A 144,179-nucleotide genomic window follows, 5' to 3' on the forward strand; every position below is an offset into this window, starting at 1 on the left:
GAGAGAGAAAGAGAGAGAATATAGAGAGCGACAGAAGAGAAAGAGAATACTGAGAGACAAAGGGAGAGAGAGGGAGGGAGAGCGATTCAGATATAGAAAGAGGGAGGGAGGGAGAGAAATAGAAAGAGAGAGACTGCAGAGGATTGGGGGGAGAGAAAGCACCACACCAGTGCAATTAGTAGGTGTTCCCACTGTGTTCTATCACAGGAGCCGGTTCACTGGCCAGCTGCATCCTCCATTCTCCACTTTTGCACACTGCAGCTAGCTTTCATGTCCGCACTGTGCAGAACCACACACACACACCAGCACATAGGTGCGTGCACACGCACACTCACACACACACACACACACACTGCAGCTTTCATGTCTGCACAGTAGTGCAGAACCACACACATTGCAGCTTTCACGTTAGCTCAGAGCAGAGACAGTGACCATGGCAATTAAAGGTCCCATTCTGTGCTGGCCATGGAGAATAACACACACACACATTGCAGTGCTGTGAGTGCCGGTGCGTTCTATTTCAGCAGGCATGAGTACATATTGTCCAGAGAGAGAGAGAGAGAGAGAGAGAGAGAGAGAGAGAGAGAGAGAGAGAGAGAGAGAGAGAGAGAGAGAGAGAGAGAGAGAGAGAGAGAGAGAGAGAGAGAGAGAGAGAGAGAGAGAGAGAGAGAGGAGAGAGAGAGAGAGAGAGAGAGAGAGAGAGAGAGAGAGAGAGAGAGAGAGAGAGGGGGATGGAGAGGGAACTGCTGTGTATCACTAGCGGTGAGTGAGAGACCTACTGAACCTGCAGACAGTATAACACAACACACACAGATTCACCCATACACTCTCGAAAGCACAATCATCTTTGTGCACTTGTTTTGAAGTGAACAGCAATCGCCCTCATACATAATTGTGTCTTTGTCTTCCAGGCTTTGTAAAATAGACCACCACCCAGCCCCAGTGAGCATCACCTATGCAGTACGACAGAGAGACAGATAGGACATCCCTCCACCCAAACCTGATGATGATGAGTCATGATGAAACGTCATGATGGACAGACTCATTGGCCAATGGGGACAGCTGGGACTCCTCTGAGGCACCACCGATGGCAGCAATACAGACACTAGACAGCAGGTCCCTCAGAGCAACCCCTGTAACCCCCGGCAACAGCACTGCTTTATCTCAGCCACCCCTGATAACCAGACAGACAGACAGAGAGACAGAGAGAAAGAGAGACAGACAGACAGACAGACAGACTGCAGTGTCTGTCTGACAGACAGTCTCCTTCACGGACAGACGGACTGCAGTGTTTTGAGAGACTCTTTCACAGCCCTGTCTGTCTGTGTCTGGCGTCTAGACACCTGGCAGGCATGGTTACTTAGAGACCACCCCTCCAGAGAGAGTGGGGGGAGAGAGGGGGAGAGACAGGGAGCTGTTTTAAATTCACAGTGCACTGTTCTGCCTCTGGAACGGTCGCTATCATTTTTGGACACCTGGTGGATTGCGATTGGCCAGACTAGGCCCCCCCTGGCTATGCTGTCCAAGTTCCAGGTAGCGGTGTGTGTGTGTGACATCGACTCTGTGTGTGTGCTTGTGCGAGGAAGCGAACGAGCGTGTTCCGATTTAAGATGTCATGCGTCAAAAGAAGCCGCCCCTCCCCTGGATGTATCTCAATGTGCGCTTAAGTGTTATAAAAATTGTACATTGCGTGCTTTAACAGATTCTAAATATGATTCTGATATTGACAGAAAGAAAAAATAACGGTATTTTAATATAACACTCTTCTTCTTCTTCCGATATGTATTTTGATGTGCATATTACGGCTATACGACACCATTGAGTCAGCGTTAGTATCTGTCCCGCTTTGTGTTCAATTAAACATTTTTATAAAAATAAAGGTTCCAATATTCACACTAGCATACTACTTAGAATGCATGCCTTATACACTGCTTCATTCTAAGTGTGTAGCGTGCTAATTTGGATATTGGGGCGAAGTCAACCGGTCGAAGTTCAGCCGTGTGCATATACAACATGATGTACAGTAGACGCCACATCATCACCATAAAGGTTAAAGGTAAGGGCTTAGGGCCCGGCCGGGATCATCTCACGGGTCATGTAATCTCACCACAGTTCTTCATCAATATCTCTGTCCATCATCTCCATCACCAAAGGCTGCTGTCTCCATAAAAATGACAAGGATACGACTCCAATGAATTCTTAATCCTATACGGCTTGAGTTCTCAGCACCATAGAGCTGAAACAACCGTACAGAGACTGAGGATGTCCTAATATGGACACCGAACGGTAATCACAGTCCTCCCCATTAAATGGGGAATCATGACTGTTGTACAATGTCCATATTCTGACAGTTTTCGTTTTCTGACTCCACATCAAGTGTGTGTCTCTCTCATTCCTTTCTCTGTATGTGGCACTCACAGTAGCAAAGCCTCTTCCCATTACTGCAGCATTCTCACACACACACACAGACAGCCTCTTAAGGGTGTAGTGTACTGTACTTCAGTACTACTTTAGGGTGTAGTGTACAGTACTTCAGTACTTCATATCAGTGGACACATACAGTATTAGGGCGTACAGTACAGACAAGAGCAAAACATCACACCACATACCTCTTCTTCTTATGATTCTTGATTATGATGCTCTCATTATTTAATGGTGTATATAAGTATTTGACGCTGTTTAAATGTAAGATGTGATGTACTAATATAATTGTGTATAGTATTTCCTAGAGATGTTTATTTTCTATAAAATTAATATGTTATTGCTTATAAAAATGTTATTAAAAGAATCCATTAAAAAAATTAGACTTTTGGGAATGTCACTCGTTCTAAGTTGAGCATGCTGTTTTTTTGTTTTTTCCATGTTTTCATTGTTTGAATCGATGACACTACAGCATCAATTTGTGTGAAATGTTTTTGTAACGCCAATGTCAAATATACCAGCACCTTTCAATGCTGCCCAGACCAAGGACTGTTCTTTTTTGTCATCTCCTTCCAGATCTGCACTGACACACAGACACACATTAGTGATCATTAATGACACACTATGAGGACAGAAATACAGATGGAAGAATTGGGACTTGTCATGACACACAAAGGTGCATACACACACACACACAGTACACACACACACACAGTACACACACACACACAGTACACACACACACACAGTACACACACACACACAGTACACACACCAAGGTTATTATAGTTTTGTGTTTTTATATTCATTTTTATTTATTTAGCTTTTTATTTTAAATTCAGTTACTTTCAGTTCGTTTTCAGACCTGACATGCTAGTTTTTATTTACTTTTAGTTGTATTGAAATATTTCAATTTTGTTGTTATATTATTTAGTTTCAGTTTTAGTGTTAAGGACAGAAAGCATGCGTTGGAGCATGCGTCAGTGTTGTATTGTTTATTTTTTTTTTGGGGGGGGGGTTCACTTCTTGCAACTGTGGAGCAGTAATACATAAGGTGATGGGTCAGGTCATAAGTTAGGTTAGGTTTCAATGATAAAGTCAATCTCAATGTGACTTGGACTTAAAAAGGAATAGCGCTGAGACCGGTGCAAAGAATATGGTGGAAACTCTCTCACCCATGTTTACACCAATCCAAGGCTTTTTAATTTTAGTAGTACATGTAAGAAGAATGACATTTTTCCCTGTTAGCTAGTGATAGCTACACTGTAAAGGGGTTGACGTGAATTTGACAGTAACTTACAAGGAGCAAAGTGGCAAGTAAGTTACTGTATTTCATATTGCAGTACACCTACTGTAATCTAAATACAGTATCAAAGCAAGTACTGTGTAATGACACATTACAATACCGTAGAATAATGAATGCGTGAATAATTGACTGGATGAATGAATGAAATTCATTGAGGGGAGATGTGGTTTGTATTTCACAGTATTTTACTGTAATTACATGGAATTGGTGCAAGCAGGTTGGCTGAAAGGTAATGTGTTTACACATTACAGCATATCAATAAATATTTGGTGGATATATTACTTGCACTTCTAGAGACCTTATAGAGATTCTCTGGTACTTTTGCATACTTTTTAGCCAGTAGTTCTGAAAGTAGCATTCACGAGACAAAAGTGGTACCTGAATATTGCGTACTACGTCACGTACAGTATGTGCAGATATATGCACCACGTCATTGCTCTCAATTCAATTTCAATTTCAATTTAAGGGCTTTATTGGCATGGGAAACGTGTGTTAACATTGCCAAAGCAAGTGAAGTAGATAGTAAACAAAAGTGAAATAAACAATAAATATTAACAGTAAACATTACACTCAGAAGTTTCAAAAGAATAAAGACATTTCAAATGTCATATTATGTATATATACAGTGTTGTAACAATGTGCAAATAGTTAAAGTACAAATGGGAAAATAAATAAACATAAATATGGGTTGTATTTACAATGGTGTTTGTTCTTCACTGGTTGCCCTTTTCTTGTGGCAACAGGTCACAAATCTTGCAGCTGTGATGGCACACTGTGGTTTTTCACCCAGTAGATAAGGGAGTTTATCAAAATTGGGTTTGTTTTCGAATTCTTTGTGGATCGCTGTAATCTGAGGGAAATATGTGTCTCTAATATGGTCATACATTTGGCAGGAGGTTAGGAAGTGCAGCTCAGTTTCCACCTCATTTTGTGGGCAGTGTGCACATAGCCTGTCTTCTCTTGAGAGCCAGGTCTGCCTACGGCGGCCTTTCTCAATAGCAAGGCTATGCTCACTGAGTCTGTACATAGTCAAAGCTTTCCTTAAGTTTGGGTCAGTCACAGTGGTCAGGTATTCTGCCACTGTGTACTCTCTGTTTAGGGCCAAATAGCATTCTAGTTTGCTCTGTTTTTTTGTTTGTTCTTTCCAATGTGTCAAGTAATTCTCTTTTTGTTTTCTCATGATTTGGTTGGGTCTAATTGTGTTGTTGTTGTTGTCCTGGGGCTGTGTGTTTGTGTTTGTGAACAGAGCCCCAGGACAAGCTTACTTAGGGGACTCTTCTCCAAGTTCATCTCTCTGTAGGTGATGGCTTTGTTATGGAAGGTTTGGGAATCACTTCCTTTTAAGTGGTTATAGAATTTAACGGCTCTTTTCTGGATTTTGATAATTAGCGGGTATTGGCCTAATTCTGCTCTGCATGCATTATTTGGTGTTTTACGTTGTACACGGAGGATGTTTTTGCAGAATTCTGCATGCAGCGTCTCAATTTGGTGTTTGTCCCATTTTGTGAATTCTTGGTTGGTGAGCGGACCCCAGACCTCAGAACCATAAAGGGCAATGGGTTCTATAACTGATTCAAGTATTTTTAGCCAGATCCTAATTGGTATGTCAAATTTTATGTTCCTTTTGATGGCATAGAAGGCCCTTCTTGCCTTGTCTCTCAGATCGTTCACAGCTTTGTGGAAGTTACCTGTGGCGCTGATGTTTAGGCCGAGGTATGTATAGTTTTTTGTGTGCTCTAGGGCAACGGTGTCTAGATGGAATTTGTATTTGTGGTCCTGGCAACTGGACCTTTTTGGAACACCATTATTTTTGTCTTACTGAGATTTACTGTCAGGGCCCAGGTCTGACAGAATCTGTGCAGAAGATCTAGGTGCTGCTGTAGGCCCTCCTTGGTTGGTGACAGAAGCACCAGATCATCAGCAAACAGAAGACATTTGACTTCAGATTCTAGTAGGGTGAGGCCGGGTGCTGCAGACTGTTCTAGTGCCCTCGCCAATTCGTTGATATATATGTTGAAGAGGGTGGGGCTTAAACTGCATCCCTGTCTCACCCCACGGCCCTGTGGAAAGAAATGTGTGTGTTTTTGCCAATTTTAACCGCACACTTGTTGTTTGTGTACATGGATTTTATAATGTCGTATGTTTTTCCCCCAACCCCACTTTCCATCAATTTGTATAGCAGACCCTCATGCCAAATTGAGTCAAAAGCCTTTTTTGAAATCAACAAAGCATGAGAAGACTTTGCCTTTGTTTTGGTTTGTTTGTTTGTCAATTAGGGTGTGCAGGGTGAATACGTGGTCTGTCGTACGGTAATTTGGTAAAAGCCAATTTGACATTTGCTCAGTACATTGTTTTCACTGAGGAAATGAACTAGTCTGCTGTTAATGATAATGCAGAGGATTTTCCCAAGGTTGCTGTTGACGCATATCCCATGGTAGTTATTGGGGTCAAATTTGTCTCCACTTTTGTGGATTGGGGTGATCAGTCCTTGGTTCCAAATATTGGGGAAGATGCCAGAGCTAAGGATGATGTTAAAGAGTTTAAGTATAGCTAATTGAAATGTGTGGTCTGAATATTTTATCATTTCATTGAGGATACCATCAACACCACAGGCCTTTTTGGGTTGGAGGGTTTGTATTTTGTCCTGTAGTTCATTCAATGTAATTGGAGAATCCAGTGGGTTCTGGTAGTCTTTAATAGTTGATTCTAAGATTTGCATTTGATCATGTATATTTTTTTGCTGTTTGTTCTCTGTTATAGGGCCAAAAAGGTTGGAGAAGTGGTTTACCCATACATCTCCGTTTTGGATAGATAGCTCTTCGTGTTGTTGTTTGTTTAGTGTTTTCCAATTTTCCCAGAAGTGGTTAGAGTCTATGGATTCCTCAATTACATTGAGCTGATTTCTGACATGCTGTTCCTTCTTTTTCCGTAGTGTATTTCTGTATTGTTTTAGTGATTCACCTGTGTGCGCATCTTGCTAGCTGTCACACAAATGGCGAAGGGCTGAAGCTCATTGGCTAGGACCAGTCCTTGACTTGGGCAGGAGCTCACCGGAGCGGAGTACCGGCACCTCAAATGTTCTACTGCTTGAGCTCCTGCACCTCTTATTAGCTCAACAGTATTGTGGAGCTCCTGCACATAAATATAAACAAAACAGGTACCCAAAATGAGTACCAGCACCTATTTCAGTCCAAGTCAAGCACTGGCTATAACTCAAATTGCTAGGGGGCTGGCCCACGTGGGGGAAAATTTAGGGAAAATGGCGCAGCACAGCTTCCAGGAAAAATAGTTGATTTCAAACTAGGGATTTCGTGGCTAATTGAGGTAAGATTCATTCTGCATGTATGAACTACATATTGACACATCCGGCCCAAAGCGGAAGGTTTAAAAAATACTTAGTAGTCGCCAAAGTTCTGGAGCATGTCTTTCCAAACTGACTGTGACTACAGGGCAAAACAGATTTTAAAAAAGGCATGGCAAAAGGCTCAAGTATTCAAGGTTTAAGACTTGCTGCCACTCTAATCTGTCCCCTATACATTTTACATTGATGGGGCACTACTACCACATATAGCCTCCTATAAGACACGCCTCAAAATATGTTAATGAGACAGAAACAACAATACCACTAGTGGTCAAAACATTTTCGGCACTCCAAAAATACAGTATAGTTGTCACGTTCGTTGAAGGACGGGTCAGACCAAGGCGCAGCGTGAAATGCATACATGAACACACGAACAAAACAACGTAACATGAAGTCCTCAGGCTGAACACAATACAAGCCTATACACGGAACAAGATCCCACAACTAATGATAACAAACAGGCTACTAAAGTATGATCCCCAATCAGAGACAACGAGCGACAGCTGCCTCTGATTGGGAATCACATCCGGCCAAACATAGAAACACAAAACCTAGAATGAGAACATAGAAATAATAACATAGATCTCCACACCCTGACTCAACATACAAGAGTCCCATAAGTCAGGGCGTGACAATAGTACTGTATTCTGTGGATTGGAATAACAGTACCATTCGAAATACAGCAATTATTTTCCCTGCCCACAAAATCTTCCCACAATGCACCATAATTGGCAGCATGCTGCAGTAAAACTTTCACAGTATCTTACTGTTGATAATACCCTACATGACTGTATAAATGATAGTTTTCTGTTAGTGTGGTGCAGAGCCTATGAGCCGAGTTGTGGTTGGAAATCCCATTCATCCCTCACTCATGGAGCGGTGCTTGCCCACGGCTCTGTGCTCCATGTCCTTTCCCACCCTCTGCTAAAAACCGCTCTGCTCTCACAGAAGAAGAAAAAACTGCAGCTCCAAATTCGCTCCATTCAACCAACACCCATCTATTTTTGTGAATACCTGGACCTACCAATTGGTTTTGAAGTATTGAAACCAAACCATATGGCTTTGAATGAAAAGTATGTAAGAAGCACACATAATTTCAAATAGGCTACATGTCATATTAAACAGCATATAAACACTCTAAATAGGTCAGGAGCCAGACAGGGAGTCTAAGAAGGCACGAAAATGAATTACTTAGTCTATATTATTTCAAGGCTATAGCCTACAAAGAAATACATTGTGAAGCATTTGCGAGTGCGACACAATAGGCTGGTAGGGACATAAAGTGTTCAGCATTTAAACAACATGTCATTGTATTAAATCATGATATAGTCTATAAATTGCGCATAAAGGCTGTGACCTCCCTAAAATGAAATACAAATTAAATTTAAAATGACTTATTAGTGCCTTTGAATTCAGTTTTAGAAACATGAGTTTGGCCAGTGTGGATTCAGGCTAATGCAATGGTGCCTGGAGAGCAGGACAGCAGCGGATAATATCCTCTCCACAGCTACTGGGGATGCTAAACACCCTTTTGGCCCCTCTTGCCAGGCTGGGAAGAGATGCAGTTTTTAATTTTAATTTTTATATAAAGGTAGGCCTAAAGGTTTTTAGGCAAAATAACCCAATCAAAACTGAAAGCTCCTTGAACGTGGGAATATGCCAGGCCTATTGGGCCAAAATCAATTATGGCCTATTGTACAGATAATATAACAAAACGTTTAAGAGATCTGATTTTTAGTTTATAAATACTTTGCTACCCACCTCGTTCCTTTCTTTTAGCATGTGCACGTAATAAGTACACCATCATGCTTTTGGGATACGTTTCTTTTCAGATTCCACAATGATTCTTTAGTTGTGGACAGGGACGGCCTGTTCAATAGGGCGATATGGGCGACGCACTGCCAAACGGGAAAAGGAAGGGATTTTTTTTCTAATCAATTATATCACGGCAACAGTAGTTATCAGTGTTGTAATCTATACGTCTGATCTGCCACAGTGCCACACTGCCACTAAATGTCGAATCAGGCTAAAGTCGTGCTTCAAATGGCTCCACCCCCTTTTGGGGCGATTTCAGTCAGATTGAAAATCGCCCAGAACTTCTGTCATAGACTCCCATGTAAAATCTATTTTTTTCAAATTTCAGAGCCTTCAATACAATCTCAATGGGTGTCTGTGGGCTTGCACTTACGCGCTTTCGTCACATGAACGTAACTAAGAAAAGAGAGGGTAGCAGCGTCAATCAATTCACTACTACTATCAACATGGCTAGGCTTCAGTGCAACTCGATTGTGTCTTTGAAAGAATTTCCTTTTTGTCGGCGAACAAATGAAGATAAATTGGCAACGAAACAATTAGGACCTCCCAGACCAAATTTAATAATTCAACAGGTTTCTACTAAAGGGGGGGAAGTCCTACACCCGAGGATTTTCCAAAAAATGGTACGAACGAAAAAATAACATTGCCACTCAACTGGATGAGGGATACAGGCTAGCTGTCCGCCGCCACAACGATGAGGTTAGTGTTGATAATCACAAGTTTACTGGAGAACTGAGACCAAGTAGAGACTTTGGACAGGGTGGATATGGTTATATTGCGATATTGTCAATACAGTATATCGTAAAGTATCACTATGTAACTCGATTTCTTTCACCCCAATCCCTCAAATTAACGGTAAATAACTGAATTGTTTGCCCCACATTTAGCTAAGATGATTAGCTAGCCAGCTAAAATGTTTTATTTAGTTAGCAGTCGCATCTACAATAGTTTACTGTCAATAACATGTCTCCAAAAATGACGTGGTGTCTCCAATTGTGTTTACATTTTACAATTGCGATGCGCATCCATGAGTATCCACTTTCTGTAGCTCAGCTGGTAGAGCACGGCGCTTGTAACGCCAAGGTAGTGGGTTCGATCCCCGGGACCACCCATACACAAAAATGTATGCACGCATGACTGTAAGTCGCTTTGGATAAAAGCGTCTGCTAAATGGCATATTTTTATTATTATTATTATTATTATTATTATTATTCCAGCCTTGTGTAGGTCTCCAATCTTGTCCCTGACATCCTTGGAGAGCTCTTTGGTCTTGGCCATGGTGGAGAGTTTGGAATCTGATTGATTGATTGCTTCTGTGGACAGGTGTCTTTTATACAGGTAACAAGCTGAGATTAGGAGCACTCCCTGAGATCAGTCAATAAATGATTCTGGTATTGACTTATATGCTGCCCCTGTCTTCATGTTGTTGCTGGACATATCTTTTTAAAAATGTGTGTAGGTCACCTAAATCATCAGAAAAATTGCCCCTCCTGAGAATTTTTTCAGGAGCCGCCACTGGTTGTGGACACTACATCACCACACTCCCTCTCTTGCTTGAGTGTTTTATCCGTTTCTTTATGAAAATATTTAGCATAGTAGATGACAGTAGCTAAAGGATGGGGCTATAGCAGCACACAAGTAGACTACAAATGCATGCTGGGCCGGGCATGCCCTGAGAGCGTTAAGTGAGTACTACTGGTCCTCTGTAGCTCAGCTGGTAGAGCACGGCGCTTGTAACGCCAAGGTAGTGGGTTCGATCCCCGGGACCACCCATACACAAAAATGTATGCACGCATGACTGTAAGTCGCTTTGGATAAAAGCGTCTGCAAAATGGCATATTATTATTTACTGGAGCGAAATTGCAGCGGGCGAGAAGGCTGACGCTCCAGCCTTTGGGAATCTCGCTCCACGCTCCAGTCAAATTGGGCACGCTCCACTCCAGCTCCGCTCACATACTATAGTGTGGCGATAGCAATGCACAACATCGCCAGCTCCTGGACGCATTTACCCGCCAGATTCAGCAGCTTGACAAACCCCAAAAAGCATGGAAACCCGATTAGATTTTTGCCCCCAAAAAACAGGTTTGTTAATTATTTTATTTGTTAGCTAAATTATTTTATGATTATTTTTCGTTTTAGTTACATTTCAATAATAATATTAATTTGGCAGGTGCTTATATTTGTCCTATTTCACACATATACAAGTGTGTAATAATACGCATGTGTGAATTGGAAATGTGTTTTTTTTGCATATCCCACTCTCCCCTGAGACACCCTCAGAGAGTGGGGTCACAGCCAGGGTCTGCCCTTATCAACGGCGACCCTGGAGCAATTAGGGTTAAGTCCCTTTCTCAAGGGCACATCAATCGTTTTTTTTTTTTTTTGTCATTTTGCAGATGCTCTTATCCAGAGCGACTTACAGGAGCAATTAGGGTTAAGTGCCTTGCTCAAGGGCACATCGACAGATGTTTTCACCTAGTCGGCTCGGGGATTAGAACTAGCAACCGTTCGGTAGTTTCAGTTTACTGAATAACCTTCACACACACCCCCTCCCATCAAAGCACCACAATAGACCCAGAGGCATTTCATTACAAAATGTTCTTTTTTATTTACATATCAAGGAATAAATCAATGACCAAAGAAGGAGAAAGAGGGAAGGAAAGAATATGTTGGTTAAGAAACAGTATAATAATAATAATAATAATAATAATAATAATAATTCATTTTCAGATGTGGTTGCGATGATTTAACACAGTCACACTACAGACTGAACCGACACACTGGGAAGGAATCATCAGTCCAGTGTCCCTCAGTCAGTCACTTACAATGATACACTATTACAAACTAGCATGTCCTGGGATAAACACAACAAAAGCATGCTAAAGAATCAAAATTGGGTTTTACAGTCTTCTGAAAACAAAAACTGTGGTTCTGGAAGAGGGTTGTACACACACACACACAACTATTCTCTCTGTCTTTTTAACATCTGGGTCCTGTTCATAGGCGCACACAACGTTTGAAAAAGTTTAGCAACGGAAAACAGAAATTACAGTTTCTTATTGGACAAGAGCAAAAACTCGCTCCCTGTTTCAGTCCATTTTCTTCCATTTGGTACCTAGTGAACAGGACCCAGGGGCCTGACTACAGGAGGCCGGGGCTGCCTTGCTTCTGGTTTTCTTTGGAAGAAGAGATGATAACAACAAGAGTCAATTAAATGATGAGATCTAGAAACGCTAGATGTAACTCGGGCTCTTCTGTAAGCTATTGGTCTTGAACGGAATGACTTTGGGGGGGGGGTGGGTCAACACCATAGAAATATAATTACTAGAACGGACATTCCCATTCAAGTCAATGTTCTGTGATGGTGGATTGGCGGCCATTCGTTCTATTTCTATGGTCACACTGTTCTGTCTGGAAGTGTCTGGAAGCTCAACCCTAGACTCGAGCCTATCGCTCGAGGACTCGACACCACCAACTCTTTTTGATATTATCATAATGGTAGTACACACCTTGCGCAATAGTGCAAACGCTCAAATGGGTCTGATGAGAATATTGAATGGTCTTTGACACTCCTTTGTCCCCATAGCACATGGACACTGTCCCCTTTTTTGACACACTAACCAACTATGGAAACATAGGTTAAGTAACACGTACCAAATGGCACCCTTTCATGGCGCACTACTTTTGACTAGGGTCCATAGAAAGTAGGGCACTATATAGGGAATAGGGTGCCATTTGGGACACACACATACTCCCCATTGGACCCCAAGCCTCTGCCAATGCTACACAATGAGGGTGGAAAGTAATAATTATCACACGGCCAATGGAAAATACTGATCAACAGAACAAATCTCATTCAGATTATAAATACACTTTAAAATATATACACAGCAACAACAATAAAGAAAAAAATATGAAAAGAAAAAGCCACAATATTATTTAACTAATCAAATACAGCCCCTCTGGGCCAGTGCAGATAAAAAGACACGAGAGAGATGCAACATTTCAGATCGTCACAGATAGAAACACAATGTATAGATCTGTCATGGTCCTCTTTTCAACATGATAGAGAAACCTGTCTGCTCTACATGATACATTTCTATTTTTTCTGAAACGTTGTACTCCTCAAAAACCCAGTCTGTCCCAACACAGCTTGCTCCTCCCACCCATGATGACATCACATCGCAGCCAATCAGACGGACAGCCACTCTCTAAACACACCAATAACAACAGAGTGCTTCGCTTTGTAAGGTGCATCGCCCAATCAAAACATGGGGCTAGTAGTGTATAACTGCATGTAAAAACCTTTCCCCTTGTCTCTCTCCCACTCACACATGCACACACACACGATTCCAGGCGTCACACCTTCACAGTCCTGCAGAGGGCGCCACAACCCCACCTAGCGGACAAACTCTGCCACTACAGTGCATTTCACACAGGGTAATAGAAAAGAAACAGAAATATGAACCTATATATTCTGGTGAGGATGACTAGGTTACATGACAGATCATGTCAACACTGTCAATGGCAACACTTTATTGGGGTGAAGGAGAGGTGAGGTCCTCCCCTGCTAAACTGTCAGTCTGCGAGCTGTCTACTGTACTGATAGGTGAATCAGGGATAAGGGGTGATATGAAACCGACGGCAGGTAACTGTCAAGTATGTTTATTTGTCTGTCTGTCTGTCTGATATGATTCTCAGTGTCTAGGCAGACTGTCTGTATGTCTGTTCGTCAGCTGCAGGCCAAATGCCAAAAACCGCCTTCATCCATTTGTGTGTGTGTGTGTGGGGGGGGAGCTGGTCTCTCTGTCTCGCTCTGTATAGTCTAGGCAGAGGTGACAGTGGTGCCGCTGCCCAGCTTAATGATCATCTGCTGGCAGTCGTGGAGGGTACGCTTGTCCCCCAGCTTCTCCAGGGTACGGGCTGCGTCAGCAAGCATGCCCACCCGCTGGCCAGGTGCCGACAGGAAGGAGGGGGGCAGGTAGCGACACGCCAACATCACCGCCTCAGCCTGCTCCCTCTGGCCAGGACGCATCTCACACTCCTCTGTAGAATCACACACACAGAGAGAGAGAGAGCGAGAGAGGAGAGAGGTGAGTCGTGGGGGATACAGAGAGGGATATTACACAGATAACTACACTCATATCGCATCCATGTCCCTTTCGACCTCGTTATGAAAGCTTAAAAATGGCACACAAAACACAAGGATCTTCCAACCTTTCTCACACACAAACAAACTACCAAAAACGCTCTCTGCAGTTACCTGTCTTGGCTCCGGGGGTGGCTCTGCGTCTGAGCGAGCGGTCCAGGAGCTGGTGTGTTCGCGTGGGACTGGCTCCAGCCATCAGCCTGGCGGTCGCCTCATGAAGAAACAACTGCGAGGGAGAGAGGGAGGAAAGCATTTAATGAGTGATAGGTCAGAAATAGCTCTGCTCTACCCGATTGAGTCTCTCTCTCGCAATTCAATTTCAATGTAAGGGCTTTATTGGCATGGGAAACATATGTTAACATTGCCAAAGCAAGTGAAGTAGATAATAACCAAAAGTGAAATAAACAATACAAATTAACAGTAAACATTACACTAACAAAAGTTCCAAAAGAATAAAGACATTTCAAATGTCATATTATGTGCAAATAGTTAAAGTACAAAAGGGAAAATAAATAAACATAAATATGGGTTGTATTTACAATGGTGTTTGTTCTTCACTGGTTGCCCTTTTCTTGCGGCAAGAGGTCACAAATCTTGCTGCTGTAATGGCACACTGTGGTATTTCACACAATAGATATGGGAGTTTATCAAAATTGGGTTTGTTTTTGAATTCTTTGTGGATCGCTGTAATCTGAGGGAAATATGTGTCTCTAATATGGTCATACATTTGGCAGGATGTTAGGAAGTGCAGCTCAGTTTCCACCTCATTTTGTGGGCAGTGTGCACATAGTCTGTCTTCTCTTGAGAGCCAGGTCTGCCTACGGCTGTGTCAAGTAATTATCTTTTTATTTTCTCATGATTTGGTTGGGTCTAATTGTGTTGCTGTCCTGGGGCTCTGTTTGTGAACAGAGCCCCAGGACCAGCTTGCTTAGGGGACTCTTCTCCAGGTTCATCTCTCTGTAGGTGATCTCTCTCTCTCTCTCAACCTGTGTGTCTATGCGTCCATACACGTGTGCGCCCGTGTCTACATGTGCATGTCTCCCTCCATGTCCTACCCTGCGCATGGCAGGCCTGAAGCTCTGGGCCAGCTTCCTGAGGGAGGAGAGGTCCTGCTGGAAGCCGTGCAGCTCGGCCGGGGAGGCCTGCAAGGAGAGACCCCCGGGATTGGAGCTCTGCTGCAGACGCCACACGTTGGTCCGCATCACCAGCAGCAGGTCACACAGCAGCAACTGGACCACCTGGGGGAGGGATGGATGGATGGATGGATGGATGGATAGATGGATAGATGGATAGATGGATAGATGGATGGATGGATGGATGGATGGATGGATGGATGGATGGATGGATGGATGGATGGATGGATAGATGGATAGATGGATAGATGGATAGAGAGAGAGGAGGCAAACCTTATCGTGTGTGCGTATTAAAAATGACATTAGTTTGAAAAGCAGTAACAGGGTGTATTGATGTCTCCTGTCCATTGTGCTGTATGGGGCCCAGCTCTGTGTTGCACTGCAGGAACATTGCACTCAGCTGAGACACACATGCAATGCAACTACAATGCACCACAGCTCTGGCCATAGCTGCTGCGTATGTGTGTGTGTACGTGTATGTGTGTGTGTATGTGTGTACCTTGTCTAGGCTGCTGCTGTGACAGTGTGGTCCCAGGTTGAGGCTGTCTCTCAGCAGGCCGCTGGCCTTCTCACTGTGGCTCAGACTCAGTTGGCAGTTCTCTGGTTTGGTCAGCATGGCGCGCACCGCTCGGAACGTGTTCAAAGACGCCTTGGGCAACGGACTCCTGAGGACACATAAAAAACCCTGTTCAGAAAGGTGGTGGAGAAGAACTAGGGAAGTGTGTGTGTGTGGGGGGGGGGGGGTTGTCTGTATGTCACTCTGGCATGCTCTACTACAGCTTGGTACAGTCCCTCAGCTGTGTGTGTGTGTGTGTGTGTGTGTGTGTGTGTGTGTGTGTGTGTACTCACTCTGCCGTCTGTAGACTACGGGGCAGGTGCTCAGCAGCGGGGTACAGTCTCTCGGCCGCTGCGTCGTCTCCTTGGAGCCAGTTAATGATCACCACGGCAACTGACGACCACCATTTGGAATGAGGGTCACAGCCTGGAGGTCACAGACAAGGTTCACACACACACACACACACACACACACACAGAGAGATAGATGTCAATAAAGAAAGTACACACAGACAGACAGGTTATTATTTGGATAGTTCCTATAGCTGATCTAGAGATACAAAATATAAACTGTAACTCTGTTGATACACAACAGCTAGCTGGGGTTAAGTTTAGGGTTAAGTTTAGAATTAGGGCTAGGGTTAAGTTTAGGGTTAGGGCTAGTGTTAGGTTTAGGGTTCGGGCTAGGGTTAAGTTTAGGGTTAGGGCTAGGGTTACACTTAGGGTTAAGTTTTGGGTTAAATTTAGGTTCAAGGTTAGAGGATAGCTAGTTGACATGATGTTGACAGATATTGAACATCTACAAACGATCTATTTGGGACTATCCAAATAAAGTGTTAGCGACAGACATGCTGAAACACAGAAACTATCCCTCTCTTATCTCTCTCCCCCTCACTCTCTCCATTTCACACATGAGCAAATCTAGCTGCTGGTGATGATGACCTGAGTTTCAATCTGTTCCCCCTCTGGCGTGGTCACAACCTGCTAATACTGCAGCTATACTGATAGCCACATCTCTCCAAGGGAGATTACCTCCACTGGTTAACATTGGGCCAACACACACGCATCTTCATCAAATCAGATGGCTTATTCATCACAAAACCATTTGATGTTGCCATTTAATTTAATGATTACTTCATTGGCAAAGTGGGCAAACTTAGGCAGGAAATGCCAACAACGAACAGTGAGCCATCGTACTCATGCATGAAAAAAAAATATGAAAGAAAATTTGTAAAGTTTGTGTGAGAGAGGTGGAAATCTAATTGTAATCGATCAGTAATGACAAACCTCCTGGCATTGACAACTTAGATGGAAAGCTACTGAGGATGGTAGCTGACTTTATAGCCACTCCTATCTGTCATATCTTGAATCTGAGTCTAGAGGAAAGCCTTTGTCCACATGCCTGGAGGGAAGCCAAAGTCATTCCACTACCCAAGAGTGGTAAAGCAGCCTTTACTGGTTCTAACAGCAGACCTATCAGCTTGCTGACAGCTCTTAGCAAACTGTTAGAATTTTTTTTTGACCAAATACAATGCTAGTTCTCTGTAAACAAATTAACAAAAGACTTTCAGCATGCTTATAGAAAATGGCACTCAACATGTACTGCACTGACGCAAATGACTGATTATTGGTTGAAATAAATTGATAATAAGAAGATTGTGGGAGCTGTACTGTTAGATTTCAGTGCAGCCTTTGATATTATAGACCATAACCAGCTGTTGAGAAAACGTATGTGTTATGGCTTTTCACTCTCTGCCATATCATGGATTCAGAGTTATCTATCTAATATAACTCAGAGGGTTTTCTTTAATGGAAGTTTCTCTAATGTCAAACATGTAAAGTGTGGTGTACCGCAGGGCAGCTCTCTAGGAAGCCTACTATTTTCTATTTTTACCAATGACCAGCCACTGGCATCAAACAAAGCATGTGTGTCCATGTATGCTGATGATTCAACCATATACGCATCAGCAACCACTGCTAATAAAGTCACTGAAACCCTTAACAAAGAGTTGCAGTCGGTTTTGGAATGGGTGGCCAGTCTCCAAAACTAAGAGCATTGTATTTGGTACAAATCATTAACTAAGTTCTAGATCACAGCTGAATCTGGTAATGAATGGTGTGGCTGTTGAACAAGTTGAGGAGACTAAATTACTTGGTGTTACCTTGGATTGTAAACTGTCATGGTAAAAACATACAGATTCAATGGTTGTAAAGATGGGGAGAGGTCTATCCATAATAAAGAGATGTCTGCTTTTTTGACACCACATTCCACAAAGCAAGTCCTGCAGGCTCTAGTTTTATCTTATCTTGATTATTGTCCAGTCATATGGTCAAGTGCTGCAAAGAAATACCTAGTTGCCATTGGCGTCAGCTAATGGCGATCCTAATAAATCAAATCAAATGCGCACTCACACACACAGACAGCTATGCTGACTGGGAAATCTAACACCACACCAAGAAAAGTCTCCTTTCAAACTCTCTTCCTTCTCTAGCTACTTCTTCAAGGTGATTAGAGACTTGACAGGACTGGAAGATAAAATTGAGCGCTGCAGAGGACAACGCCTTTTCTTTTAACCTCCCATCTCCTCTCAGCGAAAAGGAGCGAGAGAGAGGGAGGTGGTGAAAGGAGTGAGAGAGAGAGGGGTGGTGAAAGGAGCAAGAGAGAGAGGGAGGTGGTGAAAGGCGCAAGAGAGAGAGAGGGAGGTGGTGAAAGGAGCGAGAGAGCGAGGTGGTGAAAGGAGCGAGAGAGCAAGAGGGAGGTGGGTGAAAGGAGCGAGAGAGAGCGAGGGAGGTGGTGAAAGGAGCGAGAGAGAGAGAGGGAGGTGGTGAAAGGAGCGAGAGAGAGAGAGGGAGGTGGTGAAAGGAGCGAGAGAGAGAGAGGGAGGTGGTGAAAGGAGCGAGAGAGCGAGGTGGTGAAAGGAGCGAGGTGGTGAAAGGAGCGAGAGAGCAAGAGGGAGGTGGGTGAAAGGAGCGAGAGAGAGCGAGGGAGGTGGTGAAAGGAGCGAGAGAGAGAGAGGGAGGTGGTGAAAGGAGCGAGAGAGAGAGAGGGAGGTGGTGAAAGGAGCGAGAGAGAGCGAGGGAGGTGGTGAAAGGAGCGAGAGAGAGAAGTGGTGAAATGTGCGAGAGAGAGAAGTGGTGATAACTGCACCTGTTTGAACTCGTTACCTGTATAAAAGACACCTGTCCACACACTCAATCAAACAGACTCCAACCTCTCCACATTGGCCAAGACCAGAGAGCTGTGTAAGGACATCAGGGATAAAATTGTAGACCTGCACAAGGCTGGGACGGGCTACAGGACAATAGGCAAGCAGCTTGGTGAGAAGGCAACAACTTCTGGCGCAATTATTAGAAAATGGAAGAAGTTCAAGATGACGGTCAATCACCCTTGGTCTGGGGCTCCATGCAAGATCTCACCTCGTGGGGCATCAATGATCATGAGGAAGGTGAGGGATCAGCCCAGAACTACACGGCAGGACCTGGTCAATGATCTGAAGAGAGCTAGGACCACAGTCTCAAAGAAAACCATTAGTAACACACTACGCCGTCATGGATTAAAATCCTGCAGCGCACGCAAGATCCCCCTGCTCAAGCCAGCGCATGTCCAGGCCCGTCTGAAGTTTGCCAATGACCATCTGGATGATCCAGAGGAGGAATGGGAGAAGGTCATGTGGTCTGATGAGACAAAAATATAGCTTTTTGGTCTAAACTCCACTCGCCGTGTTTGGAGGAAGAAGAAGGATGAGTACAACCCCAAGAACACCATCCCAACCGTGAAGCATGGAAGTGGAAACATCATTCTTTGGGGATGCTTTTCTGCAAAGGGGACAGGACGACTGCACCGTATTGAGGGGAGGATGGATGGGGCCATGTATCGCGAGCTCTTGGCCAACAACCTCCTTCCCTCAGTAAGAGCATTGAAGATGGGTCGTGGCTGGGTCTTCCAGCATGACAATGACCCGAAACACACAGCCAGGGCAACTAAGGAGTGGCTCCGTAAGAAGCATCTCAAGGTCCTGGAGTGGCCTAGCCAGTCTCCAGACCTGAACCCAATAGAAAATCTTTGGAGGGAGCTGAAAGTCCGTATTGCCCAGTGACAGCCCCAAAACCTGAAGGATCTGGAGAAGGTCTGTATGGAGGAGTGGGACAAAATCCCTGCTGCAGTGTGTGCAAACCTGGTCAAGACCTACAGGAAACGTATGATCTCTGTAATTGCAAACAAAGGTTTCTGTACCAAATATTAAGTTCTGCTTTTCTGATGTATCAAATACTTATGTCATGCAATAAAATGCAAATTAATTACTTAAAAATCATACAATGTGATTTTCTGGATTTTTGTTTTAGATTCCGTCTCTCACAGTTGAAGTGTACCTATGATAAAAATTACAGACCTCTACATGCTTTGAAGTAGGAAAACCTGCAAAATCAGCAGTGTATCAAATACTTGTTCTCCCCACTGTAAATATAAGACCAGGAGTCGTACCAGTGACGGTAGCCATGTTGGATCCGATGGCGAAGGACTGGGTGGTGGCTCCGGCGGCGTCTGATGCACTAGTCAACAGCTGAAGGTACTCCAGAGCATCTGCATACTCCCTGAGGAACACACACACAGCTTAGTTAGTTAAAAGTATTTAAAAGACTATTAGTACTCCTTGAAAACACACACATAACAGGATCTAGCTTGTTCAAAAAAGGGATTTTAGACAATTTAAGACAAAGGAAGGCCTAAAATATGAATAAATTAATTCAACATTCTGTATTTTACAACTCAATGTTAGATGGTTCTCCACACCCTGAAAGTAGTCTATGGGACTTTTTTTATTTTACAGCGTCAGCTGAAATTCAATGGGATTGATAAGAGCAACTTTTAAGACTTCTACAGATAGCCAAATAGTGTTATCAGGTTATGTGTTGCACCTACCCCTCTCCATCACTGGGGGTCTTCTCCCCCCGGGGCTGGGCCACACAGTATAGAGCCTTCTCCAACAGGTGCTCCCTAAAGGCCTGGGTCACCTGGGCCAGAGGGTCCACTAAGGAGAAAAATAGAAAATAATTAGGGTTGAGGTTAGCATAGTCATGTCAACCAATTTAGACAATGAAAACATGTGTTGCCCATATTGCTTTCGTCATAACCAGTTTCCATGACAGATGTCCATTGACAGAGAGGCTCTGGTCAATAGCAGTACACTATAAACCAGGGGAAAAAGGTGCCAATTGGGACGCAGCCACCGTGTGGTGTGTGTGGTGTCTACAGTACTGACCTGTGTTCCCTGCCTGGCTGTAGATGCTATCTTTGGGTGTGCTGCGGACGGCCCAGTCCCCGTCCACAAAGAAGCGGTGGCCCAGAGGGTGACAGAGCCACTGCATGGCCGGGGGGACACTGCCACTGGAGGAGAGACACGCCTGGCGGGCGCTGCTCAGGAACACACGCTAGGGATGGAGAGAGACATGGAGATACAGGAGTGAGTACAGAGGCAGGCAGGCAGGCAGACAGACACACACACGATACACTGAGCAACAAATCACACATTATAGTCAGTCAGTCTCTCCCGCTCCCTCTTCCCTGCTCTCTACATCTCCCCCTCTCTCCATCTCTCCATCTAACCCTCTCTCCATCTCCCCCTCTCTCTCTCTCTCTCTCTCTCACAAACAAACACACCACTTGATAACGTAACTCTGTGACTCACGGAGGAGAAGTGAAGGAGTCTGGGTAGGCTGGCTTTGACTCGTAGGGCTGCGGAGACGTAGACCTCTCCTAACGTGGCCACGGGGAGACAGGAGCCTGAACACTCTGCTAGGTTTACAGCACTCAGAGCCATGTGAACGGCAGACAGGTGGCTACCGCCCAGCTTACCTGCAAACACACACACGTTGATTATAGACAGCTTGGCTGAACAAACACAGAAAACACACAGGTCTTTTAGACAAAGACTCCAGAAAACACCTATCCACTCCTCTAAGGTCTACACAAAGTACGTAGGAGTAGGGAGCTAGTGGATAATTCTGTATTGGACAGTAGTACTGAAGAGGAGAGAATTTGCCTACTGTGTGATTTTGAAATCGAAATCCTTTGTGTTTAATAGCCCTCTGTATGACGATCTGAGACATGTTGGTGATAACCCTGAGGTATTCTGGTTACGGGATGAGCAGAGGCTTAAATTCTGTTTCAGACTGGGAATGTTTGAGATTGCTCAGTTTGTTCACAATGCCTGGAGGGGAAGGAGACATTTATTTACTGGTTGTGTAGTGTGGCTATATGGTAGCTGGTGGTGTAGTGTGGCTAAATGTGGTGTAGTGTGGCTAGATGGTGGTGTAGTGTGGCTAGATGGTGGTGTAGTGTGGCTAGATGGTGGTGTAGTGTGGCTAGATGGTGGTGTAGTGTGGCTAGATGGTGGTGTAGTGTGGCTAGATGGTAGCTGGTGGTGTAGTGTGGCTAGATGGTAGCTGGTTGTGTAGTGAGGCTAGATGGGAGCTGGTGGTGTAGTGTGGCTAGATGGTGGTGTAGTGTGGCTAGATGGTGTGGAGATATGAGGTGAACAGAGAATGGCTTGAACAGAGAGGAGTAACGGAACTAACGTCATCACTTGTTTGTGCGCTATGACCCGATACACATAGCCACAAGAAGAAATAGTGAGGCTAGATGGTAGCTGGTTGGGTAGTGAGGCTAGATGGTAGCTGGTTGGGTAGTGAGGCTAGATGGTAGCTGGTTGGGTAGTGAGGCTAGATGGTAGCTGGTTGGGTAGTGAGGCTAGATGGTAGCTGGTTGGGTAGTGAGGCTAGATGGTAGCTGGTTGGGTAGTGAGGCTAGATGGTAGCTGGTTGTGTAGTGTGGCTAGATGGTAGCTGGTTGTGTAGTGTGGCTAGATGGTAGCTGGTTGGGTAGTGAGGCTAGATGGTAGCTGGTTGTGTAGTGTGGCTAGATGGTAGCTGGTTGTGTAGTGTGGCTAGATGGTAGCTGGTTGGGTAGTGAGGCTAGATGGTAGCTGGTTGGGTAGTGTGGCTAGATGGTAGCTGGTTGTGTAGTGAGGCTAGATGGTAGCTGGTTGTGTAGTGAGGCTAGATGGTAGCTGGTTGTGTAGTGTGGCTAGATGGTAGCTGGTTGTGTAGTGAGGCTAGATGGTAGCTGGTTGTGTAGTGAGGCTAGATGGTAGCTGGTTGTGTAGTGAGGCTAGATGGTAACTGGTTGTGTAGTGAGGCTAGATGGTAGCTGGTTGTGTAGTGAGGCTAGATGGTAGCTGGTTGTGTAGTGAGGCTAGATGGTAGCTGGTTGTGTAGTGAGGCTAGATGGTAGCTGGTTGTGTAGTGAGGCTAGATGGTAGCTGGTTGTGTAGTGTGGCTAGATGGTAGCTGTACTGGCCATGATCATTGTATGTATATAATTTGTAAAATGTTATTTTGTTCTGTAGTGTCTTGTAAGCCCATGTGGGCAGGGCAACAGTAGGTGTATGAACTTAAATAAATAATATCAAATCAATCAACCATCTAGTAACCTTGTCTCAGAGTGAGTAGGCAAGGTTTGCCTTAGCATTAAAAGTCCAGTTTACAATTTCCACCTACCAGTCATGTGCAGCTGGTGCAGGCGGTGGTAGACCAGGGCAGCGTCGCGGCTGCTCTTACGCGCGTCCTCCCGGAGCCCCCTGGCGCGGAGCCCCCCGGCCCTGGCAGCCAACCAGCGACCCACCCCCAGGCGCTGGAGGCAGAGGCGGAGCAGGGCCCACAGGGCGGCACAGGCCAGGTCCAACTGAGAGGTGGGTAAGGGACGACCCAGGGCCTTGAGGCAGGTCCATAGGTTCTGACTGGCCTGGGCAAAGTCTCCCTATTTGGGGAGGGAGAGGGGGGTGAGAGTGATGGGGGGGTGAGTATGGAGGGTGGGGGGAATGGGTGTGTTTGTGTGTGCGTCTTAAGGTCAGTATGTGCTTACGACTGTATGCATATGGTTTTCATCCCAAACGGCACCCCATTCCCTACATACTGCACTAATTTTGAAGGTAGTGCACTATATAGGGAATAGGATGCCATTTGGGACGAAATCACATTCTCCATATTCTCACCCGTGCCAGGTCGAGGTCTGCTTGCTTGCGGTGCCTCCAGAACAGCACGGAGGATCCAGAGTGTGGCCTGGTGACTGGCTCTCCATAGACCAACAGTCTGACCAGAACCCCAGCCACCAGCACACCGTTCAGCAGCCACACCAACAGAGTGGGCAGCATCCAGTCCATCCAGCTCCACAAGTCAGCTGGGAGGAGAACACAGAGAGAGGATGTTTAGGAGACACCTATACAGAATGAGTTTAGGAGACACCTACACACAGAATGAGTTTAGAAGACACCTACACACAGAATGAGTTTAGAAGACACCTACACACAGAATGAGTTTAGGAGATACCTACACACAGAATGAGTTTAGGAGACACCTACACACAGAATGAGTTTAGGAGACACCTACACACAGAATGAGTTTAGAAGACACCTACACACAGAATGAGTTTAGAAGACACCTACACACAGAATGAGTTTAGGAGACACCTACACACAGAATGAGTTTAGGAGACACCTACACACAGAATGAGTTTAGAAGACACCTACACACAGAATGAGTTTAGAAGACACCTACACACAGAATGAGTTTAGGAGACACCTACACACAGAATGAGTTTAGGAGACACCTACACACAGAATGAGTTTAGGAGACACCTACACACAGAATGAGTTTAGAAGACACCTACACACAGAATGAGTTTAGAAGACACCTACACACAGAATGAGTTTAGGAGACATCTACACACAGAATGAGTTTAGGAGACACCTACACACAGAATGAGTTTAGAAGACACCTACACACAGAATGAGTTTAGGAGACACCTACACACAGAATGAGTTTAGGACACACCCACACAGAATGAGTTTAGGACACACCCACACAGAATGAGTTTAGGAGACACCTACACACAGAATGAGTTTAGGACACACCTACACACAGAATGAGTTTAGAAGACACCTACACACAGAATGAGTTTAGGAGACATCTACACACAGAATGAGTTTAGGAGACACCTACACACAGAATGAGTTTAGGAGACACCTACACACAGAATGAGTTTAGGACACACCTACACACAGAATGAGTTTAGGAGACACCCACACAGAATGAGTTTAGAAGACACCTACACACAGAATGAGTTTAGGAGACACCTACACACAGAATGAGTTTAGGAGACACCTACACACAGAATGAGTTTAGGAGACACCCACACAGAATGAGTTTAGGACACACCCACACAGAATGAGTTTAGGACACACCCACACAGAATGAGTTTAGGACACACCCACACAGAATGAGTTTAGGACACACCCACACATAATGAGTTTAGGAGACACCTACACACAGAATGAGTTTAGGAGACACCTACACTGAGAGAGGGTGTTTAGGAGACACCTATACAGAATGAGTTTAGGACACACCCACACAGAATGAGTTTAGGACACACCTACACTGAGAGAGGGTGTTTAGGAGACATGCACACAAACACAGACACAGAAGAGATGGACTTACTAGAAAATAAACATGGGAGTATTAGATGAACTCACTAGGAGTAAGACACACAGATGCACACCTCCGACACCTTCCCTCTTTCCCTCCATACCTGCGTTGTCTAGGCCCAGCATGTTCCTGCCTGTCCCAGGATGCACTGCGTCGTTGTTAGCGGTGGTGCTGGAGCCCATCCCTCCACACAGCATGGAGGCCAGGGGGTTGAGGGAGAGGAAGAGGAAGGTGAATGTGCACAGCGCCATGCGGGAGCGGTCCAGCATGCCAGCGCCGCCCGGGGTGGACGATGACGTGTCCATCAGATTGACCGCCGGCTGCAGGGGAGAGGACAGGAGAGAAGAGGAGACAACATAAGGAGTCAGGGTTAGAATTAGAACTAGATCAAGAAGTAGAGATGGAACTGGAACTACAATTGTAATCAGGGAGTTAGAACTAAGAACTATAACTTATTATCATATGTTTACTTTACATGATTATTGGAGACACTTGATATCCCTATTGTTAGCCATTGAACAAAACAACGGTTTAGCGTCTCTGTTTTTATTTGTCTCCATCCTTGTTGCTACAGGATGTATGTTGCTAGAGAATTACCAGTTCCTTTCTCAGCGTTCTATTCTAGGGAACTATAGCAGAGAAGTCCAACATCGTTCAAGCTCCTTTCTCCAAGTCATGAGAAGCATTAGTTACAGGTAACATCCAGTATCCTGACTGGCTCCACTCTATGCTTTTTCAGTGAGGTTTCACGTCTCAGGTTGTGAAACCCACCTTGCTGTCCTCCCCCATGGGGCTGTCAGGTTCTGAGTCGCTGCCACAGTGGGAGTAGGAGGTGGGAGAGCCCACGTCGGAGGGTGGAGGGGTGGGCAGCTCGCTCTTCACGTCCGTCTGTGGGCCGTCCACCTCCATGGCAACCAGGTCCTTCAGAGACTCTGGAGAACAGAGAGGAGGAGGGAGAGAGGGGAAGGAGATGGAAGGAGTAAGAGAGAGGAGGAGAGAAAAAAGAGGAGGGATGTAGAGAAAGAAAGGGTCAACCTCAGAATAGTTCCGGCCATCATCATCATACTGTTATGACATCTGTCCCAGGGCCAGGAACTATAAAGTGTCTCAGAGTGCTGATCTAGAATCAGTTTAGCCTTTAAATCATAATGAATACAATTATATGGACAGGGGGAACATGATCCTAGATCAGCCCTCCTTCTCTGAGACGCTTTATGAATACGGACCCAGCTCTTGATTCAAGCACAACCAGCACTAGCCATCAGAAAATGACTGCATTTCACAAAGCACTTCTTTAAGAAATTAAATGACAGAAGCTTTAGCCATGAAGAATCCTTCTTCTTCATAATGAATAACAATAGGATGGTGATAAAGGGAGGATGGAGGAGAGGAAAGGGCAGGCAGAAAAGGAGAAGAAGAGCCAGGGCAGGGAGGAGAAGGACCACTCACTGTTCTTCTGGGCAGACATCTTCAGGGCCATGTTCTCTGCTTTTAGTTTCTGGTTGGACTGCTGCAGGTAGCGGATGTAGTCTATTGCCTTCTTCAGAATTGCTGACTTGTTGAGCTGCTTAGCGGATGAAAAAGGTGAATACAAACTTAAAGCAAGATTTTAAGAGCCTCTGATGAACAGTATGCCTTTGAGCTTACTTAGATATAATACTAACACAGCATCTTAATATTGGAATCCACAAACAAAACAGTGGCCGTGTCCCAATACCCATACTAGCGTACTAAACGGTACGCAAAAAATAAATGTAAAAAATACTTTTATAGTATGTACAATTTTGAAAATAGTACTCTGAATGCGTCATCTAATGTGCGATTGTGTTTACTCCTCCCATTCGTTCATTTTGGTACAGCGCGTCAATTTATCTGATCAAAAGCCTAAATGAGTATGCAGTATGTAGTCCACTAGTATGGGTATTCAGACACAGCCAGTTACTTTTCTCTGTCAGATGATTCAGTTCTTGAAAGCTCTACTGTATCTTAATGGGAATCTCTTGCTTAAAATGTATGTTGTAAATAATATTTTATAAATGTAATTTAAAAAATCTACGTATATATTTTCAATATTAATACCTTGGCCTCAGTCCCGGCCACCAGATCTTTAAGCTCAATGATCTTGTCGTTGATGGACGAGCGGTAGCGCTTCTCGATGGCGTTGTGGGCGGTGCGCTTCTCGCCCTTGGGGGGCAGGCCCATAGGCTTACTGCTGATTGTGATACGGTTGATGGGCAGCTTGTCAGAGTCCATCATCACTGGCACCGTGGTCAGGAAGGTGCCACCACTCATCAGAGCCTAGAGAGAGGGAGGGGGGAGGTAAGGAGGAAGAAAGAGGGAGGACAGAATGAGAGGGTAGGAGGAGAGAAGTTTTTTCTAAGAAGACGATCACTAAAGTTGCATCTAGATGGGGTGTCAAACTCAATTTGCCCCAGGGGCCGCATTCTGTCTTCAACGAGTTCCAGAGGGCCGCACTGAAAATGGGTTATATTTCATTGCCGTCAAAATTTGCTAAAAATACTCCTCTATCCATCGTTTTTTTGCATTAGTGAGCTGGACAGTCAAGAAACTGTATGAATATAGGTCAATTATCATTTCTACACAGTTCTGATGTGGTTTTGGTCATTTTAAAGTATATTGAGTTTGTTTCCCCCTAAAACAACAGGCAGTATTGTTTGACACCCCTGGTCTAGATTGACACTATGCCCTACATAGCACAATACTTTGCCTTCTTCCACTACCATAAAAATACTTTTGGACAATTTTTCTTCAGGAAAATGACAGTTTCTAGTTGTTGTTATTACTTTATGACATTATTATTCCTATCATCTGGTTCCTATGCTTCCTACCTGTAGTGAGTGGGTGTTCTGGGATGTGGGGGTGGTTCCTACCTGTAGTGAGTGGGTGTTCTGGGATGTGGTGGTGGTTCCTACCTGTAGTGAGTGGGCGTTCTGGGATGTGGTGGTGGTTCCTACCTGTAGTGAGTGGGCATTCTGGGATGTGGGGGTGGTTCCTACCTGTAGTGAGTGGGTGTTCTGGGAAGTGGGGGTGGTTCCTACCTGTAGTGAGTGGGTGTTCTGGGATGTGGTGGTGGTTCCTACCTGTAGTGAGTGGGTGTTCTGGGATGTGGTGGTGGTTCCTACCTGTAGTGAGTGGGTGTTCTGGGATGTGGTGGTGGTTCATACCTGTAGTGAGTGGGTGTTCTGGGATGTGGTGGTGGTTCCTACCTGTAGTGAGTGGGTGTTCTGGGATGTGGTGGTGGTTCATACCTGTAGTGAGTGGGTGTTCTGGGATGTGGTGGTGGTTCCTACCTGTAGTGAGTGGGTGTTCTGGGATGTGGTGGTGGTTCCTACCTGTAGTGAGTGGGTGCTCTGGGATGTGGTGGTGGTTCCTACCTGTAGTGAGTGGGTGCTCTGGGATGTGGTGGTGGTTCCTACCTGTAGTGAGTAGGTGCTCTGGGATGTGGTGGTGGTTCCTACCTGTAGTGAGTGGGTGCTCTGGGATGTGGTGGTGGCCAGGGAGGTGATACAGGGAGAGGCCACAGTAGTGACCATGCAGGGGTCACGGTTCAGGGTGGTCAGCAGCAGAGACTCAGCCTTGATAAACTGGGGCTGGAGCAACACCTGAGAGGAGAGGGGGAGCGAGCGAGAGAGAGAGATGGAGGGTTAAACTATAGACCTGAGGGAGCAGTTCCATTGAAATAAATTAGCAATGAAAAAAAATGTGCAATGAAACAAATTAGTCATGAAACAAATACTGCTAAAATAATAGGTTTGAATACAAAGAACAAATAATTTTTTTCTGGTGTGGTGATTTTCTTGGGGTTAATGGGTCTCATCGAACAACACACACACACTCCAGGTGAACAAACTCACTTGTTGAACGTGGTGTGATGCGATGGTCTGAGCAGGGGGGCTTGCTGAGGTGGTCAGGAGGGGGGCCGTGGTGGTCAGAGCCTGGATGGTCATTGGCTGAACGCCGGAAGGGGTCGATGACAGGCTTACCATGGGCTGGGCGGGGCCTCCTTGATGATTGACAGCTAGAAAAATAATCAGGCTCATGTTCATTAGGCACCAAACGGAAGAAAACTGCCTGAAACGGGGAAGGATTACCTAAACTTGTCCAATAAAAGCTAATTTTAGTTTTCCGATTCAAAACGTCCTGCTAGTGTGGACCAAAAATAGTTCAAACACAATTGACCAACTAGCAGTGGAGCTGTAAAAACAAAACACCATATAAACTGTTGTCACAATAAGTCTCTGGCATGGGCAAAGTTCAAATAAATTGCGTGGCTTAGTAGCGTCTGACCTTTCACCGCTGGAGAGTGATATCATGATGTGATATAATGGCAGAAGCAGCTATAAGAACACTTGAGTCACCGACCCATAACAGTATGGATTATTATTGTAGGAATTAACTTTGACCTAGAAAACATACGATATGATGACTGTAGCAGGCAGTGTGTGTAACATAATAGCATGTTAGGTGGCTGTAAGGGCATTGGTCCACACAGAGTCAGTAGGTTTGTAATGCTAGGGCATGGTTGCATGGGGCAGAGCTCTTACAGTAGTTTCATAACACTGTCAAAGGGACAATGTTGCACAGGTATGCACGCAAGTGTGTGTGTGTGTATCTGAGTGTGCCTCATAGATAGTGTAGACAAAACACCCTCTCTCAGCCTCAGGGACGGTCCTTCACTCTGACGTACTCCTGAGTGGCGCAGTGGTCTAAGGCACTGCATCGCAGTGCTAACTGTGCCACTAGAGATCCTGGTTCGAATCCAGGCTCTGTCGCAGCCGGCCGCGACCGGGAGACTCATGGGCGGCGCACAATTGGCCCAGCGTCGTCCAGGGTAGGGGAGGGAATGGCCGGCAGGGATGTAGCTCAGTTGATAGAGCATGGCGTTTGCAACGCCAGGGTTGTGGGTTCGATTCCCACGGGGGGCCAGTATAAAAAAAAGATGTATTCACTAACTGTAAGTCGCTCTGGATAAGAGCGTCTGCTAAATGACTAAAATGTAAAATGTCTTAGATTGGGATTTTGACTGACAGTCAGCGGAGGTTGAGTAACCCACTGACTCTCCTTTGGAAACATGCTGTACTACTACTGTTACTGCATCGTAGAACACAACTATATCTCCTGATAACATAACACCAAGTGTGTTTTCTTCATGGAGTGAGTGTCTGTGCTTTGTATACTAGTGTCCACTATCAGTCCCTACTTTTTGCCCTGAGAGTATGTGTGTGTGAGAGTAGGAGTGTGAGTTGTTCCTCCAGTCATGCTCTGCTCTCATCCAGCCACAACAGTGTGGCTCTGCACCATAAATAAGACAGTCTTAACGACCATGTGGTGATGGTGGTGGTTGTGCTGCTGCTACTACTACTGCTACTGCTCCTACTACTAGCAGCACATGGTGGGGCTCCCTCCCTCCCATTACCTGGCAGGACTGGGGGGGGGTGAGCAGGGAGGGGCATGGGGAAACCCCTACAACCATTAAGGAGGAAGATAGCTATGTTTCATCTCCACGTGGAAGGGTTAGGGTGAGTGACTCAGTTTTAAGTTTCCTTGCATCTGTTTGCTCCCTTGGCCTAGAAGACCTTAATTACTGCTATTGTAGATTCTCATCCATCTACTAACAGCATTTCAACTGTTAATACCGAGGAATAGAGATGTAATCTGTTCCTCACCTTTGTAGCCATTCTGGGTGCTGTAATTAATCCGGATCTGCTGGGCATGGACCTGGGGCTGGGGCAGTGGCTGAGCCTGGGGCTGCTGCTGCTGGGGTGCAGGAGAGGTGAACAGGGCCTGGGGGGCGGCACTGAACACGGGGCTCTGGCCGGGTACAGTGTGGGAGGTGGAGGCTGGGGGAGGAAGCTGGATTGGAACAGGGGCTGGGGGGGAGAGAACCGGCAGGGGCTGGGGCTGGTCCACCTTGGGCTGCCTGAGACCCTGAGCAGCCTGGGCTGACGGAGAGCTTTGCTGGGGTGCTGGCTGCTGCTGCGGCCTGGGTAGTGGTACAGGGGTGGAGGTGGTGACCTGGGCCAGGGGCGACTGCTGGAAGGTGGGTGGGTGGAAGGCCTTGTCTGGGGGGGAGGAACTACGGATGATGGGAGGCCCCAGGAGAGCATCAAGGTGGGGGCTGCTGCTCAGGATGGAGGTGGATGTGGAGGATGGAGGGGAGGGGATGGAGTGGGGCAGGCCGGGGACAGGGAGGTCCTGGGTAGGGGTGACCCCTGTGAACTGAGGGGGGTCAAAGATACCAGCCATGTCCTGGTTGAACTCCACCATGTCCTGGTTGTTGATGAGCTGCAGCATATCTGAGGAGAGATGGAGATATAGTCAGAGTATTCCATAGGTTGAGAGAACCACTGAGACAGAGAGAGACAGGGGGTAGCTTGTTAACCATGAAATTGCCACAGTTGAAGAAATCAGGAGAAGAGGGTCAAATAAGGCAAAGTAGTCTAAATTGAAGACTGTGATTAGTTGTGTGTTAAAGCTGGGCTGGAACAAACATATGTACACACCACACAGCAGACCCTTTTGTCCAATCCATACAGCACTCATTTAGAACATCTTAACAGCATGCCTCCCAATGACCAAACTATGTCTCTGGGCCTCTGAATGGAGCAGAGATAAAACCCTGTAATTCAATTGGAGCGTTTCACTATTGTCAATAAAAGGCTTGTTAAATTAAGACTTGAACCACTGGGAGACGGTGACTGACAGAGCATTTCTCCCATTTCTCTCTCAACACCACATGGTAATGGATCACTGAATCTCTGCCCTAACTCAATTGGAAAACACCAAGAACTGGGCTCATAAAGTGTCTCAGAGTAGGTGCTGATCTAAGATCAGTTTTGATCAGAATGAATCAGATTATCATGGACACAAAAGATCTGATCCTAGATCAGCACTCATGCTCTGCACTCATACTACTACTTTGTGGATATGGGCCCTGATCTGAGAAGTAGAGCAGGACAGTAAATGGGGCCAGCTCAGTGCAGTCCTAGTCCTGGTCAGTGGTCAGTAATGCAGTTATTATGTGGCCACTGCAGCAGAGCAGACTGGGTCTATGCCACTCTAATGGGCTCCAGAAGGGAGACAACAAGGGACAACAACCCTGAGTAGGTGAGGATGAAAAGATGCAAGAATTTAGTGTTGATGAAAATCACTGGTGATGTTTACTATGCTATACCCTCCACATGAGCATGGCATGATAGTACTTTACATTATAACATTACATTTAGTAATAGTAACAAGTTAGTTACTCACACTGAAAACATTATTCTCTAACAATAATAATAAAACAGGTCTTGTTTTAGGGTAATACACCGTATAGCATACTTGTTTCATTGGCTAGAGATGCTCACAATTACTGTCTATGAGAAACCTTCATTAGTACAGTGTAGCCTATTCTTCTGGATTTCCAACAGAAATAGGCTAGGCTATCTCAAATGAGTTTCAGGCAGCACAGTGAGGAGGATGTTCCCTGGCAAGGAGAAAGACCATTTAGTTTAATCTTAGACCAAATCATAAAGCTAATAGTCATATATTATAAGGACTGGGTCCAGTAATAAGGGAACACACGTCATGCTTCTGCCTTTGCTTCTGCTCTCTGTCTGCACAGCCACAGCAGCCTGACTAGTCTGGATTTGTAAACCAAGGTTTTGTATGAGGTGATCGCTGCCGACCAATCAGAAAGCGCCTCAGACACTTGCAATGCAGACCAGCCCCAAGACAGAAAGAGAGGAAGCACGTGGTTTCAACGAGAAGGGGTTACTATGGGACAATTCAGTGCTGGGTTACTCTCGGTCAACTTTTAGGGTGGATGGGTGGGATCAATGAAGGGTGAGATGTTGCAGCAGAGCACTTGTTGGCAAACAATCAAGCATTTGACATTTACATTTAAGTCATTTAGCAGACGCTCTTATCCAGAACGACTTACAGTTAGTGAGTGCATACAAGCCATTGATTATACTGACAAATAACATTAGCTAATACCACCAACGAATCGAATAACCACTATTCAATTGAATGCATTAATATAACTAGGTTCGATACAATTTAACTAATTAAAACATAAACGGTTAACATTTTAATAAGACTGAAACATGATTAGTGTATATTTGGGCGGGGAAAAAGCAGCCATCAGATCATGTTATAGCCTTACTTCACGCCTCTTGAAATGAACCCGACAGGGAATGCTCGATATTAACCTTATCGTGATGTCAGTAGGACAAGTTGGAGGGGGCGGGGCACATTGTAACTAGCTTCTGTTCCGTTCATCACGCCAAACTAGCAGCGAAATATCAGCTCGTGTATAGTATACAAATTATTTTATCTTATCATTAACATACAAAATAGCAGATACAAATGTGTCTAGAATTAGATGAGAACCAAAACGCAAGAACAAAAGCAGCAACAACAGAAAGACAAACACCGAACTCAGACAGTAGCTAGCTAACGTTAGTTCCATAAGGTTAGCTAGGATTCTCCTCGACCCTGAGAAGGAAGCTTTCTCCTATCACATACTGTTTGAGTCAAATATAAACAACTCGTACATCTGATTTGAGGTCATAACTAATGTTAGTTAGCTAACGTGACAGGTAACTGACGGGTAGCTAAGCTGTAAATCAAAATTACTCACTGGGTGCCTATAGTAAGTAGTTAATGGTACCTCACTCAGTTTAACGTTATTTGTGTACAAACTGTTTCATGTGTGTGTTGCTGCTGTAGCTGTCACTTCTTTGGCTAGCTAGCTAACATTCATAACAATATGGATAGTTAGCTAAAACTAGCTAACGTTACCAAGTTGAAGTTGCCAGTTTTGCTAGCTAGCTTGCTAGTAAGCTTAACGTTCTTACCATCAATGTCATTGAGCAGAGCCGTGTCAATATCGCTGGGGTCATTTAGGGATAGGGTTGGATCCAGATTATCCAGTGAATGATCGTCAAAAGACAAGTTCATTTTTGCTGTCTCGTTATGGCTAGCGTTAGCTAACTCACTGTGGCTTAAAACTTGCGATTTCCACTTAAATCGATGTCTGGGTATCTAGCTACATTTGCAATAATGCCAGTGAGATAAACTCCAACTTTGTTATTGATCTGTCAAATAGTGCCTTCTTCTGTCTTCATATTGATGCCCAAGAGGCACACTTGTCACGCTAAACAGTGCTCATTGAGGATCCACATGCTTAGCTAGCTAGTTACAGAGCGCTTAATGAGTGACACTTGTTCTAGCCAATCCCCGACAACCTGTGAATTCCGGCTCCGTCCTTCACTGTCTCAAGCCTGTTTTGACTGGCAACTCCCAGACAAGATACAATATGTCATTTACATTTGTGCATGGCTATTGTGAAGAGTAAAGAAGCAGTGTTCTTTACTTGGGCTTTCGTGTTCCTTGAAAACTACTATTATGTAGGATGAACACTGTGGGGAAATACATAACAGAAGTTTATAACATTACATTTTTACATTGACATTTTTAGCATACGCTCTTATCCAGAGCAACTTACAGTTAGTGCATACATTTTTCATACTGGCCCCCCGTGGGAAACGAACCCACAACCCTGGCGTTGCAAGCGCCATGCTCTACCAACTGAGCCTCTTCAAGGGGCAAATACATTGATTTAATGTGGAAATATCTTGTCATGTTTTTAATATTTGTTTTGTTTCATGGTCTGCACTTATATAATGCATTAGTAGCGTTTTATAATAGAGAAAATTGTATTTTCCTCTGGAAAATAAACAGCATGGGTATGTTTATTATGGGCTTGTCCTTAGCAGCCAATCAACGCCAAGCAGGGGTGGGCTAACCACTGTCCAGCTTGTGTGGCCCGTAGTGATGACTCAGCCTGTAGAACCAGAGAAATCGACCAATGGGGAACTCGGAAACCGAGTGGGGTGATCTGACATCACGACTTTGGCTCACGTGGTTACATCATGTATTTCTCCTGGAGTAGTGGAGGGGAAGGGGGAGCAGACTAAATATATAGAGGGACTTATGTACAGTGCTGCTTCAAAACTTTTAGGGTAAGACAAGATTAACAGGGTTGACTTACCAAAGCTCATGGAAGTCCCATTTGGTTGGACAACGAGATGTAGCATAAAGTCAAAGCAAACAGTGTTATCTTCAAACAATAAATAACACAAAATGTATTATTCAAACCATGGCAATTAAGCAATTAACACAAGTAATGGCTCTCTAGAATGTCCATTGAGTAATCACCTTGAGTTAATTATCAAAAACATCTCCATCCTAGAGAACACAGATATGTGGATTGTAGTAGGACATGTGAGCCATGTGTGAGCTCACCCGAAACACAAGCACACACAAAGGGGGCACAACAAAGGCGTGGTAGGGGAAAGAAATGGGTCAACGACCGACAGTAGCACAGCAGCAAACTAGTTGTTGAATAGCAAGCAGTGGAGCAGGAAATATATAGTATATAGGGGCCTGGCCTGCTGTCAGCAGGACTGCCTTTGTTGATAGTTGTCCTGACTAACATGCTGCTCATTTGAATCTTGCAACACGCCAGGAGATCAGTGTGATGCTCAACAGGCAGCCAAAGGATCAGTCAGTTATCCGCATAGATCCAATAGAGAGTTCTATGGGTGTACAATGTATTCAGTCAGGGAGATCCAGGCGGATATATACTGAACAAAAATATAAAAGCAACATGTAAAGTGTTGGTCCCATGTTTCATGAGCTGAAAGAAAAGATCCCAGAAAATGTCCATACAAAAAGCTTATTTCTCTCAAATTGTGCACAAATTTGTTTATATCCCTGTTAGTGAGCATTTCTCCTTTGCCAAGATAATCCATCCACCTGACAGGTGTGGCATATCAATATTAAACAGCATGATCATTACACAGGTGCACCTTATGCTGGGGGCAATAAAAGGCCACTCCAAAATGTGCAGTTTTGTCACACAACACAATGCCACAGATGTCTCAAGTTGTGAGGGAGCGTGCATTGGCATGTTGACTGCAGGAATGTCCACCAGAGCTGTTGTCAGATATTTCTCTACCATAAGCCGCCTTAACGTCGTTTTAGAGAATTTGGCAGTACGTCCAACCAGCCTCAAAACCGCAGACCAAGTGTAACCACGCCAGCCCAGGACCTCCACATCCGGCTTCTTCACCTGCGGGATGGTCTGAGACTAACCACCTGGACAGCTGATGAAACTGGGTTTGCACAACCAAAGAATTTCTGCACAAACTGTCAGAAACGTCTCAGGGAAGCTCATCTGCGTGCTCGTCGTCCTCACCAGGTTCTTGACCTGACTCCAGCTCGACATTGTAACCGACTTCAGTGGGCAAATGCTCACCTTCGATGGCCACTGGCCCGCTGGAGAAGTGCGCTCTTCACGGATGAATCCTGGTTTCAACTGTACCAGGCAGATGGCAGACAGCGTCGTGTCAATTTATTTTAATTGACTGATTTCCTTATATGAACTGTAACTCAGTAAAATCTTTGAAATTGTTGCATTAATACATCTGGAGTGTCTGCATGGACATCAATAGGAAACAATTACCTTGGCATGGGAGGGTAGGTATAACTATAAGGGGAAAGGGTCAGCGCAGGGGAAACATGCAGTGCTATGAATAACACGGTGCAAGAAGTGAGTCCGTTGCATCACTCAGTGGGCCACTATCCCAGGTTGAACCATGAGCTTGTCTCTGCCTGAATTTACCATGTGTGTTCACTATCATATTTCATATCGTAACTCCATTGCAAGGACAAATGTAATACACACAAACACGAGAAAATAATAAGTGTTGGTAGAGGTCACACGTTGCTAGTGTTTTATTGGTTAATACGTGCATCATCAGGTCACACAATAGAAAGCTGAATCCAAAGTAATGAATGGCAGAACAGCCATAGAACACCCACACCAACATACAGAAGGAGGGACAGGAGTTCTCCTGACCATGTGACCTGACCATTTTGTCTAGACCGGAACATTTCCTGGTCAGGAAAAACAACTGTTCCTAAACAGAACACCGGAGGACACAATTTCCAACTCCACCCTGTCCATACCCAGTGAGCAAAACAGGTTGAAAATACATAATTTCAACTAGTTTTGCTGTTGAAATTACGTATTTTCAACCAGTTTTACGGGTAGTGAAGAGATACAGTGGGTTACAATGGTTACAATGTCCAGTAGCTTATTCCTGTTGCAACCCAACAGGTTCACGTTCCATAGCAACCCAACAGATTCACATGATCCATAGCAACCCAACAGGTTCACATGTTCCATTGCGACCCAACAGATTCACATGATCCATAGCAACCCAACAGGTTCACATGTCCCATAGCAACCCGACAGGTTCACATGTCCCATAGCAACCCAACAAGTTCACATTCGATAGCAACGGCAACAGATTCACGTTCCATAGCAACTCAACAGGTTCACACAACCATCTGATCGGAGGACAGCCGTAAAAGAGTAAGGTTGCAGTCAGGGCTTTGCATCATCACATTAATCACTGACATAAAGCATATACACAGAACTCTTTCTGGTAAAAAAACAAAAGAAAAAACAAAAAGTAATGCACACACATAGAAATCAACTCTGTAATTGATCAAGTGAGATGTTACATTTCGGTAACAAAGAATCTTAGTTCAAACATCTCTATGCTTTTGTCCATTCTTAAGACATAAGAGGAACAGCAATTCTTGATTGTAAAACGTATGCTACTATTTCATACAGCCTCCTAAGAGGTATAATTAAAGCAATATAAGACCAAATAGGACAAAAATGAAACGGAGTAAAAGCTAATTAATAACAGTTTATTCTGTTACAGTACTCTAAAACACATTCAAACATTAATGCCTACGACAAATACTTTTCTTGTTTGTAATGTCACCCTCTAACATTTATAAATGATTGTTACAAATAATGTTTTATCTGGAAATTGATCTTTTTAAATAACAGATACAGTAAGGTATTTTCGGACAAATATGACATTTTATTTAAATGAGTCTCATTTACAGTATAATACACGTAACTTTGTTAAGTATATAAGGATACTTGCGAGTAAACACAAATAGTTCCTATTGACGTGAAACGTCATGGCGTTTTGTCGTTATTAATTTGGTGTTCCTTGTTGAAGCTTTATAGGCATTAACTTTGAAAAGTACTGGCAAAAGCGTTGGAATTAAGAAATATCCTCTTTTGCCTCAAAGTGTGGTCTATAGCCCATGTTGTTTTCCTGACAACAGGAAATGAATGTTATGCCCTCATCTAACTGCATTACCTATTGTAGGTAAGCAAACTCAAATAGAATGTTAAAATAGGTTAAAGGGGCAGTCCCACTAGCAGAGTCACAGCCCACAGCTACCACCAAATGTAATCCTCAAAAATAAAGACATGAAGCTTTACCAAACAATTCAAACCACAGTAAAAATACATAAAACATGGTAAAATAACGTTTTTGATCATCCTTCTGAAGCACATCCGAACCTCTTTCTGTCCCACACATGTATGAGTAAGGAGAGGAGAGCAGGGGCGCTTTCCCCAAAGTAGAAAGGATTTGTGAGGAATTCATTTTCCTGCATGACATTACTGTACATATACAACCAGGAGACCAAACAATACATGAATGAGTTAGCCTTTCGGCTTAGCAACGTACATAAAAGCTAATAATTCGGTTTGACTTTTAAACATGTACTGCAGGTAATACTCACATATTTCTGATGTATATACATATATTTATGTAAACATATGGACACTTTTTTTTTTTACAATAACTACATGTATAAGCGTTTGCAATAATTATTTTCTGTCAAGTATGCTACCAATACGCTATCATGAAATTGAAATTTGATTAGATTTTCAGTGCCATATTTCACCTGTTCTTTTCCTTTAATTTCCATGTCAGGAAAAAGTGTCAATTTTTATATTTACGACTTCCTGTAAAAGTGTGCTTTGTAGGGCAGAAAAGGGCTGAAATTTCATAAAAGATTCATTTGCAATTAGTCTAAGAAGAACATTTATTGTTTCCTATAAAAAAAAGAGTTACCATCTTATTAACACAAGGATATACAGTGGGGGAAAAAAGTATTTAGTCAGCCACCAATTGTGCAAGTTCTCCCACTTAAAAAGATGAGAGAGGCCTGTAATTTTCATCATAGGTACACGTCAACTATGACAGACAAATTGAGAAAAGAAAATCCAGAAAATCACATTGTAGGATTTTTAATGAATTTATTTGCAAATTATGGTGGAAAATAAGTATTTGGTCACCTACAAACAAGCAAGATTTCTGGCTCTCACAGACCTGTAACTTCTTCTTTAAGAGGCTCCTCTGTCCTCCACTCGTTACCTGTATTAATGGCACCTGTTTGAACTTGTTATCAGTATAAAATACACCTGTCCACAACCTCAAACAGTCACACTCCAAACTCCACTATGGCCAAGACCAAAGAGCTGTCAAAGGACACCAGAAACAAAATTGTAGACCTGCACCAGGCTGGGAAGACTGAATCTGCAATAGGTAAGCAGCTTGGTTTGAAGAAATCAACTGTGGGAGCAATTATTAGGAAATGGAAGACATACAAGACCACTGATAATCTCCCTCGATCTGGGGCTCCACACAAGATCTCACCCCGTGGGGTCAAAATGATCACAAGAACGGTGAGCAAAAATCCCAGAACCACACGGGGGGACCTAGTGAATGACCAGCAGAGAGCTGGGACCAAAGTAACAAAGCCTACCATCAGTAACACACTACGCCGCCAGGGACTCAAATCCTGCAGTGCCAGGCGTGTCCCCCTGCTTAAGCCAGTACATGTCCAGGCCCGTCTGAAGTTTGCTAGAGTGCATTTGGATGATCCAGAAGAGGATTGGGAGAATGTCATATGGTCAGATGAAACCAAAATAGAACTTTTTGGTAAAAACTCAACTCGTCGTGTTTGGAGGACAAAGAATGCTGAGTTGCATCCAAAGAACACCATACCTACTGTGAAGCATTGGGGTGGAAACATCATGCTTTGGGGCTGTTTTTCTGCAAAGGGACCAGGACGACTGATCTGTGTAAAGGAAAGAATGAATGGGGCCATGTATCGTGAGATTTTGAGTGAAAACCTCCTTCCATCAGCAAGGGCATTGAAGATGAAACGTGGCTGGGTCTTTCAGCATGACAATGATCCCAAACACACCGCCCGGGCAACGAAGGAGTGGCTTCGTAAGAAGCATTTCAAGGTCCTGGAGTGGCCTAGCCAGTCTCCAGATCTCAACCCCATAGAAAATCTTTGGAGGGAGTTGAAAGTCCGTGTTGCCCAGCGACAGCCCCAAAACATCACTGCTCTAGAGGAGATCTGCATGGAGGAATGGGCCAAAATACCAGCAACAGTGTGTGAAAACCTTGTGAAGACTTACAGAAAACGTTTGACCTGTGTCATTGCCAACAAAGGGTATATAACAAAGTATTGAGAAACTTTTGTTATTGACCAAATACTTATTTTCCACCATAATTTGGAAATAAATTCATTAAAAATCCTACAATGTGATTTTCTGGATTTTTTTTCTCATTTTGTCTGTCATAGTTGACGTGTACCTATGATGAAAATTACAGGCTTCTCTCATCTTTTTAATTGGGAGAACTTGCACAATTGGTGGCTGACTAAATACTTTTTTCCCCCACTGTACATACTGAAATGTTCAAGGGTCCAAAAGTGCATAAAGCTCATTAAATTGGTCTCATCATAGTAAAGGGGAAGGAAAATGTTGACGAATAGCCCAATATTAGAAGACACCTGTGGAGGCTGCTGAGGGTAGGATGGCTCATAATAATGGCTGGAACGAAGCCAATGGAATGGCATTAATACACATGGCACCATGTGTTTGATGTTGTTGATACCTTTCCACTAATTCCGCTCCATTCAATACCACATGCCCGGACTTCCCAATTAAGGTGCCACCAACCTCCTGTGATAGACACATTTAGTAATTGTTTTTGTCATTAAAGCCTCTTAGTCTTATTTACTTGCTACACTTACATAGTGTACAGGTACTACCAGAGCTAAGCGTCACTGTTGCAACTGATCCGGTTGTTTTACAATTGTACAGGTAGTATTAATAACACCTATCGCAAATATTTGGTGTTTCTTAGGTTCTGATTGAAAATATTATGTTGGACCCTTTCCTTCCCCTATGTACACACCACACAAGATAACATGGAGGGAAGCTGACAAAAGCTTTTCAAAGAGGAAAGCAAATATAAAAGCTGTGTAACAGATATTTGCTGTGGTGCCATAGTGCTTGAACCCTGCCACGGCTGCTTGCAGCTATATATTTTTGGGTTTTCCCTTTTGAAATGTGAAAACAGACAGACACAGGTCAGTAATGTTTGCTATCCTCACAATGTTAGGTTATATCCTCCTTCGGGTAGCTAGCTGCAGATGAGATACAAGACTACAGACATATCCCACACTGACAGACGGATCAAAACCTCAATAGTAATATATGATGCAACGCGGCTGCGCAGGCGGACAGCAAGCATGGTCCTCTGCAGGAGGAGGATTGGTGTTCAGTTCAGTAGCTACACTGCTGCTTGGCAGGAGTGCCGGATGGAGCAAGTGGGCCGGGGGTACCTAGGTGCTGTAGATGCCTCAGAGAGAGGGGTTTCCTGGGGTAGACTCTACAAGGCAAAGAGGGCATCCTCCGTCCGTTCGGCCTTCTTGCGGGTGCCGCTGGGGGCGCTGATAGGGGTACCAGGCTCATCACTAGGGAGCGATGGTAAGGAATCGACCACCTTCGCTCGATCCTCCAGAAACTTATCAAACTCTACAGGAAGAGGAGAGAAAACCCCTGTTAACAGCAGGACATGGTTCGTCAGTTGTTGACTTTTTGCGTAGTGATCATCATTGCTGCACCTTCTGGAGAGGCACAGTCCTGCATGTTTTTTGCCCCACATCAGCAGTGAAACACCTCATTCATGCAATCAATGTGTTGAAGATCAGTAGATTGGTTGAATCAGGTGTGATGGTATTAGCTGAGACAAAAGCCTGCAGCACTGCGGCTCTCCAGGAGCAGGATTGAGAATAAGAGCACAAAGGCTGCATTTACACGGGCAGCCCAATTCTGATCTGATCGGATTGGTCAAAAGACCAATTAAGTTGCAAAAGATCAGAATTAGGCTGCCTGTGTGAACGCAGCCTAATATATCAAGCGCTAAAGAGCTGATCAGAGAATTTTGACACACAAAGTAAGAAGCAGAATCTATGCCACATTTAATGAGAGCTTCTACACATGCACAGTAGCAGTATCAAGTGTTAGTGCCCTGAATCTATCCATACCTTCACTCGTCACCCCTTCCTCACCATCTAAACCATCGCCTTTCTATTCAGAGGAGAAGAAACAGAAATCAGTCAATCCATAACATTTGTGGTCAATTCTGCCAGGAGGATCACACAACCATTGACTCACCAAGATGCCTTACAGTAAATTGACATTGTTAGGAGACAAAGTCAAAACATTGGTCTTCCCTTAGGTATTGTATAAGTATGGGTTGCAAAATTATTTCCCCAAATCCCCTTGTATTCCAGAAATCCCAGTGTAGAATTCACAGATTTCCTGCTTATTCCCTCTTGATTCCAGGAATCTTCCAACTGGGATTTCTTGAAAACCAGGATATTTTGGGAAAGTTACGGGAATTTTGCAACCCCTACGTACAAGTTGACTAGGCTACTTACCTTCCTAACTCCTACAGGACACCATTCACAACTCAGGGAGGTCACTCCCACCCAGTGCTTTTGTACTGACATTGAGGTACTTCAAGAACATGTACTTTCCACCACTGTGTTGGACCCATGCTTCCATCATACTTCAATAGATCCATCCACTCGTCCATCCAACCTTTCAGGAACATGTTTACTCTGCTATATCCCTTTAACAACAGGACCTGTGTCTACCTTTCACATTCATCAGGAATGACCACTGTAGCATCACCTGGTGTGATGTGATACAGTACCAATGTCATCTTTAGACTGGCAGGTTTTATTTTCTAGATTAGCATTACGGTCGCATGTGAGAGATGCGCATCATAGATCACTTTTATATTGTTATTTCACTCTCATCATTGGTGGAAAACCATTAGTCAGATAATGTATCGATGGAAGATGGTCAACTAAAGTTAAGAACACTACATGTGATCTACCTGGTTACGTGAGATGGATAGAAATGTCATGTGATAAAAGAAAAAGAAACGAGAGAGAAGAGAGAGAGAGAAATCAAGGTAAAGAAGTCTCACCACATCAGCACAGAGCCACTCCTCTATGTCATCCATGACAGAGGACTGCGATACGGGGATCTATGGAGCAAAGCCATGGACAAACCCAGGGGACGGCACAAAGCCACACAAAATAATAAACCCCACCGCCACACCCACCCGACAACAGAAACAAAACAAAGAAACAACAAAAACAAAAGAAAAACAACAAGAATAGATTCACCGGAGGCTCTGAGAGGAAAATGACAAATAACAAAAACAAAGCCATCAAACCAAAACCAAGAGCAGAGGAAGAGAACAACCAGACACATCACAGTGGTCCTCAGACACAGCCCTGAGGAGTCCCTATGTGTGCAGGTTTCCTTTATCATGTTCAACACATTTATTTATTATGGACAGGATTTTTTCCTGACTGGGCATAGGCAATAACCAGGTCATAGGCAATGTCCAGAGTTGTACCTGGGTCAAATCACATGGTCAGTATTCAGGGAAAACTCCAGTCCCAGACCACTTCCCAGGTAATTATTTTGTCCTCATTGGTTCTAAATGAGTAGGCATGGAACTACCAGCTGCTAGCTACAGTTATGTAACACTGTGTTAATTAGTCCACATCATTAGTCAATTAACAGATCAGCCAATTAACATTATTCAATCATTTGTTGGAAGGACAACCTGCAAAACACAGGGACCACCGAAGACTGGGAATGAGGACTAATGTCATAATGACACACGCACACACAGAGCATAAGCAATGCTGGCTGCATGACATGCAGTGACAGTGAGAATGGAAAGGAGAATGTGAGAGGGTGGATGCCATGGTGTGTGTGTGTAGAGGTCGGAGTGACTCAGGGTACAGTACCAGCAATCAGGTCTGATAGGAGAGGGGTCAATAGTCATGAAGGCTGCCCTAACAGTTGCCTGTATGCACAGATCTAGGATCAGCTTACCCTCCTGGTTTAATGGTTCTGGGTAGAAGTATGCCTATATGCACAGGTCTAGGATCAGCTTACCTTCCCCAGATCCTAACCTGAACCATTTATTAAACATCAGTGTCATGATGCAACTGAATCATAGCCGATCTCTTCCAAGCTCCTTTTAGTTGCTGATCACAAAGATCCAAGAGAATGAGATACTGAGCAGTTACTCAGAAGTACACAGACTAGTCATGCTTTGAGCAGAAGAATAAGATAGAGAAGAGATCATGCTCAAGCTGCCAGGCATGTGCATTCACTGACGTCATATCTACAATCTAGTCTTTAGAATCTAGATTCTCTAACAGATCAAATTCCACTGTTGTGTACCGATATGAGAAGGACATAAATGTATAATGCTCTTAAAGATTCTGATAGATCTTTTGGGACATTGATGAGAGATGTTGAAACAATCACTCTATGTGAAGTAGTGGTGGGTTTTTTCAGTCTCCACCAGTCTATTGAGGAATCAAAAAAGGAAAACATCAAAATGTACTGTTGTGTAGGATGCTCCATACACCAGGTCACTAGCGGTAGATATAAAACTCACTCAAAGGTAAAACAGAGGGTGAGTTACTGTAAGGGAATTCCCCACAGAGTCACGTGATTTGCATAATGATACGCAAGTCAGATCATTTGGACTTTGGCTGTCTAGCTAGCTACACTCCTTTCGAGCAACTTCACAATGTATTGTTGTTAAGCCTTATTCACAGATTCCGGGTGTTGAACATTATGCAATGCCAACTTTTCAAAGCCAACAGGGTCGACATACCATGGTCGACATATACCATGGTCAACAGGGTTGACATACCCAGGTCAACAGGGTTGACTTACCATCGTCAACAGGGTTGACATACCATGGTCAACATACCATGGTCAATAGGGTTGACATAGCAAGGTCAACATACCATGGTCAATAGGGTTGGCATACCATGGTCAACAGGGTTGACATACCATGGTCAACATACCATGGTCAACAGGGTTGACATACCATGGTCAACAGGGTTGACATAGAAGAAGGACCATAATTGAAAGAAATAATAATAATATGCCACTTAGCAGACGCTTTTATCCAAAGCGACTTACAGTCATGCGTGCATACATTTTTGTGTATGGGTGGTCCCGGGGATCGAACCCACTACCCTGGCGTTACAAGCACCGTGCTCTACCAGCTGAGCTGGTATAAGTATGGTACAATATGGAACAGTTTTATACCAATCATAGCAGCAATCAATGCATCACATCAACAGTATTGTAGCTAATAGGTTTAATATGTTAAATCAGTTAATGCACTAGTCTTCCAGTGTTAAAATGGAACTACTATACTAGTTGTCTTTAATATGTATAGTATATCATCTACACTGAACAAAAATATAAACGCAACATGTAAAGTGTTGTTAAATAGCATTATCATTACCCAGGTGCACCTTGTGCTGGGGACAATAAAAGGCCACTCTAAAATGTGCAGTTTTGTCACACAACACAATGCCACAGATGTCTCAAGTTTTGAGGGAGCGCGCAATTGGCATGCTGATTGTAGGAATGTCCACCAGAGCTGTTGCCAGATAATTTAATGTTAATTTGTTTACCATAAGCCTCCTTAATGCTGTTTTAGAGAATTTGACAGTACGTCCAACCGGCCTCACAATCGCAGACCACGTGTATGGCGTCGTGTTGCGAGTGGTTTGCTGATGTCAACGTTGTGATCAGAGTGCCCCATGGTGGTGGTGGGGTTATGGTATGGGCAGGAATAAGCTATGGACAACGAACCAAATTGTATTTTATCGATGGCAATTTGAATGCACAGAAATACTGTGATGAGATCCTGAGGGCCATTTTGAGGCCCATCTTTTAAAAAGGTATCTGTGACCAACAGACGCATTCTGTATTCCCAGTCATGTGAAATCCATAGATTAGGGCCTAATGAATTTATTTTAATTGACTAATTTCCTCATATGAACTGTAACTCAGTAAAATCTTAGAAATTGTTGCATGTTGCATTTATATTTTTGTTCAGTGTACTTCAATCAAATTTCTCTATAGACTGTTAGCTTGACAATGAATGTGACAGAGATGATACTTTCTACTACACAGACGTTTGAACCAGGTCCAATCAGCAATAATGATACTATTGACAACAAATCTGATGTCAACCATAGAAATAGAATCAATTTGAAAATGGCCGCCGGTCTACCCATTATAAACCCACTGACTTGAATGGGGATTCCCATTCTAGTGATTCTATTTCTATGATGTCAACAGCCTTGTCAACTTAACACCTGTTGTGCAGCAGTAAAGTATCTGTACCTCTCCTGGGTTTAGTGTGTTACTGTTAGACATGTACTGTTTGTGACTGATGAAAACCCACACCTGGTCCTGGGGACCAAGCAGACCTTTCACTTCATCCATGAGGGCAGGAGGAGAGGATGGAGGGATGAGAGGACCAGGACCAACAGTAGGAGGGACAGAGTGAAGGGAGTCCACATGTGTAACAGTAGGTGTGTGTGTGTGTGTGTGTGTGTGTGTGTGTGTGTGTATCCAAAATATGCATAATGACGCAGATTCACCATCTCAGAGGTCCTAGGAGTCTTGACTCCTTTCAGAGCACACAAGGACAAATTAAGATTCTAACAGCTTATTTATTCATCATTGTGTGGGTATTGTACAATTGGAGGAGTCGTCTAGCTTTTTCTAACGTGTCTCCATTCTACTGTTGGTGCTAGCTGGTTTAGCAGTGCTGGGATATGGATGGTCAGGGGGATGGATGGATGGTGACGAGGGGGCCAGGGGTGGAGGGGGGATATGGGTGATGGGGTGACTGGACATAGGGGGGAGGACACTGAGGATGGAGTCCTCACCATTCCTTGGGTAATAAGCCAGCTGTCTATGGGCAGCTCCAACTCTGGGTTATCATCCCCTATCACCCTCAGCTGAATCAACAACAGAACAAGACCTTACACAAGATTGAAGATAGAGGAAGCCCCAGACCAGAGCAACAGAGCACAGAGAGAAACAGAGAAATCAAATGCAACGCAACAACCCAGACTGAAGAAAAGATAGGGAGAAGGAAAGGATGGGGGGGGAACAGACGAGAGGAAAAATACAGAATCATTCCAATAAAAAGGTGAACGCATGGGGAAAGGAGGAAGGAAATAAGGAGTTTGAACTTTGAGCCCTCAGCTGATCACTAGGCCCCAGACTGGCAGTTACATTCCATCTGAGGCAATCTCAACTGGCACTGGAGGGTGAAGGGTTTGTGTAATCGGCGTGTGTGAGAGAGAGAGTGTAGATTTCATAATACTTTGTGTCTGGCCTTACATGTGCAGAATCTACATCTAGTTTAGTAGTGTAAAACCTGATAATTACAAAGTGCCTTGTTAGTACTGACTTACTGTGGTACTAGAAAAAAAACTCATCCAAAAAATAGTTTTGACAATTTGAAGGAGAAAAGGTGACATGCAAAAAGTGGAATTCAATAGCATGGTTTCCTATGACCTTTGACACCCATAATGTGACAAAATACTGTCTTACAGAGTGCAATGAACAAGACAAGAGGAAGAAAAGAACACCCCAAAAAAAAACTATACTGAGGAATGACAGAATGACCAAGTAATGGGAGTTTATAGTTTAAAATGTTTAGAGAGAGTATTACATGTACCTCTTTAGAGTACCTAGTTATACTAGACTACAAGCCATGCTTATTGTCTGTGTTTGTTACTACAACACTACAAGAGTGTAGTTCACCATTCAGAGCTGGCTAGCCTTGGTCTACTACTGTATTCATCCGGTATTACTCTGGTAAAGTCAGTCAGAGGCTGCGTCCAATGGCACCCTATTCCCTATATAGTTTAGTACTTTTGACCAGTGCACTATATAGGGAATAGGGTGCCATTTGTGGTACAGAGAGCCGAGGTCAATCACATGCAGAGAGAGGAGACCAGGGGCTGAGAGATGAACCTTGTCAGCCATCTTAACAGCACGTCAACCACACTCTACACTTCAATGTGGGGGGGGATGTGAATCTAAACTACATCCCCCAGCATGCTTTGGTGCACTCACCCCTCCAGTGGTGTTCTGTTGTCTGACATCCAGAGCCGAGGCAAGCCCGCCCAGGGCCCGAGGGTCCTCGTACTTCACACTGACAACAAACACACACAAAAACACAAACAGAGAACAAGTTAGAGCCAGTCCCACTGTGTGGCATGGAGATTGTTCTGGAAGGCTGAGAGTGGCTCTAGAACAGGAGTGGATAAAAACACATTCACAACTCTGGTCCTGGGGGCCAGCAAATTGCAGGCTTTTGTTCCAGCCCAGCTCTAACACACCAGATTACATTTATATTAGCCTAACTAGAAGACTATGATAAATTGATTATATTAATCAGGTGTGCTCTTGCTGGACTGTGACCAAAAGCCTGCACACACTGCAGTCCGAGTCCGACAGGATCAAAGCTGCAAATCCATTGTAACAGGGTTCTAGAAGTTTGGAATGGGTTCTAGAAGCAAAAGGGAGAGCTAAGCTTGAAGAAGCCATACTTTTTGCGTTGGTCGGCCAGAGAGCTGGTTCTGGTCTGAGCGAACATGTCAAAGTCGTCTCCAGGGTTGTGGCCCGACAGAGAGGACAGGGTACCACTGACACTGTCCCCACCCACATCTGAGGGAGGGAGAGAGGGAGAGAGGGAGAGAGGGAGAGAGGGAGAGAGGGAGAGAGGGAGAGAGGGAGAGAGGGAGAGAGGGAGAGAGAGAGAGAGAGAGAGAGAGAGAGAGAGAGAGAGAGAGAGAGAGAGAGAGAGAGAGAGAGAGAGGCAGAGGCAGAGAGAGAGAGGAGGGAAGAGAAAGAAAGGAAGAGAGAAATAGTTGAGAGAGGGTGTAAAGGGGTGTAGGGAAGAGAGTAAAAGAAAGAGAGATGAGATCTAAATGTCCACAATAACAGTCATCATCCTGCACCAGTCTTCTGGAATCAATGACAGTCATCATCCTGCACCAGTCCTCTAGAATCAATAACAGTCATCATCCTGCACCAGTCCTCTAGAATCAATGACAGTCATCATCCTGCACCAGTCCTCTGGAATCAATAACAGTCATCATACTGCACCAGTCCTCTGGAATCAATGACAGTCATCATCCTGCGCCAGTCCTCTAGAATCAATGACAGTCATCATCCTGCGCCAGTCCTCTAGAATCAATAACAGTCATCATCCTGCACCAGTCCTCTAGAATCAATGAGTCAACATCCTGCACCAGTCCTCTGGAATCAATGACAGTCATCATCCTTCACCAGTCCTCTAGAATCAATGACAGTCATCATGCTGCACCAATTCTCTAGAATCAATGACAGTCATCATCCTTCACCAGTCCTCTAGAATCCCTCATAATTCAGAAGCACCTTTCTTACTCCACTCACTGTGTGCGTCCCAAATGGCACCCTATTCCCGATGGGCCCTGGTCAAAAGTAGTACACTACATAGGCAATAGGGTGCCATTTGAGACGCAAGCACTATAGATCAAAGGAGCATATTCTACCATGTTCTCCCCCTGCCTGCTAAGGCATTTTTCTCTATCTAAGGCCTCAGCCAGAGCATAGTGCCACAGAGTGCAGCAACATCATTTAGGCTAACAGGGGAGTCATTTACAGTACGTTATGAGAGTTATGGAGCAGGGCTTATTTCCCATTAGAGCTCTGATTATAAACCTTCTTACACTCCACTCCACTGCATTTGTATACAGTACACAGTGTACCATTTATGTTCCTAATGAACCCTTCCCCATCCTTACCCATGCCAGCGAGCTGAGTGGACAGAGTTGAGGGGCCAGAGGTAGGGTCTTGGATCAGGGCCGGGGTCCGGGCAGGGGAGGCTGCAGCCCCTGTAGCCCCAGCCCTGGGGGCGGCCACGGGGGGGACGCTGGATGGTGGTGTGGGGGTGGCTCGGAGGCTGACCACAGCGGGCGAGCCTGGTGTTAGGTCTATCAGGTTGTCCTCTGTGGCTTCACTCAGCATCTGGAGGGAGACACAACAGAACACAGTCAACATATATACAGCGGTGGCTCCTGTAGAGAAGATTAACAGAGGTAGGAGGTACTGGAGATGTCTACTGGTCCAACACCTCACTGTCCTCTATGTTAGTCTATGGACATCAGAGGGGTTTGCTTATATATATATATATATATATATATATATATATATATATATATATATATATATATATATATATATATATACACACAGTGGGGAGAACAAGTATTTGATACACTGCCGATTTTGCAGGTTTTCCTGCTTACAAAGCATGTAGAGGTCTGTCATTTTTATCATAGGTACACTTCAACTGTGAGAGACGGAATCTAAAACAAAAATCCAGAAAATCACATTGTATGATTTTTAAGTAACTAATTTGCATTTTATTGCGTGATATAAGTATTTGATACATCAGAAAAGCAGAACTTAATATTTGGTACAGAAACCTTTGTTTGCAATTACAGAGATCATATGTTTCCTGTAGGTCTTGACCAGGTTTGCACACACTGCAGCAGGGATTTTGGCCCACTCCTCCATACAGACCTTCTCCAGATCCTTCAGGTTTCGGGGCTGTCGCTGGGCAATACGGACTTTCAGCTCCCTCCAAAGATTTTCTATTGGGTTCAGGTTTGGAGACTGGCTAGGCCACTCCAGGACCTTGAGATGCTTCTTACGGAGCCACTCCTTAGTTGCCCTGGCTGTGTGTTTCAGGTCGTTGTCATGCTGGAAGACCCAGCCACGACCCATCTTCAATGCCCTTACTGAGGGAAGGAGGTTGTTGGCCAAGATCTCGTGATACATGGCCCCTTCCATCCTCCCCTCAATACGGTGCAGTCGTCCTGTCCCCTTTGCAGAAAAGCATCCCCAAAGAATGATGTTTCCACTTCCATGCTTCACGGTTGGGATGGTGTTCTTGGGGTTGTACTCATCCTTCTTCTTCCTCCAAACACGGCGAGTGGAGTTTAGACCAAACAGCTCTATTTTTGTCTCATCAGACCACATGACCTTCTCCCATTCCTCCTCTGGATCATCCAGATGGTCATTGGCAAACTTCAGACGGGCCTGGACATGCGCTGGCTTGAGCAGGGGAACCTTGCGTGCGCTGCAGGATTTTAATCCATGACGGCGTAGTGTGTTACTAATGGTTTTCTTTGAGACTGTGGTCCCAGCTCTCTTCAGGTCATTGACCAGGTCCTGCCGTGTAGTTCTGGGCTGATCCCTCACCTTCCTCATGATCATTGATGCCCCACGAGGTGAGATCTTGCATGGAGCCCCAGACTGAGGGTGATTGACCGTCATCTTGAACTTCTTCCATTTTCTAATAATTGCGCCAACAGTTGATGCCTTCTCACCAAGCTGCTTGCCTATTGTCCTGTAGCCCATCCCAGCCTTGTGCAGGTCTACAATTTTATCCCTGATGTCCTTACACAGCTCTCTGGTCTTGGCCATTGTGGATAGGTTGGAGTCTGTTTGATTGAGTGTGTGGACAGGTGTCTTTTATACAGGTAACGAGTTCAAACAGGTGCAGTTAATACAGGTAATGAGTGGAGAACAGGAGGGCTTCTTAAAGAAAAACTAACAGGTCTGTGAGAGCCGGAATTCTTGCTGGTTGGTAGGTGATCTAATACTTATGTCATGCTATAAAACGCAAATTAATTACTTAAAAATCATACAATGTGATTTTCTGGATTTTTGTTTTAGATTCCATCTCTCACAGTTGAAGTGTACCTATGATAAAAAACTACAGACCTCTACATGCTTTGTAAGTAGGAAAACCTGCAAAATCGGCAGTGTATCAAATACTTGTTCTCCCCACTGTATATACACACATATACACACACACTACCGTTCAAAAGTTTTCTTTTCTTTTTATTGCCCAGTCTGAGACATGGCTTTTTCTTTGCAACTCTGCCTAGAAGGTCAGCATCCCGGAGTCGCCTCTTCACTGTTGACGTTGAGACTGGTGTATTGCGGGTACTATTTAATTTAACTATTCCTCTTTCTATTCTGGTTAGAGCCAGTTTGTGCTGTTCTGTGAAGGGAGTAGTACACAGCGTTGTACGAGATCTTCAGTTTCTTGGCAATTTCTTGCATGGAATAGCCTTCATTTCTCAGAACAAGAATAGACTGACGATTTTCAGAAGAAAGTTATTTGTTTCTGGCCATTTTGAGCCTGTAATCGAACCCACAATTGCTGATGCTCCAGATACTCAACTAGTCTCAAGAAGGCCAGTTGTATTGCTTCTTTAATCAGCACAACAGTTTTCAGCTGTGCTAACATAATTGCAAAAGGGTTTTCTAATGATCAATTAGCCTTTTTAAATGATAAACTTGGAATAGCAAACACAACGTGCCACTGGAACACAGGACTGATGGTTGCTGATAATGGGCCTCTGTACGCCTATGTAGATATTCCATAAAAAATCAGCAGTTTCCAGCTACAATAGCCATTTACAACATTAACAATGTCTACACTGTATTTCTGATCAATTTGATGTTATTTTAATGGACAAATTTTTTTTTTTTCTTTCAAAAACAAGGACATTTCTAGGTGACCCCAAACTTTTGAACGGTAGTGTATATATGAGAGAGAGAGAGAGGAAGAGAGAAGAGAGGAGAGAGAGAGAGGGAGGGAATTACTTCATATTCTAGTTCTCTGGAACAACACCACTATATAAAATGTAATTTGGTCTTACTGTAGTAAGACATGTTTCAACATTTTCCTCATTGACTCTATTCATCTCAAGACAGAGCTGGGATAGAATGGAGTGATGTCATACTTGCCTCCATTAGCTGACCACGACACAAAGAAACAGAGAAACACACAGAGACATAAAACTGCTATACATGCAGCAAATCAGTCAGTCACAAACTTTGACAATCTAAATCATATCACATTGAAAATGCACTGAAACAAATCAGACATAATCAAATCAAATGTTATTTGTCACATGCTTCGTAAACATGTGTAGACTAACAGTGAAATGCTTACTTACGGCCCCTTCCCAACAATGCAGAATACAAAAAAATAATTATAATAATAATATTTAAAAATGATGGCACAAGGAATAAATCCACAATGAGTAATGACAGCTTGGCTATTTACATGGGGTAGCAGTACCCAGTCAATGTGCAGGGGTACGAGGTAATTGAGGTAGATATGTACATATACAGTGGGGGGAAAAAAGTATTTAGTCAGCCACCAATTGTGCAAGTTCTCCCACTTAAAAAGATGAGAGGCCTGTAATTTTCATCATAGGTACACGTCAACTATGACAGACAAATTGAGATTTCTTTTCTCCAGAAAATCACATTGTAGGATTTTTAATGAATTTATTTGCAAATTATGGTGGAAAATAAGTATTTGGTCACCTACAAACAAGCAAGATTTCTGGCTCTCACATTCCTGTAACTTCTTCTTTAAGAGGCTCCTCTGTCCTCCACTCGTTACCTGTATTAATGGCACCTGTTTGAACTTGTTATCAGTATAAAAGACACCTGTCCACAACCTCAAACAGTCACACTCCAAACTCCACTATGGCCAAGACCAAAGAGCTGTCAAAGGACACCAGAAACAAAATTGTAGACCTGCACCAGGCTGGGAAGACTGAATCTGCAATAGGTAAGCAGCTTGGTTTGAAGAAATCAACTGTGGGAGCAATTATTAGGAAATGGAAGACATACAAGACCACTGATAATCTCCCTCGATCTGGGGCTCCACGCAAGATCTCACCCCGTGGGGTCAAAATGATCACAAGAACGGTGAGCAAAATCCCAGAACCACACGGGGGACCTAGTGAATGACCTGCAGAGAGCTGGGACCAAAGTAACAAAGCCTACCATCAGTAACACACTACGCCGCCAGGGACTCAAATCCTGCAGTGCCAGACGTGTCCCCCTGCTTAAGCCAGTACATGTCCAGGCCCGTCTGAAGTTTGCTAGAGTGCATTTGGATGATCCAGAAGAGGATTGGTAGAATGTCATATGAAACCAAAATAGAACTTTTTGGTAAAAACTCAACTCGTCATGTTTGGAGGACAAAGAATGCTGAGTTGCATCCAAAGAACACCATACCTACTGTGAAGCATGGGGGTGGAAACATCATGCTTTGGGGCTGTTTTTCTGCAAAGGGACCAGGACGACTGATCCGTGTAAAGGAAAGAATGAATGGGGCCATGTAGCGTGAGATTTTGAGTGAAAACCTCCTTCCATCAGCAAGGGCATTGAAGATGAAACGTGGCTGGGTCTTTCAGCATGACAATGATCCCAAACACACCGCCCGGGCAACGAAGGAGTGGCTCCGTAAGAAGCACTTCAAGGTCCTGGAGTGGCCTAGCCAGTCTCCAGATCTCAACCCCATAGAAAATCTTTGGAGGGAGTTGAAAGTCTGTGTTGCCCAGCGACAGCCCCAAAACATCACTGCTCTAGAGGAGATCTGCATGGAGGAATGGGCCAAAATACCAGCAACAGTGTGTGAAAACCTTGTGAAGACTTACAGAAAACGTTTGACCTGTGTCATTGCCAACAAAGGGTATATAACAAAGTAGAGAAACTTTTGTTATTGACCAAATACTTATTTTCCACCATAATTTGCAAATAAATTCATTAAAAATCCTACAATGTGATTTTCTGGATTTTTTTCCTCATTTTGTCTGTCATAGTTGACGTGTACCTATGATGAAAATTACAGGCCTCTCTCATCTTTTTAAGTGGGAGAACTTGCACAATTGGTGGCTGACTAAATACTTTTTTCCCCCACTGTATGTAGGGATAAAGTGACTAGGCAACAGGATAGATAATAGACAGTAACAGCAGCGTATGTGATGAGTGTGGAAATGTGGAAGTGTGTGTGTGTTGAAGTGTGTGAGTGTGTTGTGAGTGAGTGTGTAAAGTAAGCATGTGTGAGTGTGTGGGTAGAGCATTGTGGTAATCACAACAAACTTGCGAAAGTATTCACCCCCCTTGGCATTTTTCCTATTTTGTTGCCTTACAACCTGGAATTAAAATTGATTTTTGGGGGGTTTGTATCATTTGATTTACACAACATGCTTACCACTTTGAAGATGCAAAATATTTTTTTATTGTGAAACAAACAAGAAATAAAACAAAAAAATAGAAAACTTGAGCGTGCATAAATATTCACCACCCCCCAAAGTCAATACTTTGTAGAGCCACCTTTTGCAGCAATTACAGGGTATGTCTCTATAAGCTTGGCACATCTAGCCACTGGATTTTTGCCCATTCTTCAAGGCAAAACTGCTCCAGCTCCTTCAAGTTGGATGGGTTCCACTGGTGTACAGCAATCTTTAAGTCATACCACAGATTCTCAATTGGATTGAGGTCTGGGCTTTGACTAGGCCATTCCAAGACATTTAAATGTTTCCCCTTAAACCACTCGAGTGTTGCTTTAGCAGTATGCTTAGCGTCTTTGTCCTGCTGGAAGGTGAACAGCTGAAACAGGTTTCCCTCAAGAATTTCCCTGTATTTAGCGCCATCCATCATTCCTTCAATTCTGACCAGTTTTCCCAGTCCCTGCCGATGAAAAAAAGGAAATGACAGGGATGGTGTTCTCGGGGTGTTGGGTTTGCGCCAGACCTAGCGTTTTCCTTGATGGCCAAAAAGCTCAATTTTAGTCTAATCTGACCAGAGTACCTTCTTCCATATGTTTGGGGAGTCTCCCACATGACTTTTGGCAAACACCAAACGTGTTTGCTTCTTTTTTTCTTTAAGCAATGGCTTCTTTCTGGCCACTCTTCCATAAAAGCCCAGCTCTGTGGAGTGTACGGCTTAAAGTGGTCCTATGGACAGATACTCCAATCTCCGCTGTGGAAATTTGCAGCTCCTTCAGGGTTATCTTTGGTGTCTTTGTTGCCTCTCTGATTAATACCCTCCTTGCCTGGTCTGTGAGTTTTGGTGGGCGGCCCTCTCTTGGCAGGTTTGATGTGGTGCCATATTCGTTCCATTTTTTAATATTGGATTTAAAATGGTGCTCCGTGGGATGTTCAAAGTTTCGGATATTTTTTTATAACCCAACCCTGATCTGTACTTCTCCACAACTTTGTCCCTGACCTGTTTGGAGAGCTCCTTGGTCTTCATGGTGCCGCTTGCTTGGTGGTGCCCCTTGCTTAATGGTGTTGCAGACTCTGGGGCCTTTCAGAACAGGTGTATATATACTGAGATCATGTGGCAGATCATGTGACACTTAGATTGCACACAGGTGGACTTTATTGAACTAATTATGTGACTTCTGAAGGTAATTGGTTGCACCAGATCTTATTTAGGGGCTTCATAGCAAAGGGGGTGAATACATATGCACGCACCACTTTTCCGTTATTTATTTTTTAGGATTTTTTGAAACAACTTATTTTTTAAATTTCGTTAGTAAGATAACTCACCCCGTTATTCTGAGCCGCTCTACCCGACCGGTACCTCTCATACCTGCAACACACAACAAGACAAGTCCTCTGAGTTCAACGTAACGAACACGTAGGCATCGTCATGAATCACACATTTACATTTCTTTAATCTCTAAAAAACAAACATGAAAGGAACGCTTTGTCTTTTTGAGGCCATCAAATGTTTAATAGAAGTGTGTGCTCCAGATAGGTCCCCAAGGCCTAAGATGTTTAACTCTGTTCTTGTAGGTAGGGCCTGCTGGAACTATGTGCTCTACATGCCAACATTATGTCACAGATTGATATCCTCGTTCACCAGTGGGCTTTGCGTAGCTGTAAGCGTAAGAAGTCAGGTAAGCTAAATTGTGTGTGTATGTGTGTGTGTGTGTGTATTGTCATGCCCGTGTGTGTTACCTCTCGTATCGTAGGAAGATGTTGTTGAGGTCATCGTTGACGTGCAGCAGCTCCTCTGTCACCTCCTCGTTGGAGACCCGGGAGATCAGCTCCACCACCCGCTGCTGCATGGCCCTGCACGTCCTGTTCAGCTCCTACACACACACACACACACACACACACACACACACACGGGGTGAGGACAGGGAATCACTGATGGAAAGGTGAGAGTCTGTCACTCAGAAGGTCGATGACTAGAATTCCCTAAAACAGGTCTCTAGCTAGCCAATAGCCATAAATGTTCATAATTAGACTCAGTTGTGTTACTGAGTAAGAGAAATCACAACACTTACATTTTATTTTTTGAATCACAGTTTAACTGTATTACCTAAAGTCTGCTCACAAAACAGTGGAAAGGTCACCTGATTCAAATACCTATCTATCACACCCTCAGTCTGAACTACAAAGGGTATCCAGTGTCGTATTCATTGGGGCACAACGTAGCAAAAATGTGTGTTTCTTATTGAACAAGTTCAGGTAGTCCCTCCCTGTTTCAATAGGTTTTCTTCCGTTGGTGCCTAATGAATACGACCCACCTTTGCTTAATCGAGAACCACATTGATTCTAGTCTATTGGTTCAGTGCTTGGAGCAATACTGAAACGCTACAGCTCAGCCAGCTCTGCTTTATCAAGCCTAGTGGTTATGTGGTATGTGTCACAAGACCCGGATTCTGTAGGGGATTTAATTAAAACACTGAGGCTTACATTCTCTTTGAGGTTCTGAGAGCGTGCTTAGTGGTCAGTTCTGCGCCACATCTCCCGAGTGGCGCAGTGGTCTAAGGCACTGCATCGCAGTGCTAGCTGTGCCACTAGAGATCCTGGTTCGAATCCAGGCTCTGTCATAGCTGGCCCCGACCGTGAGACCCATGGGGCGGCGCACAATTGGCCCAGCGTCGTCCAGGGTAGGGGAGGGAATGGCCGGCAGGGATGTAGAGCATGGCGTTTGCAACGCCAGGGTTGTGGGTTCGATTCCCACGGGGGGCCAGTATGAAAAAATAAAAAATAATAATGTATGCACTCACTAACTGTAAGTCGCTCTGGATAAGAGCGTCTGCTAAATGACAAAAAAAAAAAAAAAAAAAGTTCTTGGAATTTGACCACAGGCAGTGGTCTGTCAGGCTGCGGAGTGAAGTTTCCCCTATAGGGGCTCGATTCAATCCGTATCGCCGAAAGTTCAGAGCTACAGCACGATTGAAATTTCAAGGCAATGTTCCTGCGTTCACGGAGACTGCATTCACGGTAAACGCTGAATGTCGGCTCAATCGGAAACTACCTTTAAAATTTCAAGCACGCTTGGGCTCCCGAGTGGCGCAGTGGTCTAAGGCACTGCATCTCAGTGCTTGAGGCGTCACTACAGACCCCCTGGTTCGATTCCAGGCTGTATCACAACCGGCCGTGATTGGGAGTTCCATAGGGCGGCGCACAATTGGCCCAGCGTCGTCCGGGTTTGGCCGGTGTAGGTCGTCATTGTAAATAAGAATTTGTTCTTAACTGACTTGCCTAGTTAAATAAAGGTAAAATAAAAAAATAAAAAATAAATAGTGTGGAACTTCGGTGATGCGGTTTGAATCGAGCCCTAGGTACAGATCTAGGATCAGCTTCACCTCAACCAATTAAATGCAAAACTGACCCAAGATCAGCATCTAGGGGCAACTTCACCCTACACCAACTGTCACTTAAGCAAGTACAGTACAGTAATATTTAGCATTCATTCCTCCTCACCCTTAGAGTGGTGGTACTACACCCTCTAGAGTAGTGGTCCTATGGTGGTAGTACTCCCTCTAGAGTGGTGGTACTATGGTGGTAGTACTCCCTCTAGAGTGGTGGTACTATGGTGGTACTACACCCTCTAGAGTAGTGGTCCTATGGTGGTAGTACTCCCTCTAGAGTGGTGGTACTATGGTGGTAGTACTCCCTCTAGAGTGGTGGTACTATGGTGGTACTACTCCCTCTAGAGTGGTGGTACTATGGTGGTACTACTCCCTCTAGAGTGGTGGTACTATGGTGGTACTACTCCCCCTAGAGTAGTGGTCCTATGGTGGTAGTACTCCCTCTAGAGTGGTGGTACTATGGTGGTAGTACTCCCTCTAGAGTGGTGGTACTATGGTGGTACTACTCCCTCTAGAGTGGTGGTACTATGGTGGTAGTACTCCCTCTAGAGTGGTGGTACTATGGTGGTAGTACTCCCTCTAGAGTGGTGGTACTATGGTGGTAGTACTCCCTCTAGAGTGGTGGTACTATGGTGGTAGTACTCCCTCTAGAGTGGTGGTACTATGGTGGTACTACTCCCTCTAGAGTGGTGGTACTATGGTGGTAGTACTCCCCCTAGAGTAGTGGTACTATGGTGGTACTACTCCCTCTAGAGTGGTGGTACTATGGTGGTACTACTCCCCCTAGAGTGGTGGTACTATGGTGGTACTACTCCCTCTAGAGTGGTGGTACTATGGTGGTACTACTCCCTCTAGAGTGGTGGTACTATGGTGGTAGTACTCCCTCTAGAGTGGTGGTACTATGGTGGTAGTACTCCCTCTAGAGTGGTGGTACTATGGTGGTACTACTCCCCCTAGAGTGGTGGTACTATGGTGGTACTACTCCCTCTAGAGTGGTGGTACTATGGTGGTACTACTCCCTCTAGAGTGGTGGTACTATGGTGGTACTACTCCCCCTAGAGTGGTGGTACTATGGTGGTACTACTCCCTCTAGAGTGGTGGTACTATGGTGGTACTACTCCCTCTAGAGTGGTGGTACTATGGTGGTAGTACTCCCTCTAGAGTGGTGGTACTATGGTGGTAGTACTCCCTCTAGAGTGGTGGTACTATGGTGGTACTACTCCCCCTAGAGTGGTGGTACTATGGTGGTACTACTCCCCCTAGAGTCCCCTGTAGCTCAGTTGGTAGAGCATGGCGCATGCCACGCCAGGGTTGTGGGTTCGTTTCCCACGGGGGGCCAGTATGAAAAATGTATGCACTCACTAACTGTAAGTCGCTCTGGATAAGAGCGTCTGCTAAATAACTAAAATGTAAATGTAAAATGTAGTGTGGTGGTACTATGGTGGTACTACTCCCTCTAGAGTGGTGGTACTATGGTGGAATGACTCCCCCTAGTGGGATAAATGAGTTCCAACACATTTCAGTTGAGCAGCAGGGTGACTACGGCAGGGAAGGTTTATACTTGTATTTAGGGGTAAAATAAAAACTAAAAACAGATGGAGCGCTACTGGTGAATTCCTTTTATTAATTTTTTGCGTGCAGTACACATCTGTCTCAGATTCTCCATGATGAAAAGCTTCCACAGTTTGGACCAATACAGAGATATATTTTTTGTAGTATAAGGGCGTCAGATAAATATAATTACTAGAATGGACATCCCCATTCAAGTCAATGTTGTGTAATTCTATTTCTATGGGGGATGTAGTATCTGACCTGGAGTTTTAGAAATATAATTACTAGAACGGGCATCCCCATTCAAGTCAATGTTCTGTAATTGTATTTCTATGCTGAGTGTAGTATATTTTCTGACCTGAAGGAGTTCCAGGTCCGAGGAGTCCTCCTGTCCAGGCACCATCTCCGTCAGCATCTCTGACATCACTTTGGTGTTTCCCCTCACAATGTCCAGTTCACTGCGCAGCCGGGCGATCTGAGGAGGACACACAGGGGTCAAGGGTCAGAGAGAGAAAGTATTCCCTGATCTGATCAAAGCTAAGTGGAGGCACCCTTGCTTTCGCCTATCTCAGTATGTTACATCAGTGATAACTCCAAGGAGGGGAGGAAGGAAGGCAGTATGTTGACAGTTTTCAAACAGGGCCCAAGATTGTGCATAAAGGCCTACAGGATGCGTCTCAATTGTCTAAAGTGGCTTCTTCATCTTCTAATATCATTAGCCTTCAGAGGCCATCTTTATCCTCACCTGTTCAGGGTTGGCGGTGATGGGGCCCTGTACGTTGGGGATGTGTGGTATCTGTAGGACGGGGGTGAGAGCAGCGGGGGCTGGGGCTGGAGCCGGGGCGGCTGCAGGCTTGGGTAGGGTGGCTGTAGCTGTGGCTGTGGCTGCAGCGTGGGGCTGGACGGGGGCTTTGTACTTTAGTACAGCCGGGTCCACCTCTGGTAGACCCTGTAGGGAGAACACAACATGAAGTTAGTTAGTACAGCGCTGCTACTATGGCAGTATGGTCACTGCTTCAGATTATTTTATCTCTGTAGCGTGGGTGCGTGCATGCTTGTGTGTGTTTGTGGCACCCTCTGTAGCATGCATTCATTTTTGCGTGTGCGTGTTGGGTCTCACCCTCTGTGGTGTGATGTGTGTGTGTGTGTTGGGTCTCACCCTCTGTGGTGTGATGTGTGTGTGTGTGTTGGGTCTCACCCTCTGTGGTGTGATGTGTGTGTGTGTTGGGTCTCACCCTCTGTGGTGTGATGTGTGTGTGTTGGGTCTCACCCTATGTGGTGTGTGGATGGGTGACAGAGCGTCCAGGTCAGCCATGGGGAACTCGATGCCTTTCCTCTTCAGCTCCTCATAAATATGGACCACCCCCGTCAGGTCAGGGCTACTCCTGAAGGCATCTGCCCAGGCCTGGCAACACACAGACAAACACAGAATAAGGCCGTGTCCGGAAACAACCCCTAGCCGCTACATCCTAGGCACTGGTGGACATCTGAGAGGAGTGGCTAGATGAAGGCCCAGGTGTTGTGTTGCTGACATCAGTCCTGTGTGTTTGTGTGTTCGGTCTCTGGTTACCTGCCTGGAGCTGCTCAGGTAGAAGGTGTCCTCTCTCCTCCTCTCACTGTATTTAGAGGGGTTTGTTTGAGGTGTCTGGACTCATTTTGGATGTAGGGTTTTCATAACTGCTGCAGCCTGGCCTCTTATAGCTCTGTCTAATGCGTGAGAGATGGGAGGTTGTAGCTCCACCTTGCTCTCTGATGGGCTTGGTGAAATGTTGACCATGTTACTTATACCTATCCACTCCTCTCAGATGTAAAAGTACCTAGGGATTTCTTAGATAGATAATATGTGCTGTACCTGAATCAGAGCCAGGACTTTTTCCTGTACGATGGTGGGGGGGTTGGTTTTGGGGGAGATGATTTTGACGAGGACACCATCAATGAAATCCCGGTTAGCCACGAAGACGTGAAACCGGTGGCCGCAGTTCTTTACACACGTCTCCAACACCTGGAGAAAGAAAGAAAGAAAGAAAGAAAGAAAGAAAGAAAGAAAGAAAGAAAGAAAGAAAGAAAGAAAGAAAGAAAGAAAGAAAGAAAGAAAGAAAGAAAGAAAGAAAGAAAGAAAGAAAGAAAGAAAGAAAGAAAGAAAGAAAGAAAGAAAGAAAGAAAGAAAGAAAGAAAGAAAGAAAGAAAGAAAGAAAGAAAGAAAGAAAGAAAGAAAGAAAGAAAGAAAGAAAGAAAGAAAGAAAGAAAGAAAGAAAGAAAGAAAGAAAGAAAGAAAGAAAGAAAGAAAGAAAGAAGAAAGAAAGAAAGAAAGAAAGAAAGAAAGAAAGAAAGAAAGAAAGAAAGAAAGAAAGAAAGAAAGAAAGAAAGAAAGAAAGAAAGAAAGAAAGAAAGAAAGAAAGAAAGAAAGAAAGAAAGAAAGAAAGAAAGAAAGAAAGAAAGAAAGAAAGAAAGAAAGAAAGAAAGAAAGAAAGAAAGAAAGAAAGAAAGAAAGAAAGAAAGAAAGAAAGAAAGAAAGAAAGAAAGAAAGAAAGAAAGAAAGAAAGAAAGAAAGAAAGAAAGAAAGAAAGAAAGAAAGAAAGAAAGAAAGAAAGAAAGAAAGAAAGAAAGAAAGAAAGAAAGAAAGAAAGAAAGAAAGAAAGAAAGAAAGAAAGAAAGAAAGAAAGAAAGAAAGAAAGAAAGAAAGAAAGAAAGAAAGAAAGAAAGAAAGAAAGAAAGAAAGAAAGAAAGAAAGAAAGAAAGAAAGAAAGAAAGAAAGAAAGAAAGAAAGAAAGAAAGAAAGAAAGAAAGAAAGAAAGAAAGAAAGAAAGAAAGAAAGAAAGAAAGAAAGAAAGAAAGAAAGAAAGAAAGAAAGAAAGAAAGAAAGAAAGAAAGAAAGAAAGAAAGAAAGAAAGAAAGAAAGAAAGAAAGAAAGAAAGAAAGAAAGAAAGAAAGAAAGAAAGAAAGAAAGAAAGAAAGAAAGATTTAAAAAAAGAAAATAAATGAAAAAAGATCTTCATATTCTAGTTCTCTGGAACAACATCACTTTATAAAGGTTCCATGTGAACATGTCATATGGTTCAAAAAGAAGGTCCATATGTTACTGTAGTAAGACATGTTTCAACATTCTACTCATTGACTTTATTCATCTCAAGAAAGAGCTGGGATAGAATGGAGTGCTGTCATACTTGCCTCCATTAGCTGACCACAACACAGAGAAACCAAGAAACACACAGACATAAAACTGCAGTACATGCAGAGAGAGAGAGAGGTAAAACATTAGGATGAGAGAAAGACAGAAAGAATGATAGAGAGAATCTCCCTGTATTCACAAAGATCTGACTTCTTTCATCTGACACGGAATACAGGAGCTTTTAACTAGCACACAGATCAAAGGGCTGGATGGATGTAGCTAAAAAAGCAAGAAACACAAACAAAATAAAATAGGAAGAGAGAAAAAAACATAACAGTTGAGAAATCGCCTGAGGGAGAAGACACAGCAGACAATACTCGACATAGATCAAGTATTACGAGTGCTACCCCATACACCCCAGCTAATTCATGAACGTGTGTCTGTCTGTATAGGTGGCTTTTTGAAGCTCAGGATTGAAGAACAAGTGTAACAGATAATAGCACTGTCCTAGTTAAGCATGCAGGCGTGTTTGCAAATGTGGTAAGTGTGCTCTAAATGTGAAAAGTCTATTTGTTTGTTTCGCTTCCCCTAGACTCGGTTGTTGTTGAGGGTAAGTTCAGGCAATAAGCATCGTTTGGATCTAGGCCTAGCTCTGGACGTATTCTCTCTCTGTCCCTGCTGGTGTGCCCATCCAGTGTTTTCCAAATGGTGGGTCTTGAGTGCTTTGTGACAACTGCCGCTGTAAGAAGGGCTTTATAATTTACATTTGATTGCTTGATTTGATTGGTCTGGGGTCAGGTTCTACCGGTGGGTAGCGGGTCGTGGGCTCAAGAAATTCAAAAAAAACATCTCCAGATGCACTTGCACACATGATCAGTGATTTAACCTGCATGTTTTAGGCTTTTCAACACCACACACCCTCTTTATCATCTGAAAAGATTTAGGTGGGTCAAGTTGGGAACCCCAGTAGAGCCTGTCTCACCGTCAATCCTAGCATCACCTCCCGGTAGTTCCTGTTCCCACTTAGTCTCTTCTTCAGCGCTCGGATGGCGTCTTTAGGTCTGCAGGAACACAACACAGAAACTTAGCGAAGCACAGAGATCCTGTTAAATAGCATCCTGTAAGTAATTATATGGTTAAGCAGCTAATCTTAAATGTAAAGTAAAAGTATGCATGGCATTCTTAGATTAGCATAGGACTTTGGTCATGCTATCAACTCAACTCACACCGTTGTTTTTATTGACCTAAACCATCTTAGCTGTGGTGTTGTTGATTTTGTATGAAGCCGTGTGCAGGTGGGACGTCACAAGGCAACTAGCAGTAAATATCTTGCCTCCGGCAACTAGCAGTAAATATCTTGCCTCCGGCAACTAGCAGTAAATATCTTGCCTCCGTGGGGCAACAACCACACATTGTTTACTACCTGACAGTCTAAAACACACACACTTCAAAGGCCCAGTGCAGTCAAAACTCAGTTTTTTTTTTTTCATATTGTACAACAGCTGATAAAACTAACACTGTAAAAGTTTGAAATAATGTGATCAGTGTTATGTCCTTATAGTTGTTGGTCCTGTGTAAATTTCAATTTTTAACCTTCTAAAATCAGCAGGTTTTGCATGTTTGGAGTTTTGGCTTGGCTGGTGAGATCACTAAGCAGTATAAGTTAATAGACCAATAACAAAGAGTTCCAAACCAATAACAGCTAGTTTTCAGGTTACATATCCCCCCCATTAGGCCCTATCTCAGACCAGCTCTCATAAGGTCCTAGCAAAAGTCTTGCTTGAGAAATATTTTTTTGCTAAAAAGCAATTTTTGGTTCTTTCTTACCATTTTAATTAACAACTATTACTACAGTAATGTACAGGGCCTTGCAAAAGTATTCATCCCCCTTGGCGTTTTTCCTATTTTGTTGCATTACAACCTGTAATTTAAATGGATTTTTATTTGGATTTCATGTAATGGACATACACAAAATAGTCCAAATTGGTGTAATATATAACTTGTTTCAAATAATTCCAAAGAATAAATAACGGAAAAGTGGTGCGTGCATATGTATTCACCCCCTTTGCTATGAAGCCCCTAAATAAGATCTGGTGCAACCAATTACCTTCAGAAGTCACATAATTAGTTAAATAAAGTCCACCTGTGTGCAATCTAAGTGTCACATGATCTCAGTATATATACACCTGTTCTGAAAGGCCCCAGAGTCTGCAACACCACTAAGCAAGGGGCACCACCAAGCACCATGAAGACCAAGGAGCTCTCCAAACAGGTCAGGGACAAAGTTGTGGAGAAGTACAGATCAGGGCTGGATTATAAAAAAATATCCGAAACTTTGAACATCCCACGGAGCACCATTAAATCCATTATAAAAAAATTGAAAGAATATGGCACCACAACAAACCTGCCAAGAGAGGGCCGCCCACCAAAACTCACAGACTAGGCAAGGAGGGCATTAATCAGAGAGGCAACAAAGACACCAAAGATAACCCTGAAGGAGCTGCCGAGCTCCACAGCGGAGATTGGAGTATCTGTCCATAGGACCACTTTAAGCCGTACACTCCACAGAGCTGGGCTTTACGGAAGAGTGGCCAGAAAAAAGCCATTGCTTAAAGAAAAAAATAAGCAAACACGTTTGGTGTTCACCAAAAGGCATGTGGGAGACTCCCCAAACATATGGAAGAAGGTACTCTGGTCAGATGAGACTAAAATGTAGCTTTTTGGCCATCAAGGAAAACGCTATGTCTGGCACAAACCCAACACCTCTCATCACCCCGAGAACACCATCCCCACAGTGAAGCATGGTGGTGGCAGCATCATGCTGTGGGGATGTTTTTCATCGGCAGGGACTGGGAAACTGGTCAGAATTGAAGGAATGATGGATGGCACTAAATACAGGGAAATTCTTGAGGGAAACCTGTTTCAGTCTTCCAGAGATTTGAGACTGGGACGGAGGTTCACCTTCCAGCAGGACAATGACCCTAAGCATACTGCTAAAGCAACACTCGAGTGGTTTAAGGGGAAACATTTAAATGTCTTGGAATGGCCTAGTCAAAGCCCAGACTTCAATCCAATTGAGAATCTGTGGTATGACTTAAAGATTGCTGTACACCAGTGGAACCCATCCAACTTGAAGGAGCTGGAGCAGTTTTGCCTTGAAGAATGGGCAAAAATCCCAGTGGCTAGATGTGCCAAGCTTATAGAGACATACCCCAAGAGACTTGCAGCTGTAATTGCTGTAAAAGGTGGCTCTACAAAGCTTTGACTTTGGGGGGGTGAATAGTTATGCACGCTCAAGTTCTGTTTTATTTGTTTCACAATAAAAAATATTTTGCATCTTCAAAGTGTTAGGCATGTTAAATTATACAAACCCCCCAAAAATCCATATTAATTCCAGGTTGTAAGGCAACAAAATAGGAGAAATGTCAAGGGGGGTGAATACTTTCGCAAGCCACTGTACTTAATTTTACCCAGAAATGATTTGACATTGAAATAAAATCAGATGCATTGGCCTTAAAAAAAGCATCACATAGATCTGAGCCTGTATATCGGTCTTTCTGCCTGCCTGCCTGTTTCTGCCTGCCTGTCTGTTTGCCTGCCTGTCTGCCTGCCCTATAGAAATATCAAAGCTAATCTTAATAGAGAAAGCTCTCCCTCTCTCTCTCTGTGCTACAGTTGAGGTAATGAGCTTCCATGAACCTCTTAATGAACTCTGGAGCTCTGTGATGTTTCAGAGGAGAGATGAGAGTGTGTATATCACTGTCTGTGACAGCCACGGCTGAGTGTATGCAGTGCATAAAACATTAACGGAGTGGTGCTCAGGCAGTAGTCTCACTGACAGTCAGTCTCTCACTGATATGCTTTCTCACTGACACTAGTGGCTCCTATGGGAGGGAGTTGAGGCCTTCAGACTTCAGACACGAACAGACTATAGAAAGAGAGGAACTTAGGGAATACTGGTGTGTGCTACCTCATGTCAAAAGTTCCACTTCCAGAAGTTTCACGTAGGCAGTCTGTTTATCTGTCTGATAAGCAGCATTAGTGGAAAGAGAGTGAGCGGGGGACTATATAATAATTGACCTCAAAAGTTAGTCTTGCTGCTATCTGGCATTCCTTCCAAATGTACACTACCAGTCAAACGTTTGGACACACCTACTCAGGGCTTTTCATTATTTGTAAAAAAAAAATTACATTGTAGAATAATAGTGAAGACATCAAAACTATGAAATAACACACATTGACTCATTTAGTAGCCAAAAAAGTGTTAAACAAATCAAAATATATTTTATATTTGAGATTCTTCAAATAGCCACCCTTTGCCTTGATGACAGCTTTGCACACTCTTGGCATTCTCTCAACCTGATTTATAGACATGGGTCATTTTTTCCCCTGAATTGTACTGAAGTCTTGTGTTCTTCCAGGACTTCAGACAGCTAGCCAGTAGACAGTCAGACCTGACCTGTTAACCACTGTGACTGGAACACAAGACAGTCCAGTGTTCAGTCAAGCAGAATAGACTGACTGGGGCTGCGAGTGAGTGAGTGTGTGTGTGTGTGTGTGTGTGTGTGTGCCAAAGCTTGAGTGCACGTGGGCATGAGGAATGTGAGAGACAGAAAGGGAGAGAAAAAAGAGAGAAAGGGGAAGCAGAAGAATGATTCGGGGAAGAGGAAAGAATTGTAGAGGGTTTGAATCCCTCCAGTTGTTCCTAAAGGCCACAGCAACAGACTCAACCGATTTCAGGAGGGTCAACAACAACTTTCATCTCATTAAGCTAAAAAAATTGCATTTTCCCGTTCCCTTCTGTCTGCACTGCAGCTTGACCCTGTGCTTGTCTCGACTGTATGTGTGATGTGTGCCGTGTAGGGCGTTTGAGAGCAGAGCAGAAGACAAATGTCTGTTGTTCGCTGTAACTAATGGACAATAAAGTTGTATTGTATTTGTGCACACTATTTGTATGTTATTTTTGAGTGTAATACGTGGTTTGTGTTTGTGCAAGTGACTTGTTCAGTCAGTCAGTAAGGCAAGCAGTGAGTCAGTCCATCTTTCAGCCAGTAAGTCCGTCTTTCAGCCAGTAAGTCCGTCTTTCAGCCAGTTAGTCAATCAGTTAGTCAATCTTTCAGTCAGTTAGTCAATCAGTTAGTCCGTCTTTCAGTCAGTTAGTCCATCTTTCAGCCAGTTAGTCAATCAGTTAGTCCGTCTTTCAGCCAGTTAGTCAATCAGTTAGTCCGTCTTTCAGTCAGTTAGTCCGTCTTTCAGCCAGTAAGTCTGTCTTTCAGCCAGTAAGTCCGTCTTTCAGCCAATTAGTCTGTTTTTCAGCCAGTTAGTCAATCAGTTAGCCCGTCTTTCAGTCAGTTAGTCCGTCTTTCAGCCAGTCAGTCCGTCTTTACATTTACGTCATTTAGCAGACGCTCTTATCCAGAGCGACTTACAAATTGGTGCATTCACCTTATAGCCAGTGGGATAACCACTTTACAACCACTTTTTTTTTGGGGGGGGGGTAAGGGGGGGTAAAAGGATTACTTTATCCTATCCCAGGTATTCCTTAAAGAGGTGGGGTTTCAAGTGTCTCCGGAAGGTGGTGAGTGACTCCGCTGTCCTGGCGTCGTAAGGGAGCTTGTTCCACCATTGGGGTGCCAGAGCAGCGAACAGTTTTGACTGGGCTGAGCGGGAACTGTGCTTCCGCAGAGGTAGGGGGGCCAGCAGGCCAGAGGTGGATGAACGCAATGCCCTCGTTTGGGTGTAGGGACTGGAACTGGCAAACCTACAGTTGCTGGCTCGCCTCTCTAACTGCTCGGCTACCTGCCGCCGAAACGATGGCCATCAGGTACTTCTGCACTTTCAGCCAGTAAGTCCGTCTTTCAGCCAGTAAGTCCATCTTTCAGCCAGTAAGTCCGTCTTTCAGCCAGTAAGTCCGTCTTTCAGCCAGTAAGTCTGTTTTTCAGCCAGTTAGTCAATCAGTTAGTCCATCTTTCAGCCAGTTAGTCAATCAGTTAGTCCGTCTTTCAGCCAGTTAGTCAATCAGTTAGCCCGTCTTTCAGTCAGTTAGTCCGTCTTTCAGCCAGTAAGTCCATCTTTCAGCCAGTAAGTCCGTCTTTCAGCCAGTAAGTCTGTTTTTCAGCCAGTTAGTCAATCAGTTAGTCCATCTTTCAGCCAGTTAGTCAATCAGTTAGTCCGTCTTTCAGCCAGTTAGTCAATCAGTTAGCCCGTCTTTCAGTCAGTTAGTCCGTCTTTCAGCCAGTCAGTCCGTCTTTCAGCCAGTCAGTCCGTCTTTCAGCCAGTCAGTCCGTCTTTCAGCCAGTCAGTCCGTCTTTCAGCCAGTCAGTCCGTCTTTCAGCCAGTCAGTCCGTCTTTCAGCCAGTTAGTCAATCAGTTAGTCCATCTTTCAGCCAGTTAGTCAATCAGTTAGTCCGTCTTTCAGTCAGTTAGTCCATCTTTCAGCCAGTTAGTCAATCAGTTAGTCCGTCTTTCAGCCAGTTAGTCAATCAGTTAGTCCGTCTTTCAGCCAGGTAGTCAATCAGTTAGTCCGTCTTTCAGCCAGTTAGTCAATCAGTTAGTCCGTCTTTCAGCCAGTTAGTCAATCAGTCAGGGGAAAGTGTTGGTGTATGTGATGTAGTCAGTAGCTCACCCTTCCTCCGTCTCGTTGATGATGTCACAGATCTCCATGTTGAGGGTCCAGTCCTCAGCCTGCAGGCCGCCATCCGTGGCATTCTCTGGAAAAGACAACAGGAAGTCAACAATAGGAAGTCAACAACAACAGGAAGTAAACAAGCCTGCTCATTGGACCAAGGAAGACCCTAAGTAGTAGGAAGTTGCCCCTAGAGCAGTGAGCAACACCTAGCCCCATGGGAATAACCAGTACAGCCCGAAAAGGATGAACCACCCCTTTGGGCCTGGATCCTATCTAGGTTTCTTCCTAGGTTTATTCCTTCTAGGGAGTCTTTCCTGGTGCTTTCACTTCTGCTTTTCTTGCTCTTTTGGGTCTAGGCTGGGCACCTTGTGACAACTGCTGATGTAAAAATAGCTTAATAAAAGAAATTAGGCCTAATTGATTGATTAACTAGATGGGAGATGTAAAACAGGTTTTATAACTGACCTAGAGTCAGTACTCTGCCAACCCACTGTCCACTAAGCCTTGGGTTATATTTCAGTCCAACTGCGCTGTGACCTGTCCCCTTACCTCAACAAGCCGCACTAATTAACCTAAACTCCATGGCTTATGTAAAATTACTGTGGGCATGAGAAAAGTTGTGTAGCCAAGCACGTAAACATGTGATAACAGTAACACGTTTCCTGTAGCATGCCAATCTCTCGCTATTGATGTGTCTCGTTTGATAACTGTAGCATAGGCCTAGGCCTTTTCGGATGTTAAAAATGCATTCCTGCTTCCTTCCTAGAAGTAGTCTGATGATCTAACCTGCTTAGACAGGTGTGAGCAAGGCTTCTACTGGTGTTGATTTCACCAATCACGTCATGTGTGATGCATTTTAACGTCATGGAAGGATGCATTTTAAGCCTATTCAAACAGGACCATGGGTGTTATCTCTGCATTGTCTTAGAGAGAGGAAATGTAATAAAGGGAAACATGTGACAGACAGGATTTGGGCTATTGGCTTTTCAACACAGTCAGTAACAGTGAAGTTTTATAATGACATAATTGAGCTGACGTCTAGAAGTCTACTACCACTGGTGTCGACCAATTACCATGCTGAATTCATCCCTCTATGAAACAGGATTAAAGAACTGTGTGTGTCCCACATGGAACCCTATTCCCTATATAGTCCACTACTTTTGATCAGAGCCCTATGAGCCCTGGTCAAAAGTAGTGCACTACATATAGAATGGGATGAAATTTGGGATGCAGGCCTAGTCTCCCTCCTGGTATTGGCTGGCAGAAAACAAGGAAACTGAGCCAGCTAGAGGTTTTTAGAGTCAAAACACAAAGCTAAGAGTTAAAATGTTTAAAAGTTAGTCATGATGACTAGGCTAGCTCTAGGTTAGCTCATGGCTCAGTCAGTCAGAGCTTTTCTACCTCCAGCCCAGGGGCGCAGAGCAGAGTGGTATGCCCAGGCCAGGGGCCTCTCTCTGGGGCTGTGTCCTGTTCTGGCCTGGTCAGCCTGGAGGCACTGGTGGTTCATGATCTCTACCGTCCCTCTCCTTCCAACCCGTCAGATCACACAGTCTACCACTGAGAGGCCACTGTATGTGAAGGACTTTGATGCTTTTGGTGTCTGTTTCTCTCATTTCAATCACACCCACACACAGTATGCGAACATACACACGCCGCCTCTAATCTAAATATTACTCAAATAAAGTATTTCCTGTGCACACAAAGACCGTATTCTGCTAACCTGTTGACAACATGTCAGAACATGAGAAGCCAAGGTAAACAGCAAGAGACTGTTTTTAGCTGCTCAGGCCCAGTGTGTGAACAGCAGAGCATTAAGTGTTGTTAAGTCTTAACCACTGCTATCTCCACTGGGACGCCCCACGTAATCTCCTCAAGTGGATTGGAAAGCGGACAGACAGGGAGAGAGAGGAAAAGACGGAGAGTGAGAAAGAGGAGGTAAATGGAAGGGAGAAGGAAAGGACCAGACCTATTCATCCCTTATTTTTCATGACAAAAAGTAACACAGAGCTTGGTCTGTTGCGGTCATGAAATGTTGTCAGCCGTTGATTGGCAAGCAAATAACTGCCGGTCTCACGGTAATTGACCGTTAATTAACATAAACACATTTAGCATCTCCTGGCTTCCACGCATAGCCTACAAGCCACTGATGCAGACCATTGGAACGTCTACATTTTAGTCCAATAAATCTGTGTAATATAGCCTACACCTTCACAATAAATCCATTATTTATTTCAGTCAGGTCTAAAGAAACATGATATGAAGAAAATGTAATCTATTTCTGAAGAACATAATACCATACTGAGTTGTCCTTATGTTAGGTCCTGATCTGGCAATGCCATATGGCTGTGGGCTACACTAGTTCATTTAGCAGACAACAATTGCTTCGAATTCCGTGGCATTATTTTATATTATTTTATAGTATGAAGAACACAATTGAACATCGCTGAATAAAACAGAAAGGATATTTTCTCCAAATGACTTGAGGGAGACGCACATGCAGCTCTTCTGTGTTGAGCGGTTAACAATGAAATAGGTACTCCTATATGCTTAATTTAGAGTTAATTATGCAACTTTAGTTGTGATACAAACGTTGGGCTATATGTTTTGATTTTTAATACATTCTAAGGCTGCATGATACGACTCTAATGATGATTTGAAAAAAGTCACATGAAAGGCATGAGCTCTGCTTTGTTTTTTGCTCAGGCTGTACACACTTCATCAGTCTCTCATTCACAATTTGACAAGCACTTGATAATGCCTGGAACTTCCCAACGGCATCCCCTTTGTGTGGCCGTAATGCCCCCTAAAATAATTAATGCTTTTTGTGGCCAGTGGCAGTTGTGCCCTTGGGCTGAATATAATAATTATAATTCCCTTCTCCCGGCTGCGTGTTCCGAAGCACCTCTCACTCACATGGCTCTCTCAGATAGCTCAATTATTGTTGAGCCAATGCCCGTCACGTGATCAGGTCCTTCTCACAGGCTACAAGTGAAGACAGACACATCGGGGACGCAACTGCGCGCGTCCTTATCCAATTCCGTGGCGCATATTAAAGATGTTGGAAGAACTGTCCACATTTACTTTTCGTCAGCCAACAAGATGAGTAGGCCTAACAAACAGCAAAAGCACTAGCCTATGTCAATCTACTATCCCCCATGGTACAAAAGTTGACCTATTCTATCCTGTGCGAGAAATAAATATTCCAAACATAGTCTGGGACAGTTGTGGGATGCGATAGATCCCAAATTAATACAACCACTAGCATCAAAAAACCTGTTTTAAGCAATGAGGATGATCAGAACAGATCAGAACGTTTAGCTTAAAATGTTGATAGCCTAATAGTTTATTTCTTCACATTATAAGCGCAGCAATGCGCACACGGCAGTTGGCTATAAGCGCGCATGTTCCAAAATGCAATAAAACACCGTTCTCAAAAGTGACCGCAATGTGATTATGCATGTAATGCTTTTATTATAAAGGTGCATTTTTATGGTGAAAAATAATCTTCCTCAAACTTGAAAATCACGCGCTGCGTGTGTATGCCAATTAGGCTCTACACCCATTGTAAAGTGGATTAATGTGCTTCATTTTAAGAAGTTATTTGGCCACTTTAGTTGTGATACAAACCTTATCAAAACATTTATGCCTATGGGCTACGCTACATGAGGTGTGCGACTATGATTAGAAAAAGTCACCAAAAAAAGGCATGCACTGTTTCTTGTATCATTTACAAGTGATTTCACTACACCCGCAATCACATCTGCTAAATAAATATGTGACCAATAAAATGTGATTTGATTTGAGAAGTGATAATATATAATTCACAAGTGATAGACTAATATTGTCACCCATCAGACTATTCTTGATTTAATCTTGTCTTTACATATACTAAATAATATATGAGTGAAATTTGTTTTGATTTAGAATGGACCATTATCATGCACCTATCTCGAAACAGGGGCACAGGAAAAATAAATGTCATCTATGCACTTAAATAGCAAATGTAGGACGCTTTTCCCGTGGTTCATTTTCATGCCAGCCAGGTAGCCTATACTCCTGTTGTAAAGAGAATCAATGTGCTTAATATTAGGAAAGTTGAGAAATAAATATAGTAGGCCTTGCCTATAGAAAGCTGATGGGATCCTACTCTTTTTAATAGAGGCCATCAAAACTCTGTTTTCTCACGCAATTGCATAGCCTATAGAAATGTTGCGCAACATGAGCTCTCATTAAGTGTTTGATAAGATTTTTGATTACATTTGCATTGATGTCAGAGTGATTAGAGGGACAATAGAGTACTGAGTACCAGGCAGTTAGCAAGTTTGGTAGGATACTAATGACCATCAGCAGCATCAGAGCTTGGAGAAGCCTAATTACCGTGACTAAAACGGTCACGTGGAATTTGACTGCCCTCATGACTCGTGACTGCCGGTGTGGCGGTAATATGGTCACCGTAACAGCCCTATACAGAGTCATCCTTTTTGAGGCCTATTCATGGAACAGGATAGACATTGCAACCAGAGCTTTTCCAAATAGAAGAGAGACTGATTGGGTTCGAGTTCAACCAAGGCCCCACCCCCAGACAGTGTCCCAGTGCCATGGAGTGAAACCAGTACAACCAGTCACGTGACCACACAGGCGGCAGGCTGTGCCATCCACTGCCAATGCCACAGATCTCTGTTTCAAATCCCTCTTTGCTCACTGTCTGTTCTCTCTCCCTCTCTTCCTCTTCCTTTCTCTGTCCCACTATCTCCTATTGTCTCCATCTTTTCTCTCCATCTTTTCCCCTTTTGTCTGTCTTCATCCCTCTCACTCTCCCTCCCTCCCTACATTTTTACCAGCCAAAATATTTTTGGGCCAAGAAAATTACACCAACAAAACACAAAAAAACTGAAGAACATGCTTTGTAATGTTTCTAAAATAATACATGTATTACTAGTAAGAAGTAACTCATGTGGTATATTGTTTAATTAATTTTTTTTGTGACCTGAGTCTTTTAACCAAAATATCACAGATGAACAAATGCGACTAGAGTAATGTGTGCCTGTGAGATTTAGTTGGACTAGTAGAAGCATTGTCTTCTCTTCCCTAGCAGTTGAAACTCAAACATAGAAAAACAACCTAGCTTGTGAACAAAACAATGTAAATAGGCAATAAACAAGGACAAAGTCTCACTTCAGTAGACTTTCGTTTGAAGTAAATTAGACCAACTTTTATGCCTGTGCGCAGCGCTTTAAAACATTTATCTTTCACTCTTCACCTGCGCACAGCCCCCAGCCAGGCAGTGCTGCAAGGTGGAATAGGCTATATAGGATTGTAGTTCTTCAACTTTGAGCGATTAATTTACCAGCTATGAAACAAAACGGCGGAAATACTTTGAAAACAGCTACTGGAGCATTTATTTTACTATAAATGTGATCGTACTTGAATATTTTTTTATTCACAAATGCCAGTGAAATGCTCGCACTGTGGAACCCTGACCACCCGCCAACGTGGCTGGTGAAAGACATCTTACCGCCAATGCCAAATTCTACCCGCATTTAGCAGGTGGCGGGTGTTAATTTTAGGCCCTGATTCAAATCATCAAAGCTTGATGATGAGTTGGTTACTTGAATCAGCTGTGTAGTGCTAGGGCAAAAACCAAAACGTGCACCCAGGGGGGGCCCCAGGACCGAGTTTGAGAAACCCTGCTGTAGCCTACTCCCAGATAGAAAATAGGTTATGTTCGGCTATTTGTTATTCCTTAATCCACTAATGCATAGCTCTGAGATAGACATTTGAAATTGGCTCATTATATAACCCAAACGTGTATCCATGGTTACTGAACCATCCCTGTGTCTTATTGTCTTCTTTTCAACATCTCGTCAGAGGGCTTATTACCAGACAGTGCTCCAACCCATTAGGGACAAATCCATGGGCCTGCTAGCTACACTAACCCTTCCACTAATGGAGATGGGGATGGCAGGCAGAATGCTCTGTTTCCTCCAGGATGTGTCTAGCTGCTTTCCTCTATGATGGTCTCTGTCTCCTCAGCAGCTAAAGGGAAAGAGATAGAGTCACAACATCTAGGCTAACTGTACTCTGAGACAGAGTAGTTTCACTAGTATCAAACCTCAAGCCACACACACACACACTAACATTAAACACACACACCATCCAACCACCCACACCAACATAAACATGCACACACACCGCAAACATATACACACACCATCCACCCACCCTCTCTCTCTCATCCCATCCACCCCCTGCCTGTCAGGCCACTTAAGGTAATGAGAAAGGAGAATTAAGTGATTCACAATGCAAACCTCATCAGTAGGGCTGCTGCCTGTTCTGTTGCCCCCTGTCTCTGAGTGCTCTCCCATTTCCTCTGTGAGAAGTGAACCTGATCCCTTTCCCCTGTCCTGCTGCTGCTGTACTGTGGTGTTGGGTACCACTCTCACTACCAGCTCTGCATCCACACAGACAGACAGGCTATATGAACAGACAGACGGCTATATGGACAGCACAGTGAGCACTCAACCAGAGAGATAACACACTGGGGATTATTATTTAAAGCTAGTAGTTCCTAAAGAAATTAAAGATCCAGTCTGCTGCTTGCTGGGCACAGTGGGCAGTGACCTGAGCAGACCTCTCTCGGAGCTGACAACGATGATGGTAGTAGTGACTTAGCCTAGCTGGTGTGGTGGTGTTCAGCGGCGGCCATCTTGGATGACTTGGCACCAAGCTGGCCAGGGAAGCAGGGCAAGGGGCCACACCCTGGCCTGTAGGCTACACTCACAGCAATGAAAGACCCTTCTTCTGCACCTCTTCAGACCAACTTCCTTCTAGCTTGGTCCCAGATTGTGACCATGACCAATGGAGTTGGCAAGACAGCACAAACATATCTGGAACCAGGCTAACTTCCTTCCTCAAGAGTAGACCCATGACCTGTTCCCATTCGATTTCACACAGATGCATGACTAGGGCCTAATAACCTGTGGATATTATCAGCTTCAGACATCGATATCTCATCTTCGGAAATAGGCTAGGCCTAACCATGAGAAACTGGACTGAATGCATGAGAAACTGTTTGTGCAATCTGCCTGGGTGAATTCCTAGGCAGTTCTCTCAGAGACAATGCAGAGAGGACAGCTTACCCCCCACCTTGTCTTATATCTAGTTTGTTAGGCTAGGCTATACAAGATCTCAACTGAGCTGTAAGGATACAGTACTAAGACCTTTATAACATAGGACAGTTATGGTTGTAGCTAAGGCCTTGAACTGTAAGGATACAGTATCAGGGCCTAAAATTAACACCTGCCACCTGTCAAATGTGGGTAGATTTTGGCATTGGTGGGTAAGATGTCTATTTCACCAGCCACATTGGCGGGTGGTCAGGGCTCCACATGCGAGCATTTCACTCGCAGTCGCAAGTCAAGTATGATCACATTTATAGTAAAATAAATGCTCCAGTAGTTTTTTTCAAAGTTGTAAAAGTATTTCTGCCGTTTTGTTTCATAGCTGGTAAATTAATTGCACAAAATCAATGAACTACGAATCCTATATAGCATAGGTCACTAACAGGCGGACCGCGGTCCGGATCCGGACCCAGAAGCCGTCCCATACGGACCCGGACCAAAACAAAAGATTATGAATTAAAACCTGACGGGGCGCTTCTATTTTAATATGCACAGCTTTTGTAGTCTTTACGGTACTCGTTTTGTGAATGAGGAAACTCACCGACCAATTGCATGTGAGTTAAGCGATCCCACGTGATAACACTCAGCCAATGAAGTCTTTGCATTCCTGGCGGTAAACATTGGGACTCTACAGTGCAGACAGATGAGAGTTTTAGAGGCAAGTTACCAAGGAAAAGAAAGTCGGATTAAAAAGATAGCGATATATGTAGAAAACAAAGGGAGCGAAAACAGACGAATGAGACGGAGAAAGGGAACGAAACAGACGAGTGAGAAACAGACGAATGAGACGGAGAAAGGGAGAGATACAGACGAGTGTGCCGGAGAAAGCTGAGGAAAATACGAGTGAGACGGAGAAAGTTGACGAAAATATGAGTGAGACGGAGAAAGGGAGCGAAACAGACGAGTGAGGCAGAAAAAGGGTAACAGTTAGAGAAAATAAGGAACAAATGGCACTCTCCAAAAAAAGAAAAGTGGACAATGAAAACAGAGCATTTAATCCAGAATGGACAGACTCATTTCTGTTCATACTTCCCAATGGGAGCACTAAACCAGTGTGTCTCATATGTGCAGAAACCGTGGCACTTATTAAAAGTGGCAATGTGAAACGCCATTATGAGACAAAACATAAAGGTTTTGAACAAACGTACCCACTCAAATCTGAATTGAGATCACAGAAAGTAAGTAGTCTCAGAGCCCAATATGACCAGTCCACCAGGATCCTGAGCAACACATTCACTGCCCAACAACGTGCTCTTGAGTGTTCCCTCAGAGTTTCTTGGATTTTGGGTAAACACAAAAAGCCATTTACAGATGGAGGGGTTGTCAAAGAATGCATGAGTGCAGTAGCTGAAACACTACTTGAGGGAAAATAAAAAAATGAGCTTTGTGATAAAATAAAGCAAATTCCCATGTCAGCATCATCTGCCACAAAGAAAAGTGAAATATTAACTCAGGATGTGCTAACCCAGCTAGATGAAGCCATGCATAAGGCACCATGTGTAGGCTTAGCTGTGGATGAGTCCACTGACATATGTGACAATGCTCAGCTGTTAGTGTTTGCCAGGTTTTTCAACACAGCCCAGAAAACATTCTGTGAAGACATGTTAGGTGTCACTCCCCTTCAGACCAGTACAAGAGGAGAGGATATCTACCTGGCCATTAAGGAGATGTTAACAAAAAGAGGAATATAGCCAAAACAAGTGGTTTCAATAACCACAGATGGAGCCCCTTCTATGATAGGGAAAGAAAAAGGAGCTGTAGCAAGACTGAAAGGGGACAATCCTGAGCTTTTATCTTACCATTGCATCATTCATCAATCTGTCCTCTGTGCCTCCCTGTCAGATGAGCATGCTGAGGTGATGAATACAATGATGAAAATGATAAATTTTCTCAGGGCATCCTCTTCCTACCAGCATCGCATGCTTAGGGAATTCCTCAGAGAAGTTGATGCCAATGCTGATGATCTTTTGCTGCACAACAATGTGAGATGGCTCAGCAAAGGCAGGGTGCTAGAGCGCTTTTGGTCCATCAGGAGGGGAATTAGCATCTTTTTGGCAGAGCTAAGCAGTCAGAAGGCAACACAGTTTTCTCTCTTTTTAGAAAATGAGAAATGGATGGATAATGTGGCCTTTTTGGTTGACATCACGTCACATCTGAATGAACTGAATTTGAGGCTACAGGGCAAGGACAATTCAATTTGTGAACTGATGACAGCTGTTCGCTCCTTTCAGAGGAAACTTGAAGTGTTCAAGGAAGACCTGCAGGGAGACTGTGTACACTTCCCAGCAGTGCAGGAACAGGTTCAGGGACAGAGAGATTTGTCTTCTTTTGTTGATTTTATTGATAAGCTGATTGTAAACTTCAGCAACCGTTTTGACAGCTTCAGCTTTGGAGAGCAGCTCACCATGTTCATTCAGAACCCATTTCTGATCACAGATGTCAGGGGGTTCTCAAAGGAAGTCACACAGCACTTTAAATGGGTAAATGCTGGGTCTCTCCAGATGCAATTGGTTGATCTCCAAGCAGATGTGGCCCTGAAAGAGCAGTTTGTAAGAACTGACCCTTCCACTTTCTGGTTCCAAATGGTCCCTGAGACTGCTTTCCCGGGTCTGAGGAAAGTAGCCCTATACATCTTGACCATGTTTGGCTCCACATACAACTGCGAGGCAGCTTTCTCCACAATGAACATAATTAAAACTAAATATCGTTCCAGGCTCACCAATGAGCACCTTCACATGTGTATGAGAATGGCCCTGACTCCATTCAAGCCCAGGTTTAAAATTCTGGCAAGACAGGCTAAAGCTCAATTCTCTCACTGAGCAAAAACATGGTGGAGTGGGATATGAGGGGAAGAAAGTGATACTCTAAAACTGTTCAATTGTTAAGATCTGTTGAGATTTATTATTTGTAAAATTGGTTGAGACTGTTGAGTCAAGATGTGAAACAGAAAAGGGGAAATTCAAACTTTTCCTCCCTTTATATTATTTTTCTGAAGTTAAGCACTTTTTTTGAAAATGCACAATTTTCACATTTTATTTATTTTCTCTTATTTTGACATGCAGCCCTAGTTTTATTTAGTTAATTAATGAGAGCACATTGTACATATCTACAGTCATACATATATGTTCAGTAGGGCTGCCCCTCTTAGTCGATTAGTCGACTAATCGGTCGTTTTGGTCTTAGTCGACTAAGATTTCTTTAGTCGATAAGTCATTTTTATGCTTATTCATGCTTAATTACTCATTTCCAAGTAACTTATGAGAACATTTCTGGTGAACACGAGATTTAAAGTGGTGCTTTTGCAGGATTAATTTCGGAGAAACTCAGTTTTACAGATGGTTAATTAACTACATTTATATTGCGCTTTTCTAGTCTTGCACAGCTCTGTCGATTAAATCAACTAATCGATTAGTCGACAAACTCATATAAGTGTTAGTCGACTAAGAATTTCTTTAGTCGAGGACAACCCTAATGTTCAGTTCTATGTTTCGTGATAATAAATATTGTCAACAAGTTTTTGAATTGTACTGAATTAATTTGATTAGACGGTCAGTTATTGATTACATTCAGAACTACTAGGCTACTTAAATATATATACCACTAAATTGTTAGACATTATGATCTTCTGGACCTTTGCTTCAAAACATTTTCTCTAACTGGACCTTTTTTAAATTTTGTTGAATACCCCTGCTATATAGCCTATTCCACCTCGCGCTGCAACACTGCCTGGCTGGGGGCTGTGCACACGTGAAGAGCTGAGTGAAATATTCATTTTTTTAAAGTATTGTTTTACGAAGCATGCTCATCTGTTTTTTGTGTTTTGTTGGTGTACTTTTAGCAGTTTTTTTTTTTTTATTCAACTGGTAAAAAATCTGAGTGGATGATATATTTCTTAATCTACCTGCCACAGTGGCTGGTGGACCAAAAAGTGAATTTTATGCCCTGTACAGTCCTATAACATAACATAGGATAATTATGGTTGTAGCTAAGGCCTTGAGCTGTAATGATAAAGTACAAAGACCTTTATAACATAGGATATTTATATAGTTGTAGCTAAGGCCTTTATAAAACGTTTATAGCCTAACTATTCTATCCACTGAGCCCTGGTTAGCATTCTGACATGTTCCATTGTTCGTGCAATCGCCAATTCAATAGTTTTGCTGTGGATGTAGACGTGCTGTTAGATAATCAGTGACTATCAATGAAGCACACTGTCCCTGCCTGAGGGTACATAGGCCCAGTACAGCCCTACCTAGCCTCAGCCCAGTCCCATCCACTCATCACAACCACATCATATCTCAGCCCAGCCTCAGCTTCACTCTCTTTCTGGCCAGACTACACTTTATCACACAGTCTGCACCACCTGGGGTTGGCAACAGTCCATTGTATTTTTTTATTATTAACCTTTATTTAACCAGGGGAACCCATTGAGACCAGGGTCTCATTTGCAATGGTGCCCTGAGAACAACAAATTCACCTTTTGGGACCAAATAATCACATTTTAGAGTGACCTGTAGGTCCTTCCAGACCAGAAGGGCATAGTAACTGAAAGCAGTCTTCCCTAACTCAGAGGAGACCTGCGGAACCTCTAGTACCAACTAGTCTAGAGTCTTATAGTTACTAGATTTCCAATGTAGAACTGAGGTGAGGTAGTATGGGAGTTTCTGGAAAAGTGCTTTATATCTGAATAATAGCCAATGTTGGCTCCTTCTGGTAGTCAGACTCCCAACCAACTATGTAAGAGACAATGATGCTTATGGAAATTATCACCAGTGATAAAACGCAAGGCTGAGTATATAGCCACAGAACTTAGAAGTCCACACTTGTTAAACAGTCCTCAAAAGCAGCTAGCCTATAATGACGCTAGCAGAGGGTTTATAATAGACCCTCCTGACCTAGAAGTGAAAAACTATTCCTGCTTTACCACATCTAGACCAATCCCAACCGCAGGGATCACTCAGTTATTATCATTCTGTTATCTCCCAAATCACAGGCCGGGAGCAGGGCCTGGGGAAATGTCCACAGACTGAGCCAGTTACACCTGTTGCAGGGGTAAACGAACTAGGCTAACTGAGCCTTAAGATATTATGACTATGATTATAAAAGCCTTAGAGTTGTTCGTAAAGCTGGTTATTAGTACAGTAGGTAGAATATCTATGCACACTACACAGTGGACCAAGCCTATCAAATCAGGCATTCACTACGCATATGTTTTGCATGCCCTATAAGGCCTAAGTATGAACCTAGGGCACTATTTAGTGTTTATTGGCATAATCAAGGTAAGCTGTGTTTGTGTAATCGCAGAAAAGCTGGCAAACATAGCCACCTGGCCTGTGGTTTTGACAATGCAAGTCTATCTTCTCGTAATAGAAGTAAGGCCCTACGTGAACTGTGAAGCTGCAGTGTTACTGACAATGAATCATCTTTGAAGGGTGTTTTGCTAATGTGTCATCAGTATTTGTGAGAAAGCCCATTGTGATTTGTCTGCACTTTCCAGCATAGTCAAAGGTCAAATGACGTATCTTCCCGTTTATTCCCTTCCATAATCAATTTCATGACTGTACCACTGAGTGTGTGTACGAGTTTACACAATACAGACCAACTGTTCGAATGTGAATTAATTAATTCGTTTAAAAACACTAGTCAGTGTCATGTAAGGAAAACACTAATTGGCAAATGAGACAGCACATTGATGAACAATTTCAATTGAAAAACTGTTACCAGCTGTTGTATCATTGCGTTTCAAAACAAAGGAGAATCCAGTAGAAAACACCCTTGTGAAATCATTTCGCTTCATTTGGAACAAATGATTACTTTCAGGAAATGTGCTGCCCTGATTCCAGTTAGCTTAGCGAACTGTAATCCACAGTTTATCTAGCTAGTTTATCCCATCAATGATCTGGATATTCAGAATCAATTCACTCAAACAACAACAGTTTGATAGTACAGATTGTAGGGAAAGGTTTAAAGTCATTTCCCCAAACAATAATACTTTATTTTTATGCATGGGTAGCCGCGAACCGATATATTTATAACGTTCTATGTGTAGCTGGCCGATGATGCTACAGCTAGGTGGCTAGCTAGCTTAGCTCGTCACTGGTGCTTCTGAATGCCGTACAATAAGTCAACATTCAAACCTTACATTATGACTTTATAAAACCTGATTAAACAGCATCCATAGCTGGTAACTTACCAATGCACTGTCCCACAGGAGTGCTGTACGGATTGCCCAGTAAGAACTCCATCTTTATGACAACAAACAATACGAACCGAATGACAGCGGCTGGAAGAGAGGTGCATTATCTGCAAGTCCCTCCCACTGAGCAACCACATTGGAAGATAAAACTGAGATATCAATCTGTATGGCTGTGTTTATTGTCGATCAAAATTAGCAGCTATTCAGGGTATGTTCACCACCAACACTAGAGATAGCTATCTATGCACAAGATCCAAGCTTTTGCTGGATGTGATCTATTTTAACGTTACTGTTCATGTTATTTAATGTTAAAAATAAAGTATTATTGTTTGGGAAAATTACTTTAAACCTTTCCCTACAATCTGTACTATCAAACTATTGTTGATGTTTGAGTGAATTTGTAAGTCGCTCTGGATAAGAGCGTCAGCTAAAAGACGTAAATGTAAATGAATTGATTCTGAATATCATGATCATTTCTAACATACTGCAGTTGATGGGATAAACTAGCTAGATAAACTGTGGATTACATGGCATCATTCAGGAAATCCTGACCAATACGGCTCTGATCCTGACTAAAAGAGATAAACATTTATGATACCCTTGATTCTAATAATTGTAATTAAGTACATAATATTCACAAAGAACCTCATAATAATGATTTATGCTTACATTGGTTTGCATAGTGCATAGTGCATATCGCATATAGCAACTGTATCCTCTGTGAAACTGTTTAAAGCTGTTCAGCTAGCTATAAACATTTCGGTGTTGAATATAGCCTTGTCCTGCTGCCTAGTTGCTAAGCAACAGTATACATCTTTGAGCAGCAGACGTGGGTTTGAAAAGTACGAGGCTGATAACATACATTTATTTTCAAATTACTTTGTTGTTTGGTTTTCTTGTGGTCTCTCAAAACAGCAGCTTGTGAGAGAAAGCAATCTGATACCTTTTTCATTTAGCAGAAATTAGGTTACTCAGCTCTGGCTTAGTTGTGCTGCTGCTGAAGAAGTGCTAGCTGGCTAGGTACTGTAGCTACATAAACTTTTGTTTACAAGAGTTATAGCTAGCTACTGTAGCTAACGTTAGCGAGTTAACCTAGCATAAATGCATAAATGCATTAGATACAGTTTGTGTTTATTTGTTATTGCAAAACAGCCACTCAACTCTACAAATCTACCTGGCAGGATTGTGATGACACTGAGACTCCCTGTTTATCAATCAGAAGAACCTTTGTTTAAACCTACAACCACCGTCAGACAGTGGCATTGAATGCAGCATTTGATATTGACCTGCCCTTCTCTCCACAGTAACAGTACAGGGTACAGAGTCAGGGGATCCAGAGACATTAGCAGGATGAGCAGGCTATATGATACCGCGGAGCCCAGTTTGGTGGACGAGGAGCTGCTGCAGATGGCAGTGGAGGAGCAAGGCCCTCAAGACCAGGCTGGGCGGATTGCCAAGGAGGAGGGCATCCAGTATGACGAAGTCTGCCAATTGCGCCTAGACTACAGGAGTAAGACATTTGACAGATGTTGATGTTCTTCAATCATCTGCATACTTTTTGATGCAGGCATGTCATACTCCTGAGTGGCGCAGTGGTCTAAGGCACTGCATCGCAGTGCTAACTGTGCCACTAGAGATCCTGGTTCGAATCCAGGCTCTGTCGCAGCCGGCCGCGACTGGGAGACTCATGGGCGGCGCACAATTGGCCCAGCGTCGTCTAGGGTAGGGGAGGGAATGGCCGGCAGGGATGTAGCTCAGTTGATAGAGCATGGTGTTTGCAACGCCAGGGTTGTGGGTTCGATTCCCATGGGGGGCCAGTATAACAAATATATGTAATCACTAACTGTAAGTCGCTCTGGATAAGAGCGTCTGCTAAATGACTAAAATGTAAATGTAATGTCTGTTGTCCACAGAGAGAAGGGCAATAGTTGCAGTGGAAATAATTTTTATTCCTATGTCCATATTATTTGACATTTTTGTCCATAGACATCCTGAAGATTGACCACCTATGGCAGTTCACGTCTCTGACCAAGCTACAACTGGACAATAACATCATTGAGAAGATTGAAGGACTGGGGCGCCTCACTAATCTGAAGTGGCTAGGTATGAAAGGCGTCTCTCACAGACCCTGAATATGTTCCACATACAGTAAATATTAGACAGAATGTATGTGTTAAACTGTATATAGCTAGATCAAGATGACTGTATTGTTTTTCACTAAAAGACAAGCCCTTCACTGATACAAGGCAACTATGGCCTAATGATCAATATTCTCTCTCTCTCTCTCTCTCTCTCTCTCTCTCTCTCTCTCTCTCTCTCTCTCTCTCTCTCTCTCTCTCTCTCTCTCTCTCTCTCTCTCTCCTCTTCTCCTCTAGATTTGTCATTCAATAACATTGAGGGGATCGAGGGGTTGGATTCTCTGGTGAAGTTGGAAGACTTGAGTCTGTACAACAACAGAATCTCTGTCATTGAGAACATGGACACACTCCTAAACCTACACGTTCTCTCTATTGGGAACAACTTCCTGGCTCAGTTGGAAAATGTGAGTAACTCTCATACACTACATACATTTATTGTTTATGTTTCAAATTCTGAATGTAAACTCTTAAATTGTATACTGTAGTATATTAGTGCCCAAAATATACAGTACCAGTCAAAAGTTTGGACACACCTACTCATTCAAGGGTTTTTCTTTATTTTTACTATTTTCTACATTGTAGAATAATAGTGAAGATATCAAAACTATTAAATAACACATATGGAATCATGTAGTAACCAAAAAAGTGTTAAACAAATCTAAATATATTTTATATTTGAGATTCTTCAAATAGCCACCCTTTGCCTTGATGACAGCTTTGCACACTCTTGGTATTCTCTCAACAAGCTTCACCTGGAATGCTTTTCCAACAGTCTTGAAGGAGTTCCCACATATGCTGACCACTTGTTAGCTGCTTTTCCTTCACCCTGCTGTCCGACTCATCCCAAACCATCTCAATTGGGTTGAGATCGGGGGATTGTAGAGGCCAGGTCATCTGATGCAGCACTCCATCACTCTCCTTCTTGGTCAAATAGCCCTTACACAGCCTGGAGTGTATTGAGCCATTGTCCTATTGAAAAACAAATTATAGTCCCACTAAGCCCAAACCAGATGGGATGGCGTATCGCTGCAGAATGCTGTGGTAGCCATGCAGGTTAAGTGTGCCTTGAATTCTAAAGAAATCACAGACAATGTCACCTACAAAGCACCTCCACACCATAACCCCACCTCCTCCATGCTTTACGGTGGGAACTACACATGCGGAGATCATCAGTTCACACACACTGCGTCTCACAAAGACACGGCAGACACATTTCCACCGGTCTAATGTCCATTGCTCGTGTTTCTTGGCCCAAGCAGGTCTCTTCTTATTATTAGTGTCCTTTAGTAGTGGTTTCTTTGCAGCAATTCGACCATGAAGGCCTGATTCACACAGTCCCCTCTGAACAGTTGATGTTGAGATGTGTCTGTGACTTGAACTCTGTGAAGCATTTATTTGGGCTGCAATTTCTGAGGCTGGTAACTCTAATGAACTTATCCTCTGCAACAGAGGTAACTCTGGGTCTTCCATTCCTGTGGCGGTCCTCATGAGAGACAGTTTCATCATAGCACTTGATGGTTTTTGCGACTGCACTTGAAGAAACGTTCAAAGTTCTTGAAACGTTCCGTATTGACTGACCTTCATGTCTTAAAGTAATGATGGACTGTCATTTCTCTTTGCTTATTTGAGCTGTTCTTGCCATAATATGGACTTGGTGTTTTACCAAATAGGGCTATCTTCTGTATACCCCTCCCCCCCACCTTGTCACAACACAACTGATTGGCTCAAACGCATTAAGAAGGAAAGAAATTCCAAAAATTAACTTTTAAGAAGGCACACCTTCCGTTAATTGAAATGCATTTCAGGTGAAGCTGGTTGAGAGAATGCCAAGAGTGTGCGAAGCTGTCATCAAGGCAAAGGGTGGCTATTTGAAGAATCTCAATCTTTGTTGAACACTTTATTGGTTACTACATGATTCCATATGTGTTATTTCATAGTTTTGATGTCTTCACTATTATTCTACAATGTAAAAGATAGTAAAAATTAAGAAAAACCCTTGAATGAGTGGGTGTGTCCAAACTTTTGACTGGTAGTGTATGTTATTTTCATGGCATGGGCTGGTATTGTATGTTTGCTGGACACTGTAGGAATTGCAATCAACAAGATCCTCTGATTCCCAGGTGATCTACCTCCGAAAGTTCAAGAACATGCGCACTCTCAACCTAGCTGGAAACCCCATCTGCAAAGAGGACCACTACAAGATCTTTGTTGCTGCCTATCTTCCAGAGTTGGTTTACTTGGACTTCAGACTATTGGATGAACAAACAGTGAGTGACGGAATAGGGTGAAATTGCCCCTAGACACTGATCTTGGGTCAGTCTTGCAATCCCCCTACTAATGGTTAAGGTTAGGATTGGGGGAAGGGAAGCTGATCCTAGATCTGTACTTATTATTTATTTATTTAATTTTTTATTTAACCTTTATTTAACCAGGTAAGCCAGTTGAGAACAAGTTCTCATTTACAACTGCGACCTGGCCAAGATAAAGCAAAGCAGTGCGATAAAAACAACAACAACACAGAGTTACATATGGAATAAACAAAATGTACAGTCAATAACACAATAGAAAATCTATATACAGTGTGTGCAAATGTAGTAAGTTATGGAGGTAAGGCAATAAATAGGCCATAGTGCAAAATAATTACAATTTAGTATTAACACTGGAGTGATAGATGTGCAGAAGATGATGTGCAAATAGAGATACTGGGGTGCAAATGAGCAAAATAAATAACAATGTAAATAACAATATGGGGATGAGGTAGTTGGGTGGGCTAATTACAGATGGGCTGTGTACAGGTGCAGTGATCGGTAAGCTGCTCTGACAACTGATGCTTAAAGTTAGTGAGGGAGATAAGTGTCTCCAGCTTCAGAGATTGTTGCAGTTTGTTCCAGTCATTTGCAGCAGAGAACTGGAAGGAATGGCGGCCAAAGGAGGTGTTGACTTTGGGAATTAAAGCATTAGAAACACATCCCTGGCGCTAGAGCGACAAGTACAGGAGAACCAATGGGATGGCAAGGTTATATATATATATATATATATATATATATGTGCTTGTATCCACACCAACATATCATAAGTCTTACAAAACACAAGTCTTACAAAATAAGAGATTTATGCCTAGGCTCAGGGACATTCCTGTCCTGATGAATTAAAGCATTTATGTAAACGAGAGCATTACAAAATGGTTAGTCATGGATTACAAACGTTTCCCCTGGGAATCAGCCAACTGAATAAGCGCCACACTAAAAGCGGTCTAAAACTGCTGAACTGCCATACCTTTACACATCCCATCCATATTGTAACCACAGATTTAAAGAAAACACTTCCAAAGGTCTATTTTATAAATGATTATTCAAGCGCTGCACTGGATATACCATTAGCTTGTATGAATACATGAATACCTTGCTTTTTTCATACTCTACCAACCATTCGGGCGAGCATTGAACATTAAGTATCTCCTTATGTAGCGAGAGCAGGCGTTTGGGAAATACCAGTATGCCATTGAGGAGATGCGCCACAATGAGGCCCAAGAGAGAAGGACGATGGACGCTAGGCAAGAGCAAGAGGACGAGCTCCAGTTGCACAGGGTAACATACGAAAAACATACATTCAGAGCAAAGTATACATTCTACATCCATGTGTGCGTTGAGCTTGAAATCATTGGACAATTCTGCCATCTACTGTTGTGTGTGTATGTTTGTGTGTGTGTTTGTGTAAGTGTGCTTCCCTACCTACAGGATGCCTTTGTGGAGCTCTTGAATGGCCCATATCTGTTTGACAGCATGTACGCAGATGATGCAGAGGCAGCCAAGCTGGCCTACCTCCCCGGAGTGTCTGTACTACTAGAGACATATCCTTCTCCATACTCTGTTCCCTCAGTGTCAGTCTATTTGGAGCATGCCTTCTCCCTTCCACAATTGGCTCTTGATTTATTGGATGGCTAAATGCAGAGGCAGGTGAAATAATAATATAATTATATATCTTGTTGTAAGATAGTGATTTAACGGAGAGAAAAAACTGGGGGGAAAATATTATACTATTGCATCGAAGGCTCCTTCCTTGACTCTGTTCCTACATACAAGAGCCAGCTGGTGGCGCTGTGTGTGCAGGTGTTTGAGATTGGCTTGACACAGCGCGGCCGGAGGGAAGACGAGGTCAAGTCGTTCTTTGACTGTTCCAGAGAAGCCGTGGACTACAACCAGCAGAGAGCAGCACAGATCACTGCAGACTTCGAGAAAGCCAGGAGACAGGTGAGTCATGGGACTGTAGCTTTTACGGTCACGCAAAGAAGGGATGCCGCTAATGTCAGATGTCAAAACGTACATATCCGAGTCGCGTCGGGGGCATTTTAGCTAACCCTAACGCTTTTCCTAACCTTAACCTAATTCTCCTAACCTGCTACGTTAATTATCCTAACCTTCTGCGTAAGTTCTCCTAACCTGCTACGAAAAGTCACTTCTGATATTAGCGGCATCCCATCTAGTCAAAACCGGCTTTCACTTGCACTGACAGTGAAATGGTCACGTTTGAGAGCTTCAATTCAGCGCAGACTGACAGATCTACAAATCTTAATGAGTAGACCAATTGGCAAGTTTAATTGGAAACTGTTTGATTTTCCCCCAATTAATTACAGCTCTTCCCTGCCCATGTAACCTTTTTAATTATCTAAAAGATAATTAAAAAATCCTAAATTAGCACTCCTACTCTGAGATGCTTTATTAATAATAATAATATATTTTATTTATTTAGCGCTTTTCATTATACAGATAATCTTAAAGATGCTAAAAAACTAAACAAAAACAAAAGTACATGTAGTTCTTGGGCTGGACAATGGTCTTCAACAGAGGCTAAATATGAATATGGCCCATGGAATTCAACTGACTCCTATCTGCCCCATCTCTATGGAGGGATATACTGTAAGTGTCAAAATACATTTAATATGAATTATTTTGGAACAAATATTACATATTTAATGTATTTGCACTGAATATCTTCTTGGCCACACATAGATAATGTCACAGCCATGTTATTTAGAAAGTTGGGCCATTGAGGTTTCTGCATTATGATGCATTTGCATGACACTACAACATTCTATGGCAGCCATGTTAGTGCTCCATTAACATTACATGGGGAATATAATATCTAGAATGAGCATTGGGATGCATTTACATAAAACGTTAAAATTATATGGCAGCCATGTTAGCACCCCATTAATATTACATGGGGAATATTTAAATAATGCTATGTAACTGAATGTCTATAATAAGAACAATATTAAAAATTCAAAAAGTTGGCCCAACTCTCTAAATATATGGCTCTGGATAATGGTATAACAAACTGCTATAATAAAAACACGATAGCAACAGTTTAACAAAAAAGGTGCTATTTTTATCGTATCAAATCCACTGTACATAAATCTTACAAAAAATCATACAAATAACAAAAACATCATGGAAATCATACATAAATGTTGTGTATCTCCACGTTGCCACACACACACAGGTGATGTTTGAGATGCAGCAGGCCACAGACACACGTCTCCTGGAGGCCCAGCTGAACCACTGCAGCGAGGAGATCAAGCAGCTCTGTGACAGCCTCATGACCCAGGAGCTACAGCTGGTTGACCAGCTGGAGGTGTGTGTGTGTGTGTGTGTGTGTGTGTGTGTGTGTGTGTGTGTGTGTGTGTGTGTGTGTGTGTGTGTGTGTGTGTGTCTGTCTGTCTGTCTGTTTAAGATCTAAATTATTGCCTTTAAATCTGAACTGAGTCACTTCCAAGAGGTTAGGAGTATAGGTTTTCACGGATCCACCTGTACCCATACCAGATACCTGATCTGGGATCCGAGCGGGTCCGGATCCAGAATTCTAATTAATGTCACGGGTCTGGGTCGGATCTCATATGATTGTCACGAGTCTCAGGTCTGTGTCATTTTAACTGACTTGTCCGGAAGGACCCGTACAGAGCCAAACTGCTGCAGTAGAGAGAGAGAAAAATTGTATAATTTATGCTGCTGCTTTTCAAGGGTGGTGCGTGTAGCTTGTTGTTGTTGTTGACCAGTCATACAGTGGGGAAAAAAAGTATTTAGTCAGCCACCAATTGTGCAAGTTCTCCTACTTAAAAAGATGAGAGAGGCCTGTAATTTTCATCATAGGTACACGTCAACTATGACAGACAAATTGAGAAAAAAAATGCAGAAAATCACATTGTAGGATTTTTTATGAATTTATTTGCAAATTATGGTGGAAAATAAGTATTTGGTCACCTACAAACAAGCAAGATTTCTGGCTCTCACAGACCTGTAACTTCTTCTTTAAGAGGCTCCTCTGTCCTCCACTCGTTACCTGTATTAATGGCACCTGTTTGCACTTGTTATCAGTATAAAAGACACCTGTCCACAACCTCAAACAGTCACACTCCAAACTCCACTATGGCCAAGACTAAAGAGCTGTCAAAGGACACCAGAAACAAAATTGTAGACCTGCACCAGGCTGGGAAGACTGAATCTGCAATAGGTAAGCAGCTTGGTTTGAAAAAATAAACTGTTGGAGCAATTATTAGGAAATGGAAGACATACAAGACCACTGATAATCTCCCTCGATCTGGGGCTCCACACAAGATCTCACCCCGTGGGGTCAAAATGATCACAAGAACGGTGAGCAAAAATCCCAGAACCACACGGGGGGACCTAGTGAATGACCGGCAGAGAGCTGGGACCAAAGTAACAAAGCCTACCATCAGTAACACACTACGCCGCCAGGGACTCAAATCCTGCAGTGCCAGACGTGTCCCCCTGCTTAAGCCAGTACATGTCCAGGCCCGTCTGAAGTTTGCTAGAGTGCATTTGGATGATCCAGAAGAGGATTGGGAGAATGTCATATGGTCAGATGAAACCAAAATATAACTTTTTGGTAAAAACTCAACTTGTCGTGTTTGGAGGACAAAGAATGCTGAGTTGCATCCAAAGAACACCATACCTACTGTGAAGCATGGGGGTGGAAACATCGTGCTTTGGGGCTGTTTTTCTGCAAAGGGACCAGGACGACTGATCCGTGTAAAGGAAAGAATGAATGGGGCCATGTATCGTGAGATTTTGAGTGAAAACCTCCTTCCATCAGCAAGGGCATTGAAGATTAAACGTGGCTGGGTCTTTCAGCATGACAATGATCCCAAACACACCACCCGGGCAACGAAGGAGTGGCTTCGTAAGAAGCATTTCAAGGTCCTGGAGTGGCCTAGCCAGTCTCCAGATCTCAACCCCATAGAAAATCTTTGGAGGGAGTTGAAAGTCCGTGTTGCCCAGCGACAGCCCCAAAACATCACTGCTCTAGAGGAGATCTCCATGGAGGAATGGGCCAAAATACCAGCAACAGTGTGTGAAAACCTTGTGAAGACTTACAGAAAACGTTTGACCTGTGTCATTTCCAACAAAGGGTATATAACAAAGTATTGAGAAGCTTTTGTTATTGACCAAATACTTATTTTCCACCATAATTTGCAAATAAATTCATTAAAAATCCTACAATGTGATTTTCTGGGGAAAAAAATCTCATTTTGTCTGTCATAGTTGACGTGTACCTATGATGAAAATTACAGGCCTCTCTCATCTTTTTAAGTGGGAGAACTTGCACAATTGGTGGCTGACTAAATACTTTTTTTCCCCACTGTAAGTCATCAAAGCGGCAATAGGCTACAGTCATATAGCATCTGTGTGTGGCAAAAGTTAGGAGATATCTAATCGATGGAATTAAAATGACGGAATTAAAAGTTAAAGGAGAAGCATAGGCTACAATGACCAAGAGCCAACAGGTAGATTGCTACTTAATATTCTGAATGGAGTTGTTGTTACGGTGAGAAAGCGCATGCACTGCTTCCTCAATTAACGTAAGATAGCTTAATTAGCTAGCTTCTCCCGGTTCGATGCAGTCAAGACAGGTACTACGTAATCATATTGGATGATAAATAACCTAGCTATTAGCAGCTATTAGTCTACTATAGTGCATGTCGGCTAGTTGGTTGGTTGCTGTCTCTCATCCCTGTGTCACTCCCTCACAGTACGGACCCTCCACCGCCTGCTAGAGCGGCACCTTTCTCTCCCTCCTCTCACGCTTTATCTGCTCCGGTTAATAAAGTCGCTTAAAAAATGACTTTTCTGCTGCTTCCCTCACTCTGTGTCGATCGGACCGGGTCTAGATCTGAACCAGGTCTATACGGAACGGGTCTAGTTCTCCTCAGGTCCGTTCGGAATGGGTCTCTGTATTTAAAAAATAAATGTATGCATATCGGGTCTGGGTGGGAAAGCCCCAGGTTCATTTCGGAACAGGTCCAACCTTTTTGGGCCCGTGAAGACCTGTAGTTAGGAGTCATCATAAAGCAGTACCTGGTAACCTAGGTGACCTCTAGGTGACCTCCCTGAGGCCAAGTGCCAATGGCTGTAAATTCAGCCATCTGGAGTTTCAAATGATAGAGACATCTAATATAGAGCTCACTCTGACCCAAGTGGTCTCGATAACCTTGATTAATGTTGTGACCAGGGGCCCAGAACACTTGGAGAACGAACAGATAAGCAAGAGTATTTATGTGTGCCTGCCTGCCCTTGAGGAGGTTAGAAGATTGCTACAAACGTCTTAGAGGAATGTGTCTGTCTCCCCATATGCATATGTCTGTTTATTGTTTGTCTATTAAACCTTTAAATATAAATGTAGAAGTCGTTCTCCTTATGGGTACAGCATTTTCCACACCTTGAGCAAATACATTTTTCCCGACTGTGTGTGTGTGTGTGTGTGTGTGTGTGTGTGTGTGTGTGTGTGTGTGTGTGTGTGTGTGTGTGTGTGTGTGTGTGTGTGTGTGTGTGTGTGTGTGTGTGTGTGTGTGTGTGTGTGTGTGTGTGTGCGGCTGAAGTATATTATAGTACACGTGCAAGAGTTCATATGGAAACTATCTCATTCATAGAGGAATGTTTGAAGTGGTTAATTAATTCAAGTGTATAGAATTTTTAGGCACAACAAACCTATATGATAGCTTGTATAGTCTGTGTGCTGTCAGACACTAGGTCCAGCTGCAAAGGACAGTAGAGTAAATACAGGCATTAGATTAATTTATTTTTTATTTTCTGTTTGATATCAAAACACACATTTCGATTTGAGATATGTTATTCATAATAACTATTCTCCTTTTTTTTCCATAGGATATAATCAAAGATTTTGAGAGGAACATTTCAGACATGGTTGCCGGACTCATTGAAGTTGTTCAAGGAATATATCCTTTACTACCTCATGTATTTCAATATAACTGCAAGTTGCATGTGTATTATAATGGTGTTACAGTGCACTGATGCAGTTATTAAAATCAGGGGTCTGTATGTATCAAGCATCTCAGAGTAAGAGTGCTGATTTGCTGATTTAGGATCAGTTTAGCCTTTTAGATCGTAATTAATAAGATTACATGGACAGGGAGGACCTGATCCTAGATCAGCACGCCTACTCTGAGACGCTTGATATACAGTATACAGCCCCAGACAAAGTGTCCTTGACACAGACCCACATTCGCCCAGTGCCGAGACTTAGAGAACCACCACCACGAGAAGCTACTGGAAATCGCCATGGCAACCCTGGAGCGAGTGGCCAAGAATGAGCTGGAGGAGGATATGCCTGATGATGTCCGAATGGTCAGTGTCAGAGTCAGAAAGTCCCTGTACCTACAGCAAATCCTATAGGCCCTGGTCAAAATTAGTATACTAAATAGGGAATAGGGTGCTATTTGAGACGCAGCCTAAATAGTGTTTCCCTACCCCTCTCTCAACCCTGTCGCTTATCTCCACAAAAATTGACAAAAATTGTCAGACTCCTGCAACCCAAGTCATAGACTCTTCTCTCTGCTACCTCATGGCAAACAGTACCGGATCTGGGATCAAAAGGCCTAGTCACTTTACCCCTACCTACACTATATATACAAAAGTATGTGGACACCCCTTCAAATTAGTGGATTCGGCTATTTCAGCCACACCCATAGCAGACAGGTTTATAAAATCGAGCACACAGCCATGCGATCTCCATAGACAAACATTGGCAGTAGAATGGCCTTACTGAAAAGCTCAGTGACTTTCAACGTGGCACCGTCATAGGAAGCCACCTTTCCAACAAGTCAGTTTGTCAAATTTCTGCCCTGCTAGAGTTTTTCATGGTTCGGGCTTAGTTCCAGTGAAGGGAAATCTTAACGCTACAGAATACAATGACATTCTAGAGGATTCTGTGCTTCCAACTTTGTGGCAACAGTTTGGGGAAGGCCCTTTCCTGTTTCAGCATGACAATGCCCCCGTGCACAAAATGGTTTGTTGAGCTCGGTGTGGAAAAACTTGACTGGCCTGCACAGAGCCCTGACCTCAACCCCATCGAACACCTTTGGGATGAATTGGAACCCTGACTGCGAGCCAGGCCCAATCGCCCAAAATCAGTGCCCAACCTCACTAATGCTATTGTGGCAGGATGGAAGCAAGTACCCACAGCAGTGTTTCAACATCTAGTGGAAAGCCTTCCCAGAAGAGTGGAGGCTGTTATAGCAGCACAGGGGGACCAACTCCATATTAATGCCCAGGATTTTGGAATGAGATGTTTGACGAGCAGGTGTCCACATATCTTTGTCATGTAGTGTGTATGTACACTGCATTCGGAAAGTATTCAGACCCCTTGACTTTTCCACATTTTGTTACGTTACAGCCTTATTCTAAAATTGATTAAATATATTTTTTGCCTCATCAATCTACACACAATACCCCATAATGACAAAGCGAACAAAGCGGTTTTTAGAATTATTTGCAGATTCATACAAAATAAAAAAAACAGAAATACCTTATTTAAATAAGTATTCAGACCCTTTGCTATGAGCCTCGAAATTGAGCTCAGGTGCATCCTGTTTCCATTGATCATCCTTGAGATGTTTCTACAACTTGATTGGAGTCCACCTGTGGTAAATTCAATTGATTGGATATGATTTGGAAAGGCACACACCTGTCTATTTAAAGTCCCACAGTTGACAGTGCATGTCAGAGCAAAGACCAAGCCATGAGGTCGAAGGAATTGTCTGTAGAGGTCCAAGACAGGATTGTGACGAGGCACAGATCTGGGGGAAACAGATTGAAGGTCCCCAAGAACACAGTGGCCTCCATCATTCTTAAATGGAAGAAGTTTGGAACCACCAAGACTCTTCCTAGAGCTGGCCGCCCGGCCAAACTGAGCAATCGGGGGAGAAAGGCCTTGGTCAGGGAGGTGACCAAGAACCCGATGGTCACTCTGACAGAGCTCCAGAGTTCCTATGCGGAGATGGGAAAACCTTCCAGAAGGACAACCATTTCTGCAGCACTAAACCAATCAGGCCTTTATGGTAGAGTGGTCAGACGGAAGCCACTCCTCAGTAAAAGGCACATGACAACCGCTTGTAGTTTGCCAAAAGGCACCTAAAGGACTCTCAGACCATGAGAAACAAGATTCCCTGGTTTGATGAAACCAAGATTGAACTCTTTGGCCTGAATGCCAAGCGTCACGTCTGGAGGAAACCTGGCACCATCCCTACGGTGAAGCATGGTGGTGACAGCATCATGCTGTGGGGATGTTTTTCAGTGGCAGGGACTGGGAGACTAGTCAGGATCAAGGGAAAGATGAATGGAGCAAAGTACAGAGAGATCCTTGATAAATACCTGCTCCAGAGCGCTCAGGACCTCAGTCTGGGGCAAAGGTTCACCTTCCAACAGGACAATGACCCTAAGCACACAGCCAAGACAACGCTGGAGTGGCTTCAGGAAAAGTCTCTGAATGTCCTTGAGTGGCCCACCCAGAGCCCGTACTTGAACCCGATCGAACATCTCTGGAGAGACCTGAAATAGCTGTGCAGTGACGCTCCCCATCCAACCTGACAGAGCTTGAGAGGATCTACAGAGAAGAATGGGAGAAACTCCCAAAATACAGGTGTGCCAAGCTTGTAGCGTCATACCCAAGAAGACTCGATGCTGTAATCGCTGCCAAAGGTGCTTCAACAAAGTACTGAGTAAAGGGTCATGTAAATGTAATATTTCAAAAAATTCTAAAAACCTGTTTTTGCTTTGTCATTACGGGGTATTGTGTGTAGATTGATGAGGGGGGAAAAAACAATGTAATCCATTTTAGAATAAGGCTGTAATGTAACAAAATATGGAAAAAGTCAAGGTGTCTGAATACTTTCCGAATGCACTACCAGTCAAAAGTTTGGACACACCTACTCATTCAAGGGTTTTTCTTTATTTTTACTATTTTCTACATTGTAGAATAATAGTGAAGACATCAAAACTATGAAATAACACATATGGAATCATGTAGTAACCAAAAAAGTGTTACAAAAATCAAAATATATTTTATATTTGAGATTCTTCGACTAGCCACCCTTTGCCTTGATGACAGCTTTGCACACTCTTGGCATTCTCTCAACCAGCTTCACCTGGAATGCTTTTCCAACAGTCTTGAAGAAGTTCCCACATATGCTGAGCACTTGTTGGCTGCTTTTCCTTCAGTCTGCGGTCTGACTCCTCCCAAACCATCTCAATTGGGTTGAGGTCGGGGGATTGTGGAGGCCAGGTCATCTGATGCAGCACTCCATCACTCTCCTTCTTGGTAAAATAGCCCTTACACAGCCTGGAGGTCTGTTGGGTCATTGTCCTGTTGAAAAACAAATGATAGTCCCACTAAGCCCAAACCAGATGGGATAGCGTATCGCTGCAGAATGCTGTGGTAGCCATGCTGGTTAAGTGTGCCTTTAATTCTAAATAAATCACAGACAGTGTCACCAGCAAAGCACCCCCACACCGTAACACCTTCTCCTCCATGCTTTACGGTGGGAAATACACATACGGAGATCATCCGTTCACCTGCTCTGCGTCTCACAAAGACACGGCGGTTAGAACCCAAAATCTCAAATTTGGACTCATTTCCACCGGTATAATGTCCATTGCTCGTGTTTCTTGGCCCAAGCAAGTCTCTTCTTCTTATTGGTGTCCTTTAGTAGTGGTTTCTGTGCTGCAATTCAACCATGAAGACCTGATTCACACTGTCTCCTCTGAACAGTTGATGTTGAGATGTGTCTGTTACTTGAACTCTGTGAAGCATTTATTTGGGCTGCAATTTCTGAGGCTGGTAACTCTAATGAACTTATCCTCTGCAGCAGAGGTAACTCTGGGTCTTCCATTCCTGTGGCGGTCCTCATGAGAGCCAGTTTCATCATAGCGCTTGATGGTTTTTGCGACTGCACTTGAAGAAACTTTCAAAGTTCTTGAAATGTTCCGTATTGACTGACCTTCATGTCTTAAAGTAATGATGGACTGTTGTTTCTCTTTGCTTATTTGAGCTGTTCTTGCCATAATATGAACTTAGTCTTTTACCAAATAGGGCTATCTTCTGTATACCCCACTACCTTGTCACAACACAACTGATTGGCTCAAACGCATTAAGAAGGAAAGAAATTCCACTAATTAACTTTTCAGAAGGCACACTTGTTAATTGAAATGCATTCCAGGTGACTACCTCATGAAGCTGGTTGAGAGAATGTCAAGAGTGTGCAAAGCTGTCATCAAGGCAAAGGGTGGCTATTTGAAGAATCTCAAATATAAAATATATTTTGATTTGTTTAACACTTTTTTGTTACTACATGATTCCATATGTGTTATTTCACTATTATTCTACAATGTAAAAAATAGTAAAAATGAAGAAAAACCCTTGAATGAGTAGGTGTGTCCAGACTTTTGACTGGTAGTGTATCTACCTCAATGACCTCGTACCCCTACACATCCACACGGTACTTGTACCTATGTATATAGCCAAGCTATAATTGCTCATTGTGTATTTATTCCTCATGTTACAATTATTTTTCCATTATTATTATACAAATTATATTTATTGTATTCTGCATTGTTGGGAACCATTTCGCTGTTGTTTACGAAGCATGTGACAATTACAATTTGATTTGATTTGATATTGTATGTGTACATGCTCGTCCATATTGCACTCAGACACACTGCACACTGTCCAACTGTATTCTGTTCTTACTGCCTCACATCTCTGACAACATTGCCACTGTCACTGCTATTGAAACTACAGATCTGCTATCTTAATTTGATCAGTCTGTTGTCACAGAGAATATTCCTGCCCAGCAGGAAATGCAAATTGTAGTGTATTCAAGGTTTAAAAAGGCTTCTAAAGTTTGCAATTTCCACATTAACATGTCATACTTGATTTGCCCTAACGAAAAATATGTTAACCACTACAGAAAATGTCCATTAATTATAATCCACATAAAAATTCATATTTCCTGTTGCTACAGGATTATTTTCCTGCTGTGAGAAATTAAGATCCGTAGCACCTCAGCAGCACTTTCCCCCGTGGCACTCAGCAGTATCTTGATCCAACTGGCACCTAGGTGAAGTTTCCCCTAGGTACAGATTTCAGATCAGTTTTCCTACCCCCAATCCTAACCTTAAACATTATGTTGAGAATGCAAAACTGACCCAAGATCAGTGTCTAGGGGCAACTTCACCCTGCATCAGCCCTCTGTGTTACACAGTGTCTGTTTGTCCCCCCATGCAGCTGTTTGTAGACAAGGACACAGTGATCAATGCAGTCAGCACCTCCCACGACACCCACCTGCTGAAGATCGACAACCGTGAGGACGAACTGGTGACGCGCAGCAACAGCTGGATGAGCGCTCTGCTGAAATCGGTAGGCAGGGGAATGCATGGAAATATGATGACATAGATTGTATTTCTATGGGGAATACATGGAAATAGGATGACATAGATTGTATTTCTATGGGGAAGGCAAGGCATTGCCACAAACACTCAGTATGACAGTTTCCAGTTTTCCACCATGAAGAATGTTCTAACCTTGGGGTGTTTTAATTTGTTGTTGTTTTGTATCTTATTCGCCTGTCAATGCAGGTACAAGATGAAGAGGTGAAGCGGAATCGCAAGCGCATCTCAGAGATTCACAACTACATTGACTACGTGAGGGATCAGCTAGATGAGATGCAACATGAGCACCATTGATTAAGAAGAGAGGAGGGGAAAGGAAATATAGCAGAATAAACAGTCCCAACACAGATTCACAAGCCTCAGGCATACAGCAAATGCCCTTCTTTTCATACTTACTTATTTTCATGAACCTGTGTTATAAGAAAATTGAATTGTGTCAAAATAAAGTCCATTATTTTAATGAATCCTCTGTGTTTTTTCCCTTTTGTTCATTTCCAGAAACAGGCTGAAATGTTTGTTGTGTATTCCTAAATGGTTCATATTTCAACTCTCTGGGACAACTCTGCCATCTACTGTTGTTTGTGTGTGTGTGTGTGTGTGTGTGTGTGTGTGTGTGTGTGTGTGTGTGTGTGTGTGTGTGTGTGTGTGTGAGTGAGAGAGAGAGAGAGAGAGAGATGCACTATGGCATGCATAACTATCAACACCCAACCAAAACCATTCAACTAAACATTTTTTATGTTTTGATTATAATCATTGTATTAAACAATACATTTCAGAACTAATAGAAAGTAAGGCCCAAATATATAAGTTTTCAACCTTAGTACAAAACTGCAAGAACGCTGATCATTCATATGGATTTTTCCAGTGGAAACTAATGTACAAAAGTGCAACTACATGTCCCACAATGCATTTCCGAATACTATCCAATTACGTTTCCGTTCAAATGAGGAGTGCACTTGTCCAGCCAATCAAATAAGGTGATTCTGAATTGTCTAATGCAACGTTGAAGTTCTCTTAAACCCAGTGCACGTCCAGCGTGAGCTATCCTAGGGCCGGGGAGGACGATAGTCAACTTGCAAGCTTAGAGATACTGCTCGTCAGTAGCCCCTCTCCCTATTACGAGCTTCCTCCGTCTGTGGTTCATGACTGTTGCAGTCGGGGACACGCACGCATTAGCGCTCATCATGCCGGTTCGAGCTGAGCGCTGCAGCAGCACCGCTGCGGCCCGTACATCCTCGGACTCTCTTATCCCTCCCCCGCCGATCAACACGCACCAGCCCGGGGTAGCTACTACGCTGCTGTACAGCGGTTCACAGTTTCGAGGGCATCAGAAGAGCAAAGGAAACTCGTATGACGTTGAGGTCGTTTTGCAGGTAAATTATCTTGCTTTTAAGAAGCTTGATATGATGGATAGCATGCTTGCAAGTTGACCATGTAAGGTTGTCTTGTCACTGCTGCTAGTGACTGTCAACCACCACTGTCACGCAACCGATTTAGCAAGCTAGCCAGCTGAACTAGTTAGTTAGCAAACAAACTAGTTTAGGAAGCTTGACAGCAAGCAATCTGTAGCTTGCAGTTAGCTAGCCCATTCAAATAAACGGTAAATGTTAGTAAGCTCCCTTGGCCCCCCTAGGGTTCTCGAGAGATAACAGCCAGTTATGCAAATATTTGGATAGATGAATACTGGCATTCACATGCATGATTTATGTAAACAAATGGCCTAGTTGTTAAATGACAAAAGGTAGCTAGCCTTCAGCATTTTCGTTGGTGCTCGCTCAGATTGACTGACAGCTGACTATTGAATAGGCCTGTTCATTCATTTGAGAAAACTTCTGAAAATACCTAAGAATAACATTTGTGAACAGCCTGGTTGTCATTCTGTGAAGGCACATGATGGGTTGTTGTTGTGTACACACACACACACAAGGACATTGTGACCACTGTACTTGAATACCACTCATTGTGCGATTGTTTGTCTCCTGTAGCATGTGACCATGGAGGACTCTTATCTGTGTGGTTACCTGAAGATCAAAGGCCTAACCGAGGTAAAGTGGAGCAGAACTGGGTCAGATACAGTGTACTTCTACCTTACCGCTCACATGGAATGAGAGATGATGGTGTCATGGGTCTTTAAGCCCCTTTTGGGAACTTATCATGGCAGGGGTCAGTGTAAGCTAAGTGCAATGCAGCTCACCAGCCCCAATTTAAATGTATACTGGTACAACCAACCAACCAATGTGAAACTGGCATACATTATGATGACAACATGCTAAACAACAAGCCAGAGCCATCTATTGACCAATTTGCAACACCAGTATGAAGGCCTATCTGTTACGTTGCAAAAGTGTAGGCTACAGATGTAGGTCTTGTCAGAGCACTGTATACCGTATTTGGATGTTTAGTCTTAAATGGATTGACTGACTGACTGACTGACTGACTGCCTGCCTGCCTGACTGCCTCTAAGATGGTACAGACAGTCATAGAACAGGCCTGTGTGCTGCAGCTTTCTGCCTGCATTGTCTGTTTACAGCGAGGTCTACAATTCAGAGGGTGTGTGGTACAGAATGGGATTGCTGTGCACTTTCTCTCACTGGCAACACTAAATATCAGGGCCCTTCCCACTCTCCTCTCCTCATAAATTACACAGATCCCTTCTTCTCTCGCCCTGCTGTTCACCTCTTCTCCTAGAGAATGAGTTGTGATTGACTCAAAGGGAGTGCTCAGGGAAAGGGTGCACTGTTTACTTAACAAGGTGCTACCTACCACTGCTCTGGCACCTTTGCATAGTGTTAAAGTGAGCTGGGTCGTATTCATTCGGACACACCGCAGCAAATTGTTTTGCAACGGAAAAAGAAAACACATTGAGGTCATCCCTCCCAGTTTTAGTTTTTCAATTCTTCTGTTTGTTGCCTAATGAATATGACCCTGCATTAAACAGGCATTGCTGTTCGTTATTGATGGCAGTCCTGTGTGTGACACATCATTCATCACTGCAAAGGGCATGTGTTCCAGCCAGGAACCCTTCCTAAAGGAACCTTGGTAACCATGACTGTAGAGTCAGATTAAGGGAATAGTAAAAGTGGGAGCACAGCTAGATCCATGTATTCAGGTCTATAAACAGAAAAGCATTGGGAATATGTACCTACTTTGTTGGAGACAACCGTTATGATGTGTGTGACTAAGAAAGATTGAGTATGTCATGTATAATTAAAACCATCTCTTTTGTCAGTGAAAGTCCTTACGGAGAAGGAAACAGGGTTGTATTCTCTAGGAACAAAACCAAAGCAAACGGGGAGGGACTACCTGAACTTGTCCAATAAACTCTTGTTTTCATTGCAATAGATTTTCCATTGCAAAAAGATTAGATACAGCTTGCTATGGTGTTCACTAATGAACCCAGCTCTCACTCGCTCTTAATCTGCGTTTCTGGTCCTCACAGGAGTATCCCACTCTCACCATGTTCTGTTTCTGTTCCTTACAGGAGTATCCCACTCTCACCACGTTGTGTTTCTGATCCTCGCAGGAGTATCCCACTCTCACCACGTTCTGTTTCTGATCCTCGCAGGAGTATCCCACTCTTACCACGTTCTTCACAGGAGAGATCATCAGTAGAAAGAGGCCCTTTTTAACCAGGAAGTGGGACGCCGACGAAGATGTGGACCGCAAGCACTGGGTATTCATTTGAAGCTCTCAATGTCTTTCATTTCATATTCCCTTTGAAGCATAGTCATTTGTCTGTGTGGTGTTTTCTTATTTTTAACAAACACTTCTTGGATGCAGGGTAATACTTCAGTTTTTAATTGTCTTTGAGAAAAAGTACAACTAAAACAACACATTTTTGTTTTGTTTCTTTCCAGGGGAAGTTTCAGGCTTTTTATCAGTATGCAAAGAGCTTCAACTTGGACGACTTCGATTACGAAGAGCTGAAGAACAGTGATTTTGTCTTTATGAGGTGGAAGGTGAGGCCAATATCACCTGATGTTCCATTGATCGCTCATTCTCTCTCCCTGTGTGAACTTTGAACTTTAACCTTTAACCCTTCCTCTTTGTCTCTACACTTGTTCTTATCTTAGTATGGATGGACGTTTTCTGATATTGCCTCTGGCCACACAGATGTATGAAAACATTACATTTCATACGCATTTATCATTGTCTAGTTTTGTTCATCCAATTTTGGGGGGAGGCTCAATCTATATTTTTTGGGGGGAAAAATCTGTCTGGCCGTAGCGTGCCACGTTTGTCCTTTCTAACATGGCCATATAGTGACTAGCGTTTGTTTCTTGTCCTCTCCCTTACAGGAGCAGTTCCTGGTCCCGGACCATACCATTAAAGACATCAGCGGGGCGTCCTTCGCTGGTTTCTACTATATCTGCTTCCAGAAGTCCACAGCCACCATCGAGGGCTACTACTACCACAGAAGCTCTGAATGGTACGTAGGCTGCGTCCCAAATGACACCCTATGGGCCCTGGTCAAAGTAGTGCACTATATAGGGAAGAGGGTGTCGTTTGGGAGGCAAGCACACTGAAGTGTAAATATTTACCAGTTGTTGTTTTGCATGCTGATCTGAACATACAGGGATGTTGCTACTGGTTAGCTGCTTTGCTACTGGCTAGCTTGGTTAGCTGCTTTGCTACTGGCTAGCTTGGCTACTGGCTAGCTTGGTTAGCTGCTTGGCTACTGGTTAGCTGCTTGGCTACTGGCTAGCTTGGTTAGCTGCTCGGCTACTGGCTAGCTTCTCATTCTTGGTCCCCTTGTTCTCTTCCAGGTACCAGTCGTTAAACCTCACCCATGTCCAGGAACACAGTATGCCCATCTACGAGTTCCGGTGATACCCGCCCCCTGGCATCGCTGGCAGAGCAGGGGACATTGATTGGCACTGCCCTAGACACTCATGGAGGGGGAGATGAACTGACCAATCAAGCCAAGGATGTACCTACCAGTCGTCTCTGCCGAAAGGGAGAGAACGATGGAAAGACTAGATGGATGGAGGGAGGGATAGACAAAGAACAAGGCCACCGACCGACCGACATACGTACAGTTCTTCCCAGCCTGCCTTTCTAGACTTTGCATCAGTTTCGATCAGCAGCACTGTTTTTGGTTTCTCTTCCCCGCTCTTTCTCCTTTCAGCATCTTGTTTTTGAAGCTACTTTTCCTCCTTTTCCTCCATGTTGAAAACACTCTCCCCTTTTCAGTTGGGGATCTAGAATCCTTGTTTGTTTCTTTATTTCCCCCCCTCCGAAAATGGAGACTCCACCAATCACGAAAGTGTTTTTTTTGTTTTTTGCCTTGTGCTTCTGGGTTGGGTTCTCAGCTGTCTGGAAGATTTAAGTACAGTTTGATATTGCATTTTAAATTTGTCTCGATGAGTTGAGGCCTGATTGAGATTGACCGAGCTACAGAGTGAGCAAGCGATCCTGAAAAGATAGATCTCCATAAGAAGGTCTTGAGGTGTGACATCATTAAGCGTGTGCTCAACAGAAGATTGATGGTCAATGATCTGCCATGATGCAAGATCTGACAGCTTAGTCGGATGACGTCTTGGTGAAGGTTGATATTTGAAGGCAGGGTATAATCAGATGTGTGTTGTGGGCTATTGAAACACATAATACCATTTACATCATTTAGCAGACGCTCTTATCCAGAGCCACTTACAAATCTGTCCTCTATCTCTCTGAGATGGTGGAGCCGGCATCGTCCGACCTATAGAGGGAGTCACCATGTCCTAGTTCATATTGGCGGACATATTTCCAGGCTGCTACTGCTGCTTTTTGAAAAGCCTCTCCTACCGCTCCCTGCCTCAATCAAGTGAACTGATCAAACGTTTTACGCTTCACTCATTTTTCTATGCAAGTTACAAAAAAGATCTTATCTGGCACTTACCTTCTTTCAATTTCATTTTCAGAAAGGACTTTAAAAAAGTATTATGATGACGTATGTGAGTGATCACACAGCCACCAGAGTATTTATTGAAAATGTATATTGTTAATTTATATATATGTATAGATATATAATAAAGAGTTGTTTTTATTCACCAGGCTTTTAAACTCTGATTTGACACAGCTATTTGAGTGTAATGCTCTGGTGTCTAGAGTTCTGTGTGGTGGCTCTGAAGTAGTGGTGGAGGAGAGGGTGTTGCACAGATTGCACCTGGGCTGCGTTTTTCACTAATTGCCCTTTTGATCAATCACATCAGATCTTTCCACATCAGATCTTTTTCAGAGCTGATCTGATTGGTCAAAAGACAAATTTAGTGAAAAAAAAGATCAGAATTGGGCTGTCTGTCTAAACGCAGTCAATGAGTTGTCTGTGTGGTGGCTCTGTGAAGCTGGAAGAATGCTAATGCTAGAGCACTACAAATCAAAGTTTGTGCAGTGTACTAAATGCCATGGTACAGACCGAGAGATGGAGCTAGTATAGAGAGTTTTGGCTGGAGGAAAAAAGGATGTAAGGCGTAGAAATACAATGATTAGAATGGGCACATGTAAGTATTTCTTAAGGTGTTGATGACCCAACTAGATATGGGTTTTGCGTTGGTACCGTAACAGTATTGCTGACAGTCAACGATTCCTTTTAACAAGGTCGCCCATTCTGTTCTTTTTATTTCTACATTTCTGATGTATTGAATGTGGCAGGGAGCTAACTGAGCTGTCTCCTCTGCATTCTTTACTTAGCCCCTAATTATACCAACGCACAACCGGTGTCACTCATGTCGCCCGTAACATTTTGATGTCTTTTCCATTCACGGAAAGAAGACCTTCGGAATGAGATAGTGGTGGTTGTTAAAAAACCTTGACGTGTGAAGAGATTAGTGTTTTTTGGGACAAGAACAACCCTCGTCAAAGCTTTGGAAAAAACCTTCTGCCTTAAATGTAAGATGTTTGTACAGAGCACAGTTTTATATCAACATTGGAGTTGAATCGTAAGAGTGTGAATTGTTAAAGCATGTTGTCATTTGTGCAATTTCAAAAGATCTTTGAACTCCAGTGAGTCTCCTGGGTCATGGTCATTAGACACCAAATGGGAGAAAACAGACTGAAACGCGAAGGGACTACCTGGACTTGTCCAATAAGAGCCACTTGTTTTCAATTTCTGTTAAATGTTTTATAACATTTCACTATGGTGTGAGCTAATGAATATGACCCTGAATTGGGTGACATCACATGACAGGTGTCAACCAGGAAGTGAAACTACTTAGCCTACCTCATTGGTCAGTTTAATGTTGCTCGAGCCAGCATAAATAACATTACTACACTAAAAAGCCGGTTTGGATATAAAGAATGGCATTGAGAAGTCTACTTTCAAGACATTAAAAAGGCTGCTTTCAAGACATTGCTCTACGGAAGTTTCTTCTCACAAATGACATCTGATTTCAAAATGTGTTAGGAGTTGCTGTCTGGACTGCACTATGAACTGAGTTGTGTTTCCGTGTCCATGCTCCAGCTCCATTCTCCAGGTATGAAAGAGTGTGACAGACTAAAATAATGAAAACATTATTTCCTTTGTAAATGATTGAGCTACAAAAATGGACACAAGAAGCTAGTTGAAAGTGCAAATTAAGCTTTGATTGATAAGTTACAAGTGTCAGTTGAGTTTGAATTTAAAGTGTAAGACCTGAGTCAATAAATGCATTGGATTGTATGATACAGGAGGAAGACTTGGTGTGTTGTTCACTATGGTGGCTGTTTTTACTGGTGATTGAAACAGTCTTTGAAAGCATGGCACCTCTACATAGATACAGTGGGGGGGAAAAGTATTTAGTCAGCCACCAATTGTGCAAGTTCTCCCACTTAAAAAGATGAGAGAGGCCTGTAATTTTCATCATAGGTACACGTCAACTATGACAGACAAAATTAGGAAAAAAAATCCAGAAAATCACATTGTAGGATTTTTAATGAATTTATTTGCAAGTTATGGTGGAAAATAAGTATTCGGTCAATAACAAAAGCTTCTCAATACTTTGTTATATAGCCTTTGTTGGCAATGACACAGGTCAAACGTTTTCTGTAAGTCTTCACAAGGTTTTCACACACTGTTGCTGGTATTTTGGCCCATTCCTCCATGCAGATCTCCTCTAGAGCAGTGATGTTTTGGGGCTGTCGCTGGGCAACACGGACTTTCAACTCCCTCCAAAGATTTTCTATGGGGTTGAGATCTGGAGACTGGCTAGGCCACTCCAGGACCTTGAAATGCTTGTTACGAAGCCACTCCTTCGTTGCCCGGGCGGTGTGTTTGGGATCATTGTCATGCTGAAAGACCCAGCCACGTTTCATCTTCAATGCCCTTGCTGATGGAAGGAGGTTTTCACTAAAAATCTCACGATACATGGCCCCATTCATTCTTTCCTTTACACGGATCAGTCGTCCTGGTCCCTTTGCAGAAAAACAGCCCCAAAGCATGATGTTTCCTCCCCCATGCTTCACAGTAGGTATGGTGTTCTTTGGATGCAACTCAGCATTCTTTGTCCGCCAAACACGACGAGTTGAGTTTTCACCCAAAAATTATATTTTGGTATCATCTGACCATATGACATTCTCTCCCGCACTCTAGCAAACTTCAGACGGGCCTGGACATGTACTGGCTTAAGCAGGGGGACACGTCTGACACTGCAGGATTTGAGTCCCTGGCGGCGTAGTGTGTTACTGATGGTAGGCTTTGTTACTTTGGTCCCAGCTCTCTGCAGGTCATTCACTAGGTCCCCCCGTGTGGTTCTGGGATTTTTGCTCACCATTCTTGTGATCATTTTGACCCCACGGGGTGAGATCTTGCGTGGAGCCCCAGATCGAGGGAGATTATCAGTGGTCTTGTATGTCTTCCATTTCCTAATAATTGCTCCCACAGTTGATTTCTTCAAACCAAGCTGCTTACCTATTGTAGATTCAGTCTTCCCAGCCTGGTGCAGGTCTACAATTTTGTTTCTGGTGTCCTTTGACAGCTCTTTGGTCTTGGCCATAGTGGAGTGTGACTGTTTGAGGTTGTGGACAGGTGTCTTTTATGCTGATAACAAGTTCAAACAGGTGCCATTAATACAGGTAACGAGTGGAGGACAGAGGAGCCTCTTAAAGAAGAAGTTACAGGTCTGTGAGAGCCAGAAATCTTGCTTGTTTGTAGGTGACCAAATACTTATTTTCCACCATAATTTGCAAATAAATTCATTAAAAATTCTACAATGTGATTTTCTGGAGAAAAAAAATCTCAATTGGTCTGTCATTGTTGACGTGTACCTATGATGAAAATTACAGGCCTCTCTCATCTTTTTAAGTGGGAGAACTTGCACAATTGGTGGCTGACTAAATACTTTTTTCCCCACTGTATTTGTGCCTCTGCAACATTCGCACTCATCATTATTCACAATTCATTCATGATTATCCGTAATCATGGGAGCATCCACATTAATGTAGAAGTGTTCAGAAACATATTCTATTTTTATTTACAATAAAAGTGACTCCAAAATGACACAATACAATATTTACGATTAATTTCTATTGGGCCCAACATAATCCAAAACAAACTGCAAATGAATCCGACAAGTTTGTAGAGTCACAAGCTTGATGTAGTCATTGCGTGCTAGGAATATGGGACTAAATACTAAACTTCACTACTTTAATACACCAAGTGAATTTGTCCAAATACTTATGACACCTTCAAATGGGGGGACTAGATACATAAAGTACTTTCATTTCTAAATGGTAAAACAGATATTTATGAAAACACCCTCAAATAAAAGGTGAGATTCTATACGCCTCATAAAACATTTTATCTTAAATCCAAAATACTGGAGTATAGAGCCAAATTAAATGTTTTAGCTTCACTGTCCAAATAAATACATAGGGGAGTGTATGTTTATAACCTTTAATATGTTATGTGGAAGGGAAGCACTTTTGAATGTACGAATTTCCCCTGGGGGACAAAGTAAATCCTAATCCTACCTCTGCCACTCCCCGCTACACCAGATGAGGTGTGGGTGGGCGTGTACACGGTGAAGGACTGCTACCCCCTCCAGGAGACCTCCACCAGGAACAGAAGCGTCACTACCTCTACCCACTGCTTTGACCTCCAGCTGGCCATCAGCGACCAGGAAGTGTTCACGCCACCCAGCAGCTGCAAGTCGGCACGCCCGGAGGGGATGGACTCGGACTGCTGAGACGTTCATCTTTCCCTTCTGACCCCATGCCCTTTTTGGCCCCACATACTACAATCAGGTGTAGGGTGACATTAACTCTAGATGCTGATCTTGGATCTGTTTTGAATTTCCCCCACTAATGGTTAAGATTAGGATTTGGGGTAGGGACACTGATCCTATGTCTGTACTTAGGGGAAACTTCACCCTGGAGTACTACATCAACTAAGGGGAATGTCCGTAGTCCAAAATGGTTTCCTCTCCTTTCCTTATTTTATTAATTCATTTGTCAGGGACCATGCGCAACAAATACTGCACCAGATTGATGAGGGAAAAAACGTAATCAATTTTAGAATAAGCTTGTAACGTAACACTAACTGTAAGTCGCTCTGGATAAGAGCGTCTGCTAAATGATGTAAATGTAACAAAATGTGGGAAGAGTCAAGGGGTCTGAAAATGTGTACATTCGGAAAGTTTTCAGACCCCTGGACTTTTTCCACATTTTGTTACGTTACTAACTTATTCTAAAATTGATTAGGTTTTTTACACATAATACCCCATAATGACAAAACAAAAACTACCCCATAATGACAAAACAAAAACAGTTTTGAAAAAAATAAAATAAACAGACATATTACATTTACATAAGTATTCCGACCCTTTACCCAGTACTTTGTTGAAGCACCTTTGGCAGCGATTACAGCCTTGAGTCTTCTTGGGTATGACGCTACAAGCTTGGCACATCTGTATTTGGGGAGTTTCTCCCATTCTTCTCTGCAGATCCACTCAAGCTCTGCAGATCATCAAGGATCTCTCTGTACTTTGCTCCGTTCATCTTTCCCTCGATCCTGACTAGTCTCCCAGTCCCTGCCACTGAAAAACATCCCCACAGCATGATGCTGCCACCACCATGCTTCACTGTAGGAATGGTGCCAGGTTTCCTCCTGACGTGACGCTTGGCATTCAGGCCAAAGAGCTCAATATTGGTTTCATCAGACCATAGAATCTTGTTTCTCATGGTCTGAGAGTATTTAGGTGCCTTTTGGCAAACTCCAAGCGGGCTGTCGTGCCTTTTACTGAGGAGTGGCTTCTGTCTGGCCACTCTACCATAAAGGCCTGATTGGTGGAGTGCTGCAGAGATGGTTGTCCTTCTGGAAGGTTCTCCCATCTCCCCAGAGGAACTCTGGAGCTCTGTCAGAGTGACCATCGGGTTCTTGGTCATCTCCCTGACCAAGGCCCTTCTCCCCCGATTGCTCAGTTTGTCTGGGTGGCCAGCTCTAGGAAGAGTCTTGGTGGTTCCAAACTTCTTCCATTTAAGAATGATTGAGACCACTGTGTTCTTGGGGACCTTCAATGCTGCAGAAATGTTTTGGTACCCTTCCCCAGATCTGTGCCTCGACACAATCCTGTCTCTGAGCTCTACGGACAATTCCTTCGACCTCATGGCTTGGTTTTTTGCTCTGACATGCATTGTCAACTATGGGACCTTATATAGACAGGTGTGTGCCTTTCCAAATCATGTCCAATCAATTGAATTTACCACAGGTGGACTCCAATCAAGTTGTAGAAACATCTCAAGGATGATCAATGGAAACAGGATGCACCTGAGCTCAATTTCGAGTCTCATAGCAAAGTGTCTGAATACTTATGTAAATAAGGTATTTCCGTTTTTTATTTGTAATACATTTGCAAAAATGTCTAAAAACCTGTTTTCACTTTGTCATTATGTGGTATTGTGTGTAGAATGATGAGGGGAAAAAATAATGTAATGCATTTTCGAATAAGGCTTTAACGTAACAAAATGTGGAAAAAGTCAAGGGGTCTGAATGCTTTCCGAATGCACTGCAGCTCATTTTTAACTGTGGTCCCTTTGACTCCTTTCCGGGCTGCAGAAAGTCTAGCAGTTAGAGCATTGGGCCAGTAATCGAAAGGTTGCTAGTTTGAATCCCGAAAAGGTGAAAAGTCTGCCAATGTGCCCTTGATTAAGGCACTTAACCCTAATTGATCCAGGGTCACCGTCGATAATGGCTGATTCTGTCCATGACCCCACTCTCAGGGGGAGTTGGAATATGCAAAGAAACACATTTCCAATTCACACATGCGTATAATGCACACTTGAAACAGGACAAATACAAGCACCCACCAATTTATGATTAATTCACACTCTGATCCTAAGGGGTGGACAGCTGAAAGCAGTCCTCCTTCAACGTCTAGCTGTGATTTACATTTGGTTGAGTTATCAACAAACGTGAAATCAACAAAAAATGTCACCACGTCATTGGATTTAGGTTAAAAGTTGGGTGAAGAAAATACTAAATTCCCTTATGTTGATGACTTTTTGCAAATCCAATCAGTTTTCCACGTTGATTCGACAATATCGCATAGATTTTTTTGATTGAAATTACATGGAAACAACGTTGATTCAACCAGTTTTTGCCCACCATCATTTCCATTGACAAATGATCTTGACTCATAATCAAAGGACATGTCCAGAACACAGTTTATAAAGGTCAGACCAGGGCCGTAAACATAAAGCATCTCAGAGTAGAAGTGCTGATTTAGAATTGTATTAGTTGTTAGCTTTCATTATAAGGGATCAGTCACAAACACTATGAACATGTGGCCTGGTTGGTCTAACGGTAATGGTGCAGGCTTCGGCACTCACATCAACAGTGGCATAGGTTCGATTCTGGCAAATTCCCCTTTGACACAAAATCTTTCTATATTTCACTGCTGTCATATTCTCTCATTATCTGTTCAATAAAATCTGAAATCCCTTAAATATACTGTATATATATTTTAAAACACATTGCTATCTTCACAATATACTGTGCAAGGGTCTGTATTCTTAGAGTGGTCATAACTATCCCATTTGACCAAGAGCCAATGTGTAGCAAGACGACCAGGAAATGGCCACCAGGGGTCAAGTGAACAAAATCTGTGTTGACCGTTGTGACTCCACATGGTACACATGGTATTGAATGAAGCACTATGTTCAATTCAAGAATTCTCAAAGAGGCAGGATTATTTCTACTCAAATTACAGCGTGATCCATCCGTGTTGGATAGGAATGAACAACAACTGGAAACACTGTAAAAACGGCTTTGGTTGGCAAGGAAATGTATTCTATGGAAATGGTCATATTCGGCATATTCCATCACAAAATCAGATATTCAAACAGGGCCACTTAGGTGTGAGTGGGTGAATTATTATTTTTATATTTTGTTTTTCTGGGTGTATCTCTGACAACCTGTATAGGTCCGGAACGATGCACCCCTTTAATTTAGTTTTCCATGCTCCCGATCACAACCTAGCTGGTGTGGTAAAAGACCCTGACTAACTGTAGCACTATTATTGGTCTTTGTTTTGTAAGTGTTGTTCATTCTCTTAAGTGTATGAATTTGTTGTTTATGAATGTTGTGTGGCTTGTTTGCCACCAGATGTCATGTTTTGTTCTGTCTTGCACTGAAAAAGAAAAAACTCCAATAAAATATATGAAAACATGATTACTGTTAGCTGATATATTATTTGAGGTGTCTTTACTGTGAGAAAAACATATATTTCACACTTTGTTGGCTGTTGTTTGTTTGACAGATTTAGCATATCTGATTCAGCTAGTTAAGGTCTTGTTGAGCAGCTAATATGTAGAATCAGGTGTGTTAAATTAGGGTTGGACTGAAAACCCACAGGACGGTAGAACCCTCTTCCAGGAAGAGGGTTGGGCAGCCCTGCATTAGAGTTTAGAATGTTGAGATATGGGTAGAGGTAATGTTGGAATTTAGACTATCAAAGTATGTAATGTAGGTATGCCATGAATGACCTCACACGATTGGTGAAAGGAAGGTGATCACAAGGCTAATGGTGCTGTTTGAGCTGATCAATTAGATTAACGAGAAGCAGGTAACTGATGTGGGTAGAGATTATGTTAGAGTTTAGACTTGAGATGTGGGAAGAGGTTACGTTAGAATTTAGACTGGTATCGTATCAAATTATGTAATGTAGGTAGGCCGTGAATGGCCTCACACACCAGTACAGTAGGTGGCGGTGTATGCACCTAAAGGTTGGATGCGATCCGCCAACCCAGAGAGAGAGACAGCGAGAGAGACAGAAGAAGAAGAAGAAAAGGCTGAAATTTCAGGCCTTTTCAAACAGCTCTTACACTAAAAGGGCATTATCATAATTTTCACAATATTATTCCAAACTCATAGTGTGGAAATATACACTACCAGTCACAAGTTTGGACACACCTACTTATTCAAGGGTTATTCTTTATTTTTACATTGTAGAATAATAGTGAAGACATCAAAACTATGAAATAACACATATGGAATCATGTAGTAACCAAAAAAGTGTTAAACATATCTAAATATATTTGAGATTTGAGATTCTTCAAATAGCCACCCTTTGCCTTGATGACAGCTTTGCACACTCTTGGCATTCTCTCAACCAGCTTCACCTGGAATGCTTTTCCAACAGTCTTGAAGGAGTTCCCACATATGCTGAGCACTTGTTGGCTGCTTTTCCTTCACTCTGCCGTCCGACTCATCCCAAACCATCTCAATTGGGTTGAGGTCGGGGTATTGTGGAGGCCAGGTCATCTGATGCAGCACACCATCACTCTCCTTCTTGGTAAAATAGCTCTTACACAGCCTGGAGGTGTGTTGGGTCATTGTCCTGTTGAAAAACAAATGATAGTCCCACTAAGATAGGATGGCGTATCGCTGCAAAGACACGGCGGAAATGCATTCCAGGTGAGGCAAAGGGTGGCTATTTGAAGAATCTCAAAATTTTAAAAAATAAAGAAAAACCCTTGGATGAGTAGGTGTGTCCAAACTTTTGACTGGTAGTGTAAATACTGTATATATAAAACACATAAATCAAGTTTGATTGCACTGGGCCTTTGAGACCATGACATTTGCTCCACAAACATTTGTGAATAATCACCAGCAGTGGATTAAAATAATATGCCAACATTACTTGGCCTCCCGTAGCCTCAACAGATCGTTTAATCTTTATCCTGTGCCAAACATATTTATTCAGTGAGTCTAAATTATTAACGTTAGCTAGCTAGGCTACTACAGCTAACGTTAGTAGTTTTGTTAGCTAGCTATAGATTGGATCATTCTAGCTAGTTTTAGAGGACAACTAAACTGATTTCATGAACACATACCTTGTTTTCCATGAAAATGTGTTTGCTCTCTCATGAGGCAGGCAATCAGGAGATGAGGGTTGTAACTAGTTACCACAGTCACAAAGTACAAACTGGCTATCGTAAAAATTCATAATAACAAAAATGTGCTTTTTTTGTCTTCATTTAAGGTTAGGAATTAGGTTAGCAGTGTGGTTAGGGTCAGATTTTAAGAAGAGCAATTGTAGAAATAGGTTTAGCCATAATTATGACGTTGTGGCTGTGGTAACTAGTGACGACCAGGGAGGTCCCTGAGCGAAGAAATAAACCAAGTGCAGAGTTCAGAGTCAGAGGGAAAGAGGATATCTAATCAGTTGCACAACTGAATCAAAGATATTTATAACTAATGCATTCAACCGAAATGTGTCTTCCTCAATTAACCCAACCACTCTGAATCAGAGAGGTGCGGGGAGCTACCTTAATCGACGTTAAACAATTGTCACGCCCTGGCTCTGGGGACTCTTATATGTTGAGCCAGGGTGTTAGTTTATATGTGTAGTGTCTATGTTTTGTTTTCTATGTGTTCTTTTCTAGATTGTGTATTTCTGTGTTGGCCGGGGTGGTTCCCAATCGGAGGCAGCTGTGTCTTGTTGTCTCTGATTGGGAACCATACTTAGGCAGCCTGTTGTGCACTTGTCATTTGTGGGATCTTGTTCCGTGTAGGTTTGTGTTTATGACCGAGGACTTCACGTTTCGTTTTGTTATTGTTAATAGTACTCAATAAAAGATGTACGCATTTCACGCTGCGCCTTGGTCCACTTTTTACGACGATCGTGACAGAAGATCCCACCATACAAGGACCAAGCAGCGTGTGCAGGAGCAAACGCCGGGTAAGGAGCTGGAGAGGTTGGCGATGGCCCAGTTGGGCCAATGGTGGTCCTGGGAGGAAATGTTCGCGGGCAAAGGGCCATGGGCTAAAGTTAAAGCCCTGGCGAGAGAGGAGGTACGGCGCCAACAGTGTCGTCGTCGGACAGGCGAGAGGCAACCCCAATACATTTTTTGGGGGGGCACATGGCATGGACGACGGGGCTGCTGGAGGCAGCTACAGGGCGAGTTTGTGGACTAGGAGAGGAGGCCGCCAGGTTACGGGGGCCATTGGTCAGGAGGGAGAGGGAGAGTGCGGAGGCACGCCGAGAGGAACTGAGTGGGCAGCAGAGGGAGCGGAGGTTTATGAGGAAACCCAGTCCCGCTCCTTGCACCAAGCAAGTGGTGTGTGTCACCAGTCCGGTCCGGCCCGTTCCTGATTCCCGCACAAGGCCAGTGGTGTGTGTTCCCAGTACGGTCAGGCTCATTCCTGCTCCCCGCACTAAGTTAGTGGTGCATGTTCCCAGTACGGCCCAACCCGTTCCTGCTCCCCGCACTAAGTTAGTGGTGCGTGTTCCCAGTCCGGCCGACCCGTTCACGCTCCCCGCACTAAGGTAGTGGTGCGTGTTCCCAGTCCGGCCCGACCCGTTCCTGCTCCCCGCACTAAGTTAGTGATGCGTGTTCCCAGTACGGCCCAACCCGTTCCTGCTCCCCGCACTAGGTTAGTGGTGCGTGTTCCCAGTACGGCCCAACCCGTTCCTGCTCCCCGCACTAAGTTAGTGGTGCGTGTTCCCAGTCCGTCCCGGCCTGTTCCTGCCCCTCGCACCAAGCCTGTGGTGCGCGTCGCCAGCCTGGCCCGGCCTGTTCCTGCCCCTCGCACCAAGCCAGTGGTGCGCGTCGCCAGCCCGGCCCGGCCTGTTCCTGCCCCTCGCACCAAGCCAGTGGTGCGCGTCGCCAGCCCGGTCCGGCCTGTTCCTGTCCCTCGCACCAGGCCTGTGGTGCGCGTCGCCAGCCCGGCCCGGCCTGTTCCTGCCCCTCGCACCAAGCCAGTGGTGCACGTCGCCAGCCCGGTCCGGCCCGTTCCTGCTCCCCGCACCAAGCCAGTGGTGCGCGTCGTCAGCCCGGTCCGGCCCGTTCCTGCTCCCCGCACCAAGCCAGTGGTGCGCGTCGTCAGCCCGGTCCGGCCCGTTCCTGCTCCCCGCACCAAGCCAGTGGTGCGCGTCGTCAGCCCGGTCCGGCCCATTCCTGCTCCCCGCACCAAGCCAGCATCGTCAGTCCGGCACAGCCCGTGCCTGTTTCACCGGTGCCTGGTCAGGTACCGGTCAGCTGCTCCACACAGGAGCCTAAGCAATCCACTCCACCGATGTCCAGTCCAGCTCCAGCCAGCGGGGCCAGACCAGACCAGGGGCGCTACGGGGGGGTAGTTAGAGAGTGGTGGTCACGCCCGGAGCCGGATCCGCCTCCGAGGCGGAATGCCCACCCGGCCCCTCCCCTGTTGGGTTTAGTTGGTGCGGTCGCAGTCCGCGCCTTTGGGGGGGGGGGTACTGTCACACCCTGGCTCTGGGGACTCTTATATGTTGAGCCAGGGTGTTAGTGTCTATGTTTTGTTTTCTATGTGTTATTTTCTAGATCGTGTATTCCCGTTCAAAGCGGGCCTGTCAGAGTAGAGGCTGAGCGTGGTTTAAACTTACTCAGCCTATCGTTGCCGCACAGGCTGGTCCCAGCCCCTTGGCGCTTCACTGTTGCCGGGCATTAGTTGTTTTTGCAACTTGACTCGAGAGTCAGCAACCTCAGACATAGTTTCCTCTTCTTCATTGTTGCAGTACACATGTCCTTGAGCGGTTTAACAAAGAGGCAGTGTGTATGTGTGTGTCACAAGTCTATCTCAGTCTCCCCCCTAACGGTTCCTCACATTAGTCACAGCTTGTTATGTTAAACAATCTATATCAGTACAGCACAAACCTATTATGTTTAATCATTAATGTATTATTTTTAAGCTAGGCATCACATCTAGTTATAAGAAAATAGATCCCAACAAACCCCCTTTTCACACCCGCTGGGTGTGAACCCAAAATAAGACATTTCAGGGAAATTTAGGATTCCCCCTTTTGACACCCACTAGGGTGTCACTCATTAAAATACAATACAAACAAAAAGAATCACACTTTTATTAATAGGCAATAATGATAATAAAAAGGCCTTCAGTCCTTCCATCTACACCTAACGTGTACTAGGTTGGCTACCAGCCACCCAGGAACTTCAAACCTTCACATAAGGAAAGACAAACATTCACAATAGTTAAAATGAATTTATAAAACATAAAAACACAAACAAGGGTCATCCTTTGTCAACCACATTTTCCTCCGAAAGCTAGACTCAGTGTCTGCATCTCCTTCTTGAGCCTCCAGCAAAGGCATCATACCAGCCGTATGCACGACATCTGTAACAGACTTTCTCAGACAAGGGATAATACAGGCAGCACAGCACATCAAAATTAAAAACATAACGATTAGGATCGGAAATCCAGTAATTACCAGTGCAGCATACTTACCAAACCACTCACCCAACCAAGAAAACAGTCCAGTTTCCTCCACTCCAGCCATGCTCTTCATTTCAGCTGATAGTTTATCTAAACCAACTAGGGCTTTAGAGATACTCCCGTCAGGACTGGTATTGTTAGGGATAAATGTGCAACAATGGCTTACCATTCTATAGACACCGCCCCTTTCTGCCTGATCTAGAGCCAACCTCTTTTACTAAGTCATGTGAGATGGCGGATAATTGTTCAGAGATCCCTTTTGCTGCATCCCTAGTCTAGCCAATAAATCGTTGTTGGTCGTCATAGATATAATTAATCCAATCCACTATTTTGTTTGTCACCCACCAAAAGAACGTGGTAGTAAACCCTTCCCCTAATTGTTTCATAGCTCGGTATCCATCCGATACCCCCCTTGGTATCCCAATCGCATCCATCTAAATAGGGCTATTCTCCTTCTTGTTAAAACTCCTCCTACATCTGTTTAATCCTTGGTTCCTGATGACTAATTCTAACTAGCTGAACCAGTAGAACCAGGGCGCAGGTATCTAGCCACCCTTTTGGAATTCTCTGCCTTATACTGCCTTTACTGGCACACGCCCACCACACATCGGTTACAGGGGCTGTAAGGTTTAGAATTCTCTCCTGTGCTTCCGAACTTAAGTCCGTCACATTACTACTATCTCCAATTGATAATTGGTGATGTCTTTGTTTCTCTTTACCCCCCATCTGGATGTTCAGTCCTGCCCGGTCTCATAGCCCCGTCCCCAAGTGTGTTTAAACACTTGAGTCTAGGAACAATCCACCGTGGGGGCCGAACACGAATATAATGGGATTTTATAATCCCAATTTTCTTATTGACATGTACCCCACCCGTTGGCTATGTCCCTAACCCTAATCTACTATCATCCCCCTCTTGACACATGTTTTGCCCATGTGTCAATATTACCACCTACCTAAACAATCACTTAGGTAATATTGGAAATGTATCATCCAATTGCCATCCCTTATTTATGTTTGAGACTGTCCCTTGCTTCTTTATTGCTCCTATCTTCCTGATACTGTAGGGGATTTCCCTCAATCCTGGGGGAAAAAAATAAAAAATCACTTAGGTAATATTGGTAATTTATCATCCAATTGCCATCCCTTATTTATGTTTGAGACTGTCCCTTGCTTCTTTATTGCTCCTATCTTCCTGATACTGTAGGGGATTTCCCTCAATCCTGGGAAAAAAAACTGAGTAAGTTTAAACCACACTCAGCCTCTACTCCGACAAGCCCGCTTTGAACGGGAACTATCTCTGTCAGAGTATTAAAATAATTGATAAGTTGCGTAATTCGAATCTGGTATCAGAACAGAATTTAACACTAAGTCACTGAATATATTCTCAGCTTTTTTATTAATATAATTAGTCAAGCGAATAAATGGTAAATGCAATTTTCGTATATACGGGTTCACTGTAACACCTCGCAGGGCAAAACAGAGAACGAACTGTCCCAACCCAAAGTTATTATTTTAATACTCTGACAGAGATAGTTCCCGTTCAAAGCGGGCCTGTCAGAGTAGAGGCTGAGCGTGGTTTAAACTTACTCAGCCTATCGTTGGCGCACAGGCTGGTCCCAGCCCCTTGGCGCTTCACTGTTGCCGGGCATTAGTTGTTTTTGCAACTTGTCTCGAGAGTCAGCAACCTCAGACATAGTTTCCTCTTCTTCATTGTTGCAGTACACATGTCCTTGAGCGGTTTAACAAAGAGGCAGTGTGTATGTGTGTGTCACAAGTCTATCTCAGCCTCCCCCCTAACGGTTCCTCACATTAGTCACAGCTTGTTATGTTAAACAATCTATATCAGTACAGCACAAACCTATTATGTTTAATCATTAATTAATTATTTTTAAGCTAGGCATCACATCTAATTATAAGAAAATAGATCCCAACACTTGTCTGCCAACAGGTGGCATGTTCTGTTCTGTCTTGCACTGAAAAAAAAAAAAATCCAATAAAATATATGAAAATATATGATATATTCTTTGAGGTGTCTTTACTGTGAAAAAAACATATATTTCACACTTTGTTGGCTGTTGTTTGTTTCCTTTTCATAGAAAAACAGCACAATTGGATGTTCTATGTCCACAACAATGTTAAACCCTATCGGGAGATCATTTTGAGGTCTGGGGTGTAGTTACCCTTAAATTCAAACTTGTACCAGGAAGAGACCTTTGTTTGGTTAAGCGGTGTTGCTGTAGCCCTCATGTGATTGCAGAGTTTGCCAAACAAATGGCCACTGGATTGATGCAAATTATCACGGTATAATTCTGCCAGGCAGGCATAGGCTACTTTGAAGTTCACATTTACTTGAGAAGGTTTTGGGGAAAGCCATACCTTCCCTACCAGAAGAAGGTTATCATTAGCATCATCGCTAACGGCTACACAAAGTGTAGACATACGCGCGCACGGCACACAGACAGGGGCATTCCTGTGCCGTTTCAGAAAGTTTTATGGAAATACAAATCACTGATGCATTTTGTTCATGTCTTATGATTCACTTAGGCAAATGAATGCGTTTTCTAACAAGTTGAATAGATTTAGTTGATTTCCTACTAAGTTCAATACATTTTTGAATATTGTTGAATTTCGGTTTAATGTCTGGATTCCGTCCGCAACGCCTATTTTAAAGGGCCCTAGTCCATGAAGTTGTCATAAGTCAACATAGGATATGGCCTCTTCCCCACGGATAAAGACAAAGGCAATGCACAACGGACAAAACATGGACCTGAAGGTGGCTCAAAATACGTCAAGGAACGAACAGTGGCAGTGGAATTGATGGGAGAAGACAAGATAACGACGATGGAATTACTAAGATCAATTAAAGATGTGTGCGGACAGGTGGTGGGGTGCAGAATAAAAGGAGAAAGGAAATATGAAGTCACGATGGGGGATGAAAATGGAAAAGAGTGTTTAATGGATGGGTCATGATTAAGAACACGAAGGTAATGGCGAGAGACATGATGGCAAACGAACTCATAGTCTCGTTTATGAATTTGCCATTTTATATCGAGGACGGAGCTATACTGGAAAAACTGTGGAGCTGGGGTGTAGCTGCCGTCTCAGAAATCAGAAGGAGAGTCTGGCCGGGGACGGAAATCGTGGATGGGACGAGATACTGTAAGGTAAAGTTCACGGACACCGTGCAGTCCTTGCCGTATTCCACTAAGTTCGAGACAATGGAGGGTGGTGAATATTTCAGGGTGATTCATGACAAGCAGGTTAGGGTATGCCGCCTGTGTATTCAACCTGGACATATTTTAAAGGACTGCCCTGACTTTAGGTGTTTTAAGTGCGGAAACCAGGGACTCTATGCGAGGGAATGTGCTGGAGCGAGGGATAGGGCAGTTTGCGCAGGATGTCGGAAGAGAACCGATGAGTGCATTTGTGGAGAGGTCGTAAGTGAGGAGGAGAGCCAGGACCTCTTAATGGAAGCTGATGTATCACCGGGAGGAGAAGAAGAGGATGGGAAAGAGGAAGGTGGAGAGATGGAGAAAGAAAGAGGGGAGAAGATAGAGCAAAAGGCAGACGAAATAGGGAGCAGCTTGGACTCAGAGATGAGAAGAGGGAGTTTACAGGAGGAGGGGGGGGGAATCGGGCTGGGTGGAGGCACTGGGGACGCGCAGATTTTGGGGGAAAGCTCAGGCCCTGCGAGTACCTCAGGGCGTGAAGATATGGAAGGGAGTTTGATTTTGACGACAATACCAGAGACGGAGAGAGATACGGGGAGCACAACGGATGTGGGAGTAAAGAATTTTAGTTGGTTGGACGAAATGGACTTGGAGGAGATATCTGATACGGACGAAGGGGTAAAGGTAGAAAAACTAAGGGAAAGCTAAAGGAAGAGGAAAGCAACGGGGGGGGGGGGGGGAAGAAGGATAGAAGAGGAAAGAAACAGGACAAAAAGTAGAGGACAATGAAGGTATTTCTTTTCATTTTATTATTTTTTGAAATGGTTAAGTTTGTGTCCCTAAATGTAAATGGTTTAAGGACAATGGATACATTTCAAAATATAGTTCAAATGAAGGATGTGGATATCTTATGTCTACAAGAGACGCATTGGGACAATGATTGTGTATTGAAAGTAAAACAAATATGGAGGGATTTTATTTTTGTTAATAATGGTAGAGGGAATTCTAGTGGGGTTGCTATTCTAGTGAGAAAGGATGTGGTGGATAAAGTGGTACATGTACATGATGATAATAATGGGAGGATTTTAGATTTTGAGTATATGGATATGAAGTTTAGAATTATAAATGTTTATGCGCCAAATAACGAAATAGAGCGCAAGGTTTTATATGTTGAAGTGGGACGATGGAGTGTGGGAAATTGCATCGTGGTGGGGGATTTTAATGTGAAATTGGACAGATTAGATATGACAAGGGGAGCTGCTTTTAGAAATGATGCATCTAGAGGGGTTTTAAAGAAAATGATGGTTGAGAAAAAACTTATTGACATATGGAGAGATGACAATCCCGATAAACGAGAATTTTCTAGAAGGCAGGTGGTTTTAGGGGAATTAAAACAACCCAGAATAGATTTGATTTTAGTTAAAGAAGATTTAAGGGATTGTATGAAAGATGTTAAGTATGTATTTACAACAGTCAGTGATCATGCATGTTTACATTTCTCGGTGGGTTTAGACAAGGAAAGAATAGGAGGTGGTACATGGTGTATGAATGCGAGTTATTTGGGGGATGAGGATTATTGTAAACAACTTAAATCTTTGATAACATGTGAAATGGAGGATAAGCTGAAAGGGGAGGATAAGTGTTTATGGTGGGACAAGGTTAAGGAAAAAATTAAAGTTTTTAGTATAAGATATGCAAGGAAAAAGAGAGGCAGGATGAAAAGAAAATGAGTTGAGAGCCAAATTGGATGAGGAAATGGGGAAGTGTGACAGTGAACCTAATTATAATATAGAAACGTTTTTAGAGTTGAAAGCAAAATTGAGTAAATATGACATGGATAATTGTATGGGGGCCATTATAAGAAGCAAAGCAAACTATTTTTTGGAGGGGGAGAAATGCACTTCTTTTTTTCTTGGATTAGAGAAGAGTACTCAAAGAAGAACATATCTTAGACAGATTGAAAATGTAAAGGGGGAAGTGGTAGATGATTATGTAGAGATTTTAGAGACAGTGCAGATTTTTTATTAGGACTTATTTAAAAAAGGGGAGGTGGATGAGGGGTGTGTACAGGAGATGTTAGGTAGTGTGGAGGTGAAAATTAATGGAGAAGATAAGTTAATGTGTGATGGGAAGATTACAGTAAATGAAGTTATGGATGCGATAAAGGGTTTACAGGTGAATAAGAGCCCTGGTGTAGATGGTATCATTGCAGAGTTTTATAAAATGTATGAAAGTCTTTTAGCACCTATTTTATTGGAGGTTTATCACTATATGGAGGAGAATGATTGTGTATCAGAATCTATGGTGACAGGAATGATAACTATTTTATATAAAAACAAAGGGAGTAAGGTGAAATTGGAAAATTATAGGCCAATTAGTTTATTAAATGTGGATTACAAGATTTTAGCGAATAGGATGAAGAGAGTTTTACATGATATTATAGCACCAACACAGAATTATAGTGTTCCTGGGAGAGATATAGCTGACACAATTAATATGGATTAGAGACGTGATACACAAAATGAATGGGGATAAGATAGGAGGTATTGTTTTAAGCATAGATTTAAATAAGGCTTTTGATAGAGTAGAACATGATTTTATGTTTAGGGTCTTGGAAAGATTTGGCTTTGGTAATAAAATAATAGGGTGGATTAAATTATTATATAGAAATGCAAAAAGTAGGGTGAAATGCAATGGGGTTTTAACTGATTATTTTACTCTGGAGAGATCTGTGAGACAGGGATGTCCTTTAACTGCTTTATTGTATGTTTTATCAGCTGAACCTTTAGCGGCTTTTCTTAAGAAGGATAATTGTATTAATTGTGTACAGACTCCACAGGGGGGATTTAGTTTGATTCACCAATATGCAGATGACACAACTATAACAGTTAGAGATGAGGACAGTGTAAAAAGGGTAATAGAAGGTTTTAAAGTATATGGAAGAGCATCAGGAGCTAAAGTTAATATGGAAAAGTCTGTTGTAATGTATATTGGGAAGGTAAATGAGGGGAATTTACCTTTTAAAGAGGTCAAATAATATTTTAAGTTTTTTTAGGTGTAAAAGAAAAAGAAGCTAGGGATTTGGCATGGAGTGGGGTGATAAATAAAGTCAGAAAGGTTGTAAATATGTGGAAGGGGAGGTTGTTAAAATTAAAAGGGGAAGGTTATTGTTATAAATTCTTTACTGATGTCAATTTTTATTCACGTCATGAATGTCTTAGATGTGCCAGAATGGGTTTTAACTGAAATGAATAAGATTTTAGTTGAATTTTTATGGGATGGGAAGGGGGCGAAAATCGCTTTTAAAACATTGATTGCGGGTTATGAGGAGGGGGGCTTGAAGTTAGTGGATCTAAGGGTGAGGAAAATAGCAATAAGAGTGAAAATGGTTCGGAAGTATTTATATGGGGAATTAGATTACGGGTGGAAAAAGTTTTTTGCAGAGTATTTGCAGGAGGTTGGGAGGATAGGGGAAAATGGTTTATTAATGAGTGTAAAACAAGAAATGTTGGGAAATATACCTTTGTTTTATAAGGAAGTTTTCGAGGCTTGGGGGCAGGTTTTACCACACATTTCTTATGAATGTAACATTTTGGAAAATATTGTAAATCAGCCAATCTTTTTGAATCCAAAGATCAAATATAATAATACAATGTTGTATTGTAAATATTTTATGAGAGCTGGGATGAGACAGATTGGTGATATTCTATATGAGGTCAGGCCGGGGTTTCTACCGGTACAAGCTATTTATGACAATGTTGTTGAGGTCGATGATGAAATAAGCAAAACTACAGTAGAAAATATGTATAAGAGAATTTTAGGGTGCATTCCGGAGGAGTGGGGTGTTTTAATAAATACAGGGGCGGTTAAGAGAGCCAGGGTTTACCGGTTTTATTTTCTGAAAGTGGTGGAGTGAAACGTGATTTGTCAGGCTTGAAAGTTAAAACAGTCTATAGTAAATGTATTTTAAAAGAGATAAGAGTGCCTGCTTCGGAGAAAGTGTGGTCGGAGCTTTTTGTAGATTTGGATGTGAAGTCAATATGGAGGAATGTTAATGTAAAGGGGAATTCCATAGAATGTGAAGACAATGATTTTAAAATAAAACATAATAGGATTTTTACTAATGTGGTTTTACATCAAATCAACAGAAATATTAATAGAGAATGTGACATTTGTCATATAGAGGTGGAAAACTTTATGCACTTTTTCATTGAATGCAGTAGAATAAGAGGTTTTCATGAGTTTTTAAAGGAGCTTTTAGGAAAACATTGGGGGGGAGGAGATTTTTAATGGGGTGGAATGGAGGAGATTTTTTCTTTTTGGTATTAATGGGAAAAGTAAAGTTTTGAATTTTAATTTGGTTAATTATGTTTTAAGTCATGCTCGATATGCTGTAAGACTAAGAAGGAACTTGGGACATTATGAAGGGAAATGTGTGAGTGTGGAGGTACTTTTTAAGAGTATGTTGGAGAAAAATATAGAGATAATGCAGAGATATGGTGGGGGCAACTTTGAAAAAGAATTTGTGTGGGGGAGTACATTTATTAGAATTTCATCAAATGGAAAATTTGTGTTTAATTATTAATTGGATTAGGTGAGTGTTTTAATTGTTAATTTATTGTATTTTCTTTCTGATTTTGTAAAAGGGTGAATTGTTCACCCTTTAATGATGATTGAAATGATGTAAAATTGTCTGGTTTTCATAATAAAATATTTTTAAAAAAATACGCCCGATCTCGGAAGCTAAGCAGGGTCGGGCCTGGTTAGTACTTGGATGGGAGACCGCCTGGGAATACCAGGTGCTGTAAGCATTTTGTTCCAGTAGGGTGTACTCTTGTGTCATGGAGCAACTGCCTTTTATTTATCACCCTAATCATATCATGTATTTCTATTGGACTAAATGCAGTTTGTATGTGCTGCACTGCCTGCCCTGCCCTGATCAAATTAAATAATGGACAGTGCGTTTCCCTCAAAATGTACGCAGTACATTCAGCCTTTGTTTTTAGTCTAGGAGACTGTCAATGTCTGTAGTCCATTAGGGCACTATAAAATCCCTTGGATGTTTTGCCTCATTCCGTTTTTTCCCAAGTTCCCTTTTCTCCTTTTAGATTTCCCTGTTGACCGTTTGTCCCTGTTTTTGCAGGTTTTCGCTCTCAAAAGTACACCTTTTTAATAGAAAAAACAGCACAATTGGATGTTATATGTCCACAACAATGTTTCAACTCTATCAGGAGACCATTTTTGAGGTCTTGGAAAAATTGAAGACATTTAGATTTTGGGGTGTAGTTACCTTTAAATGCAAGCGTGCACCATGAAGAGACCTTTAATATGCGGAGGCAGTGAAGAAAGTAGAGGAAGAGGGGTCAAGGGGGGGAGTGGTGAGAGTAGGAGATATGTACCAGTACAGAGGGATAGGCAAAAAAGTGATATATGTTTCAGTAAGATTGGATTTTTAGCGTTTATAGCAATGGTTATTAATTATACTGCAGGGATGGAACCCAAGTCGAAGAAAAATTGAGGTTGTGGTGGCAGCTGCAGAGAGGTATTTGGGTGTGCGAGACTTGACATCAGAAGAGTTACAGGGAGTGTTAAGTGGCGATGTCCCATCATTTCAGGTTGAGGGCATGAGGTAATAGTAAATATATTTAAATAGTGGAGAAGTGTGGGGTTAATTATTAGTAATATTTCTGAATTCGTGAGTGTAGTATAAGATGGTAGGTTATTTTATTTTTCAAGAAAAAGATAAGGGAGTTGTGCTCCAGTCTAGTAGGTGGCGGTAATGCAACACATTGGATGCCAACCTTAGTTAAACCTCATTGAAGAAGAAGAAGAAGATATTTTTGTTTGGTTAAGCGGTGTTGCTGTAGCGCTCATGTGATTGTAGAGTTTGTCAAACAAATAGCCACTGGATTGATGCAAATTATCACGGTATAATTCTGCCAGGCAGGCATAGGCTACTTTGAAGTTCACATTTACTTGAGAAGGTTTTGGGGAAAGCCATACCTTCCCTACCAGAAGAAGGTTATCATTAGCAACATCGCTAACGGCTACACAAAGTGTAGACATACGCGCGCACGGCACACAGACAGGGGCATTCCTGTGCCGTTTCAGAAAGTTTTATGGAAATACGAATCCATACCTGCCAACTTTTCAAAAAACCTTGTAGTGAGATTTTGTCCTGGGTCCGCCTGGGTCCTGCAGTCGGTGAAAAGCAATTGCACTGCCTGCGTCTCAGAACTGCGGCCGCCTTGATCTCATGAGGTTATCGTTGCCCACGTGTGCATGACGTCAGAGAAAGTCGGGATCAAGTCGGACACAAATCTAACCAGCATGCATTGGGCGGTGATCGCCGGTGATCGATTCTGCGCAGACCGGGCTCATCTCAAATGAGCCTCTTGTCTATGATCTGTCGGCATGGTTATACTGGCCTGTGGCCTTCTTGGAGGCCTTGATGATATCGGAGGGGGGCTCCCATTTGAAGCAGGGCTCCAGATTGGCCATCTTTATGGTCATTATTGAGGACAGGGGTGCCATCCAATGCTAGGCTGTTTCTTCTCTTGGTTTTGTTCAGTCCCACAACTGAAAACACCCTCTCAGCATCTGCGTTTGCATGGGGCAACAGCAGGACAAGCTTGGCGACGGCAGCAAGCCTCTTGAATTCTTTGGCTCCTGTCACCTATGGAAAATGCACCAAAACACAATGGAAAAACATACCTTGATTTTTGATTGATTAATACTGTAAGTATACTGTAGGTTGATCCATTAACAAAGTTCAGATAAAAACATGCATAATTTGCAACATGCATGACACATATGCATGCAACAATTTTAAGCAACAGATGTAGCCAAGCCACACCTGCCAAAAGGAAAGACAAAAAATGAAAAAAAATTTACCTTATGCTTCCGGGTTGCCATTTCAGCCCAGAAGCTTTCCATTTCAGTTTGGTCCTGCAGGGATATCATTGGCATGGTCTGATAATTTAGAAACTCCTCACCCAGAAGGTCATGCTCCTCTGGCCCATGGTATGGGAGGAGATGGGGAAACCTATTTATGAAAGTAGAGTTACAAGTTGTTACGTTTTAGGTATATAGTCATCAACCAGCAGCAGTTCATACACATCTTTGAGGAGAAGCCACATAACAATATCTCATGTGCAGTTTAGGAGTGAACACACCTCATCATAAAACACAGGGTATTTTAGCTAAGATGATAGACAATAATTAGAGAAAAAAAACTAACCTTTCAACAAAGTACAGGACATCTTCGATGTCACTTTCAGCCCTCTGCCGTACATCTACAAATTGTGCGTGCTTGATCAGTGGCTCTTCCAGTGGCAGCTTCTTAAGTGCATAGTCCACAGCACTTGTCAGGAAACACAACACAGCTTCATGGAATGAATCCACCTGCTGTGGTGTGATGTCACCCTCGTCGAGTAATCTGTTAAGTTTAGCCCTGGTTGTGAACCCAATGTTCAACTTTCTTCCTGTCACAGATACAGCATATCGGTATAAGGTACAAGGCTAAATATCACATATCACAGTGTTTGATCATAATAATAGTCAAATACTAACCTGGTAAATGGTTTGCCTTTTCTTTAAAGGCAATTTCACAAGGCTCCTCATGGCACTGCAGAGCTGCTGGAACCATAAACTTGGAACATAGCTTGCGTTCGAATTTCACCATCTATAACAGACATTTACAAAAATAGTAGGTGAAACCTGTTTTAGAGGATCCCTGCAGATATCAGCAAGAAACACAGAATGGAAAAAAAACAGCAAAATCCAATCCCACCTCATCATGTAACAAAAATATTGATGACTGCTCTCTCTGAAGCAGCAAGTTGAAAGAAGGGAAAGTTGGTACGGTGGCTTAGAAGAACAGCAGGTACACTTCTATTGCACACATTTCCTGTATTTATGTTAAATTCTTTGGAATACATTCACCACACTAAATCATGTTCACACGCACGCACAAACAAATAATTTATTTCAAGATTTAAAGTTTAAGAGAGTGAGTACTCAATTGGACGACATTTCATTGTTACATACCTAGTCTCAGCTCAGCTTCTTATCAGACTTCTTGAGGTAGTGACCATTTCTTCTCCTGTTGTCTTTCGCGGCAATAGTATCTCTTCTTCTGTCGCTAACTTCGGGGTGCAGCGCATATGGTTCAGTGGCGCTCATCAGCGCCATCTACCATCGGGGAGTTTGAAAAAAGGAACGAACGAGTCTCGGCAGATTTTTTTTGCGTGAGAAATTTGATGTGTGGCGTGAGTACGTGTGAAAACAGGCCAAAACGTGTGTCACAAGGCGAAAGCGTGAGAGTTGGCAGCTCTGCGAATCACTGATGCATTTTGTTCATGTCTTATGATTCACTTAGGCAAATGAATGCATTTTCTAACAAGTTGAATAGATTTAGTTGATTTCTTACTAAGTTCAATACATTTTTGAATATTGTTGAATTTCGGTTTAATGTCTGAATTCCGTCCGCAACGCCTATTTTAAAGGTCCCTAGTCCATGAAGTTGTCATAAGTCAACATAGGATATGGCCTCTTTCCCAACCCCCCATACAAGACTCATAAACATAGCCTGGAAATGTAAGCCAAGTGGATATTTGTCCGTGTCCCTTTCAGAGTGAGTGACACATTGCCTTTATATAGTGTACTAAGAGTTGTTTCCTCGCTTACGGCCATACCAGCCTGAATACGCCCGATCTCGTCCGATCTCGGAAGCTAAGCAGGGTCGGGCCTGGTTAGTACTTGGATGGGAGACCGCCTGGGAATACCAGGTGCTGTAAGCATTTTCTTCCAGTAGGGTGTACTCTTGTGTCATGGAGCAATTGCCTTTTATTTATCACCCTAATCATATCATGTATTTCTATTGGACTAAATGCAGTTTGTATGTGCTGCACTGCCTGCCCTGCCCTGATCAAATTAAATAATGGACAGTGCGTTTCCCTCAAAATGTAGGCAGTACATTCAGCCTTTGTTTTTAGTCTAGGAGACTGTCAATGTCTGTAGTCCATTAGGGCACTATAAAATCCCTTGGATGTTTTGCCTCATTCCGTTTTTTCCCAAGATCCCTTTTCTTCTTTTAGATTTCCCTGTTGACCGTTTGTCCCTGTTTTTGCAGGTTTTCGCTCTCAAAAGTACACCTTTTTAATAGAAAAAACAGCACAGTTGGATGTTCTATGTCCACAACAATGTTTCAACTCTATCAGGAGACCATTTTTGAGGTCTTGGAAAAATTGAAGACATTTAGATTTTGGGGTGTAGTTACCTTTAAATTCAAGCGTGCACCATGAAGAGACCTTTAATATGCGGAGGCAGTGAAGAAAGTAGAGGAAGAGGGGTCAAGGGGGGGAGTGGTGAGAGTAGGAGATATGTACCAGTACAGAGGGATAGGCAAAAAAGTGATATATGTTTCAGTAAGATTGGATTTTTAGCGTTTATAGCAATGGTTATTAATTATACTGCAGGGATGGAACCCAAGTCGAAGAAAAATTGAGGTTGTGGTGGCAGCTGCAGAGAGGTATTTGGGTGTGCGAGACTTGACATCAGAAGAGTTACAGGGAGTGTTAAGTGGCGATGTCCCATCATTTCAGGTTGAGGGCATGAGGTAATAGTAAATATATTTAAATAGTGGAGAAGGGTGGGGTTAATTATTAGTAATATTTCTGAATTCGTGAGTGTAGTGTTAGATGGTAGGTTATTTTATTTTTCAAGAAAAAGATAAGGGAGTTGTGCTCCAGTCTAGTAGGTGGCGGTAATGCAACACATTGGATGCCAACCTTAGTTAAACCTCATTGAAGAAGAAGAAGAAGAAGAAGATATTTTTGTTTGGTTAAGCGGTGTTGCTGTAGCGCTCATGTGATTGTAGAGTTTGTCAAACAAATAGCCACTGGATTGATGCAAATTATCACGGTATAATTCTGCCAGGCAGGCATAGGCTACTTTGAAGTTCACATTTACTTGAGAAGGTTTTGGGGAAAGCCATACCTTCCCTACCAGAAGAAGGTTATCATTAGCATCATCGCTAACGGCTACACAAAGTGTAGACATACGCGCGCACGGCACACAGACAGGGGCATTCCTGTGCCGTTTCAGAAAGTTTTATGGAAATACGAATCACCTGATGCATTTTGTTCATGTCTTATGATTCACTTAGGCAAATGAATGCATTTTCTAACAAGTTGAATAGATTTAGTTGATTTCTTACTAAGTTCAATACATTTTTGAATATTGTTGAATTTCGGTTTAATGTCTGGATTCCGTCCGCAACGCCTATTTTAAAGGGCCCTAGTCCATGAAGTTGTCATAAGTCAACATAGGATATGGCCTCTTTCCCAACCCCCCCCCCCCCCCATACAAGACTCATAAACATAGCCTGGAAATGTAAGCACAAGTGGATATTTGTCCGTGTCCCTTTCAGAGTGAGTGACACATTGACTTTATATAGTGTACCAAGAGTTGTTTCCTCGCTTACGGCCATACCAGCCTGAATACGCCCGATCTCGTCCGATCTCGGAAGCTAAGCAGGGTCGGGCCTGGTTAGTACTTGGATGGGAGACCGCCTGGGAATACCAGGTGCTGTAAGCATTTTCTTCCAGTAGGGTGTACTCTTGTGTCATGGAGCAATTGCCTTTTATTTATCACCCTAATCATATCATGTATTTCTATTGGACTAAATGCAGTTTGTATGTGCTGCACTGCCTGCCCTGCCCTGATCAAATTAAATAATGGACAGTGCGTTTCCCTCAAAATGTAGGCAGTACATTCAGCCTTTGTTTTTAGTCTAGGAGACTGTCAATGTCTGTAGTCCATTAGGGCACTATAAAATCCCTTGGATGTTTTGCCTCATTCCGTTTTTTCCCAAGATCCCTTTTCTTCTTTTAGATTTCCCTGTTGACCGTTTGTCCCTGTTTTTGCAGGTTTTCGCTCTCAAAAGTACACCTTTTTAATAGAAAAAACAGCACAGTTGGATGTTCTATGTCCACAACAATGTTTCAACTCTATCAGGAGACCATTTTTGAGGTCTTGGAAAAATTGAAGACATTTAGATTTTGGGGTGTAGTTACCTTTAAATTCAAGCGTGCACCAGGAAGAGACCTTTAATATGCGGAGGCAGTGAAGAAAGTAGAGGAAGAGGGGTCAAGGGGGGGAGTGGTGAGAGTAGGAGATATGTACCAGTACAGAGGGATAGGCAAAAAAGTGATATATGTTTCAGTAAGATTGGATTTTTAGCGTTTATAGCAATGGTTATTAATTATACTGCAGGGATGGAACCCAAGTCGAAGAAAAATGGAGGTTGTGGTGGCAGCTGCAGAGAGGTATTTGGGTGTGCGAGACTTGACATCAGAAGAGTTACAGGGAGTGTTAAGTGGCGATGTCCCATCATTTCAGGTTGAGGGCATGAGGTAATAGTAAATATATTTAAATAGTGGAGAAGGGTGGGGTTAATTATTAGTAATATTTCTGAATTCGTGAGTGTAGTGTTAGATGGTAGGTTATTTTATTTTTCAAGAAAAAGATAAGGGAGTTGTGCTCCAGTCTAGTAGGTGGCGGTAATGCAACACATTGGATGCCAACCTTAGTTAAACCTCATTGAAGAAGAAGAAGAAGAAGATATTTTTGTTTGGTTAAGCGGTGTTGCTGTAGCGCTCATGTGATTGTAGAGTTTGTCAAACAAATAGCCACTGGATTGATGCAAATTATCACGGTATAATTCTGCCAGGCAGGCATAGGCTACTTTGAAGTTCACATTTACTTGAGAAGGTTTTGGGGAAAGCCATACCTTCCCTACCAGAAGAAGGTTATCATTAGCATCATCGCTAACGGCTACACAAAGTGTAGACATACGCGCGCACGGCACACAGACAGGGGCATTCCTGTGCCGTTTCAGAAAGTTTTATGGAAATACGAATCACCTGATGCATTTTGTTCATGTCTTATGATTCACTTAGGCAAATGAATGCATTTTCTAACAAGTTGAATAGATTTAGTTGATTTCTTACTAAGTTCAATACATTTTTGAATATTGTTGAATTTCGGTTTAATGTCTGGATTCCGTCCGCAACGCCTATTTTAAAGGGCCCTAGTCCATGAAGTTGTCATAAGTCAACATAGGATATGGCCTCTTTCCCAACCCCCCCCCACCACCCCATACAAGACTCATAAACATAGCCTGGAAATGTAAGCACAAGTGGATATTTGTCCGTGTCCCTTTCAGAGTGAGTGACACATTGACTTTATATAGTGTACCAAGAGTTGTTTCCTCGCTTACGGCCATACCAGCCTGAATACGCCCGATCTCGTCTGATCTCGGAAGCTAAGCAGGGTTGGGCCTGGTTAGTACTTGGATGGGAGACCGCCTGGGAATACCAGGTGCTGTAAGCATTTTGTTCCAGTAGGGTGTACTCTGGTGTCATGGAGCAACTGCCTTTTATTTATCACCCTAATAATATCATGTATTTCTATTGGACTAAATGCAGTTTGTATGTGCTGCACTGCCTGCCCTGCCCTGATCAAATTAAATAATGGACAGTGTGTTTCCCTCAAAATGTAGGCAGTACATTCAGCCTTTGTTTTTAGTCTAGGAGACTGTCAATGTCTGTAGTCCATTAGGGCACTATAAAATCCCTTGGATGTTTTGCCTCATTCCGTTTTTTCCCAAGATCCCTTTTCTTCTTTTAGATTTCCCTGTTGACCGTTTGTCCCTGTTTTTGCAGGTTTTCGCTCTCAAAAGTACACCTTTTTAATAGAAAAAACAGCACAGTTGGATGTTCTATGTCCACAACAATGTTTCAACTCTATCAGGAGACCATTTTTGAGGTCTTGGAAAAATTGAAGACATTTAGATTTTGGGGTGTAGTTACCTTTAAATTCAAGCGTGCACCAGGAAGAGACCTTTAATATGCGGAGGCAGTGAAGAAAGTAGAGGAAGAGGGGTCAAGGGGGGGAGTGGTGAGAGTAGGAGATATGTACCAGTACAGAGGGATAGGCAAAAAAGTGATATATGTTTCAGTAAGATTGGATTTTTAGCGTTTATAGCAATGGTTATTAATTATACTGCAGGGATGGAACCCAAGTCGAAGAAAAATGGAGGTTGTGGTGGCAGCTGCAGAGAGGTATTTGGGTGTGCGAGACTTGACATCAGAAGAGTTACAGGGAGTGTTAAGTGGCGATGTCCCATCATTTCAGGTTGAGGGCATGAGGTAATAGTAAATATATTTAAATAGTGGAGAAGGGTGGGGTTAATTATTAGTAATATTTCTGAATTCGTGAGTGTAGTGTTAGATGGTAGGTTATTTTATTTTTCAAGAAAAAGATAAGGGAGTTGTGCTCCAGTCTAGTAGGTGGCGGTAATGCAACACATTGGATGCCAACCTTAGTTAAACCTCATTGAAGAAGAAGAAGAAGAAGATATTTTTGTTTGGTTAAGCGGTGTTGCTGTAGCGCTCATGTGATTGTAGAGTTTGTCAAACAAATAGCCACTGGATTGATGCAAATTATCACGGTATAATTCTGCCAGGCAGGCATAGGCTACTTTGAAGTTCACATTTACTTGAGAAGGTTTTGGGGAAAGCCATACCTTCCCTACCAGAAGAAGGTTATCATTAGCATCATCGCTAACGGCTACACAAAGTGTAGACATACGCGCGCACGGCACACAGACAGGGGCATTCCTGTGCCGTTTCAGAAAGTTTTATGGAAATACGAATCACCTGAATCATTTTGTTCATGTCTTATGATTCACTTAGGCAAATGAATGCATTTTCTAACAAGTTGAATAGATTTAGTTGATTTCTTACTAAGTTCAATACATTTTTGAATATTGTTGAATTTCGGTTTAATGTCTGGATTCCGTCCGCAACGCCTATTTTAAAGGGCCCTAGTCCATGAAGTTGTCATAAGTCAACATAGGATATGGCCTCTTTCCCAACCCCCCATACAAGACTCATAAACATAGCCTGGAAATGTAAGCACAAGTGGATATTTGTCCGTGTCCCTTTCAGAGTGAGTGACACATTGACTTTATATAGTGTACCAAGAGTTGTTTCCTCGCTTACGGCCATACCAGCCTGAATACGCCCCTTTTTGGAATTTCAGGAATTGGATGAGCGGCAGGTGTCTGAGTGCTTGAGAGAGGATATCGTTTTTTGGAGGTTTATTTGATTTATAAGTTTGAAAGTTTGTGTGTGATTGTAGTTGATTTTCTTTGAAACTTTTTTGTTATTATCCCCCATCGGCGTGAGCTGTTTGGGGGATATTTATTAAAATAACCGGATGGACAACATGGCGTCAACATCAAGAATACAAATGACGACGAGAAAGGACAACAGTGAAATCAGAATTTCAAATGAAGAACTGAAGAAAAGAAAGTATGAGAAGGAACTGACGGTGAACGTGGAAATAATTGGAGAAGGGAAAATAACAACGATGGAATTGCTGAGAGGAATAAGGGAAGTTTGTGGAACAATACTTGGATGTAGAATGAGAGACGGAAATAAGTATGAAATAACAATGTCTCATGTAAAGGGAAAAGAAAGACTAATGGACGGGCTAAAGATAAAGAACTGTCAAATCATGGCTAAAGAGCTAGGGAACGATGAGCTTGTGGTGTTCTTTTTGAACTTGCCTGCATACATTACAGATGGGGAGATAAATGAGAAACTAAGAGGCTGGAAAGTGAAGGCGACCACGCCAATCAAGAGGAGGATGTGGCCAGGAACAGACATTGTAGACGGGACGAGATTTTGCAAGGTGAAGTTCACAGACAATGTGCAATCCTTGCCATATTCTACCAAATTTAACACTGTCGAGGGATTTGAATATTTTCGTGTAATCCATGACAATCAAGTGAAGGTATGTAGACTATGTATTCAGCCGGGGCACATACTTAAGGAATGTCCGGAATTCACTTGCCATAAATGTAGTGAACAAGGGCATTATGCCAGAGAATGTTTGAACATAGGTAATGTGTGCGAAATGTGTGACAGACCGAAAGTTAGATGTAGCTGTAAGAAGGGAAAAGATCACTTACTTTTGCAAACAATGGACCTCACTTCTGAGGAAGAGGAGGGGAGTGTGTCTATGGAGGGAGAAAAAGAGAGTGACATGGGGAGTGTGACTGCAGAGACAGTGGCAGATATGCCTGAAGAGCCTGTAATGTCTTCTGGCAAAACACGAGACGCAGTTTTGGTCTCTGCTGCTGACAAGGTGGAACAGCAGCACATGATGGGTGAAATACATACACAGGTAGAGATGGTGCAAGGTGCTTCTCAGGTGCCTGAGCCAGTTTCAAGCGTGTGTAAAAATTACACCAAAGAGCGAGCTGGGTCCACTGAAGTCACTGGCACTGTTAAAGCGCACTTTTCAAAAGGCTTCCCTGCCGCTCCAAATCAGGAGACGGAGGATGAAATAGATAGTGAGGATCATCAGTTGTTTGCAAAAAATAAGAGGTCATTGTCGAAAACTAGGGAGATGATGGGATTTGGAAAAAAGAAAAAGTAGGTTTTGAAAGGACTTGTTTTGCTCTGATTATACCTCTGCACACATTAATAATGATTACAGTCGCATCCCTAAATGGTAACAGTTTGAGAAACATGAGCAAATTTGAGCAGGTTTTAGTGTCTGTTAAGGCAGACATGTTGTGTTTTCAAGAGACCAATTGGACAGATTCCAAAATACAGGAGATTAAGAGTAAATGGTCTGATTTAATTTTTTTGTAGTCATGGAAGTGATAAAACATGTGGTGTGACTATTTTGATAAAAAACGATGTGGTTCAAAATGTAAAACAAATATATGCTGACAATGATGGCAGACTTATTGCAATTGAATTTGAAGTGCAAAATGTAGTTTTTCGTTTAATCAATGTTTATGCTTCAAACATTGAATCTGAAAGGAGAGAAATGTTTCACAACTTAAAAACACTGTGCTCAGAAAACTGTATACTGATAGGAGACTTTAATGTGAGGTGTAGTAGAATGGATGCCTCTAGTTGTGCTAGATTCAGATATGACTCTTCTAGAAATGCATTATGGAAACTTATGAATGAGGAGAATCTAGTAGATATATGGAGGGCTGAAAATCCAAACAGAAGAGTGTTTTCTAGAAGGCAGGTGGTGCTAAAGGAATTAAAACAAAGCAGAATTGATTTATGTCTAGCAAAACAAGAATTGGTGCAGCATGTTAAGAAGATGTCATATAACTTTACAGCATATAGTGATCACGCAGTAATGTCATTTCAAATGGGTTTTGGTGTGGAGAGGAGAGGGGGAGGTGTCTGGTGTTTAAATGCCAGTCTGTTAAAGGAGGAAGGATATAGAAATGAAATTGTTGAATGTATTAATGATGAAATGTCTAATGTACTGTTAAAAGAGAATGTGTGTTTATGGTGGGAGGAAGTGAAAGGAAAAGTAAAAAACAGGAGTATTAGGTATGCTAGAAATCACAACCGGTTAGATAAGCAGAAAGAAACAATGCTTAGAAATAGGATGTTGCATGAACTTGAAAAGGCTGATACTGATCCAGACTATGATGTTGTGAACTATTTGAAAATCCATGCAGAGCTGGGTCGTTATGAAAAAAGAAATGTTTGGGTGCTATTGTTAGGAGTAGGGCACAGTACGCTTTGGAGGGAGAGAAATGTACATCCTTTTTTTGGGGCTTGAAAAAAGAAAACAAACTAAGTTACATTGTAGAGTTGGAAGATGAAAAAGGTGTAAAGGTAAACGATTTTGTTGAGATCTTAGATACAGTTGAATCATTTTACAGAAATCTTTACAAAAAGAATGAGGTAGATAAAGTGTGTGTTGAAAAAGTGTTGGATACAATTAGTGCCAAAGTATCTCAGGTAGATAGAATGATGTGTGATGAAGAGATTTCGATTATGGAAATCAAGGAAGCAATTGTTAACACTCAAGGCAATAAAAGTCCGGGTTTGGATGGTTTAACAAATGAGTTCTATAAAGTCTTTGTAGATATTTTGGCACCCATTTTAGTGAAGGTGTTTCATTATATGGAAGAGAATAAGGAAATCCCTGAGTCTATGTCAACTGGTATGTTAACGATCTTATTCAAAAATAGGGGCAGTAGATTAAAGTTAGAAAATTATAGGCCTATTAGTCTTCTAAATTCGGATTATAAGATATTGACTAAAGTGTTAGCGAATAGGATGAAAAAGGTGATTGGGAGTATTATTGCATCAACACAAGCCTACGGTATACCTGGAAGAGATGTTGCAGATGTAATTTGTACAATTAGAGATGTTGTTAATCAAATGAAAAATGAAGGCGGTATAGTATTAAGTTTGGATTTTAACAAAGCTTTTGATAGAGTGGAGCATAGCTTCCTATTACAGACTATGGAGAGGTTTGGTTTTGGGCCAAAGTTTGTATCTTGGATCAACCTGTTGTATAGCGGGGCTAAAAGTTGTGTCAAATGTAACGGAGTGTTAACAGATACTTTTCCTGTAGAGAGGTCAGTAAGGCAGGGCTGTCCTTTGTCAGCTCTGTTGTACAGTGTTTCTACAGAACCGTTAGCTACATTAATAAATAGTAATAAAGAGGTAAGGGGTGTCGGAATCCCAGGTGGTGGTATCAGTGTTGTACATCAGTACGCTGATGACACTACTTGCACTGTGAAGGATATAGGAAGCATTGGAAGCATTATGAGAATCATAGATATATATGGTAAGGCATCGGGTGCTAAAGTTAATATAGAGAAGACTGAAATAATTTTTGTTGGGGATATCAATGCAAATAAGTGTGAGATTCCATTCAAGATAGCAAGGGATTTTATTAAAGTGCTGGGAGTAAACATTGGTGTAAAGGAGAAAGAGGCAAAAGATATAACTTGGACTGGGATCCTTAATAAAGTCAAGCTAACGTTGAATTTCTGGAAAAATAGAAAATTAAAGTTAAAAGGTAAAGTAATTGTTGCAAATGCTTTGGTATTATCTAAATTTGTGTATGTTTTGGGAGTCCTGGACATGCCTGAGTGGGTGCTAAATGAATTGAATAATGTGGTGTCTAATTTTATATGGGATGGTAAAGGAGTTAGAATATCTCAGAAAACATTGATAGCTGACTATGTGGATGGAGGCTTAAAACTTGTAGATTTAGATGTCAAAAGAAAAGCTATTAGGATAAAAACAGTAAAGAAATATTTGTATGACAGTGAAGATTATGGCTGGAAACACTTCTTTAAGGTCTACTTAGAGGAGAGTGGTGGATGTGGAGATAATGGTTTATTGATGGGGCTTAAAAGGAAAATGTTTGAAAAGGTACCAGATTTTTATAAAGAGGTGCTAAATGCATGGGCAGAGTTGTTGCCTAATGTATATTATGAATGTGGTCATATTGACCTGATTATGAATCAACCTATATTTCTGAATGAGAAAATCAAGAACAAAGAACAAGTTTTGTATAATAAAGTATTTAGGAGTGCAGGTCTACGACAAATAAAAGATTATACATATGAGGTAATTTCAGGGTTTTTATCTGAAGAAGCTATTTTTGATATTATCAAGGAATGGGATGAAGAGGTGGGAAGGGGAACAGTGAATAATATGTATGACAAGATAAAGAATAGTATACCAAGCGCATGGGTGGATTTAATAAATAGTGAAGTTGAAAGAGAAAATCTGTTTGTATTTCCTAATTTGTTCATTGGTAGCAGTAAGAAGAAAGTACATTTATCTACTATACCAGTGAAAAGATCATATAGAATAATGGTAGGAAAATGTTATAGAAGGCCGGCTGCTGAAAAATTTTGGAAAACAGTTTTTCCGGAATTGGATGAAAAAAAGATATGGGAAAATTTTAATGTAAAATATAACAGTAAGGAGTGTGAAAATAATGATTTTAAATTAAGACACAATAGAATATTTACAAAGGTGGTGTTACATCAAATTAATTGTGAAATAAAAAGGGAATGCGATATATGTGGATGTTTCCCAGAAACTCTTATGCATTTGTTTATAGAATGTGAGGAATTAAAATATATTTTTTGTAAAGTTAAGGAAATGTTAAGTAAAAACTGGGGGGGTGATTTCTTGAAAAAGTATGTGTGGGAGGAACTTGTGTTATTTGGAGTGTCTGGTAAATGTGATGGCGTTAATGTGTGCTTGTTGAATATTGTTTTGAGTTTTGTGAGGTATGCTATTTTTTGTAGGAGGAATTATGGTTTTTTTGACAGGAAGAGGGTGAAGGTGTGGGGTATTTTTATATCACTGTTTAGTAAACACATGGATATGTTGTTTAATTATGGGATGGAAGATTTTGATGAACATTTTGTTGAGGGGAGTGGGTTGATTGCAAAGGTGGATGGTGGAGGAATCACTTATAATTTTTGAAAGAATTATTTTGAATATTTTCTTTGTTTATTTTTATTTGATAGGGGGTTGCTTTTAATCTGCCTATTTTGTGGGTGGAATTTGTTATGTCTTAGCCATGTCTGTTTTTTTTTTGTATACTAGTTTTTTTTGTATTTTTATTTCTTTGGGTTCTTTGATTTGATAGGGGGTGAATTGTTCACCTGCCTATGTTAGGCTAGTGTCTTCTGTATTGTTCTTTGTAATATTGTACTGTAAATATTGTAAAAAATTGAATTTTTTGATAATAAAAAAAAAAAAAATAATAAATACGCCCGATCTCGTCCGATCTCGGAAGCTAAGCTGGGTCGGGCCTGGTTAGTACTTGGATGGGAGACTGCATTTTGTTCCAGTAGGGTGTACTCTTGTGTCATGGAGCAACTGTCTTTTATTTATCACCCTAATCATATCATGTATTTCTATTGGACTAAATGCAGTTTGTATGTGCTGCACTGCCTGCCCTGATCAAATTAAATAATGGACAGTGCATTTCCCTCAAAATGTAGGCAGTACATTCAGCCTTTGTTTTTAGTCTAGGAGACTGTCAATGTCTGTAGTCCATTAGGGCACTATAAAATCCCTTGGATGTTTTGCCTCATTCCGTTTTTTCCCAAGATCCCTTTTCTTCTTTTAGATTTCCCTGTTGACCGTTTGTCCCTGTTTTTGCAGGTTTTCGCTCTCAAAAGTACACCTTTTGAATCGAAAAAACAGCACAATTGGATGTTCTATGTCCACAACAATGTTTCAACTCTATCAGAAGACCGTTTTTGAGGTCTTGGAAAAATTGAAGACGTTTAGATTTTAGGGTGTAGTTACCTTTAAATGCAAGCGTGCATCAGGAAGAGACCTTTAATATGCGGAGGCAGTGAAGAAAGTAGAGGAAGAGGGGTCAAGGGGGGGAGTGGTGAGAGTAGGAGATATGTACCAGTACAGAGGGATAGGCAAAAAAGTGATATATGTTTCAGTAAGATTGGATTTTTAGCGTTTATAGCAATGGTTATTAATTATACTGCAGGGATGGAACCCAAGTCGAAGAAAAATTGAGGTTGTGGTGGCAGCTGCAGAGAGGTATTTGTGTGTGCGAGACTTGACATCAGAAGAGTTACAGGCAGTGGCGGCTCCTGAAAAAATTCTCAGGAGGGGCAATTTTTCTGATGATTTAGGTGACCTACACACATTTTAAAAAAGATATGTCCAGCAACAACATGAAGACAGGGGCAGCATATAAGTCAATACCAGAAGCATTTATTGACTGATCTGGGGAGATGGATTCCAGTTTCTGTGACAGATTATAAATAATCTCTGATGCCTTTGTTAAATTAGCTTTTGGTTGAATGTACTGTCGTAGTAAATATATAATGTTATAGCTTGGTCTGACTAAAATCTTGTGCATGACCCATTTTGTGTTGGGCGTTTGTTTTCAATCAATGCTGTTCCTATCCTATAACAATGGACAAAAGAGTCCTATCTTGTCAGCCTTGTCAGCAGGTGGCCAAGGACAACACCCACGCCATAGGTCTCTCAGTTCTTCCAACTCACGAGTTCTTGCTCTGAGGAACACACACACACACACACACACACACACACACACATCATCACTGATAACACACACACACACACACACATCATCACTGTTAAACACACACACACACACACACAAAATCCCCTCTCTTTAGGCTGAACATTTGAAGACAGAGAACCCGACTCAGAGCCAATGCAACAGTGGAGGGGACCTCGCCCAACTCATCAGGACCAATCAGAAGATCAGAACTACTAGATTCAACCTACATCATTTATTGTATAAAATGTCTGCACACAATGTTTTCGGGGCTCTCTTCAGATAGCTCCCTAAGAGTTTGACGAACGAGTCCGTGCACGCGATTCCAGATATCTTTACCTCTGAATAAACTGCCTTTATTATACCATATCCACCCTGTCCAAAGTCTCTACTTGGTCTCAGTTCTCCAGTAAACTTGTGATTATCAACAGTACACAACGGTAACAAACAATTGGGGGAACTCACGGGGCAGATAGTAAGGTCGCAGTGACACAGAAAGCAGTTCAATGTCGGGGGTACAGAGTCGCTCTCTTACCAGGATCGATTTTCCCTGTGACTGTGTCAGATCGCGGTCCGCTCTGACCAGGGTGAAGCCGGCCGGCTCCACTTCTCTGTCCGGGACTCTGTCATCCAGCCAAGTCTCCCAGCTGTATTGGATTCCGCTGCCAGCAGCGTTTTCATTATTTAGTCCGTTCGTAGCGGGTATGTACACGATCAACAAGATCAGTCCAAAACCCACCACTGGAAATCCATGGTTGGCAGAATGTTTGTAAACTAAGTGTACAAATTAAAAACATAAAATAACGCCACTAAGTGTACAAATTAAAAACATAAGATAACGCCACACTGCAGGTCGCAACAGAGACGCTGCTAGCCGCTATTTTCTTAGTTACGTTCATGGTTA

At 42.9% G+C, this 144,179-nt stretch overlaps 5 protein-coding genes, 1 long non-coding RNA gene and 3 other non-coding genes across 14 annotated transcripts in view; 6 read left to right on the plus strand and 3 right to left on the minus strand.

Annotated features, from left to right (window-relative positions):
- The window catches only part of LOC121568813 (retinoic acid-induced protein 1), a 12,978-nt gene extending 10,010 nt beyond the window's left edge, over positions 1–2,968 (plus strand). Inside the window, 1 exon segment of the mRNA XM_041879249.2 lies at positions 912–2,968. Coding sequence (XP_041735183.2) covers positions 912–920 — 9 coding nt within the window. The 3' untranslated portion in view covers positions 921–2,968.
- An 8,514-nt stretch (positions 2,969–11,482) lies between these two features.
- LOC121568814 (sterol regulatory element-binding protein 1-like) lies at positions 11,483–34,525 on the minus strand. Of its 2 annotated transcripts, none has more exons than XM_045221053.1 (19): positions 34,145–34,525; positions 30,968–31,597; positions 29,156–29,319; positions 28,760–28,903; positions 27,360–27,578; positions 26,730–26,844; positions 26,052–26,212; positions 25,384–25,600; positions 23,792–23,976; positions 23,298–23,556; positions 21,428–21,594; positions 21,002–21,170; positions 20,662–20,770; positions 20,224–20,333; positions 16,035–16,167; positions 15,685–15,850; positions 15,108–15,290; positions 14,167–14,278; positions 11,483–13,949 (listed from the first exon to the last, which is right to left on the minus strand). In XM_045221053.1, exons 1-19 carry the CDS (start codon positions 34,245–34,247, stop codon positions 13,729–13,731), a joined length of 3,567 nt encoding a protein of 1,188 aa, XP_045076988.1. In that variant the 5' UTR covers positions 34,248–34,525; the 3' UTR covers positions 11,483–13,728. The 2 variants fall into 2 exon arrangements, with proteins under 2 accessions (XP_045076988.1, XP_041735184.2); XM_041879250.2 differs by having other exon boundaries at positions 26,730–26,847.
- A 6,387-nt stretch (positions 34,526–40,912) lies between these two features.
- Positions 40,913–83,715, minus strand: LOC121568815 (TOM1-like protein 2). 3 transcript variants are annotated; one of them, XM_041879251.2, is made up of 16 exons: positions 83,620–83,715; positions 70,243–70,327; positions 64,600–64,678; positions 62,361–62,510; positions 61,779–61,913; positions 61,254–61,457; positions 60,867–60,983; positions 57,309–57,442; positions 56,895–56,937; positions 50,262–50,484; positions 49,023–49,140; positions 48,547–48,625; positions 47,346–47,417; positions 43,538–43,597; positions 42,585–42,627; positions 40,913–42,072 (listed from the first exon to the last, which is right to left on the minus strand). In XM_041879251.2, exons 1-16 carry the CDS (start codon positions 83,669–83,671, stop codon positions 41,927–41,929), a joined length of 1,740 nt encoding a protein of 579 aa, XP_041735185.1. In that variant the 5' UTR covers positions 83,672–83,715; the 3' UTR covers positions 40,913–41,926. The 3 variants fall into 3 exon arrangements, with proteins under 3 accessions (XP_041735185.1, XP_041735186.1, XP_041735188.1); XM_041879252.2 differs by lacking the exon at positions 47,346–47,417; XM_041879254.2 differs by lacking the exons at positions 43,538–43,597; positions 47,346–47,417.
- LOC123491182 lies at positions 78,224–79,458 on the minus strand. Its single transcript, XR_006661160.1, has 2 exons — positions 78,632–79,458; positions 78,224–78,445 (listed from the first exon to the last, which is right to left on the minus strand). It is a non-coding gene; the product is annotated as an uncharacterized LOC123491182 (long non-coding RNA).
- Positions 83,716–83,777: 62 nt separating the features above from the next.
- On the plus strand, positions 83,778–100,986 carry LOC121570366 (dynein regulatory complex subunit 3). Of its 3 annotated transcripts, none has more exons than XM_041881827.1 (13): positions 83,778–83,830; positions 84,927–85,132; positions 85,609–85,725; positions 85,998–86,164; positions 87,881–88,027; positions 89,228–89,347; positions 89,498–89,610; positions 89,836–90,010; positions 91,263–91,394; positions 94,943–95,013; positions 95,299–95,422; positions 100,359–100,490; positions 100,709–100,986. In XM_041881827.1, exons 2-13 carry the CDS (start codon positions 84,973–84,975, stop codon positions 100,814–100,816), a joined length of 1,566 nt encoding a protein of 521 aa, XP_041737761.1. In that variant the 5' UTR covers positions 83,778–83,830; positions 84,927–84,972; the 3' UTR covers positions 100,817–100,986. The 3 variants fall into 3 exon arrangements, with proteins under 3 accessions (XP_041737761.1, XP_041737760.1, XP_041737759.1); XM_041881826.1 differs by lacking the exon at positions 83,778–83,830 and adding an exon at positions 84,422–84,464; XM_041881825.1 differs by lacking the exon at positions 83,778–83,830 and adding an exon at positions 84,471–84,642.
- Positions 100,987–101,529: 543 nt separating this feature from the next.
- Positions 101,530–105,754, plus strand: LOC121568816 (glucose-induced degradation protein 4 homolog). The gene is made up of 6 exons (XM_041879255.2): positions 101,530–101,895; positions 102,508–102,567; positions 104,088–104,195; positions 104,380–104,481; positions 104,821–104,951; positions 105,289–105,754. The coding sequence occupies exons 1-6, from the start codon at positions 101,665–101,667 to the stop codon at positions 105,350–105,352; spliced, it is 696 nt and encodes a 231-aa protein (XP_041735189.1). The 5' UTR covers positions 101,530–101,664; the 3' UTR covers positions 105,353–105,754.
- A 25,269-nt stretch (positions 105,755–131,023) lies between these two features.
- On the plus strand, positions 131,024–131,142 carry LOC121570892. The gene has a single exon (XR_006001628.2). It is a non-coding gene; the product is annotated as a 5S ribosomal RNA (ribosomal RNA).
- A 1,679-nt stretch (positions 131,143–132,821) lies between these two features.
- Positions 132,822–132,940, plus strand: LOC121570758. The gene has a single exon (XR_006001518.2). It is a non-coding gene; the product is annotated as a 5S ribosomal RNA (ribosomal RNA).
- Positions 132,941–134,618: 1,678 nt separating this feature from the next.
- Positions 134,619–134,737, plus strand: LOC121570889. Its single transcript, XR_006001625.2, has one exon. It is a non-coding gene; the product is annotated as a 5S ribosomal RNA (ribosomal RNA).
- Positions 134,738–144,179: the final 9,442 nt, after the last annotated feature.

This window comes from Coregonus clupeaformis, chromosome 7 (assembly GCF_020615455.1).
Source record: "Coregonus clupeaformis isolate EN_2021a chromosome 7, ASM2061545v1, whole genome shotgun sequence".
Classification (NCBI taxonomy): domain Eukaryota; kingdom Metazoa; phylum Chordata; class Actinopteri; order Salmoniformes; family Salmonidae; genus Coregonus; species Coregonus clupeaformis.

Bases quoted from the DNA above. Each gene is read 5' to 3' on its own strand.
- LOC121568814 (XM_041879250.2), bottom strand. From the start codon at position 34,247: ATGAACTTGTCTTTTGACGATCATTCACTGGATAATCTGGATCCAACC. The intron at 29,320-30,967 runs GTGAGGAACAGA...TTATTTTTCTAG, and splicing joins CACCCAGAATGGCTACAAAG to CTGTCAATCATCAAGGAGGC. The intron at 26,213-26,729 runs GTGAGTGGTCCT...TCTGTTCTCCAG, and splicing joins GATGTCTGCCCAGAAGAACA to AGTCTCTGAAGGACCTGGTT.
- LOC121568815 (XM_041879251.2), bottom strand. From the start codon at position 83,671: ATGGAGTTCTTACTGGGCAATCCGTACAGCACTCCTGTGGGACAGTGC. The intron at 61,458-61,778 runs GTGAGACCCAAC...TTCTCCCTACAG, and splicing joins CCATCCACACACCACATAGG to GGTCTACCAGAGGTGGACCC. The intron at 57,443-60,866 runs GTCAGAAAATAT...GTGTGTGTGTAG, and splicing joins CGGACCTGGAACTCCTTCAG to GAGCTGAACAGGACGTGCAG.
- LOC121570366 (XM_041881827.1), top strand. From the start codon at position 84,973: ATGAGCAGGCTATATGATACCGCGGAGCCCAGTTTGGTGGACGAGGAG. The intron at 85,726-85,997 runs GTATGAAAGGCG...CTTCTCCTCTAG, and splicing joins CACTAATCTGAAGTGGCTAG to ATTTGTCATTCAATAACATT. The intron at 95,423-100,358 runs GTCAGTGTCAGA...CCCCCCATGCAG, and splicing joins TGCCTGATGATGTCCGAATG to CTGTTTGTAGACAAGGACAC.
- LOC121568816 (XM_041879255.2), top strand. From the start codon at position 101,665: ATGACTGTTGCAGTCGGGGACACGCACGCATTAGCGCTCATCATGCCG. The intron at 101,896-102,507 runs GTAAATTATCTT...TGTCTCCTGTAG, and splicing joins ACGTTGAGGTCGTTTTGCAG to CATGTGACCATGGAGGACTC. The intron at 104,482-104,820 runs GTGAGGCCAATA...TCTCCCTTACAG, and splicing joins TTGTCTTTATGAGGTGGAAG to GAGCAGTTCCTGGTCCCGGA.